The sequence below is a fragment of the Hetaerina americana genome, unplaced genomic scaffold (genome assembly GCF_022747635.1).
Source record: "Hetaerina americana unplaced genomic scaffold, ioHetAmer1.1.p SCAF_12, whole genome shotgun sequence".
Lineage (NCBI taxonomy): Eukaryota > Metazoa > Arthropoda > Insecta > Odonata > Calopterygidae > Hetaerina > Hetaerina americana.
This window is the reverse complement of record NW_027286292.1, coordinates 8,885,008-9,029,186: the sequence shown is the minus strand read 5'-3', so window position 1 is coordinate 9,029,186 and position 144,179 is coordinate 8,885,008. Positions and strand designations below refer to the sequence as shown.

Below are 144,179 nucleotides of genomic sequence, written 5' to 3'. Positions count from 1 at the left end.
GGAGAGTTAACGTGGAGTGGCCGTAGCGCTGAATAAGAAAATATATGTAAGGGTAGTGAATATACATCAGGTGAGAGTTATGGATATATTTGGTAGAGATAAAAAGCTAACCCAAGAAGTTTAGTCATAGTCTAGGTGTACATGCCAGTAAGTAGATAACGGGGGGAAGGAGTAGACGGTACGGATCAGTTCGAAGAAATAGTTGGCAATGTGCCAGGAAGCAAGCACCAGAGAGTAATGGGGGAATTGAAACGCAATGTTGAGGAGAAGAGAGATTAGGGATTAAGGTTTAGGAATCAGAAATAAGCTTAGGAATCGATCGTGTTTTAAATTTGCCATAGATCGTTCTTGATTGCTTTATCATATTAAGCTGTATCACGATTGGCTGCCGTCAGTTATTGAATTCCCTTGTATACTATTGGAATAAAATAATAACTTCACTTTGGTGAAAGAAGAGAGGGATGATTGGAGAAAGTTGAAAGGAAAGGAAAATGTGAAAGTGGAAAGATTGCTGCAATAGAAGGACTATGAAAATAAAGTGGATGAACAAAATAGTGAATGACGAAGTGCCTTTTCGAAGAGTGGCTGAGGCACGAAAGCTTAATGAAAACAGTAATTGAAATAAAATGGAGGGTCATCATTACAGAGTGAGAACTGAGATGAACCAAGAGTAGCAGGTAATGGAAACTTTCAGTGCAAGAACTATGAGGGAAAATAGAGATGAGCAGGTAATGAGGTAGCTAGGAAAGCTGCTAAAGACTAATCTTCGGATTCATAATCCTTAATGTTATTTTAAAATAGAATGTGACGCAGATGAAAAAGATAAAAAATAGACATTTTAACCATATGAGTATTTTTTTATCGTTAGATTTTCATGCATAATTACGTGTAACATAGAGACAGAATATTCTGTTAAACCTTTGATCAAAAATTGAATTTACTGGGATTTAATATTAATGGGAGGCGTGGGTCACTTCCCTTCCTCTTCTTCTCAACCGAGCGACTCCAGGTCCTCGGTCCCTGTGGGTGCGGCCAAATGTGGACTCGAGTGTAGGCGGGAGAGAGCACTCTCTCGGGCGTGGGGCGTGCGGAATACAGCGCGCGGAGGGCGAGGGTCCGAGATGCACCTACGAAGGGGGAGGAGTCTTCGTGTTCGCGGGCAAGGAAGCGTAGCTGCGATCGGAGCGAGGATGGCACAAGGCGGGAGAGGCAGGTATTGTGTTTGCCTTCGGAAGCAAGCGGATTCCGGGAACGTAAGCCCCGTAAGGGTGGACGACAACGAGCACCTGAGCGATGCTGAGTGCGGTAGAATTCCTTTGACCGAGGGACGGAACTGTTTCCGTTCTTCACATCATTTCCTTCTCCCTCGTCCCACGCTTATGCCTTTAAATCCACTAGGGGATGCCTTAAGTAATAAAGTAAGTGAGTTGGAGTGCAAGTAATTTCCAAACCCTCAGTCGTTAGTGGAACGGCCCCACGGAAGTCCCCACCTTTGTTGGGACTGTGTTGCCTAGCAATCATATGGAGCAGGGTTGATGAAATCATTAACACGCATAGAAGTTGTAAGAAAGGACCCGGAAAATTAATTTTGGTACTCGTAAGACATCCGGTTATATAAGCAACAAATAATTATTTCACTTCACTACGTACTAAATCATTACGAGTAAGTGATCGCTCACAATCGTCGTTGAACGTGCGTAAGGTGGGGAATTTGGAGATATTGAAATAAGCAGGATAAATTGTGTTTTCATAACGGTGCTGTTGAGTGACACGACTTGAACTAACGCCATCTGAATCTTGGGTTTATGGCTACTTTATTTTCTTTCAAAACTCGTTATATGATCGCTCACATTCGTCGCTTTGTATGTGCAAGCCGGAACATGAGAATACACTGACATTGCCTGATATAAGTATAGTAAATTGTGTTTTCAAAACAGTCCTTCTAAGTGGCTCAACTGGAATTAATGCTGTCGCAATCTTGGGTTTGCGACTGCCTTATTATCTTTATAATTACTCTCGTAGTGTGCGCGTTGGTGTGAGACAGTTAACTTCGTAGTGTAACTTGTCCGTTAACCTCGTAGTTACACTGTTGGGTCAAACGTAGACCATTTGTGGCGATATTTGCATCATCATAGTTAAAATCACTATAACGAAACCACGTAGCTAAACTATGGTTACAATTACCATAAAAAGATTTTGAATAATTGATTTTACAACAAAATATTCCCTAGGTTGGTTTTCAGCATCCGGGTCGGCATTCGTTGCATTCATGTTGGATGATTATCGTGAAAAAATGGAAAAATTCAAATCCTAACCCGTCATCTGATGCTGGTATATATCATTCTAAGATACAATACGAATTCCGCAAATAGCCTTAATGGTGTGTTTCCGATCATATTTACAGAAAAAATTGAGTATATAGAGCATTTTTCCAGAAAATATTTTTCCTACTCTCGTAAATTTCAGGGGTGTTAAAAAGACTTGGGGGGAGTTAACGAAGCGCGTTCTGCTTCCCTCGCTCAAATCTAATAAGCGAGAAAAATCTATTATATACTCCAACGCGATATTCAATTTTCATTTTACTATTACCTTTCTCATGGAATAATGACTCTTGAAGGAGGAATAAATGAACGATATAGACGTGTTCGCTGGAGTTAAATTATCTGGCTATTTAGTTAAAATGTTTCAACGAATTTAAAAAAAAAATTAATTAAGGTACGTAGGTAGAAGAGGGATGTAAAAACTCCGCCTTATGAGATCTCTTTTAATGGAGTTGACATACCCATCAGCGGTGGCTAGGGTCATAAATGAGATTCACCCGATTTATAAACATACTTTATCCAACACGATAGTTGCAAATTTTTACTAAGTGACGCCAGAAACTCCTATCTCACGAATTTAATGTGAATGTTTGACACCATACGGTAGAGTTGTAGTGTTGGGTAAATATACCTGATAAAATCAATGTAGTCCTAGCGATGAAAGTTTGCGAGTAGGCGAGACATCGAGTGAATGTGAATGTTGTTTGTTCTTGGTGGGCAGTGGTCAGACCAGAAATAATATTGCCCTGTTATAAGAACCATTAAGGTAGGTGACTAAGAACTGAAGTTTCTTTTACGCCCTAAGGGATTGTATTTCATATGCAGTATTTTTTCTAAGGATAAACAAGGACAGAGGGAAAAGTGTAGGTAAAATCCGGCGTCGGAATTGGTCTGATCGTACCAGAAGGTCTTATTAAGTGAGCAGATTGACATATAATTCATAACTGATCGTAGTACTTTTCCACTTGATGAAATTTTTATTTTACGACTGGGTTTCGATGTATTACATCATTATCAACATACGAGCCGTACTCGTACATCATACAAACTACTCAATTTGTACGTTTAATTCGTTGGATGTAACATTATACTCCTACTGCTCCCAGCTGCCATAGTATCCAGATCGGAATACTACCGAAAAATGTCCTGTTTGCTATATATTACTGTGGCTGTCTCATTGCACCTGTAATCACCGTGTGAGCTGAGCTGTGTATACAATTTCCACGAAAAAAGACAAACTAAGAGGTTTCACAATGCCAGATTCTGAGGTATTGCTTTATTGATTCGGCATTTATTGCATATAAAGTCGGATAATTTTAATTTAAAAAATGGAGGAATTGAAATCTCATACATCTTCTGGGTCTTTAAGGTGTAGTTTGAGTTCTGTAGCTCTCTCAACTGCTTTTTAACTCAAACTCATAGCCTTGTAAAAATTCTGAATTATCAAAACCCGGCCGTCATTCCATTTAACTGATGTCAAATACAAAATAAAACGGTAGAATGAATGTTGGACCACCTTGGACTTAGCTAAATTCAGAGGAAAAGGTATCTTAAGTTGGTGTTAGTTGAGTAAAATAACTCTGAATCCGGGGTCGCAACTAGAGGGTAAGGAGGTGGGCGGGGAAGAGGCCAAGAAGATATATTACCGATATTACTTGTCATAGATGGAGTTCAATGAAACGGTGATGACCACTTCAAAAATATCCCTCGGAAAAAGTCCTAATCTCGAAGGTCTAGATGGATGACCCAAAGCAGAGTCATGCGTCTGCTTGCGAAAGCCTTCTGCAACGGCATCGCGACGATTCCCCAACCCCCTTACAGTCTAGACTCTCCACCAGCAGTCTTTTTCCTATTCCCATAAGGGAAATTTTCCCTCAATGGACACCACTATGGGACCCTTAGTGCCGTCAAAGAAGCAAGCGTACCCTTAAGACACTTCCAGAATCCGCCTACCAGGTAGCTTTTGAGTCGTGGAAAATCTCTTGGCGAAGGTGGGTCAACGCTCAAGGGATGTAATTAGAAGATTTTTGACAAACTTTGCTTATTTTTCTGAGCTAATATATCGAAAAATTGCCTTTTTTTCCGGAGAGTAACAGCCGCATACTAGTTATAATTAGTCATGCGTTAAAATTTTAGGGAACCCGGGTCGGGTTTATTGTTTAATATGGTATGCCTGTCATGCTAATCATACTGAGCAGCCTGTGACCTTAAATGAAGGCAAACCACACAGTCAATTACAGTCACACTCAATACTCGAGCTTACTTGTGACTAACATTGAAGTTGTAAGACGTCCACTTCTGCTTCGGGAAAGAGATAAAAGAATGACACAAAGGGCTCATTTGTTTCTCGTTGCGGTGCAAATTTCCCAAAATAGCTTGGGTAAATATTACAATTTTTTTCTCAGATACTTCATGCAAAAGTAGATAGAAGAATGTTATGAAGATTAGTGCGCTTTTAAATGTTAAGGTTGTTGTTTGGGTTGAGTTAAAGGAAGGATCCATAATGGAGGTAATATATTGCTTTAGAATCTAAATTGCACTTTTATTTACAGAAAATTTACTTGTGCCGGTTTACCTTTAAAAAAAATCCAATATTACTAAAATAACTTGTATTTTGATAATCGTGAGGAAGTATCGGCGAGTTCACTTTATTCACCACGGGGATTGTACAACCATCTTCCATTTGTTCATCGAATTAAAACCGACGGTGACAGCGCATCCCTTGATGTCTCACTCACACACATACGAGACAAGTGCTGAACGATTCTCGCCTTCGGATGTGGTTCACATGGAAATGCAACAGTCACTCTGCACTACCTTAAGCCTATGAGCGATTAAAAACCAGATCGCATGAACATTTCCTGATATAAGCCCATTAAAAAGGCAGAAAATAATATCAAACTGCTATTTGTAAATATAAATGGCAAAAAGCATCGTATTTATCAAGAATTTGGTTGATTTTTCGGTAACGTCATTCCCATCCACACGTCCTCAGATTCTATTACTGGAGAAGCACTCATTCTTGAGCAACATTTTTCTTCCTTAATAGATTTGAATTGAAAGGTTTCATGACATCTAAAAATCTAACTTCATTCAACTTGATTTATGGACTGGGACGATTTCTTTCAATGAAATTATTTCGGAGATGTGGCTGTGAGATAAGAATGGATGAGAAGGGATACTAATGAGAGGGTCAGAAAGTAAGAGAAGCGAAGAAGTTCTGGGTACCGTTGTGGAAGGGAGAAGGCTTTTTGGAAGAAGTTCTAAAAAGACAGGAAAATTAATTCGGAGAGTATATTGAGGGGTAGTTGATTGGTAAAGCCTAGGATGGAGGGGAGGATATTGGGGAAACTTGACAGAAGGAGGCATGGAATTTGAATTTCAGACGGCATAGAAGGATATACTGTATATCTGAATATTGATTCGAGTATGTTTTTTATGCTTAGTAGTTCTATAAGTTCCCAGATAAGTTTTCAGCGATCTGAAATAGTTTCATGGTGTCATGTCTTTAGATACAACCATATAGAATCAATATCTTTGCTCGGTAGACCACAGTCCGTTGTTGAAAATGTTGCATTCTAATATTTTCTTTTTTCTCATTCCTTTCAACGTATTGCATTCTGTTCATGTCTGGTTACCTTAACTGATATAAATATTAACTCTTAATGATTCGTGCGTAATTTTTTGTGGCTAAAGACTAAAAACCTTTTTTTACCAATCCGTATGTTCTGTTAGTAGTCCCTCGATGCACTCTATTGCATTGCACGGATTTATTAGTCAAAGGAGAAACATGTACTGAATTCAGATGGAATTGTAATATAGGTGACAGTATTTCTTTTTTATTTTCTTATTTCCTTGTATATTGATTCCCGTGTTCATTGCTTTATTAGTGAAATTGAATATATAGGCATATTAGATGCTTATAGACCGCTTTTAATTATTCTAAGGGTTGAACTATAGAAAGGTGATTCATATCTATTGTCTTAATTTTACTATATGTGTAAATTATGAAAACGTTTTTAGCCTAAAAAACAAAACCATGCGACGGACCCCAATGGTGTCCTACAATTTTCTTCGTTTATGACGTCGTCAACCGTCGTTTTTTTTATGCCTAATGGCCTCACTGAATTAATGTCATCGACCATGTTATTCTTTCTCATATATCCGTTTCATACGCATGTGATATCACGTCCACTCGCTTATCGTTCATTCATTCTTTTTTGGCATAATCCCTTAAGTCAGGCGTATTGGATTCGCATGAGCATCTAATATAATGGACAAGTGCACGTGACGTAAAGGGAAATTGATTAACAAGACAAGTTTCAAATCCTTAAATACCCTTGAACCAGCCCCTTAACTGTGGAAAAATGAATATCTGTTTCGACAGGATTTGCTGTCACCCAGTTAATAAAAAGATCCTTCCTGGTAGGACATGATATACGAAGAAATGTTCTACAAATAATTTCTTAGGTAATTCTTTCAAAGATGATCCATATAATGCCTACTGTATTGTATTATATTTGGAAAAGCTTTTTAGAGTGTGACTAAGTTTATCCTCAAACATTGGATTCAAGCTTTACACTACAATAATTCATAGAAAAATTCCTGGTTATTAGAAAATCTGTGATGGGCAAGATAAATAAACTGATGCATTGGGAAATGCATACGAGATATCAAGATGCATTGTTAGCAGAAAAGTAGGCAAGGGTTGACCAATTTTGTTAAATGCTCGAGATCCTGAAGGGAAAGAAGGGCTTCAAATATTTTAAATGAAAATAGTCACAACAATTCTGTAATCATTTATATTTTAAACTTTGGGCGGAATGAATGATATACTGTGGTTAAAATCTTTGTTAAACTTTTTTTTTGACTACGCATGTTCCTTTTGTTATGACTTGTATGTTCCTCTTTAGTATTACCTTAATCATGTATTTATCTAAAATCTGATGTATTTATAGGAATATCATATGTGATAGGTAGAGTTCAGTTGCATTGAAATCTAGGTTGTGCCGTGGGCACACCTAGTTCAAAAAAAAGCTATTTCATTTTCTAATCATCAGAAGTTTGAGGGGAAACTACAGACAGCTGTGCAAGGGAACTGGTCCCCATACTCAGCGATAGTGATTTTTATGCAGGTTAGTACATGGTTAACTCTCTTCTCACGTGTCACAACCAGATGAAGCCTGTAATGATGCTTATAAAGTCCTAAATATAGTTTAAGGCTAATCTCACCAATGAAGCAGAGCCTTATATGCGAGCTTCTTGGGCTACATATGCTGTTCTGAAGCTATTAGAGGCCAATCCTAACTTTATTTTGAAGTAATTTCAAGCCATTTAGAATTTAAAATACGTTTTCTATAATCCTGAAACTTATATTATAATAATATAATAATAATAATAATATAATATAAGTTTCAGGATAAACTTTGTGGAATTCCTTCATGAAGACGGTAGAGAAATAAACTTTGCACATCCACATAAAGATTAATTACTTCATACGACCATGTTTCCATGCTGCACATCATCATTGGGTGGCCTGATGATTATGCGCGGTATCAAAAAAATGGTTGTGTGAAGTAATAAATATTTATGTGGAAGTGCAGAGTTTCTTTCTCTACCCTCAACATTTTCTATTGTTAAATGCACTCAAACATTTTTAACAAGGTAGCTTAGGTGCTTTATAGGTAAAAGGTATTTGGCATTTGTGCAAGTCAGTTTTTAGACTTTAATTTACTTGCCAAATAAATAATAATTATTATTTGGTGTTCTATTGTAATTTTCCTCCCATGGACTACAACCTTGACGTGGTGGAAGGGCTTGTGCGTTCCAATGACCCCTAGAATTCTGCTGGTGTGAGTAATGGTAATTGCTCCTGGTATGGTTACCCATGCCAGGTAGGTCTAAGGTTAATGGCCAGACGAAAGGTAGTCCACGCAGTGTCTGTTCCTCAGTGAGGCGGCTGACAACAGTGGAGCGGCCATCGAGTGATGCTGTCACGTTAAAAACACTACTGAGGAAGGCAACGGGAAACCACCTCAATTATCATTCCCAAGGATATAATGATGGAAACTATAGAGAATATGAGTCCTGGCAACTACGGGACTGGATCCAATCGGCCGTGTGTTGTGCCCGGCAGCGGGAGAGGCAAGGCTTCCGCAGTCGTCATCCCACGAAACCCTTTCCAGGGAAAACCGACAGCAGCAGGAAAGAAGACGCAACTTTGTCAACGCTTGTTAGCGTGGACTAAAGATAACTTCTTTATATATTTATGAAATATATCTACAACGAAATTGCGGCATAGTGACTTCATGGCGATGCGAAGTTCGTCATTGAACTCAGAGCAATTCAGAGACTGAGCAATAATGCCAGATACCTATGATAAAAAATGTTGTATGCTTAGATATCGTTTGCAGTTATGCATTTTTTGAGCAATATTTATCGGGCAAAACTCGAGAAAAAAATATGTGAATAGATTTAATCGTCCTTCCTCTACGCCAATGTAAATTGAAGTAGAATTTACATTTTTCAAACTTATATTTCTTCGTGAAATTGTTGGTTACCCAACGGTTTTTTTACTTTATTTGGTGTCTAAAAATGTAGTGGATGTTACATGTTAGATTTCTTGTGGGAAATTGGGCACATCTAAAATGAAGCTTTCTTCTTAAATGGTGATTATTTAGCATCTTGAGTAGTTGATGGGTTAAACAACTGCCACCGGTTTATCTTTCGCAACGACGATTTTAAAAGGAAAAAATCATTCAATCGCGGAGTTTTTTCTTATCCAGAATTAGATTTTTGCCACTATCAACTTTATTTTGCACTGCAAAATGGTCTCGTAAGAGCGTTAATGTATTTTAGATTTTTTTGCGAACATTTTGTCATAGATGTTTGTGGCATATATGATAATTAAATAATACGAGGGTCATCCGGAAAGTAGTACCCGTTCGTGCCGCATGAAGTGCTGACGACGCGAGTAGCCGCTGGACGAGGTCAGATAGCTTCAGTGGCTTGTCTGCCTTCTCTGAGCCAAGTTGCGTGACGCTAGCATTGCCTGTGTTGTTTCTGTGATTGTTTACAATGTTTAAAAAAATTGAGAACGCCGCCAGTTGTGAAGTGAGGGCAGTGATTAAATTCCTCAATGCAAGAAACGTTCGCCCATGTGATATTCATCGCCAATTAAAGGAGGTGTATGGAGACAATGTAATGGACGAGTCGTCTGTTCGGCGGTGGTGTCGCAACTTCAACATGGGGAGGGGGAACACACACGACGATGAGCGTTCGGGGAGACCGTCTGTCATTACAGACCAACTGGTGAGCTCAGTTGACGAATTCGTGAGGAACGATCGGCGCGTCACAATTGATGACATCTGTGAGCATTTTCCCAATGTTTCTCGAACAATTGTTCATGAAATTGTTAAACACCATCTGCATTATGCAAAAATTTGTGCAAGATGGGTCCCTCGCGTATCTCAATGAGCTGGCGGCGAAGGACTATGCAGCAGGAATACAGAAACTTGTCACACGTTATGACAAATGCCTTAATTTGCTTGGAGATTATGTTGAGAAGTAGTTTAAAGTATCCTCTTTCAAATAAAATTTTTTATGTTTGTTAATATTTACTTTTGTGTCTTTATTTCACGAACGGGTACTACTTTCCGGATGACCCTCGTATGTTGAATATGAATGCTTGTTGTTATCTTTGTCTTTCACGAGTCTAGATGATTGACAATGTAATATTCTTGAATTATCGACGAAATATAATGCGAATGTTTATAAGAGAAATGCGAAATATTGCTGGGACCCTAAGCTACCCTAGTTTGTTTCGGCAGCTTTACCTCAAAATGTAGGGCTCAACGACTTTAGTAAATGATGAAATTTTATTTATCAATTATAGGCTAGCTGCAACAAAGAGGTCTAGTACGAAAGAAAAAAGAGTTTGGACATGGGGAATATTCATTATCGTTGCCTAAATGTTTGCACTGATGCAAGTTATGTAGATTTATGACATGCAGACATTTCTGATAGTGGAATGTAGTTAATTTAGACCATTTATTTATTATTCGACATAAGTGCTTCCATAAATTACCTGTTACTGTTTTGCAAGAAAATGCTGCATTTGGGAATGAATTAAGTTAAAGAATGTTACATTACCATTAAAAACCTCGTATATGAATATAAATCGTTAACTATCGATCTCAAGTAGACACAAAAGGAATATCGCGCTCCGAGAAATATTCTGCGGAAGAAGTATGTTGTCTATATTTTTTACAACAATTCTCGTAATCAAACGTATTAATGTTTAAATTAAACAAAAAAATTAAATTAATTTATTAATGCTTAAATCGCTAACAAGTAGTAAGGGAAATTCATATCGGGAAGATTTTCCTTGTGCCATATAAGAGTACAATTCTATGAAGCAAAAGGTGAAAATTTTTATTGCAATAGCATACGCATCAAACCGTCACTCAGGTTGATAACTGTGGTCATACCCTCCCCAAGAACTAAAACGTTTACGTGGTGGAAGAGCTTGCATATTCTGATGGCCCTTTGGAATATCCTGGCGGAATCAGTGATAAGAGCTCCTGGTAGCGTCACTCATGCCCGTTAGGGCGGAGGATAGGAAAAGACAAAAGGTGGTCCGTTCAGCGTCTGTCTCTGAGTGAGGCGGCTGCATAGGCAACTGACCCCAGGGGGGTGGCCAATGATGATAGGTGATGGTGTCACGTTAATAGCATCATCAAGGGTAGCTGCGGGAAACCACCATGAATATTTATCCCAAGGAACGATGCTTGACATTAATTTGAAAAAACTACAAAATTTCGGAATTTCTTATCCTGATTATGTAGAGAACATTTAATAGAAACGTTGGAAGAAACAGTGTCAATCACTTCCCTCGCGTGTTTCTCGAAGGACATCTAATCGATGGAGTTCGTTCATTCTACCTTAAATTTTTTTCGGGAAAGGAAAATATTTGTTGGTAACGCTAGCCTCTCGTTGATGAGTGTAACTACGAGTGTAACTCGTACTTTCCGGGAAAATGCCGCGCTAAATGAAAATCAATTTTTCCCAGAATACGTATTTCCAACCCCAGCCAATCTCCTAATCCACCGCTACTATTGGTCCTGCGGAATCTTTCCCTGCCTCTCCCTTCCGACTCCCAGCCCCTCCCCTTCTACTCCTCTGCTTTTCCGGCACTCAATCTTACTTGATGACTCCTCTAATTTTTCCATTTTTTCAGGCGTCTCATCAGGTGCTTCATTCATTTGACTTGTGTTTCGTCAGTTTCCTTTATAATTTTCCGCTGTTTCCCCAATAGCTCAAATTATTTAACTTATGGCTTCATTTACAGTGCCCAGTTTCTACGTCCGAGCCAAAATGCTATAGTGGGTCCACCTACTCCGTTACGTTCCTTGTCGTGGGCATGCGAAATCCGAATTTTCATAACGTTCAAAAGATTTCATTGCAAATGTGTATTAAGTGAAGTCATAAGAGATTAAATCCAAGAATGATTTTAAGCTGCTGCGTGTCGTAAATATTCTCCACCTATAAAATATCTCTTCGTCAATAAATGATGTCTTCCCTTTTGTTTCTTATCCGTCTTCTCAAATAACTTTTTGCAGTAAGGTTTTCTTCGAAGCACTGACAATATTTTCAGATTACTTCATTTCCTGAAAGTTTTGAAATGATTTTCACCGCGTTTGATCGCACCAGCCGTTGGCCCACTGAATTTATTTACGAGTACCCGGTTTTGATGCCTTTAATAGTAACCTAATTAAAATTTGGAATACATTTATTTAATTTTTAATGTTATGGAAGGTACCTTCTATATATTTACACCCAATTGTAATCTTTGGTTTTGAGTAACCCATATAGTAAGTAGTAGCCGATTTTCAAAAGTGAAGAGGATCTCTTTAATTTTCCCCGTTCCTTGATGGCAGACGACTGAAGTCGCTTATGACAATTAAAAAAGAAACTTTATTATGAATTGGAAATAGTAAAATTCCATGTGTAAAATAATCAAAGAATCCGTCCGTGTTCAAAAGTGTCATATAGAATAACCCTTCTGTTTAGTCCAAAAGTAAAAACAATACGACCACTGTAGGCACATGCTTCCTTGCTGAGATTCGATAATGGCGCCTTTTCTTTTCTTGCTGGAGCCGAACTATTGACACGTCCTTGTTCCCCTGCCTCAAGTATTCCTTCAGTGGATAGTCTGAATGATGAATGCATAATCCAAGCGAACGAGTAATAATAAAGCGTTAATCAATGGTGTTTGTATCAGTCAATCCAACACTTGTGTCCCAGATCATGTACGTCGAATTATATGAATGATGCGAATGAATTCTGTGCTATGAGTTGATGGATTTTTTCGCTACTGATATTTGTACGTCTCCACAGTTCGTCTAAAGTGACTAGGCTATGAAACCCTTAATATATTGCAAGCGTTTTACGTTGAGGTTTCATACTCGAGTAATCAATCCAAAGTTTTTTTTGATAAACTACATAGTACAACTCGGTATGTGAAATCCTCAACTGGGTTGGGGGTACCTTTTCCTGTAACGCCTGTGGTTTTCCAGCATGATTAGGTGCAGTTACTTACCCGAAAAATAACATAGTTTGGGTGAGGCTAAGGTTATCGAGAGAAGTCAAACGGAATCGAACCCGAGCCCTCAGGTCAGTAGCCCAGGAGTATATACACTGGAAGACTGCGCCTGCATGTTGCATATACGGACAATAAATTCTTAAAAGGATTTCTTTATCTGCTGGATGAAAATTGCGTCTCGATTCCCTCCCACTGGTAAGATATGTAAAGGAATGAGCTTCGGTCCATGGTGGATAGCGTTGGGCACAAAAAGTCCGGGATAACGAAGCTGGTCTTTAATTTCTTGAGCAGGGGGAACGACCGAAGGCGGATCGACGGAAGGTGTAACGACCGAAAGGTGTAATGACCGAAAGCGAAACGACCGCTACGAAATTTACTTCCTATGATATTGTAGCAAGAGGCACATTTTGAATCGTAGCAATTCGCAATACTTATTAAAATAAATCTCAGCTCCATGGGAATGCAAGAGTTCGCGAATGCACCAGAGGTGGTGTCCGATTGTTACATAAGGCTTCACCTTCCAGGTTTCTCAATTGGAGTTTTAACGGGCACGCACCCAAGCCGCAAACACTTTCCATTTGTATGAGTATGAAGTCTCGGAGCCACCTCGACGTAATAAATTTCGTTGGCGGAAGGGTTAAATGGGTTCATTTATTCCATCGTTGATAGCAAAATTCCTCTCTCGTTCTCTCAGTACTATTAACTGAGAGAAGAAATCATTGCCTATTGTTTTTCGCTGAAATATTATTCAATTGTATTCAAGGAAAAACTTTTAGTGGATAAGAACTATCATTATTGAAACTACCTCTAGAACGCGTCGGACGAGATACCATTTTTCTTCACATGGAATTAGTTGCGGCGTCAATGCATCCCTCGAAAGATATGCAAAACGCCTCATACGAAATTTTATTTAGCTGCAGCTTCAAATTTACTCCTCTTGGCAGGTGCTTATTGATATATCAATATATAAAAAATGCTAACAATCTTTATCATAATGTATTATTTAAAATATTTAAGTTCTTTAAATTGTCGTCGAAACACCATTCATTCTTCGAAAAGTAAGTTGTTTACAAAGATTATTGGGTGACTGTGAGCCTGATTCGTATGAATATCTAGTTTGTACTATCCATAAGAGTGAGAATTTGAAAAAAGGCTTTTGAAAATACAGTGATATTTAGTTTTCCTTCAAACAAAAGCGTTGCTCAAAATCGAAATCTGATCATTTATCTATATGCAATATGATTGAAATCAATTAACGGCGTAAAATTCACGGCTCAAAGCTTTCCGCAGGGCGTTGATATTGATGAGTAAGTATTTTTTTCGGATGTAGCGTACATTACAAAGACTCGGTTATAGAATTCCATATACAAAATTTATTCTTCGTTCATTTGTATCAATCCGATTCTTTTTAATTTTTAAAAATTACAAAATACAAAAATGTGGAAAATATTATAGATATGACTTCGTGCGGCTTATTGATACCTCAATGATTCGTTAACGTACGGAATTGTGAAGAAAATGTTTCGGGGTTCATTTTAGGTGTTAAAGGGATATACTACCTCGATCAAAAAGTTCCCGGAATAACCACCGTGTGGCGCTCCAATCGTTCCGATTTGAGTTCTGTTTTTTTTGTTAAATTGGTACATCTGTTGTTGATATTCCCTTTAAATCTTAGTGTCATAACTTGACATTTGCAAAAGTTACGGTCGGTTTTCGGTATGTCCATCAGTGCTTCCTGCGATTTTCCATTACTTCCTCTCGGCTGCTAAAACGCGTTCCCCGTAATGGTTTTTTAACTCGATTGAACAGAAAGAAGTCACAGGGAGCCAAATCAGGTGAATTCGGTGGCTGTTGGATGGTATTTGTTGCATTTTTCGTCAAAAAATTACGAATAATGAAAGCACTGTGCGACGGTGCGTTATCATGGTGCAAAATCCACGAGTTTTCTGCCCACATTTCTGGTCTCTTTCGGCGAATTGCTTCACGCAAACGTCTCATAACGCCCAAATAATACTCTTTGTTTACTGTCTGGCCTTCTGGCAAAAATTCATGATGCACTACACCGTTGTAATCCATGAAAACCGTCAGCATTGCCTTCTGTTTTGACTGAAAACGACGTGGTTTTTTTGGTCTCGGCTCATTTGGTGAACGCCATTCACTTGCCTGATGTCTGGATTGCGTGTCGTACTCATAAACCCACGTCTCGTCTCCAGTAATGATCCTTTTGATGAATGTGGGATCGGATTCAGCCTCGCAAATCATGTCTTTTGCGACGTCAACACGGTCTCTTTTTTGCATGAAATTGAGGTCTTTTGGCATGCTACACGACGGAAACCCAAATCATTAACCACAATGTCTTGGGCGGATCCATAGGCAATGTTCAAGTCCTCCGCTATTTCTCTGATGGTTAATTTGCGGTTATTGACCAACATTTCTTTTACTTTATCAATTTTTTCACCGACTTTCGATGTCGATGGTCTGCCACTGCGTTCATCATCTTCGATTGACTCACGACCACTTCTGAACCGCTCGTGCCACTGGTAAACGACCGTTTTTTTTAGAGAATCGTTGCCGAAACACTTTTCCAACATTTCCAACGTCCGTGCGCCACTAAATCCGTTTTTTACGCAAAATTTAATACAAGTTCGTTGTGGCAAATTTAAATCCATTTCTGAAATTGTAAAAAATCGCCAACACACACAGAGATAGATGTACTCTTGGCTACGTAACTTTTGCAAATGTCAAGTTATGACACTAAGATTTAAAGGGAATATCAACAACAGATGTACCAATTTAACAAAAAAAAACAGAACTCAAAGCGGAACGATGGGAGCGCCACACGGTGGTTATTCCGGGAACTTTTTGATCAAGGTAGTATTTCAGCGCTGTCCTCTGGACGTTCATACCAATAGCGCTATGTAAGGACAATTTGTTTGAAAATGGTGCTCCAATGCACCTTAGAGATCACTCCCCCAAAAATGAAGCATGTTATCAGTTATCGATTGCATCACATGATAAAAACAGGTCTCTGAAGTACAACAGACTAATAGCTTGAAACTATTTGGTTGAGTAAGTTCCATTGTTGAGCCTACCAATGTTTGTTCAACTTTTCATATCCATTCATGCAGCCACCTTCCCCTAATTTTTAATAACTTCTTGTGACTCACTTCACGGACGTCACTTTTGCGTATTGCCATATGAATTTGTAAAAATCCTTCCCGGCACACGCTGCTGCTCACATCCTTTGCTGTACAACCAATTTCTGTACCCCGAATTTCTATAGAACTCCTTCTCCCTTCAACGATCTCTCCTCCACTATCGCTCCCCCGTATGCATCATCCCCTTCCTCAGGTCTGCGTTCTATTATGGGTGTGTGAGAGATTAGTTTAACTACACACCCTTCTTTAACTCGGGGAATTCCAGTTTGGAAGATTCCGTCGGAGGTTGGATGGCTAGGTATTTGCTTGTCGTCCTTCGTATGGATAGCTGCTGTTACCGTGCCATTCAATAGTGAGTGAGCTTAAAAAGCGGGAAACAAACCCTTTTGTTCTTCCACCCATACACGCGACCAGAGTAAATTTCTCATATTTTGAATCTTGATCACATTTGAATCAATGGGTAATGAATGACACCAGTACATTTTATAGTTTTTAGTGTTGAAAAAGTTGAAATATATTGCATTGAAGGCCATTGATAAATGGCAAAAATGATCCTCAGCTTTAAATCATTTATCCTTTCCAAAATGATATGAGTAGTATGTACTTGAAGGTGCAAAACTTCACCAATAGTCTACATCATTACGGAAATATTATATTTTGTAACTAATATTGATTGCAGTTGTATAAATATATAAGTCACAGGAAAGAGTATATTTAATCAATTTGTCTGTAATTTTAATGATTTCATAACCTTTTGTGTTAAATAACTCTATTGAGTCAAAGGACTAGAAAGCTTACTTACAATCCAAAGAGATAGCATCTACTTGTTTGTTCTTTCATCCAGATTATATATTGCTCTATCAATAGGCCAAAGTACTTCATCTGCCGGTATTTTTCCAAACCAGCGTTGGCTGCTAGTTATATCATTGGGTTGACTAAGGAAAAATTTCATAAATACAGCGTAAAAAATACTTTTTCGTTTATTGAGATGTTTTTCTTATACCTAAGCAGATCTTATGATGGATATTCTTGATGAGTCATTTGAAGTTTAAAAGCGTAGATTAAAAACGTTGGTTCTACCTTTTTACCATTAAAATAATATTCTAGGTACATAAGAATTTTGGAAGACATTTTAATTTAATCGACAACATCTTGAGTAATTATTGGATTTATCCTATTGAGTGGAAAGATTTGCTCACCTTTTTTAAATTAATTTTTTTATCTATTTCGTAAGGACAAAGGCAGAGTGTGTCCCCATTAACCCGGCAGGTGATGCCAAGAGAGAGTAAGGGTATAGTTTTGTGTGCTAAGTGTACATATCCTAGATGCCAGTGACCGATTTTTTTGCGAGCGAGTTCAGAATACTGCCCATCAAATGGAGTGCATTTCATAGAGGCACAGACGAGTCAGAGGAAGTAAACAAGCTTACCTCGACGGGTGAGGGAGAGGAAATCACTAGTCTCTCCTTTCATATACCATTACCTTTCGGCTTAGTATTTGCGCATGTCTCCCTTCCGTATGAGTATCACCCCCGCTATTATTAGGAGCGGTCTGGTCTGGAGGGATGCCAGGAGTTTCCCGGTGGGAAAGCCCAAAAATAAATGATATGTACCCATATGAATTAGTTGTCATACGAGCCGTTCTCATGCAAGTTCTGGGGTCAAATTAAGTCCCTGCCTATTATCCGAGATTGACTATCCCATCTGCGCAGTAGGCTGCTGAGTTTCGGCTAGCTTATTCCTGGCAGCTCTCGGTAAATATTCTTCTCGGCATTTTAGAAACCGTAGAATATAATACACTAAAAAGACTAAAAAGTGAAAAACACTAAAAAGTGTACCGGTCCCTTGTCTAACTAGTAGATTGTCTTGCTTACTCCAACTGCTCTGTTTAACTCCATACTAACAAGTATCCCCGTCTTATTCTTCTCTACTAGTTAACCTATGTCGCCCGGAAATCGTAGCATACTTATCCTTTCCCCTTGAATTCCTACGCCTCATCTTCTCCTAGAATATCATTGAGACATCAATAAGACATATTACAGGTATATTTTAGGCGACCCTCAAAAGCTATGATGCGTATTGTATGAATCTCCATTTAATTGTCGGATGGACACCAAATTGATACTCTTTTTCATTGTTGAACGAGGTGGGTAGCGAGGAGGTAATTTAAATGCTCCGAGGTTTAAAGAGAATGCACAGAGAACGATATTCAAGAGATAGAATGTTAATTTTCAATAATCCGTCTTTCTGCTCACGTTGTATCTACATTTATATATGTTTGAATTATTTTTGACTATATCTTTTTTAGGTAATCTACCGGTTAAGGTAGGTTTTTTTGATGGACAGCTACTGAATAAATATTTTGTGACTCATATCAAAACACAAAATCCAGCATCCTACTCTACATCAGGTCCCTCTTCAGCTCTGAGTACTTTCTTCCTCCCTTCATCCCGTCCAACATCCCCATCCTCTTCCTTACCCTTTCCTCGTTTGCCTAACATTCTCCCCTCTATCACAGTCTTCAACATCCCGAGGCGGTCGGTACACCCTTCATCCACTTTTCCTGCCTCCATAGGATTTCTCCCAACAAACCCCTCTCTTCGCCCACCATACCCAGTACTTCCACATTTGTTTTCTTCTCTGTCCATTTCACCTTCTCCATTCTTCTCCACACCCACATTTCAAAAGCCTCCAATCTACGTCTATCCTCCTGCTTCAATGACCACGTTTCCGCGCCGTACCTAGCTACGCTTCATATCAAAGTTTTTACGATTCTTTTCTTAATATCCTTACTCAACGTCCCTGTCATCAACCCGCTCCTCCTTGTGAAAGCCTCTTTGCCTAGAGCAATTCTTCTCCTTACGTCCCTACTACTTTAACCGTGTTGGTCCAAAACACTACCGAGATACGTAAACTGTTCTACCTGCTCTAGTTTTTGCCCTCCTATTTTAATGTTTAGCTTAGCCTTTTTCTTTCTAGAAAATCGCATAACCTTTGTTTTATTAATATTGATTCTCATCCCATACCTGTCGCACTGAATTTCCAATTCACTAAGCAATGCTTGCAACCCTTTGGCTGACTGACAAACTAAAGCTTGGTCATCAGCAAACCTAACTGATTTTTCAAATTCCCCGCCGACCTTCATTCCTACCTCCAGTTCTTCCCATGCATACAGGTCGAACAGCAACGGTGATAATGGGCAACCCTGCCTTAAACCTCTTCCTATCACTGTCCATCCGGACTCCCCGTTTCCCACCCGCACCTGAGCAGTCTGAGACATGTACAGGTTACGGATTAGTCTCCTTTCCCTCCAATCTAATCCTATTTTCTTCAATATACTCATTAGTTTTTCCCAATTCACTCTATCAAACGCTTTTTCGAAATCTACGAAACAGGCAAATACCTCCTGGTTGTATTTGATATTCCTCTCGATTAATAATCACATTACTGCAATGGCATCACGCGTACCTCTACCCTTCCTAAACCCAAACTGATCATCTCCTAAGTAATCATTTGGCCTACTCTCTATCCTTTTGTTAATGTTCCTGAGAACAACTTTAGTTGCGCGGGATATCAAACTTATTGCCCTGTAGTCCTCACATGATGTAGCCTTTACCTTTTTCGGAATAGGAACTAAAACTGATCTCACAGTCTTCCGGCCAGATTCCTTCTTCATAAATACTACGAATCAGCCCATATAGCCTCTTCCTCCCACGTTTTCTTAAACATTTCAATAGTTCCACGGGAATGTTATCCACCCCCACGGCCTTATTTAGTTTCATCTCCCTTAAAGCCCTTTCTATCTCATCGTCTAGTATGCCTGGACCTAAGCTATTTTCCTCTACGTCAGTTTCCTTTTCTATGTCTAACTTTGTTGGTCGAAGTTCTTTACTATACAGTTCTTCTATATACTCCTTCCATCTCTCTTGGATCGTTCCTGCGTCAACTATTACCTTACCCGCCTTATCTCTAACTGTTAGTATAGCTCTTCCTTTCTTACTTCCCGATAACGATTTAACTTTGCTGTACAGCGCACCGATTTCACCCTTCCTCTGCAGACTTTATTATATAAATATATAAAATGGGACGGCACAATAGATATATATATATATATATATATATATATATATATATATATATATATATATATATATATATATATATAAAATATAAAATGGGACGGCACAATAGAACACAAATAGAAAATCAACATTTAAAAGGACACTCGCACGGTAAATTGTCCGAGCTTTTGGCCTTCTCCGAGGCCTTCTTCAAGTAAGACTACTACTGAGTGTCCTTTTAAATGTTGCTTTTCTATTTGTGTTCTATTGTGCCGTCCCATTATTGTGCTGCTCGTGTGAGTGTTGCCATATAATCGAAATATATATATATATATATATATATATATATATATAAACCATAAATTCAGTAGTCAACCCGAAGGTCGGTTTGGTAGGTGATGGTGGTATTGTATACGGCGTGTGAAATTCACACATCAGTGTAGGGGGGCCAGTTCCTTTTCCTCTGCCAGTGGTTTCCCCTGGAATATCTGGTACCGTAAACATAACATAGCTTGGGTGGAGCTGCAGGTGTTCAGAGAGGCTTGCCCGGGAATTAAACCCGGGTCAGTTGTCCAACGACCTACCCCTGGACTACCGTGAACCAAATACGAGGGTCATCCGGAAAGTAGTACCCGTTCGTGCCGCATGAAGTGCTGACGACGCGAGTAGCCGCTGGACGAGGTCAGATAGCTTCAGTGGCTTGTCTGCCTTCTCTGAGCCAAGTTGCGTGACGCTAGCATTGCCTGTGTTGTTTCTGTGATTGTTTACAATGTTTAAAAAAATTGAGAACGCCGCCAGTTGTGAAGTGAGGGCAGTGATTAAATTCCTCAATGCAAGAAACGTTCGCCCATGTGATATTCATCGCCAATTAAAGGAGGTGTATGGAGACAATGTAATGGACGAGTCGTCTGTTCGGCGGTGGTGTCGCAACTTCAACATGGGGAGGGGGAACACACACGACGATGAGCGTTCGGAGAGACCGTCTGTCATTACAGACCAACTGGTGAGCTCAGTTGACGAATTCGTGAGGAACGATCGGCGCGTCACAATTGATGACATCTGTGAGCATTTTCCCAATGTTTCTCGAACAATTGTTCATGAAATTGTTAAACACCATCTGCATTATGCAAGAATTTGTGCAAGATGGGTCCCTCGCGTATCTCAATGAGCTGGCGGCGAAGGACTATGCAGCAGGAATACAGAAACTTGTCACACGTTATGACAAATGCCTTAATTTGCTTGGAGATTATGTTGAGAAGTAGTTTAAAGTATCCTCTTTCAAATAAAATTTTTTATGTTTGTTAATATTTACTTTTGTGTATTTATTTCACGAACGGGTACTACTTTCCGGATGACCCTCGTGTATATATATATATATGTATGTATACACATTTGTAAAATCTTATTTGTTCCAATCTTGCAATAAAGTCCATTTTGCGAGGAAGATTCGTGAAATGCAGTGAAATTCATCACACTTTATCATATTGAGAAGTTTTTTCAGAAGATAAAATATTCATATAATTCACGTGGTGATCTAATATTGACTCTCCTAAAGAAATCATTAAATCTTCAGCTGAATGACATCGGAAGGATTTTTTTCCCCTCCGTTGGAATTACTGAGCGGAATGGAATGGAAGTCATTAAGTCTCCAGCTTCTCGGCTACTCACTCCATTTTAAAGTAACTCGGGAGATCAAAACGTACTTAACAACCTTTTTTACCCAACAATAAATGAATCTGTTCCTCAGAAGAGTATGTGTATGTTTTATTTATCGCAGCGAGAAACTAGTCGGATATTCTGATGGCGGTTTATCAGTTAGCATTGTAATTTGCTCGTTTAGTTTCCGTGCAATGAAAGCAGGTATGCACACGAGCGTCTCTTACACTTATTTCTATATCTTTCGAATAAAATGGATGCCTTGTTAACGGAGGTATTCCATAATCGGAAAAGGAAGCGAGCTCATATTCTTTTCATTCTGCAGTGATTTCCTTAACATTTTTTGCCTATACACATGAAATTAATATTTTCGTGTATCACCCGACCGACTTTTCAGGGTAACCATCTAGTTAATTGGATTAGCGGAAACCACTCACCAACTCGGTTTATCAGGGAACAAGACTTGCCGTGCTTTCTGCTCTTTGAAAATTCTATCATAATAACTGATTTTTTTTACGAAGTCTACCGCAAAAATTTTCCTCAGAAGGTTTTTCATCGCGTATCGAAATATGTAATTGACTATTATCGTTCATATTTGGCTTACTAATACTTTGTTTAAAAATAAATTAAATGAATAAATTATCTATGTACACATTTATTCAGTTTTATTGATGTTTAATATCCAAAAATCTAGTGTGATTTTCTTTAACATATGTGAAGATTATTATTTATTGAAATTTAATTATCACAGCTGTATTTTTTTAGGTATATACGGGTAGATTCCTCCACAGAAATACATGTTGCGCCGTGTTGAAAATGTAATGAAACGCGTAATTGAAAATTTTCATTATATTTTGTTTGCATATGTTTTGTGTTTAAAAATAAAATAATTGAAGAGATTACAGACAATTATTTTTCAATTATTCAATTTCGTTTATATTTAGTATAAAAACCTCTATTGTTAAATTTTTAGCTGAAATTCTAAGATTATTAATAATGGAATCCAAGGATTTAAATTTTATTATGCTCTGTCATATAACTTGCAAGTTATTACACACAATCTAATGGAAGGAATATTTTATCAGCGCTTCATATCCGTATCGACCATATACAATTATTTTGTCTTATTACCAAAACTAGTAGTGAGATTCGTCTACAATTGAAATATGTCACTTAAGAAATTACATACCTAATCAGGATTAATTAGGTGGGAGTAGACCAGAAGAAAGTACTTTCGGTAAATAGTAAAATGTTCATTCTTTAAGTTTACGTTAAAATATTATTATAGTTAAAAAATGAATAAGGGATTGAGTAAAACAGATTTGCTATAAATTCTTCTAAAAATTAGGTCTAGAATAAATATCTTGTTAGTTAGTCTCGGATGGGCAACGTGTTTGAGGTGTCATTGGAACAATAAGGTCTCGGATTTCAATCGCCTTTGGGGCATTAGTGAAATTAGCTTTAGTGAAATTTAACATTTGAAGAATAAGCACCTTATTCCCACTTCCAATCGTATCAACTTAAAAATTTCTTACCTGAACTACCTAGCATTTGCACTTAAAGATCCCTCATATTTTGTAAATAATCAGATTCGGCATAGGTTCCTTTCGTTGAAATCTTTCTATTACAAATAAATTTTATGAGCCAGTCTTACGGCATCGTTCAAGCCCTTACGGTTTTAGCAAAGGAGGGTGAAAGACACGGAAATGGCAAATTATTTCCTTGCCTTTCCTCCTGGATATCCAATACGTCTCCCGGCTCACTGTTCACTCGTTAAAAAAGGTCATTTCCTGACTGGTGTTGAGTCTATGGCTTCCGGGAAAAATTCATTTTCAAGCCTTATGTTTTCGGCAGAATTAAAGGACCTCCTTTATTGAATGATTATTAAATTAAAAACTAAAAAATACTTAATACCCGAATGGCATATGACCGCACTCTTTTGCTTGACTTGAATTTTTCGGTGATGTGCCTCTTTATCATTATGACCGATAAGCAGAGAGCACGTTATGGTCCAGTAGGTCTAGCTTTCAACCCAAAAATAAAATATATGAAACTCAACATTTGTGTGAATTAGGTATGGGAACAGTTAAACGATATCTTATATCGTCTTTCTATTCACCTGCCGGCTGTATGGCATCTTTTGTTTCGGAAACAAGAATGGATAAACCTAATGGAATGCGGTTCTACCGGAAACCAATTTCAATTTCCCTTGGGTTCTTCCGACCAGTATTTAATAGTAGTACTTGGATAATTTTGGCACCTTACATGTCCATTGGCTAGCATATCACAAATGTATATCTTTTAAAAAATTTGTAAAATAATACAATAATATCTAACCACATTTTTCAGTATTATCTACTGTGCGAACCGTGAGTTCTCACGCTCGCAACTCATGAATATAAATTTCGCTTGGTGAATCCCCTTGATAGTTTTAGAGAAAATAAGTTGTGTGGATTTCCCGACAAACAGTAAATGAATTGAAAAACGGAGGGTATATACACCTTCGGAAAAAATAACCAAGTCGCCACTGTGAGAATGAATGACGGAAGAATAAAGGAGGGGAAATTAATCAAGGATTGGAATGAGAATGAAATCCTGTCAAAATAAACCTGAAAAACGAAATAAATGAAGCAGAAGCCACTATCCATCTAGGGAGTTCAGTGAAATCCGAACGAAATTTACGTGATCCGTATCATAGATGCTTCGTCGCGGTCATGGAAGAGAATCTGCAAAGTCTGCAGTTGTTCGTGAACTCAGTGGCTCATACACTATAAGAATGTGACACGAAAAAACAAGGAACATATAAGTAAGCAAGGAAAAAATCTGAAAAAATTGTTGTTTCGAGAGAAGAGATTTTAGTTGGGAAGAAATCTATTACCTATCTCGGAAACAGGGTTAGTAGAAGTTCTGCCGGCATCAAGCGTAAAAATAGCTAAGAAGGCACACTTGAGAATTGGACACGGCTATTTTCTCAAAGATGATAAAACTGACGGGTAGGGAGCTGAATTTGAAACTATTGGCGTGTGCGCAGGGGGCTTCTCTAGGGAGACGGCCTTTAGGAAAGACGACCAGAGAAGAATTGAAATCCTGATTGGTAGAAGAAATCCAGAAGTTATCGATGGTCAAGGAATCAATGGTATAAGGTGAGACAAAATGATACCTGTGAATGAAAAGAAAGAAGAATGGAAAAGGTAGAGGGAAAATATGCGGAGGAGAAAAGCTCAGATAGATTTGGCATGAAATAACGGAAATGGACTTGTTTGTAATGTAAACGAAAACGTAAAGGTTGGGGGAAAGATCCCACGAGAAAGACCGAGGGGCTAATTCGTCAGCCAGATGAAGATAGATGCGAGGTTTTAGGTGGAATCATCAGATCATAAAGGATTTGCCATTCGGATGGAGGGCTACATTCAACAGGTAATCGAAGTATATAGCTAGTGATGATTACCAAAACAAACTCCCCCTCTGGGTTGTATTTTGCTGATTAATGAGCCCTAATATTTTAACTAACACATCTATATTACAGGTGGTCATTTCAATCGCGCTCCAATGTGTTTGAACCGATTCAATGCAATATCCCCACTAACGGACTAAAAAACAAGGCGGAAATGAAAGATACCAACTTTACAAATTGAGTAGCTTCAGGCGTGATATGGAGGAAGTCGAAAATGGTGAATAACTGATCGCATCACTTTTCCACTTGATATCAAGAGGAAAAGTGCTGCGATGAGTTATTCAATACCAACTTTAGATGGCAGCTTCGAATTCTTTTTCCGATATGTTATCAATGAATCGGACGCCATGTGCATCATAAAACATCCGCTGATGATTAATTAATTATTTTAAACATAACTACGATCAGTCGTCGTTATATAACATATTTTTGACTCTAAAGGAGGCAAAAGGATTATACTTTTTCAAGTTTAAATGGATGTCAGCAGAATACTAGAGACTAGAGAGTGGTCAATTTCCTCCCCTGACTTTTCCAAATTAATGATCTTTGTGCACAAGAGTGTGACCACCACCGTTCACTTGTTGGCGTAGAGAAGAGGAATTCAAGTGCCAACGGGAATCATTTAGATTCGACCAGTGTAACCAAAACCTTTTATTAAATACGAGTCAGTTTCCTTTTCTGTCCCCTATAACATCTATGCCATATGAAATATTATGATATTAGTATGGTAGGAACTCGAGACTCGGGAAAAATTTATGACTCAACTTAAATGTTGCATATATGTAATGCCCTTCTTTATAGTGCGAGCTAGAAAACAACAATAATCCATATCATATGCTATCTTCGCCGTGCCTAATCATCTTCGCTGCCCTGATATTAATGTCCTGAGACGGTTGAGAAATGAATATCGAACGCCATTAGATTTTGCTTCGGCGTAAAACTTCCCGTGGATGTACACGTGCCTATAACGCATTCGTATCGATACGTAGTGTTAGGCATTCGTATCGACACGTAGGATTAGGCATTCGTGAATGACATGCATTGTAACACATTCATATTCCCGAGTCTTCGGGTATTTTTCTAGTTGAAAATACGTAATACTACTTGTGGATACATTTTCCATCCTCCCTTCGAACCCGCTAGTCACCCTCCTGGTCTCCCGTGGTGAAGGATCTTCTACCCTTGGAGGTACTTTGCCTGAGTAGTGGATAGTGGCGATGGAAGTTGACGGCAGTTAGATACCTGATTTTGTCTCTACCCGGAACGCGAGAACGGTGACAGGAGCTAGGGGAGGGGGGATGAACATAGCCCGGCTTGCGTGTGTTTAAATCGTATCGCGGATTAGATCTTTATGGTACGGACGGAGAGGAAGTACAAAAACTCGCCCCGAGAATGTGCTGAACAAGTGCGATGCCGCCCTTTGTCTCGGCCGCCCAGGCGACCCACGTGACAGAAAACCCGGGGCCCTTATCTCTCTCGACAGACTTTGAACATCAACCACCTCTCTCTCTCCTTTCCCATGTACCCCTCCCTCTTCCTCTCTCCCCCGTACATCCCTACGGCAACGCCGCTGCTCCTCGCGGTCGCCAGATCCGACCCACACTCCTACCTCCCTTGTGACATTTCCGCGTGTAATCAACCACTGCGACCGCGCGCACTGTCCCCTTCCCCAACCCCGTCGCAAATGGAGCGGCGCGTAGGAGACGGGGCAGTGGAACTGAATAAATCAGTCGAGAGGGAAGATTTCCGCGGGCAACGCCCATGACACAGGAGATGACTATGTCTTCATGTGCCTAGGTGACTCCCACGCGCGGTGTTACTTCAACGTGGGGGCCACTTGTGGGACTGTGCCAAAGTCCAATTTGAATATCCCGTTAAAATGTAAACTCCAGGTATATCGCTGTGTGTAAACTATTCGACTTAACGATGGAAATGGTTGATAGCGAATACTATCGCATAATATTGCCGATTGCAGAATTTCGTATGACATCCATTGAAGTTTAATATTGCATGCCACACAATGTGCTGCATCGCATAGCAGAAAATATTGCAATCCGTGTGATGTGTGAGAATATCACGTAATATCGTAGAGTGATGTAATTCATCGCCAAGTGCATAATTATCGCATGAATATGGTGTATTGAAATCGCTGTATCGCTACATAGAGCATACGTTGCTACTTCTATTTATGTAACCGCTGAGATCCGTGAATCTGTCTTGAATTTAAAGAAATGTTGGAAAAAGTGAATCGGCTAAGAATTTGGCCTTCAAACCATGCACTCTGTCGCTTACCGGTTGTTATTGCATCTGTTGGTGGCAGTAGATAACTTCTGTCTTCTTGTGTTGACATCGTGAAATTTCATCTCAGTATTCTCACAAAGAGCATGTGACGGAATACAATTTTCCAATAATTTCTTGTAAGGATTACTGTTCCAAATTTTTTTTTTTCAATATACCTAGAAGGTGACTTGGCTGGAGCTTTAATGTGGGAGAAAGGGAAAATGCTCTTAGTTTTAAAATACATCCCGCAGTTTAAGAATTTATGAATATTAAATCATTAGTAAATAACAATGATGCTAATTATTTATTTAATATTTCGTTAGTGTGCGCGTTGATTTAAATTGAGTTAAGATTACTACTGTTAAAAGTTTGTTTGGTGTTATGTTTCTTTAAAATAGCAACGAGAATAGAGATTTTGGTGAATGAAAAACACCTGGCACATGGCAAAGACGACTCAAGAATGGAAACCTCATTTTAATAAAAATGTATATAAGTATTTCTAAACTTACATGATAGCGGGAGAATTGACCTCGAATAGGTTTTCTTACTCGTTTTATTATTTGTATGAATTATAATTAGACGATGTTGGATTTTAATGTTTTAGAAACTGAGTTTTAGTAACTTAGCTGCTCGTTAGAGGAAACCGGGCAATAATAAGATTAAAAGTAAACATTTTGTTGTTAAATATGAATATACTATCTGCCTGTTTCTAAGTACATTAAGCAAGATTCTTGGTACTTTAATATACTTCTAATATTTAATAAAAACTTTCCTTAACACATGCTGATTAATAATTTGAATAATTAAAAAAAATATTTTGAGGCCAAAGGTTTTTTTTAATTGGAAAGTACCATAATTAATTTTCTCCGTTTTGACATTCCGAGTCCCGATGTGAATTAGACTGAACTCTTTAATACCAATCTACATTATAAATGAGTTAGGTATTCATTTAAAACTGACTTCATGAATTTAGAAATTGGATGAGTTTGGTAGGTTCCAGAGAGCTAGGCAAAAAATAACACAGCATGGAGTCTTCCAAGTATTTTGCTGCGAAATATGTAAAAGGAGGTATTTAGAGTGAATTTTTCCATAATTATTTTAGAAAGAGTAAGGTTAGGTTAGTAGTTAGGTGGATTAGTTAGGTTAAGAGTAAGGTTACGAATAGTTTACACATTATTTCCTTGTAATTAAAATGGAAACGAGGTGCTTATGAATTGCCAAGCGTGCGAATACAGATGTTTAGCTTTGAATTCAAATGCTCAGCATATTTAATTTTAGGTAGATATAAGTCAAAATGTTGAATGTTATGTTAAGCAGGTCAATGTTGTTTTATGGCAATAATGAATGACAAAGACTCATTTTAAACTAACTGGATCAATGTAAAAGTTCATTTTAACCAGGCGCTCAGTATGTTATGTTTAAGAAATATTATTTATAGGTGAGCGAAAGTAATTTTATTATAACGATTAGTCATTCATTCGTTTAATTTTCTGTAACTTATTTCTGATGTATATTTACATGAAGTGTTTAATTGAGCCCAATTACATTATTGCAACTTTCAACAACACTAAAAGTATGTTGTTTTAGTGCTTTCAAGGAAATGTTTCCTGTTTAATAACCGTGCATTCGGCGAGATCTCCGGAAAATATTCTTATCTCAATGTGAATTATGATCATCCTCGTTTAACTTCTAGCTATTTTAATTCCTTCGAAAATATACCCTAACAAAGGCAGTGTAATATATTTCTGATAATGATGAGAATTTCTCGGTTTGTGTATGTTCAAGTCATTCACAAACTTAATATTTGGAATTATCTGGTTGAAACTTATATTATTAGTGTCAGACGACAGTACGAGCAATCTCTTAGAAAAACTGAACTGTGGATAATGTTGGCATGAAATATTGCAAATAGCCTCGAGTTGTGGGGCACTGATCCCGCTTCCACATTTTTTATGATACCACCTAGTCGCCATTTACGAAAATTTTTAAATATCTCATGCACAGTCGATCATAGGCGTTCTTTGCTTCCAAGAATCCAATCCGTAGCGGTTAAAACGGAGAATTCGTCTTTTTTTATTAATTAGATCAATGGGAAGTGCTCAATGCTCTTAGAGGGATTTATAAGCATTGGCTCGATACTGAATCAGGTGATTTCATTTCAGTCTTCATCAAGTTCTCAGGTGAGTTCAATTCAGTGGTGATAATTAATAATACGCACATTATGATATCTCTGAATTTGATGTCTCATTACTGCATTTAGCAAGAGAGACGTAGTTCCGTAGGGGAGCGGCTGCTTGTCATTTCGACTCAGTTTTCAGTCGATCCTTGATGGATCGCAGCGTGAAATGTTTACCATCCAGTTCAGAAAGAGGCCAAACATTTAAAAACCGCCTTCACTCTGCAAACTTAAAAAAATATACCTTCACTTTAAATGTTTTCGGGTCTCTTTCCGGAGTGATATATTTGGTAAACGTGAAGGAATGAAGGAGCGGGAATTAAAGATAGATTATGCATTCAGTTTTAATCAATAGGGAAATTTGTTTTTAAACTGATATTTAACGGATTAGTAATAAAAGTTTCATGATGCACTAATATTATATGCTATTATTTTTTTTAAACCAAAGATAGTGTAGTTATTTCTCACTCAAAGGAATAATGATTGCTCCGCGTTCTGATTGATACACCTCGAAATGTTGATATTTTTCATGAATTATCTTTGAAATAGAAAATCCGGCAGGTAATAAAAAAGTATATTAGTATTTGTGTGGAAAGTAAAATATTTAAACGATATGATAATCCATACGATGATGAGATAACTAAAATTTTACAGCATGAAAGACGATAAACCGATTGAAATTTATCACCTGAGGAAAACTTCACACCGGAGCAGTCACCTCTCCAAAGTGAGGGGAAAAATGACAATTTTATCGTAAAAATAGGATTATCCATGCTCTTCCTTTCCTTTTTTTATTTCATCCGTATACTCGTATGTGCAATTCGTGCCTCGTTGGACGTCGAAACTCAAAAATATTTCACTTCGTGTGATTGAATACGCCAAAAATTGTCTCGAATTAAGTGATCATGATTTGGGTGTCTTTCCACGCATTTACCCTTCAAGGGAAATCCATCGTCAGATTTTTCATTCAAGTGAACCTATTCCAAAAGCATTAGAAAATGCTCAAAACAAAACAAAACTGTGTAAACAATCACTCAATTACGAGACGATCTCTTATATTATTAACATTTATAAATAACAGCTAAATTCTGCAATGAGCCGAGTTGGATTATCAGTTATCCAAAATTAACTGATTAACTGATCCTATAAAAACTCGTGTTTCGAGTCCGTTTCCTCATTAAATATCTAGTCCACATAATTACTCGCATCTTGGGCAGTTGAAAGCAGAAAGGTCAATTTCATCATTGCATCTCTTGCTTCATGTGAATGACAAACTGAAGATAAGGGTAGGATAATTTTAAGTACCTGAACTAAAAACAGAATATTCTCACGACGTTCGTAAAACAATCAGATTTTTCGTTTTAAAATTTTGAAATTTTATTTAATGAACTAATATGGGCAAAACCTTTTATTTTCTTCGATGAACTAACACAATTATAGTTAATGGTCAAGATGACAGACGATATGGATAAAATACATTATTAAGAATATCTGTAAATTTATGCTATTTGAATGGTTCCAAAATACATGGTTAGTAATGTCAAAGCTTTTAGGATTTCTTTGTCTAATTCCTTGAAAAAATTTCCAAAGTAAAGATGTGTTTTTGTTAATTTATAACAGCTGAAAAATCAATAATAATCCCTGTCCAGTGCACAAAAATTCTTAGTGTTAACATGATAAAATATATTTTTTCTTAAATCAGCAAAATTAAAACAATGGCACTGTTCACAGTATGTACACAAAATTAATACAAATAGGGAGAGTAATTTAAAAATATGAATACAAGTTGTACTAGATACATTACCATTTTGATATTATTGATAACTTCAAAACTAGAGAGAAATAAAATCTTTTTCGGAAGCATTATTTTTATTATTTTCCCCTCCAGGGTAGGCTTTATTAATTAAATATGGGAGACTTAATTTCCTTATTAATTAATTCTCGAGTACGCATATCAATGTTAAATATTGAAAAATATATTTTAATAGTCAAATATTGTGAGCAACTTAATGAAGACGCATTTAGTTTACCGGAGAACATGGATGTTCTCCGGTAAACTAAATGAGAACATGACCCAAATGTCGATGAATCATTAAGGGTAAACATAATTTTACTTGCCATGAATGCAAACCGTATATTTCATTAATGTCGTATAAATAGTATGCTAATGATTTTTGAACATTTGAATGTACGTAAAAAGTTTGATAATGGATATGAAATCAAGTTAAAATTTGATATTTGTTATAAAGAATATTTTTATAGTGCCAAAATGTATAGTAGACGATATGTTTTATTTCTGCTGGGAGAAATCTAGCTCATCGATAATTTAAACTCGATATCGTTTGTGTTGGTAATTTTATCCATGCCCCTAAACAGCACTTTGTGTTTTTAATCAATATATGATTTATGCAGAATAATAACATTTCGAAGTGTTTTATTGGAACGCGGAGTAATCATTATTATTATAATCTCGATATAATGATCATTTCTCTGGTGTTTATAGAATTGTGGGATAATTGCGCAGCATAATATTTTATTACTGATCCTTAACATATCAGTTACACTACAAATATCTGTTCCTCTCTAATTATATTATTATTATTATTATAAATACACATGTGCTAATAGACACTGTCAGGTGGCACACAAGTCCCAAACAATTGCAAAATATAATACATAAAACCAGTCAAACACAGATCTCTTTAACAAAACAAGTGAATCCCCATCCCATTTACAACCATTAACCAGCAAGAAAAAAAAAGATACATAAAAAAAAAAATTAAGCTATAACATATAATACCATACACCACACATAAATCAAATTTTTACATATATACCTTACATCTATTCTTAAAAGTATACACTCTGTTAGGAAAGGGCTCGAATATTTTTGCAGGTAAGGTGTTCCACTCAACAATTGTTCTATTTAGAAATGAAAATTTTTTTTTATTTGTCCTCTGTGCCCGGCATTTTATCTTAAATTTGTGATCATTTCTGCCTATAAAATTTGGGCCCCATTATGGCAAATAAAAATGATGATACAGTAAACATATACATTTTCTCATATAAAATGGAGGACCATAAAGACTTTCAAAAATGGTCGTTGTTGGTAAAACTTTGCCTAATGAAACTAAACCTAGTAATAGGAACCTTAATGACGCATAAAATGAGATTCGTATGGCAGAAATAATACGGATGGACAGCTAAATGATAACTACTTACGCTGAGTTCGTAGTAGGTACAAATAAATGATTTTTCACTTCATATTAAATGCTTTTTTTCTTTCATTATTGTCCAAAATTTTAATGCCTTGGTATAGAATTCGAATAATCATCCGAAAATGAGGTATAGTTTTCACCAAATTAATCTAAGTTATGAGTAATATGCTCAAAACACGTTGACTCTGCATATGCCATAGTATGTTGATTTATTTTCCAAGAATTGTATACATGTGCAATAACTAATTGAAGGTGTGTATTTAACAAAAAATACCATGGAAATTTATTTTTTTTAAAGAAGACCACTTCTAAACTGCTCTATGGTTCTTAAATAGTTCATTTAATTTAATCCTATTCACCCAGGAGGCATTGCCATTTCCTTGTTACTCAGCAAAAGGTTTCATTTCGATCCTTTCGGACAAAGAACATTTCGTTCATTGTCTCGTTACATGAGTATTTTAAAGGTGGAACGGGAAGTATTTAAAAACACCCAATTGTGCCACTCATATCGATACAATACACCCACATGTTCGGGATTTTGGCCACTATTTTTTTATTTTCATGTAATCTGGAAATACTTATTTTCACTATAGAAAACATAATGCACTCTTACGTATTGCGTACTGATATTGTAGAGAAAAATGTTGCTTAAAAACGTGTCTATTCTATTAAATAACTCATCTCCTCTCACTTATCTTCGAAATTGATAATAGCGTATAAAAAGGTGATATAATGATGCTTCTTTGGAGTTATTTTATTGATTTAGTTTATCCTCATTTTCTCTGTAAAGAGTGAATAAAAGATTTGTTTCCTGCATTATATACATCATATATAATTTTAATTTATATATCGTTGCATTTTAAATATCGTTAAAGACAGTATAACCATCAAGGTACAACGTCCGCATGAAAATGCTCGAAATTTTAGGATTTTAATTATGGAACTTGCCTTAGGACTTCAATATTTTAATATTTTGCTTGGTAAACTTATGGGGTGTATTTATTTTAGTGCATAAAAAGGATTGAACGTACACGATAGTTGTACAAAAGCACAGCACAAATAAAAGTTCCACCAAAATTTAGCATATAAAATGGTAACTCTCTTTGAAACTTAAGTTGTTGGCTGGTTATTATTTTTGATTGTTAAATTTACAGAAAGTTAATTTCAGTAATAAAGCAAATATGTCAATTAAATTTTAAAAGCATATAGTTAAGTTTTTAATGGCAGAATAAAAATGAAAAATATATTGTCTAGTGAAAGAGAAAATTATAAACATATGCATGCATTATTTGCAAATAATAGTAATATTTGTATACTTAGCATTGCGTTTGATGAAAATTACGTCTAGAATGAGATACGTCCGAATACGATGAATACGTTGGAAGAAAGAGATAATCACAGTGGTTAGGACAAATAGCAATGGAATGAATTTGAGTTTCAGGGATGGATTTAACCTTTGCAATATACAATATGATTGATTGTGAGCCATTATATTTTATTTCATCGTAGTTATTTATGTCGGCATTGTTACTTAAGTGTTCGCTTACTCTTCCGCACGTTTTCAACGTGTGAAATTGCATTGCGATATCCCACGTTCCCACGATATCCGACGCCACATTTTGTTTAAACAAAACGATTTATTATTATTTGTAATCTTTTCGCTTTATATCTTTGTTTTTATTCTGTAACCGTTGGAATATTTAACCTTTAATAACATTAATTAATTAGCTTATTCTAAAATTTATTAATTTATAAAAATATGTATCGTTTATGATGAATTTTTCCCACTTCATTCACGACTAATTCTTTCCGTACTCATGCATGCCAAAATAAATACAAAGGATACTAATTCATGCATTAATTATTTTCCCAAGAAAGGTAAAATTAATCGTATATGTGGAAACTTGAAGCTTTAGGAAACTGCAGGCACTCTCCACTAACCATAGCAATTACAAAGACATATGCGTTGAAAATTAAATTCTTTGATCACTCTAGATTTCATTTATAACTAGAGCCATGAGAAAAATTGAATCCATCGGTGACATGGATGTGAGTTTTTTTAACCGTACGATATCCGAACTTGCACGAAGCATTTACAGGGGAAATTTCATGTTGTTCATTCCATTGGTGATTCCTCAAAACATATCAGGAAATGATATATGATTCCCATCGAAAATTCAGGACGCCATGACGTCGTGCGTGAGAGTTGGAGGAAGAAAGGAAAATACGTTTTACCAAAACCCTCCCCTACCCACCCGCCAAGCGCGCCTTCTCTCGCTGCCCTGCCCCAGGCGTCCCCACCCGCCTCTCCGCAATTGGTAACATTCGCAGTGCCGGACCTGTATAGGGTACCGCGCCCCGCCCCCGCTCCGTCCGCCCCACACCCAACACTCCCGCCTTCTAGATCGCTACTTGGTCCTCGTTTGCAGGTCAAGTGCGAGCCTCGGGACGGTGGGGGGTCGATCGCTCGCTGCCCCATTTCCTCGGCACTTGGGCCACTTAATGTTATTCACGAGCACACGCTGGGGAATATTCATGGGCCCGCGGCTTTAATTTACGCTCCTTTCTTAACTCTCCCCAAAGCGGCAGTATTAATATTTACGTTGGCCTCCTCATCCTTCCTATTGTATACCCAATTTTTCCACTACGGTTTCAATGAAAAACTATTCCGGACGGTTCCGCGGTCATTGATCCCTCCTTCTAAATCCCTATTTTAAAAGGAATGAGTTAGTCAAACTAAAAATTGCTGAGCATGTAAAGCAGAAACAACTAACTGCGTATGGCCAACGATTAAAGCAGTAAACTTGAATAAATTCTATTCTGTTAGCCTCGGCTTGCAGCACATGGTCGAATAAATATTTTGGTCTTTAGGAGTGAGTGTAACTAGACAACATAAACGAAAAGGTAACGATGCGGAATTAAATTAGCTTGAAATATCATTTATATGGAATTTAGGCTATGAAAAATACCAATTTGTGATTAAACGCTCGGGTTTTCACGGCAAAGATTCACTCAGTAAATTAAACTTCGAATAAATAGAATTCATATCTTATCTCATTGATAGTTACTTAACAGTTTAAGTCCTGAAAACAAAAATATATGGTTGTGTTTTATTAGAAGCATAATTAGGTAGAAGATGGTCCTGGCATTTGAGAAAATTAAACAAGTCACATAAACAAGCGCTTTTAATTGCCTAAGATATTTTGAAATCAGTGTTCAGTGCATTTTAATACTATAAAAGATTTCAACAATATTTTATTCTGTTATATGTTTCTGAAATGTTCTGGTCTCTTGTGTTCCAGACGATGAGCCTGTTCGTGTTTTCATTTAACAGGCATCCTATTAGCGGATGATATTTAAATGGTCTTCCATGTTTAAAATTCCACCGCTTCCACTCGCTCACAATTTTCACTAGCGGAAATGGATAGCAGATGCATATAATCCCATATATATATATTGAAGTTTAATTCCGCTGCAAATCGGCATTGGCTGGAATTAGGGGCGAAATTATTTACCTTTTCTCTCCGACGCACCGCCGCAAAAAATCCCATCTCCTAATTGAATCTCGAAGGGTGATTATCAAGCATACTCCATTTGTGATTTAACCAAGCGAAGTCCGTCTGTATTGGCTAAATGAGAAATATAATAATAACGGCAAATATGAGACATAATGCTGATTGGAATTGAACTCTTCTGCATTGAGGGAAGATGTAAACATCGGTGTCATTCACTATCGTGAAACCCAGAAAAAAGACTTGTCGTCGTATTTCTAATTTCATTAAATATCAAGTCTCCTGATTGATCCGATGAAAAAGGTAATCCAGAGGTCTGCGTTTCCCAACACGTAAATGAATGATGCACGAATGCAAGATACATTGTCAACGTGGGAGGGGGGTATACAAATAGGAAAGGCGTGATAGAAGGAAGACAGCCAAAGAGAAACGGGAGAATAAGATTGGAGAGGTCACTGATAGCAAGAACTTCCCCCGCCGAAGTAACATGGCTCGTACACAGCGGCGGGAATTTTTTTCAACTTTGTTCCACCACATTTTTTTCGGGTACCGATAGGAGCATTAGGAGTGGAGCCGCGACGTCGCACGTCTAATTGGGGGGAGGGAGAGGGTGGCTTCGATTGCATCGTGGGCGCCTTCCGCTCAATTTATTTACTTTAGGTCGGAGCTCTGACTAGAGGGAGGTACTACACGGCGTCACTTCTGAGAGCCCAGCAGTTGCGAAGAGCTCATTTTTGGAATATAAAGCGAAAAAGTAAATTGACGGAGTAATTTCATTTCTCATCATTTGAAACAGTCATCTGCTGCGGGTACGCCTCACAGGAAACATCCATTTGAGAAGTTAGCAAATAAAAGAGGGAAGCTGTAAAGGGCGCAGGAAATTGCCAGAGGGAGAAACGCAAAGGCGGGACATTATCACTACGTGCATACATGAAGATGAAAGCTTTATACTGGAAACCTAGTGCTCAAACACACGTTAAACCTATTTTAAAGTGCATGCAAGTTCCAAAGAAACTGCGGGAGAAGCCGCAACAGTGACGTTTAATGGAGTCATCCGCTAATATGCGTTTCAATTACATAATTTCAGAGAGTAAAAATCATTCGCCTCGACAGGGATTCGAACCCGGATCCATCATGTCCGGTCGTGTGCTCAAGCCAACTAAGCAATTAGTTAAGGGATGCCTTGACAGCTTAAATGGCTAGAGCACTCGACCGGACATTTAGGGATCCGGGTTCGAATCCCGGTCAAGGTGAATGATTTTTTACACTCTGAAATTATTGCATTGGCATGCAAGTTCGTTCATGAAGTCGGTGAAAAAATCCAATTCCCGCTCTACATCAATAAGTTGAGCAGTAGAGAGATGTTTACCGTCGGACCAATGGACTCGGTGAATTTGACTTTCCCTTGCGCAAGTCATGATCAAAATATAATTAGTGACACAATGACGAATTGATACCAATTCCCCATCAACTCCCATACATGCGTTTTTCACACCCATGGACCAGCCTACCACACGCCCATGTGGCGGTTCGTGGGGTATTGCCTGCACATAAGATTCATTGTCGACGTTTCCCTCCATCCCCACCCCGCCTCCTCCACTCTCACCCTGCCGAGCCATCCCCCCTACATCCCCGAGGTACCGCAAAGGAACACAGGCCTCCCTTCCTCGCGACAGCCGCCAAAAATTGGGGGGAGGGCTCTTGGATGGTGGGGGAGGTGAGAGAAGTATGGAGAAAGTTGAATAATTATGTGGGCTCGATTAGCATCGAGAAAGGATATTATGGAAAAATATATATCGCGGAGAGTGGGAGGGATGTAACGTAACGCGTCAATTTAATTGGATAGGTGTTTTTTTAAGATGGCATATTGAAAGGGTACGTGGGCTTTTGTCTCTCTTTGTTTTCCAGCGCTCTACTTACTGGGAGGAGGCTCTCTCTCTCACATCCCACCCAACTCCCTTTCTCACCCCCCTCTTTCCCTCTCCCCCCTCACACTAGAGAGCCGAGCGCGTGCCACCTACTTTGCGAACAACTCCGTCACTTCCATTTCCCCGTGTTCCTCTGCCGGGTAAACGTCGGGTGGGCGCGCAGTAGCGCCTCGCCGAGGCCACAGCGGGAATTAGAAGAGCCGCGTCACTCTTGCCCCTCTGGAAGTGGCGTCCGCACCCCTTCCCCAAGCCATACATTCCCACCCACCCCCTCCCCGCCGAACTCTCTAATACGCATTCAAAAGCTTTTGGCGCCGTATTTATTTATTTTAATCCACTCGTGTGGTTGATGGGGTGGATTCAATAAGAATGGGGGTTGGCTTTGCCCCCCGGCCCGAGTTTTGACGAGAAGAAACTGGAAATTACGGATCACATAGCGGATAATTTCATCGAGGGCGCCTATACGCGCGCGCGAGAGAGAGAACCGTCCTATTGTTATGCCGAGTGTTTGAGGGCGCTGTGAGCTCGGAGTTGGGGGAAATTTGGGGAGAAATGTTCAAGGGGGAGATATCGGAATAGGCACTCGTACGTGTGCTATTACAATAACAGTGGCAAGTATTTATTAGTCTACAAACGTTATCCAACAATCAGGGGCTTTTCATTGCTGTAGCATATGCTCTTGTTCAGCACTAAATTGCCTGATCTTTATAGCATATTGCCTCGAGTTAATATGATCAATATATCGTGGAGGTTTTCAATCGGGTAAATATATCAAATTTGACTTTATAATAATAAACGCATAGCCAAAGATCCCTCAAGCAACCGGCTTCCTTTAAAAGCTGCAGATATTTAGCCAGCTAATCGAATGGATGCTTGACTTTACTAATGAACTTTCACAAATTGAAATTTCACTTATTATATTCTGTTGCGAGGAGGTTGAATATTTCCCTGGAAATATCCACAGTCTGAGCTGTTGGTGTACTTATTTTGAGTTAATTCACCCATTTAAAAATAAAAATAAGTTCAACAGATTCAGGCTTGAGGTCGTGGAAGTTCATCATAATGAAATAAGGACAGTTTGCACTTTTCCACAGTTTATTTAACGTACGACGCGTTTCAACTCACAGAGTCATCATCAGGTACAAGACCTGTCTTGTACCTGATGATGACTCTGTGAGTTGAAACGCGTCGTACGTTAAATAAACTGTGGAAAAGTGCAAACTGTCCTTATTTCATTATTTCAAAAATAAAAATGATAATTAGAACATTTTAAAGCAAGTAGAATTACTTTGCCAAAAAAATCAGACCTCCTGCTAAGGTCATTTGCGCTTTCATGGATAGGCAGGTAATTTGGAAGAGGTAGTATTTTTAGGGAGTAGGGAAAAGATGATGGAGGGAAACCCAGCGCCGGCATTACACAACCTTTGAATAAATCTAGCACCACCGGGGTTCGGGCCCTTGCCCTCGGGGTGGGAAGCGATATGTGGTCAAATCAACCCTATCCCCAGCTAAAACCAATGTAGTCTCTTAGGAAACCCCCAGCTGTTTGGTTCTATGGACATTAGCCGTCCATTTTGGAACATTGAGTGAAATACCATAAATTTTAGCCGAATTTCTCCTTAAGCTCTGCTGAGCACATCGAGGCAAATTACGCGTTGACAGAAATTCTTTAGTAATTACATGCTCGAAACTCTTAGGCCAAAATTTCCTGGGGATCGGAATGGTGCGTTGGCTAACGTCCTGACTTCCCACCCAGGTGGTCAGGGATCGGAACCTAGAGACGCCAGATATTTTCAGTGGTATCCTGATCCCTACGTCAGGTGTTTTTTGGAGAGTGAGTACGCCGTCCGTCGGATGGGACGTTAAGCTGCGGACCCCTTGACGCCTTTCGTTAAAAGTAGGTAAATGCCCTCGCCGGGATTATCTCTACCCCTTCTCCTTTTCCATCAATCCCTAATGGCACTAATGACTTTAGCTGTCGATCGCCTCCCCCAACACTGCTACCAAAATTACCTAAACAGACATCCAGATATTTCAGAGTAACCATGGGCGACGCAGGAATGAGAACCTCCCGTCCACTCCTCTGCACTGAATGTGGCAGTTTCGTATGCCTTTGGACCTGGCAGGGAATGACGTCAGTCTTCATTTTTCAAACCGATCTACAGTGTGATACTTTTATTCGTTTGATTTTATTTAATCAATTTCATGATTAAAAAGCTTAAAATGTTTGAATTCGTCTCTTTGTTTCAGTATTGTGCCAGAGAAAGGGAGTAAGCAAAAATTAAGAGCAAAGGGTATAGCATTACCAACATGTTGAAGCATGTATTTACATTACCAACATGTTGAAGCATGGAGAATGAGTCTCTAGGTAGGTGTTCTGGGAAGAAGTTAACTGAGGGAAACCCACGTAAAGGATAAATTCTTCTGCCATAAACATTGTTTTCACCTTCATTGCGTTTCTGTGTCTGGATGAAGCGACTCGATTTACATTGCCGAATGGGTTGACTGTGTTCACAAAAGGAGGGGGCTCACGCCCGTAATCCTCTGACCCGTTTTTCCTTGCCTCCATTTTCCGAATTGAGCTGGTTTTTGTCAATATCTTAGGGATTACACGGACGCGAATGAAATTAACGTGAATTTGTCATACCTGACAGATTGAAGGTGGGGTAGACAAATTCTCCATGACCCTTGCCCTTGTTCCAATGCCAGGAAAAACGACTGCTCTTCCTGAAGTTCTTGTTGGATTATCCCATAACCCGCCTATATCGAGACCTATTTTGTTTAAGGCGGATCCGCATGTTCTTTTAAACCTTGCATCCTCTGGTGGGTTTGAAGAAAAAATGACCCTGTAAGAGATAAAACTTGGCTTGTGCCGTGTTACCCAATTGAACCCCGTCTATTTTGTACGCAGAGCCCTGATTTCAGTTATTTTTCCTATAATTTGCATTACTGTACCATTTCTTGAGATTTAAGTGCAATCCCTTTTATCCAATTTCGCTTTAACCGGTCGACCCCTGTATTCAGTCTCGAACTCCAGAGAACAGGGTCCACTTTCTCAAACAAAGCGTGCCCGAATATCGTTCAGAAAGTAAAAGCCAAATAGACATAGATAGTTTCGAATTCACTTTAATTGGTTAATATTCATTTCTATTATAGAACTAAAGATTTACAAGGAATAAAATACTTTCTTGTGCAATTTTTAGATCTAAAATAGTATTTTGAATGCGTGTTCTGATCTGATGGCCAGTCGTATCTCCGAAACAACGAAACGCATTGAGTCGCTGAGGGAATCTACGGTACTTGCAAAATCTGTTTGTTGCACTATTTAGAAATGTAGTCTAAATCATCAGTTATGGGTGAAGGCCGATGGGATGGGAAGGAAAAGGGTAAACTTCAGTCTGGACTTGGAACGAAAAAGGGTAAAGTACAATTAATTCAATTTTGACTGCTCATTGAAACGTGAAGAGCAACTGAAGCGGGAGTTGGTGGTGTGTCCTCTGCAATGTGCTGTTTGGAAACCCTGCAGCGCTGCGGTGATAAATGGAATCAGCGACGAAAGAGTATCTTTAGTGATATCGCTCTTTTCCGGTTGAGCTGCTCGCTTTCTTCCTTTAGATAGTAATCATCATATATGAAGATTGAAATGATTTACAAGATATATTTTATTTCATACGTATATGATTACTTGTAACAAGTGACATGAGTTGTGCCATTATCTTTGCAATCCTGATCAGTTAGACATTTTCATTGAGAAGATTGGGAACGTTCTACGATTTGCGAGCATAAATAACCCGAAAAATGCATTTTAAATTTTAATTTCAGACGTGACGAATAAGTTTTTTGAATACTTGTAGTCAAATTAAATTTGACTTACACAGGAAAAATGTGCATAATATTTACTTCTTTTGAAATATCGCTCCACGTATTTTAAGGCTTTTACAATAGTGACATTGTTAAGTCCCATGGTATCGAATCTCAAGTTCCCGTTAATACATTCTCAGTGAATCGTGCTCTCGTTCAACTTATTACTCAATTATGCGACTAGAGCTAATGTTGGAGAAATAATTAAAATTCATATGATTTCGCTTGCGATTTAAAAACGTCCAAATTCTGTAGCTATAAAATTCGATTGAGACTTAATGTTGAGCTAAACAAAGTCACTTAACTCAAAGACTAGATTCACCTCCCCTCGACTCTTAGCTGAATGTGCCCTCGTACAGGTTTATTTTGCGTACCAGCAACTATCCCCCGCGAAAGAAGCTAGTGCGGTTATATCCCGGAACGGATCTTTGGCTATAATGGTTCTCGAAGAAAAGGAAAAAGGGTAGATTGAATCCCCGTCCTCCCCTACTAAGCCACTTAGCTGACGGTCCACTTTGTCTCTCCTACCTACACACTCCCTAAAATTTCCCAACCGTGTTCTTTGCCGCCGCAAGTCCTCTCTCCTCCCTTTACCTCCCAACTTACCTACCCCCTCGGCTTTTCTCGAGCCCTTAGTTACCCCCGACTCTCCCTCTACCTTCATATCTTCCGTATCATCCGGTTCCTAAATCCCTTAAGTCATCCGATCCTCTTGCGTGACCTTTGACCCGGTTCCTGACGTCCTCCTTCCGAGCCCCCCTTTCGCTTCCCTTCCCTCTTTCTCCTCGCAGTCTTCTTCTCTATACCCTAGGTGGATTGCGAGGCCATTTTTCGCAGCTCCTCCCGCCCTCGCCACCACCAATCCGCTACTCATATTCGGCCGCACTCAGGAAGGCGTCTCGTAGATATTGCATGGGAAACTGAATGTGGGCTCGTGGCGGGGGTTAGGGAAAAGCACAGGGAGGTTAGGGGAATTATCAGAGGATTTTTTCGTATGACTCTCGGCGATCCACACCTACTACTTCCTTTCCCTGGAACGCGGGGTGTCGTGACGAAGAGCACTTGGCGGTGGCGCCGTGGGTCGCCTTCCCCGCGGGAGGAGAAGATCGCGCCCGCCGGGCTGGATGGGTGGACGAACCTGTCCGTCTTCGGACGATGGAGGAGGTAATAGCTCCGTCCTCGAAACTGTAGATTTACGACTTTAGGAGTTCCGGTGGCGAAGTTAATTTAGTTCGATCCCACGTGCGACACTGAGAAAGAGCATGAGGATAAGTTTGTGGAATTAAAAGCCGGTATCCCACGGCAATTTTTTCATAGATAATATATGAAGACTCACAGTGGCGAAATGCGAATTTGCATTCATCCGAAGTAAATGGATAAAGGTACTATACTGTCTTCCTGAGTCAGCTGATCGTGTTAACCATAACTAAGTTTTTTATTCTCCGTTAATTGATCCTCTGTGACGTCCAAACGATAATTTTGTGTTTGTATTTCATTAATTCCCATCCCATGTAAATTTTCCGAGGCAAGAGCTGTCTCTGAAAATTGCTTTAATACGTGCGGAGGTAAGTATAGACAGGCGCATTCGGCTTAGTCGTTCCGTTTAATTCAATCTGTAAAAGTCGTCAGGTCTATCGAATTCTCGCGGAATTTATGTGAGACAACTTGCATTTGGTGATATCGTGACAATTCTTATTTTTTTATGCCTTTCCCCTTCTTTTCTCTAGATGACCCAGCTAAGTGTCGTGGAAAAGCTCATGAAGATATTAGGTCTACGCCACACGGTAACTGTTGTTATTACAGTTAGGAGCGAAAGTGTGGAATCATTAAGAATGAGAATCATATAATCCAGCTATATTTTGTACATTAAGTTGGGGATTTTTTGAAAAATTTCGATTCCATATAATTTATTACCAATGATCACTGGTTGCCAGCCACATATTGAATTTATTTCAAGTTAAAAGTCGAAAAATCTATTATCATTGCACTAATGTAGTCAACAAATTATGCAAAGTGTGATTTTCGTATCGATAAATATTTAGCTTATTTTCGGCGATTCCTTCTATTGGTATTCAATACTATTACTGTGTAAATGCACATTAAAATACTTATATTTATTGAAAATCACAGGAATGCTGTTTTCATGGCTAATGTAAGTTGAGAACAAGATATTTAATGTAAATAAGAATCCTTAATGTCTTAAGAGTGAGTGAAAATAGCGAGAGCATTTGTCACTTTACATGAGGATTTAAAGTGACAAATGGGAAAATATATTTTAAGGAAGAAATGAACATTACTGAGGGGTTTATTTCTGCATTGGGCAAAAATGTTCAAATTCTAAGCAGTTCTTACCAAAGCCCATAATAATAATTTCTAAGAAGAGGTATCCTAAGTGGCATGATAATTCAGTACTGTCATTAGCACCAAATGGACATGTAAATCATTCGGACAGTAGCATTTTTCTAACAATTTTCAGCAGGAAATATTTTCCACCGAAACCTGATTGTTGATCCTATTCATAAGGCACGTAGAATGTGCGCCAAAAAAGTCCGCAGTCGCCCAGAGAAATTTGTAAGTTATTTTATCCAGTATTTTATGCCATACATTTACTTAATATGCTGATATGTCCGCAACTATGCATTCTTCCTTGCGACTAACCTTTCCTCGTACCTCCGCCCACCGCGCTCTTTCCTTTACTCCAATACTCCCTTCATTGCCACGTAGTTATGATGCGTAAGTATTTCCTTCATTCACCTCAAATGTTTCAGATATTCTCAAATTCCGAACCCGACCCGGCCAACTTCGATCAAATTACGGCCGTTTTTAATCTTCACCGCCTCCTTTTGAATTAACGAGGATGAATGCTACCCTTTTCAATTTCCTCCTCCTTTCATGTCAAGTGATACTTCAAGTTACTCCTCACCGACGAGATGGCGCGCCATGTTTTATTTAATCCTTTAGGTGTATAGATGGCCACCTGCTCCCTCTCTCTCTCTCTCTCTCTCTATCTCTCTTTCTTACTCGGACTACATCTCCCCCACTCACCACAAACGAACACAATGGTGTAGGTAGTTGCATACACACATAAGTTACCAAGAATTAGTCTCCGTGGCTTAAACGAGTTCATTTTTATCCTACGATGAATCCCACTCCATCCATTATGATAATTATTCCCTGCCACTTGGCTGCGGCTCTTAATATAATCTCTTTCTCTCTCTTCCCTTCTCTTTCTCTTTGTTACGCCACTCAAGTCCCACCCCATCACGAGAGGTTTGAGGGTTAGGCAGAAGGAAACGTTTCTTCTCTCCCCTTGTCCTTCCCTTTGTTCTCGTTTTTTTCCGCCACTGCCTTTTCTTTGCTCGAGCTTTTCAAACAGCCATGTTGCCCAGAAAAATAATTTCTCCTTGACTACATCAAGTTTCCATCTCGAAAACGATGGTCAGCCCCCACTTCCTCCGCCGGTCCATCTCTTTAAGCACGTCACAGAATCAACAGCTACCTCAGGACCCTTCCTCACCGAGGGAGGGATGCGTGAGGGGAGGTGAGGGAGTGGGAGGGTGGGGGGATTGGGAGGCGAGGGGATGAGGTTAGGAGGGGGCTCGCGGTGGTGAGGGGTAAGGGTTGATGCGAAAGGAAGGGGAATGGGAGAGGAGGGGTGACAATGGAGGGGTCGTAGTGACTCGCTGTGTTTCGGATGAGAAAGAAGTGCGGCCCTAAAGGTCAGGCGGGGCACACGGGGAGGAATTGGATTAGATCATATGCCTGCGTGCGATTTAATCCTCGCCATCGAGCACCCACGTTAATTCCGTATAAAAAGGCTCGCTCTCGCGCCGTCCTTGCCCTCTCGTTGGGCGGCCAGGTTCGTAAGGAATGAGAGGGGGCCGGGCTCTCTCGCTCAAGTCCCGCGACGGCCAGTCCACGCGGGGGATCTACAGTGGCTTCGTGTTTCCCCGGAAGCGGCAATTACTCAGAGGCGTTTGAGGCACGTTTTTCGTCGCGAAATTGGATCTCGGGTGAACACCGATGAAAGGAACGTGTCAAAGAATGCGAGTGGAGAGGATTAAAAGGATTCGACGGTGAGTAAATTCCAACCAGCGGTGACGAAAACGCCAGGGTGTGAGTTTAGCAGCTTAACAGATTTTCCGCAAATAGGTTTTTAGAAGTAACTGTACATTAGGAAAAATGGAAGTTCTGAGGTTTAGAATCAGGGAAATTACCTATTTATCGTGGTTTTTATGTTTTTCACTGATCTGTTACTTCTGATATAGTATTGGTAGTTTCAAGAAATCACAAAAATTAGGCTTAAAAGGCTCATTGATTGACAAATTTGAATCATGGAAATTTCTTAAACGGAATTCAATGCTTATCCCGGAAAAAAATCCAATGGTAATGCATATTCACGTAGCTGAAGGCATGTAGCCATCTAACATAAAAAATTTAATATAAAAATCACCAGAAATGTCAATTTCATCGTCATTTTAAGCTTCATATTTAATTGGCATCAAAGCGCGTTGGATCCCATCAATGCAAGCCCTCATAAATGAGGGAAAGTTTGACTTTTATTACCCCTTTCCCTCACTTACTAAGGATGAGTAAGATGTGAAACCCCCTGGACCATCGTACGTAATTATTGGCGCTATCATGAACAGATATGTCAAACAGACCCCCTTATATAAAAAACAAAATGTTCAGTTTGCACGATGGTTTGCGTACTGGCTTCCCACCTCGAAGGCCCTTGTTTGAATCCCTGGGATGGTAAAATGTTTCGGAGGCATATCGGTCCCTATTGGATTGTCATTCGTGGAGAACTTCGAGTGATGTCCGTCGGATAGGAATTTAACTGTGGGCCCCTAGGCGCATTTCGTTAAGAGTAGGCTAATGCCGACTCCGGATTTCTGTCCACCCTTCTTCAAACTATTCCCTGAACATCCTACCTTGAATAAATTGCCCACCAATGGCGAGAATGGCGGTCACCCGTCGACCGAGATTTCTAGACTACTACTACGAAAGAAAAAACCGCATATTGGTTTAACGAAACCGATTTACGATGTGATTCACCATACTCACACATCAGTTTAATAAACTCTTTGTACTGAAAAACTTACGCTAGCATTAATGGCAAGGCAAGTTTTTTATTAATGGTTAATTATTATATTATTCGAATAAGAATACGTTTAGTGGAATGAAACCAGCATTTAAAATCATCAAATCATCTGTTTAAAAGATGATAAGTGCTTAAATAATTCTGAAGTGACTGTTTTATATATGTGCATTCGATATATTTTCTCCGGAAACAGAGGATAATTAATATTTTTTTATCATAAAGACTGAAATAATTCAGAAATAAAACTGACATAAGCACGTTAAAAATGTGTTGTTTGGTAATCAAGGATGCTTAAAACTCTTTCATGGCAACAAAGGCTGAAATAATTGGTAACAAATTCCATTTGAAACTACCCAATACCCAATTACCCAAGTAAGGGAATTTTGTCAAATAGCATGCTCCCTCTTGAACCCCAAAAATGTTTGCTTAATATGAGCACGTCCCTATTGTGAATAAACCATATTATTGCAAACCACCGCAACAGTCTTAGACCCTAAGGTTGATTTGTAAGGTCAAGGGAGAGATAGCTTCGTACTGGGATGTTTGGAACCCATGCTCTCGAGACGGGGTGCCATTCGAACCCAAGTGCCACCGGGAGCCTGTTTCACATAAATTCTCGTGGCCATAAAATCACACATATTTGGAGTAATCGGAGAGTTTTGGAAGCGTCGCCTGAATTTGAGTTCGGAGCACTCCCAATTGATGGCTGAAAGCGCTGACAACTGGCATGCGTCACCAATACACTCGTATAATTAGTAGTAGTCCTATTGATGAAATTTATTTACATAGAATCATTTTTTAAGAAAACCAAAATTTCTTCCTCAAGTCTTTTGCTTATGCATGCGCATCGGTTTTTAAATTGAAAACTTTAAGTATAGAGAATCTACGTTTTAATAATTAAAAACCCATCAATATTTTCCATTATAATTATATATATATATCGACTTAACTGGGCGAGGTTGGGACTAATAGTCCTAACCCTACATTACAGACAATTGACGACACTTACATACAACCAAGCCCTAGATGGAGGTAAATCCACCTAGGTGGGAATCGAACCCACGACCTCTAGGTTGGTAGGCGAGGACGTTACCCCGCCGCAACCGAGGCCGGCATGCATATAATTAGGCATGGAACTGTGGACATCAATTAGGATTTGTGAGTTAAAAATCTGATTAAATTCAAAATCACAAAGTACGTACGTGTCATAGATCATAGAGTTTGGTTTTAAAATTTGATTTCGGAGAAATTCCTCCTCGTGGACACCTCAACGTATTTCGTCTTCGTGAGCGCGCGCTAAATTAACATCGCGGCTGCTTACCCTGGAGCAGCCGTTATGAGCAGTTTATAATATACATATCTGGTTTTCTAGAGCGCCTCCAGCTAGACCTGTGGTAGACAGCAAAATTAAAGGACTCATTCGCGCAACAAGCCACTTCATCTTCATTGTGAACGAACATGCCATCACGCTCGCTTCAAACCCTTCAGAAATCGTGACGGACTGATTAATTTTATTTTAGTTCAATAAAACTTATTGAAATAGCAGCGCATCGTGTGCGTATCCGAGCATTTACCTCTTGTCGCCGCGCCGGTGAATCAGGATTGCTTGGAGGCCGCGGTGGGTAAGTTTCTTCATATAACCGTCGCGACCAGGAGATGAGTTCAGCTATAGGATTTTTATTTTCCAGGTTAGTTAGGTAAAGTGTCAAATTTCACTTGAACATAGTCGATATTTATTAATTGAAAAAATGGCCAAAAATAGCCAAGAGGTGAAGTTACAGAGTACTTGCTCATAAGTCATAAGCAGTTTATTTTGAGGACAAGAGTTTTCATGTGTACATTTTCTATGCCGGTATGAGAAATCATTGTGCTAAGACTAATAGGATATATTGAATATCAATGGGATCGTCAATTGTAAATGTCTCGTCCATTGTATTTGACCCATTTTTAAATATGTAAAACAGTATAAGATAATGGAGTACGTCATAAAATCGATATCACTAAAATATTCTCCGTAGACTGTTATCTAAATTGCCCAGGACGTTCTCCCTCCCATCCCTCCAGCGGTTCACAAAAACAGTGACTCTGGTGGTGGTTGCCTTATTACAATTGCCAAATAGTCGGCTTGCCATAAGCTTTTATTGCTAATTTTTATTTTTCGTTGGTTATTGATGAGACAGACTCGAGGCTGGCAATTAAATAATGAATATTAGATTTTAATTGATTTATCGCTGTTCTTAAGTATACTTCATTCACTATATTTATATTTTTTTGAAAAAAGTGGAATATCATGGCATTTTTATAGTCGAGGAACAAGTAAATCTTTAAGAATTTAGATTCCACTTTCTCTCGATTAAGTAAGAAACGGTCTCAGTGTCTTTTAATTCAAACGCAGGCATGAAATTTCCTCCTGTCAATACAGTCCTAATTCTCTCATTTGAAAAGCTTTAAATGACATCTTATGGGAGAGTGTCACATTCAGAAGTTTGTTTAAAATTAGGAAATAATAATCTAAAAATGACTCAAGAGGTTCTGGTGAATGCTAAATGGCAAACCAAAATAGAATAAGCATGCATATATATTTCGACATCAACCCGTCGACTTATTTCTATGTAAAAATAAATTATTTTTTCCAATCCGAAAAAACGCAATGAATTACATTAATAATTGGCAAAACTACAGATGTATTGTAGAAAATCCTTCTCTGCTCATTTCAAGCAGCCTCAATCGGGAGGATAAAACAATAATTACGTTCAACGAAGGAATTTATAACTCAGGTTTTTCCGTACGAGTGTTAGCGAAAGTTGTTTTATATTATGCAATCTTTCGAATAAGTGGTTAGAACAAAAGATCTGCTTTAATGTTTCTTCAATGATTTAAACTGAATTTCACCATCAGTTAGCTGAGGGGATGAAGTTCCACAGAACATTTAAATTACCCAACAAACGGCAACGAAGGCATTCCGGCTCGTCCTGAGTTAAATCCTCAGAAATAGCTCAACACCCTAACTTTCGTCGAGGGGATGCAATGTACAATTTATGTAGGGGCCGCCTCTCCGGCCAAGTCCAATTGGCGTGACCGGGGCACTCTTCCCCATCGACCGGCCAATTTCGAGTTGGGAAGCATAACAAGGCGACCTAAATCGTTTCCCTTCGTCAGGACTTCCTTTCGAAGGAGAAAACCCTTGGCGTTGCCAAACGTTGTCGTAATCCCACCGCCAACGGAATTAGTAATTCATATTAAAACCATGGGAATCTCGCTCCGATGCAAAGCCACAGCCAAGGGCAATGGGGTTGCAGTGGAGGGCGGTGGAGGTGGGCGGCTCGTTCGGGGATATCTTGCGGGTGAGATCAGGAAAACCTCCACTCCCCCCTCTTATTCCATTCTCTCCGTGCTATGTTGCTAGCAAACCGATGCGTAAATGAACCACGATAAATAAATCCAAGCTTTCTCATGGATTGCCGAAATGACGCCCGGAAAGACTTGCCCCTTGGAAGGTGTATTTCATCAATAAATATATCCTCCAGTTCCATTTCAGACTTTTATGTGGTGAAGGAATGCCTACTTGATGAGTTTTAAGATTGAGCTTGCGGATTCAAATCATAGAGAAACGAGAAAATGTCTCACCGGTTCTATATTCGCATGAAAGTTATTTTTTATGAAATCTTGTTGATAAGTCAATAGTATGAATAATTGGATGTGTTCAATAAAATTTCATTGATGGGATTTTGAAAATATCCAATTACAGCAGGAGTAACAGTGTTAACGGTAGGATGAAAGACGCAATCGAAAATGAGGAATTTAAATCATGCACATTGGTGAAGAATTGAAGGTGAGAATTTTTTTTTATTGGGAAAAAAACTGCAATGCTACTGAAACAGAAGCTATTTGTTCTAAGATATTTTTGTCGACTAGAAAAGTAACAACTAAGCTAATTGTACATCATACGAGGAATGATAAATTTGGTGATATCAGACTTTTACGTATTTTAAGTTTTAGGTACCTTTTGAAAGTTTGTACACCCGAACCGTGAAATTTTCAAAATTTTTGGTTCTGTTCTTTGACTGTCTTTTCACACGATAGGAGCAATGCTGATTTTGTTTCCTTCTTTAAGGGCAGGGACTGGAAATCCGGGGCATCCTTCCTTGGAAATTGTTCGTCTCACCTCTTTAAGCATTTTAAACCAGCTTCTAGCTTTGTAGTAGGAAAAACCATACTCTCAGTAGGCCTCGGGCAATGTTACATTGGATTATATTGACAATTTGTTCAGGCAAGCGCCTCAGTTTCATCGCAGCGTACTGCTCGATGTATCTTACCTCCGTGGGAAAACTGAACTTTTTTCAAATTTGTACGGCTACCACTATCGCAATGCTGGATTTTGATTAATAAAACTTGTGTCATATATTCATGAAATATGACGCCACAGATGTCACATTAAACTCAATTTTATGTCATAAACTACAGGTATAAAAAGTTACATCAGTCTTTATTGAACAGTCCTGGTTTATCGCAACTGGGATGCCGTTTGAAAGCGGGTGAAAATTAGTTGAAAACAGGAATGGAAGTTAAATCAAAAATGATACTTGACGAAAATATGGGTGACGGGTAGACGGAAATAGAAATAAATGTGGAGTGGGTGCTTTGGAGGCTTCGCTCTTTGATTATCCCCCTCGCCTTCCCCGTCTTCCCTCCTTTGTCCCTTTTCACTCATTTTACTTTCAATCAACTTTTTCTTTTTTAACTACTTTAATTCACCCTTCTCTGGCTCTATTTTATTGATCCAATACTCTTTGTCACGGCTTCCTCTTGAATCATGTGGCCTCGGATTAAATTGTGTGAATGATCGGTTTTTTTAAATAAAATATTATGGTTTTTGTTCAGTGCAAACTCGATCACAATTCTAAGGACTTGCGTGTCACTTGAAAATGTCTGTATGCACATATTTTAATTAATGGTATCATATATTTCCTTTGCTTAAATTTTGGTCATGGATTTTTTGATACTCCATCCAGGCGATGAGGACCTTTCAAACACTTTTAATTAATTTTAATTTCGGATCAGATTGTTTGTTTCAATATACTTAGTAAGTAAAATTAGATGTTAGATGCGACATCAGGTTTATCCCACGCTGTTGAAAGTATAACAATCGGAGAGCAATTTCAAATGATTCTGGCCTTAGATTAAGGGTAAAAAACCATTTGACGTTTCAACAGACTCTGTTATCCAAAGGCTGTAGATTCAGTTTTTGAACGCCAGTATTAGAGTGCCTCTCTCTAAATCTACCTCGAAAATTAGGTTAAAATGTTGAGGCTGCGTTTGGAGGTGAACAAAATCACGCGGAAAGAGCGTGATCGACCTGACTACAGTTTACAATGTGATGCTGGTTGATGGCGTGACGAACCACAAACTTCATCAAACCTACACAAAAATATGTTGCACGGGATCTGGTAGACACATTATTCTGAAGTGTTTATGAGGTTTATGAGTGTAGGTTAAGCGGTAATTCCAGTGCATTTTAGAATACGTTAATGGCAAAACGGTCTCGAAATATTCTCTTCATGGCTATGACCGAATTAAACCTGCTTTTGCAGCAATATTCACAAAATATTGTCTCGATTACTTTACTTAGCCTTTAATATTTTATATTGAGCACTCTTATTCATTTCGTTCAATATTTGGTTCATACTACAATTGAGGGAATAGATTATATTTATTTTTATTTTCGCTATTGTTTTACAGTAAATTATCTCTGATAAAATTTTTATTTTTATTGTTGTTGTGAACTCTAAAAATTTTGACTCAGATAAACAATGTATAGCCGTGTATAGTGTATCGATGCTGAAGCAATGAAAATGATAAATTATTTACATACGCTTGTAATTATATGAGACAACATTAGTTCTTTCCTACGGTTTTATTACCCTATTGTCTATTTTCATATCATATTACTTCAATACATAGTTACTACATGTAGAAATAAATCCATCTATATTTGTCGTAAAATAGTAGCCATTTTTAATTTAATAAAGTAAGATGCACCGTCGGAATTAGAATCTTAAAGGCGGTGGAAAATCATAATTATGAGAACTCTGATTAGGCTAATTCAAAATTTTAAATTTGACTCCCTGAAAATCAAAAATCACCTCAAATAATTATGTTATCTTATATTTCATGTTGCATCGTTCATAAATTCTTTTAAAAGTAACGTAATATAGTATTTGTAATGGCACGAAGTCGGTTCAGTTACGCTGCTACATGGAGAAAGAGAAAACCTTCGCTTGAATCCTCTCTGGTAAGATGTTGTGTTTGTTCTAGGGTTCTTTACTTAGCTTAGATTTGTCGACCTGAAGCCGATTCAGCACTTGAATACGGATATCAACTGAGACTTTTTTTCCAACAAAGAAATTTTAACTGGGATACTTGATCCGGTCTTGGGAATTGGCTTGGAGGGACAGTCAAATGAAAACCTAACAGACGAACACACTAGACCAGTCCGCGCACCAACAAGGACATAACCCAACAACTACGTGAGCCTGTGAGTTATCACAATGTAGTGCTGCTACTACAGTGATGGCAGCATCGATACGTGACACCAGTGTTGCCACCTTTCGCGCGGACTGTGTTTTATGGCGTGTGTTCGGTTTCCATTTGACTGACCCTAAAATTTCTCAGTGGATGGACATCTCTCGTTTTAACTCGTAAGGATGGGATTTTATGGCTTCCATTTTCTGAATCATTCTCTTGCAGGAACCTCACTAGTAACTAGATTGTGTATCAACGTAAATTTGCAACTTCCTAGATCTGATCGGTTGAATCAAATCCGTTTCCAGACTGCTTGTAGAGCATACGAAATACGGTGCGTGGAAGAGTGGCATGGAGTGAAAGAAAGAATCCGCTGTTTAATATTTTTCAGGTTGAGTCGGAGGAAGTTTCATCGGAGGGAGTCTTATTGGAATGCCTCGATGCATATTCATATTCATTGCGAGCGACATGTCTGAAGAGAACGATGGGCCTGACCCATTTATTTCCGCGTGTAAGACAGTCCTTATCTTTTTTGATCAGCACCAAAATATTCCCAGAAGCCACATTTATCGAGCTTGGCTATTTTTGGGATAAGATTATGCACATGACGAATGTTTTACGCATAATTCACCTCAAAATATATCGGAAGAATGGTGATTAGCAATATGAATTTATTTCGTAATGGCTACAAGCTTGTGTTCCAGTTGATCATACTTGTACAGGGCGGTGCTGGGCCCGCCGCTCCAGGCGCGCCCAGCACCGCTCTGACGGGCTGCGATTGGAGGGGGGTATGTTGGCAAGCGACGCTGAAAAAGGCAGTCGGCTCTGAGCTGTGGTGTAATGAGGAGCTCTGTTAACGCGAACCTCCACGCTTCGACCCACGTCACGGAACGCGATGCCGAAGTTTTTGGAGCAGCGTTATTCCATCAAATTTGCGGTAAAGCTTGGGAAATCGTCTACCGAAACTGTCGGTATGATTAACCAGGCTTACGGGGAGTCAGCCATGTCCAGAAACATGATCTTTCGGTGGCACAAGATGTTCGTGGAGGGCAGAGAAGACGTCGACGACGAGTCTTCGAGAGGTTCCCGATGATGCCTTCGCGGGAGCGTTCCAGGAATGGTAACGCCGCTGGAACAAGTGTATCGACTCACAAGGGTCCTATTTTGAGGAATATTAGCTTAGGATATGTAAAAGAGTAATAAATTTTTTTTCCTGAGCTCAGTACACTTATTTTCCGGACGAACCCTGTATATCGCGGTGTATGCAAAATATCATCACAGATTTACCAAGAACTAGCGTATACCATCTAATATTTGGTTTTGAACCTCCATTTGCTAATAATTACACGCATGCTTCGCTCCAGTATACCGTTTTCTGATTTTTGGCCTTTATCGACGCAATTCAATATCCAATATTTGTCTGCACCATCTCAAATATATTTGAATGCACATTGTCCATGTATGAGAGACACTTTATTTTATGGAGCTCTCTCACGGGAGTTCTGTCAAAACTAGAGATTTGGATGACGATGTGATCTTTAACGTTCACCAATAAAGTAAAAAGTTACCTTGAATTTAAATAGGTAACACCCCTTCGATTTAAGATGGTATTTAATTTGAATATTACTTTTAGGAAGCATAGGACATCAGATATCGGAAGGAATTTTAGAACAAAATGATTTAAGGTTAGATGTTGGCTATTATTGTCGCAGTAATTCAGTGTTATTCAAATTATTGAGGGAACGATGGTCCAAGTGTAACTACCAAAATTTATTAAAAAATATATTAATTTACTGTTAATGTCTGCATATTTTGGCGTGCCGATATTCGGCTTACCGTTGCATCCACCTGAATACATGGCAGCGTGCAAGCCACCTCATGCGCCTGCGAGGTGACATTAGTTATAACTTTAAAAACTTTTTTCATTTGAGAAGTTAGGAATTTTTCTTATGAATGTTCGTTTATGGAAATGCAAACGGCAAGATTTTCCTATATTTGGAAAATCGGAACACATTTATGAAGTAAACACGAATGTTGTGAGAGAAGAACTTGTATATGCTTGATATTTCCACGCAATAACATTTTCCTGGTTCCACTCGGGTGGTTTAGTCTTCCTGTATTAAGTGGAGTTCTAATATTCCCTCAGCGTCAGAAGTGAACTCGAACCGTCTTTAACTTTCTGGAAGTCTCAGGAATTTACCCTGGTTTCCTTGTTTGCTGAAGTTGGTAGGCTCCTATCTCAATTGCTCATAAAAGTTTCCGCAATTTACATACTACTTGATACAACTTCGCCCTATCTTAGAGAGCTCAATTTTCAAATCTATCGTATTTCTTCAAATCTAGCTTATCAAATGTATCTCATTTTTTAACTATTATTTTATCTCGAGGAAAAAAACCCAAAGATTTACCTCAAATCTAGCGTACGATTTGTTCCTCGCTATTGTAACATACATCTATCTACCTTTGCATTTTCATTATATTAATCCACGGCTCATGAAATATTGTAGAACACAAGTCTATCAGACAATACCTTCTGGTAAAGGTCTAAATAGTTTGAAGATTTTTCAGAGTGTTTTTATGACTAATTCCTCTAGCATTTTGGTTATTAAACACCTACAAAAATAATCAAAATCAGTTTAACATTTGCATAATTACCCAAGGTTCGAAATGTCACTAAACGTTCATCAACATCACAAGTGCTTCAATCCTAAGATTGGTTTTCTGCAACCCTTCATTATTCTCTTTTCGGTGTGAATTCCCTCACCACCTGATAAATCCTCTGTTTTACGTCTTTCTTCAATTGTCTTATGTACTTTCCTCTTTGTCTTCCTCGCGGGATCTTCCTTTCTATTTTCCCTTCTATTATGTTTAGGATTAATCCATTATGCGCCAAAATGTCCAATTCATCTAGTTCTTCTTTGCCGAAGAGTTCTCCAAGCGTTCCTTTCCTTTTCAGATGGTCCTTATACTTCCCCGTTCCCTAAAATGAGACCTCGGTCTTCTCCTTCAGCACTACGTTTCAGAGGCTTCTTATTCTTCTCTTGTCCCCTTTCCCAGCGTTTCATGTCTCTGATCCGTGGAGTACCACGTTCCATATGAACGTTTTGGCGGACTGCTTCCTTGTTTGCAACCTCAGGTTCTTTGAGTTTAGAAGTTACCTCTTCTTCATGGGAAAACAAATGTATTGCAGTTTCAAAGTTCATATTACTAAAATTATTCAAATTAGTACCCTTTTGCATCGACACAACAATTCGAGGGCCTCTGCCTGTTGCTGCTGTACGCTTCCGGATAGACGTCGGCGGGAACCTCGTTCAGGCCCCTCGTCATGGCCTTTTTGATGTTATCCACCGTTCCAAAATTGTTGCCTTTCATGCTCCTTTTTATTCTTGAAAATAAAAATAAGTGCGGCCGCGCCACATCGGGGATGTAGGGCGGCTGTGGCAGCGTTGCCAGGTTGTGCTTGATCAGGTACTCGGTAACGAGGAAGACAGTGTGGGACGGGGCGTTGTCGTGGTGCAGCCTGCAGTGTGCAAAGATCTTCCTACAGCGTTTTACTTTTTCCCGAAGACTTTCGAGGACTTCCACGTAAGACTTACTGTTAAATCTCTATTCCGGAGGCATAAAATCTTAGTGGAAAATCCCTTTCGTGACGAAAAAGACGATCAGAATCATTGTACTTATCTTTGGAAAAGACTCTGTATTCTTTTTGATGCTGGTCGAACATCTTCCATCCCAAGTTCTGCAGCTATCCAGGTAGATGAAGGATTCCACTTGCTCTAGTTTCACGCCTCGCATTGTGGTACCCGCATTCAGTTTCTTTCTTCAACACACAAGCATTTTAGTTCTCTTCTTGTTGATGCACATTCTAAACTTCTACCCACGTGTTTGCTCTCATTATTGAATCGCACATAATCGAAATATCCACGCGCGCACCCTGGGGGATAACGTTTACTTATATTTTAAATCTGAAAATATTTATATGTAAATATTACATGAGAACGCTTGATCTATTTGGAGAACACAATACATGACGGTTAATTCTTAGATATACCGTAATTTAATTACCTTCAAAGGCAAGAGTCAATAGAAGACCGAGCCAAGTTGAAGTTAATGAATTAGTCCTAATTTACTGGATTATGAAGGATTTCCTCACTTAAGATGTAGGACCTCATCCGTTTTCATTAATGCACTGTTACTCTGTTTTGGTATTTCTCCTGGAGAAATATGAAAACTTATACGTCCGTCGCACATGTTACAGTGAATTACCGCCAACTTTACTTCCAATACGGGTTTGATTTACCCACCCTTTGTTGAGGTTTCTATTAGAATGTTATGTTTCCTAACAGAGTGCATACTTTTAAGAAAAGATGCAAGGAATATATGTAATAATTTGATTGATGTGTGGTGTAAAATTATATGACACAGCTTAGTTTTTTTTAATTTATCTTTTTTTCTTGCTGATTGATTGATGTTAATGGGATGGGGATTATTTGTTTTGTGAAAGAGATGTGTGTTTTGAAGCTCCCTTTAAGTGTACTTTTGTTTAATGACTGATTTTACCTATTATCTTCTGTGATTACTTGGGACTTGTGCTGATAGACAGTGTCAGGTGGCATACATGTGGATTTTAATAATAATAATGATAATAAATAATAATATTGAATATCACTAATGCGATCATTTGGAACACGATTGGCATCAGAATAGAATATTGTCGTATCTCGCCCTCACAAAATTCCCCGCACTCATTAAATTCCTTCTTCTTTCAAGCATTCTTATAAGCTTGAGTTGCTTGTGATACTTGTTTTCCATGCCTCCTACTGTCAGTCTCGAGGCGTCCATGTGGCCGACTTGCCTCTAGCTTAGATAGGCAACACTCGCTCGAAAAAAAGGGGATGAAGAGGAGGGGACGGTATATTGTGTGAAGCAATCCTATCCATCCGCATAATTGCATTCGAACGTGTCAATTCTCAAGTTTTCGATGAGGTTATGAATCAAAAGTATGATTTCCTTTTGAAATTTAAAGGGAACAAATACGTACAGTTTTTCACCAAAAAAGCGCATTTCATAAACGCTTTAGAAATGTTGACAATCAGTTAAAATGTTATTTTCGTCAGGGGGTTTTCCGTCTATTACTAACTCCAAAAAGTAGGTTTATTAAAAGGCTGGTGGTATGTGATATATGAGTGTGCTTAAAGCTACAATGCCATAATGACAAACATATAACGTATAATATGCAGAGAAGTTTTTGATAGAATTTAAAAACTATGTGAGGAAATGATATGTTTTCGATAGTCCTTATCGATATTAAATGTTTTGAATAATAATAATCGTTCCCTTTAAGAAACACTTTACTCTGATGAACTAACATTTCATCCTCTCGGTGCAAAAATAAATCATTTTATTCAAGAAAATTTTCACAGTACTATAACAGGTGTTGCCGACCAACACACTAACGTTGCAGATAATGATTGAGATAGTTACGTTCATTTTAAAAAGTGCTATTAACAAGATTAATGTAAATTAGTAATTTAAAGGGATATTTGATTCTGTAAAATATAAGAATTTATATCGACGTCGGTTCTGTGATGGGAAATGCGTTCCATTATTGAAACATTATTTAAGAATTAGAAAGAGCAAATATCACGTCCATGTTAAAAAGTGCTACGAAGCATTTCAATATTAATAAGTCATTTAAAGGGATATTTGATTCTATAAAATATAGGAATGTATATCGATGTCATTTTTGTGATGGGAAAGGTATCCCATGGCAACAATTCAAGAATTAATAATCAACTTGGATCGATGAAAATAACAGTCGTGCGACACTTATACGTTTTGCATAAGGTGTACTAAAATAAGTAACAGAGATAAGCGAATCGGCAAACACTGTCAACACGAGTCCGCCAGATTAACTAAGGATGAAATAAATTGGATAAAAGATTAGGGCTCATGAATAAAGTAATAGTAATTTATTCCTCATTTGCAGGGGTTAGTGTAACTTGGAGGGTCCCTATGTGAGGTATAACTTAGCTTGTAAGTTCCCTGATATTCATGATTAATTAAAGTTATATTGTAAGTAACATAAAGCAAGAAAAATTAAGATATTTTAGGCGACAGAACGATATACACAGAAATGTATAAGGAAGATTATCACTTTAGCAACTCAAATAGTTTTTTGAAACAATATGAAGAATGGAATAAGAAAACCGTTACATTATATGCCCTTTGGTAATATTTTGGCCAAATATGTTTATACGGATATTTATTTTGCAAACTATGCATAGTTAAGTTAGAAGTGGTTGCTTTCGATATAGTACAATGAATATGCCTTTTCGCTCATTTTAAGCCAAGGAAATAACTAAAAAAAGTGAATTTTTGTTGAATTTACTCTGGCAATTATTTCACTTAAAAGCTATGGAATGTTATTCTCCCCTAGTAAGAGATCCCGTTTATAGTGCGAGACCTTTTCAGGAGATCATATTAAGAAAAGATTCATTTCTGGTATCGATGGCGAAACTTGGTACCCCGATTAGTTAAAAACATTTTACCACGATAAAATATAGTGCTACCATTTAGCCTGGAGTCCTACGCTGGGAATAAACAGTGCAAAGGAGAATTCACGCTGGGTGAAAATCATAAAAAGATTTTAGGGAATTTATTCACTCCTGAAGCTCAAGTTATTTATCGTTGTTAATAATTTTTTCCAGATTGAACCACAAATCAAAGTAACAGAAACCATAGCCGTTACTTTTTGAGAACATAATTTCCTTTAAACTAAACTTAATAGTAAACACACAATTCAAAATTCAGTCTGTTAAATACCTTCTAAATCAGTATCAACGGTATTTACTTCAGTCACTACAATATGCTACCGGAGAGCTGTCAGCGCGTACCTGAAGATGTTGAATAATAAACAGGATAAAGAGACTTAAAACTCCTGACGGATCATCTTCACGAGATCGCCTCGCGGGCGAGTCATGGCATGCACGGAATTTAACACTTACGTATCGTCGGCGGCATCGGGGCAGCACGACTACCGGACCCGCCTGCATCCGACCCTTTCCCGCGTCTGCTCCCCAGGCAGAAGCTCACGGAGTGATGCTCTCTTGGCTTAGCGCTGGTGGAGTGGTCCTCCATCGAGTCTGGTGCCGAGTTGGTTTGCTTGCGGAGGAAAAAGAGGCGACGCTTCTCGCTCGGTTTCTGCTCCACCTTTCTAGGCTCTTCTGGGGGTCGGGGCTCGTTCCGGGTCGCCTTCTCCCGTTCCCGCATCGCGTCACGGCTGCCGCCCGAGTCCCGAGCCTTCTGGCCCCGGCCGGCGCACTCCGCCTCTCGATCCAGTTCCTGCTCTCTGGCGTGATAGAATTCGCTACGGGTCTCATCCATGGAGCACTGGTGCCTGAGGTTAGCCCGGCGGGTCACCTTTCCGACGTCGCAGCAAGGGAAACGGGTCGGTGACATCTCCTGGAATGTGTCCTTGTCAAACTGGTCGATGCTGTCGTCCCTCGCCAGGGTAGCTGTTGGCAAAGTTTCAATGGCATCCGGCGACCGTGGCTTTGGTTGGGCCTCGGGCATGGGGACAGTGATGGCCATTTTGGCGAGTACTCTCTGTGCTGTCAGGACTTCCATTTCTATGTCATCGGTCTGCGTCTCCCTGTCTGTGCTGGATGACTCCGTGGACGAAGAGCCATTGTCCCGTGTCTTTTTACCACCTCCATTACGCTTCTTTCTCCCACCAACCTTGCCCTTCCTCTTGAACCTAGGCGTCCTCTGCTTCTTTCCTGAGACGCTCCACACGGCCTTTTTCGGTGATGCCTTCTTATTCTGGCTGACAGTTTCAGTCTTGTGGGTCTTCTCCTCGGGCATGACGGTGGAGGTTAGGGAGCATGGACGTGCAATGGATTCTGGTTTCTTCGACGGGAAGGAATAATCCATCGGAGTGGACGTGGTGGCCTGGGGTTCCATGATGGGGGTAGAGGCCCGGGGTCCCTTGATGGGAGCGGAGGCCCGGGGTTCCGGGATGGGCGTGGAGGCCGGGGAGTGGCTCACGGTGGCAGCGGAGTTATTAATGGAATTGTCAGGCGGCGGCGGCCGCGGTGGAGGCGAGGAGAGCGGGCTCAGTGAGTCCATGATGGGAGGTGATGGGACCCTCGTGTCCATCGAGGCGGCCATGCTCTCTAAGGACTCGTCCGTCTTGGCATCAAGCGAGTCGAGGGAGCGGGACTTCTGGTTCCGCACGGTCGGTTGCGGTATGGTTGGAGTTGGGGTTGTCCAAGATCTGAGTTCCTCCTCGACCTCGGCTCTCCTCCGCCGGGCAGTCTCCTTCAGAGACCTTGCGATCTCCAACTTGGCTTCAATTGGGCACGGAAAATCAAGCGCCTGGCATATCGAGAGTTCGTCCATGGATTCTTCGGATCCCCAGCTCTGGAGTGGAGATTCCGACGCTGGCGGCAAGTCGTCTAAACGTTCAGGTGTTACGTTCATTAGGTCATTAAATGATAGAGACGGTGCGTCGTCCCCACCTTCGGAGAGTGTAGTCCTTGTCCCCGCGAGCTTATCGCGCAGCGACTTCGCTGTATTCGAGATGAATGAAGGGGGTTTGAAGGACATGGTCCTTCGTGTAGGTATATCCTCTGCTGTCTTGGCTGCAGGAGATTCTGTAAAAGAGATATATAACTTTTTAACGAATTTGAAGGCTTTTAAACATCTAATTTAATCATGCTTTTCCAATCACTCGCGAGCCAGCGTTGAAAACAATTTTGCTAATCTAGGAGTATTTATATGGAGACAATATAACTTTAAATAGGTACCTGCATTGTAATTTTCCATCTAAATACTTGTTTTTGCAATCATTCCTTCAAAGTTCTGCAAAATTTAATCGAGTTGGAACTTAAATTTTGCAATATTGTGTTTCAAAACATCTCTTGTAGATTTATAAAACATTTTACTTTTCACTTTCCCTACTATTTCTTATAAATTAAAGATAAGAAGATCACTTCCAAAAGATATTACTGTTAATTAAAATATGGACAACTCCTGATGGAATTATTAATTGCGATTTAGAAAATCATTCAATGGCACAGTTGTAAAACTCCTGGAATTTTATTTCCCAGGGCAAAAAATTTGTTGTGACTTCGATGGGATATTTCGTAAAAAAATATTCGTGGGGATTATAGACTGTAATAAAGGGTTCCTGCTACCCGGGATCTATACGGAGAGGTTTAAATTTTAGTCAAAAATTGAAGTGCATTCATTAAAATTGATTTCAATTAACGATTCTGATTTCATTTTACCAGCTACGCCATCAGAAATTACTTTTTATTCACTGAAGTCCATAAGTTTAACCTAATGCAATTTATTAATTTTTCAAATCCAAAAGGCTGCGCCGGATATGGATAGACTTCGTCAACGTGATTCATCAGGTACCAACCATCAGTTTTACAAGAAATGTTTCCAACCTATCTGGGAGTAAGTAGTTTTCACCGTACGTTTCGAGCCGAGGCAATTGTGGATCGCCATAATTTACGCAACCACTGTTTTGACCACCGTCGAGCCTCTTCTGCGCTCCCATTCATAAACCCATAATTCAAGCCAATTTTAACAATAAATACAACCGGGTCGACAACCTTCCTTTTTTGCTTTCGAAGGATTCTGAAATTCATTGCTTAATTGTGGCATTATATTTGTTTCTGTATTTTCCTCATCCGTTCGTCATACTTGGATTTCTCTCGTCCTCGATATATACACAGTGCCCAAAAATGAACGTGAAACAGCCTGGTCACAGGATAGCGACATTTATGGTGGCAGTGTTACGGCCAAAAAAAATTAACGAAATGAAGACTTTTACATGGAATTTGGAATGAACAAAACGCGACGCGATTGTATAATGACACGACGGGTGGTTTCAACGTTTTAATGATATACTATGTGCATTGTTGCATATGAGCGATAGTACGGCACTTATTCCTCGTCCGCATCCCTAATTGTTGTAATTTAAGTGTAGCTAAATCTGCATGGAGGAAATAAATATCAGGGTGTTTTCACTTGCTTGCATGGCCAAATTAAAGTATAGGGCTAGAATTAATCCACGGGATGTCCGCATTCTCAACAGATTCATTGAACTGTCAGGTGGTTTTGAGAATTTAACAGGAAATCGTACGGCCTGCGACTGTGTTTCCAGTCAAGTGACCTCTAACCATGTTTAATACGTTTCCATGTTTATGTGTACATATGTGGTTCTACAAAGATCTGACCCACATATGTACATTAATACAAAATTTGGAACAACCAAGCTCAAAAAAAGGTCTGTCTCCCGGGAGAGTTGTATGCGGGTGAACGCTAATACTCTTACAACGGAATTATTACTCGTATACGGGCAGCTATTTATGATATTTAAAAGGTGATTTCATGGAGAAAGGATATTCGGTGAAATGGAATATCTAAATGAAATAAATATTTTTAACCAGTTGGACATGGCTAACGGTGGAATACCGAACAAAATACAGCATTCAACTTCAGTAGCTTATGTATCGTGACTTTTGATCGATCGATCGATATCATTCAATACTCAAACTCATTTAATACTCACTTTTTGAGAAATTCGGTTTCTGTGCCATTTTTGATTTGTCTTTTGTTGATTCACTGGCGTATCATTCCTTTATCGGTTCAGTCTTTCATGGGTCTCTGAAATTGCAATCTGAAAAAAAGAGTAAATTTAAGTTATTGCTAATACTGCTTAATATGGTATAAACGTAGTTATTTTACTTTACATGAATGTTTAGAAATGATGGTCATATTCTTTGCGAACAATTCAGTAGTAAGGTGGTTAAGGTTTGCAAAATAAGTTAGTTAATGCAATGTTTAGTATTCAGATTTTATGGGACGGAGGTTATATTTAGCTGAAATGTGCGTATCCGTGAGAAGTGATTATTCTCTAAGACGTGAAAGTAATTAAATGCCAGATGGGCCCGACGAGGAATGCATAAACATTTGGTGGCAAATCTGTAGGCCATGTGGGTCTAGTGGAAAGTATGGCATCTTCTGTCGGCAGACTTATTTTTAACTCTACAAGTCAATTTACCAGTCCATTCAGTTTACACATACAGGTACAGGCCGTTATGATGAAGATCCCTCTGTTTTGACACTCATAAGGTCTGCTTTAAATGTTGTGTGTTGCTTAGAAAGTTGTTATTTAAATTTATGAATGTTCATTGAGAACTTGTAAAATCACATGTAGTTTTGAGAAGCAGGATCTGAATAGCATTGCTGGAAGCAGGCATGGGATATATTAAGTGAACCCAGATACTTATAACGGCTGTTTGGGCTCACCTTCAATTATTTTAGTTCTAGCGTCCTCAGTTCATATTTTTTCGATTTTTAACAGGCCTAGTTATTTAGACATCAGGATAGCTAAAGTTTATGGGCCTCCTCCTATTTTCACGTACTTCGTGGTACCTGATCAAGGCCCACTCCATGTCTACCCCTACCAAGTTAATGGAACTTCTCCATCTTTTCGGTAAAGGAATGTGCGGAATATTTTACGCATCCGTAATAATTCGCTTCCTCATGAGAACTGCGGACAATGCCGGCTTACGATGTTTTCGGTAGCCGGGAAATTTTTAGCTCTCGGCATAAATAAACATTCGGGTTCTCTAAAAGACTCCTATCATGCTAGTTGCATGTAAAAAAAATCCTCCGTCACCGTTCGCTGGATTCCGCCGAGATGAGGCGAGTTCGCTCCTCACACGCCTAACGCCCCTCTTACGTTTGACGCGTCCCACAGTTCCCCTTCCTCACCCCTCCGCATCGCAATCCTTCCCTTCCTCACCTCCCCCCCTGGAGGTCTGCCCATATTAAAAACTCACACCCTTGTCCGTTGCGGTCGGTTGCTCCCCTCTGCCCAGCCGTGTGTGGCGGATTCTGGCCCGGTCCACCAACCCATACGCACGCGTGAACGAACATTGGTCATCCAAATATGATCGAGCGGTTTTTTTAATACGTGTTCTTTCCGTCTTGCAAACGTGGCAGAGATGCCCGTGATCGATGCGTGAGGAGAATGGGAAATAACGCGTTCCTTCGCGTACGCTCAAATCGGGACCTTACAGACACCAGCGTGCGTAATTCCTCGTCATATAGTCCGCGGAGTGAAATTGAAGGGTAGATTGCATTGAGTAATCCTGTCGTCCCGGGTGTTGTATGCCCCTTCTCCCTCCTTTACATCCCACTCCTTTTCTCTCTCCCCCCGATCGAAGGAAAACTGGGTCACGCTTGTGAGCGCACGTAAAACTTTCGACGAGCGCTTTAACGATGCCAAAAGTTTTTAACCGAAAGGTGGATTCCTACTTTACCTTCGATTCCATTTAGGAAAACGGAGATGTGTAAACTTTATTCTCCGAACTCGAATAAAAACTTCGTTCGCTAGATCAAAAGAGATGTGGATCACAATTACCTTTGAGTCGCTGCGAGTATGGGAAAAGCCATCACAGTCTCGAGTTGTTTACATTGTAAAAATGAAACGCCTAAATGATTTCTAAATATCTTAAATTTCAAATTTTATTGCAAGTATCTACCTATGACTATTCATGAACGATTCTCCTCCATGATTTTAATTTGGGATTCAAAATTTTCACAATTGTTGATCTCACATGAGAAAAAGTGCTCTTGTTTATAGAAATCTACGTCCTCTGACCTAATACTTGGGTGATTGGCAGAGGTCGCTAGGACACCAATTTTTGATACAACTGCAGAAATATTTTGCTATTCTCGTAATAAATGGCAGATGACAATGAGGTATCTTGATTACAGTTGCTATATAGCTTAAATATTGGATTTATTTTGATTGCAAATTGAGGTAGAGAAAAAAAAAAGATTATTCAAATCAGGGAATGTTGGATTAAACTGATCTCTCAGTATACCGAGGGATCCTAAAAATTCCTTCAAAGTGAAATTAAACTTCTAAAAATTCCCACTTCTGGTAAAATTTCCTCGCTTTATGTTTGGGGTACTCCTATTTTTTCAACCAGTAGTTCAGTGTCTTCGTTTTCCTCTCATAACAATGTTTCTTAATGCTGGAAAATGTTCTTTAAAACTTATCTAATACCATCCCATGTGGTTGCTGTCCGTTTTATATTATTATTTGTTAGTCGATCATTTACGGTAGGTTTTAGAGGGCCACATTCTGAGCATCGCTATATTTCTGAACCTCACTCAACAATACAACCGTACTCCGTACAGTGTAGGAAACGCTTCTTCAATTCCGAGTACATTCTACCTCGCTTGTCTAACGTCCTCCTCCCTATCACAGCCGTCAGAATTCCACCGCCTTCAAAATGATTACATTCAAAGTTGCTGTTTCCTATATGTTTCTCCCAGAAACTCTCTCTTCTCCCCATTAAGTATAATACTTCTTTGTTTGTTTTCCTTTCCACCTATTTCACGTTTCCATCCTTCTCTACACCCACTTTTCAATAATCTCCAATCTATGCTAGTCCTCCTGCTTCAACAACCAAGTTTTCGCGCCATATAAAACGACTATTTATATCTATGTTTTCAACAATCTTTTCATAAAATATCTTTACTCAAAGTCCTTGTCATCAACTCTTTCCTTGTAAAAGTTCTTTGTCCAATGAAATCCTTACAATTTGACCGTCTTCTTCCGAAACACTTTCAAGATTGGTAAAATGCTCCATCCGCTCTAATGTTGCTCTCCAATTTTGATGTTTACATTAACTTTCCTATTTCTCGATAATCCCATGGTTTGTTCACATTTATTTTCCATGATTTGTTTATTTTGCATGGTTTGTTTACTTTTATTTTACTTACCTTTTGCACTGTTTTTATAGTGCGCTCAATAATGATTGTAAATGTTGTAGATATGGCCTTAAAAATGTGAAATGACACGCCTTACCTTTACATATGTATAGCATATTCGTACTAATCAAGTTATCTCATGGTTAACCCTCGTGTCCCCTCCCTCATACAAAATCTGCAATGTTCGCTTCACGCCTGTTGAAATAACGCGAATGCGAGAATTCATAAAGTTCATTTGCGTGGACTGCGTGAGATTACCCTCGCTGAAATTTTTGCAGGCGTATTCTCATTGTCTGCCATCGAATCCTTACCTAGGATTGTCTTCGACTTGGAACATCAACCGTAGCTTAGATTTAAAGCCTTTTCTACCGTGCTTGAGACACATGGTGCGTATGAGGTGGTAGCAACCGTGAACGTCATGCCAAGGAGCAGTTTTACTCTGAATTCGGTGGCTGACATTCACGATTGAAGCCGTCCCATGATCGTAAACTATTCCTCATAAATCTATGCTGAGCAAAGGACTGAGGTTGAAGTTCGCCGTAATTCCGAGGTCTACCAATAGGTATGACACACCGCTAAGCATTTACATTCGTCTCGAGCTCATTCTTCGTGTCCACATGATTTCCAGCTCTATTAATGGCGCTCAAAATGACTAATCATATCTTCCGCTTTTATTCCGCCTTTTACCATAGTCATTCGGCATCCCGCTGCCGCTCATAATCTAGCAATCATTTCTCCTCATTTGTCTAGCCAATCTTCTGTCCTATTTATTTGATCCTTTTTACTCCATATCCACATACTTCTATTACGACCAAGACTCAGAGCCATAATGATTACGCTCCATATGAACCAGATTACTCGGCATGCTATCACATTTTAAGTAATCCTATTGTACCTGCTAGGGTACATTTAGTTTAATTCAGTACCTTTGAATAGTTATCATTAAAAGACTAGTCATGATGTTTTTAGGCATTAGTATTAACCTTACTATGTCTAAAATAGCAAACCTGTTTAGATAATCCGCATTCTCTTGGATTATAGGCCCTATAGCTTCCTGCGAAAAATTTGCCAAACTTAAATATAAGACGGTTGGGAAATAGTGACTATGTATGAAAGCTGTCGGGCATATAGCATTAAAAATTAATTTTCCCTACGCAAAATACTTGTGATGCATCAGAAAAGGCAGCACCTCAAGGACACATTATCGTATATCACAGCTTTCCAGAATTCCTCAATATTTCCGTCCCAACGACTTAAAACAAAAGGAACCTAATTCTTTGCGCCCTAGTGGTTGATGGAGGAATTTGAGTATAGATGAATCGATCAAAATACCTAATTATCAAACCATAACGCTTCCGAAGCCGAAGTCATACACCGATGCTGAATGTTGAAATTACTTCTAATATTGAAACGTTGTATTTTTTTGAATTTATGTACGTAATTTACTTTAAATGATCATTGCAGAAATTTTCCCTTCTCTAGTCCGGGCGAATGCCTTTTAAACCGTACTTAGTGGATATTTTCGAAACGTCGACCACATGCGAGCCATCATAATATGCGGTTTTACGTTTAGTCGCCCTCCACAGGTGGCTCCCCAGGCAACTCTCCGCTGGATCGCTCCTCTTCCGTCCGTGAGAAAGAGGAAAGCGTAGTCAACGATCGTTTCTTTAAAGAACTTCCGAGCGAGAGTTGAGGCTGAAATGTAAGTGCCTCATTGCTGGTGAAATATGTGTTCATTTTTTAATTAATATCCATTCAATGAGTCAAAGTTTATAGATAAAAAAGTATTGATTTTTCTTAACAGGGGTGATATTAAGTTTTCCAAGCGATAGCAAATAAAAAGCGGCTGGGTGTTTCATTATCAAAAAAAGGAACGTTAAATGTACGGGCAAGAGGAAGAGGATCAGAGATATATAACAATAATTCTAATGATAAAAAGTAAATGATTTCGTGAGTTAGCTGTTTCAAAAGGTGTATTTTAGAGGAACTATGACTTATGATATTCCTACGGTGTTGCAAAAAGGTTTTATGGAAATATAATCATAGAAGTCATATATGCTTGGCGGAAAACCATTTACAGGAGAATGTAAGTGAGAGATCAGAAGTGTCTTTCCAAAATTGTTCACACTGGAAAGAATCGCTAAAAAGAATGTATTGTGTGCAAATTTTTGCCAAAAATGGATAAAATATTTGTAGGCACTTCATATATTTAGGCATCGTGGCTTCTGCTTGGATGAGTTTCTGAAATCGTTCAAAACATTTTTATTCCCACCATTGAACAAGTGTTTTCATGCGATAGCATCCGCCTTTAATACACCTCTAGAGCATATAATCTTTGTGCCCTTTCACTTTACGTTTGCTTAATAGTCGATAAATGTTTCCTTAATAGTCGCCACCTATGCCTATTTCGTACATTATGTGATTACCGGTGTGTTCGAGTCGTACAAAAAAGATAAATTTTAAGTTAAAGTATATTCAAAAGGAGTAATTGCTGAATTTGGCATGCTGATGTATTGTGCGAGGAAAGAACGAGGCCTTCAACATGTCGCCTTTATACTACACTGTCCAATAAATACGCGAACTGAGACTATAAAAACTTTATTTTGTAAAACAATACTCTACATCAATTTTGTCCCCTTCAAAGTACTCTCCATTCTTTGCTATGCACTAATTTCATCTTCCTTTTCACTGTTTAAAGCACCCTTGGAAGTCCTCGGCAGTTAAGCTTTTTAGTTTTCTCGTCGTTTCTTGCTTTATTGTTTCCACATCTTCCCAGTGATGTCCCCTCATCACATTTTTGTATTTTGGTAATAGGAAAAAGTCGCTATGCTGGTTCTAAGTTCATAATGTTACACAGCCAGTTCAACTTGCAAATAGAATATGAATCCATAATAATTACTCCTGCATCAAGAGGAAACTCGGGTGTTCTGAGCCTTTTTAAAAAACTTGGTCTTGTCTGCTCTCTTTGTGGCTAAAGGAACTACCACTCTAAATGAGGGAGCATTAAATATAATGGTTAAGAGTCATATAAATGACTCTCTTGCAAAGAAATACGTTTCAATTGCATATCTCTGCAGGTAAAAAATAATACCGAAGTATGCTTTAATGGTCGAAGGAAAACATTGATCAATATTCTTCACTTTAGACTGATGTAAAGGAAAAATTGAATCAATTGCTAACAATTGTAAGGATTAAGTTAATTTAGGAATTTATGTTATATATAATTTATCGAGAGGAATGTAGAATACAACCAGGAGGTCTTTCCTTGTTTCGTAGATTTCAAAAAAGCGTTTGATAGAGTGAAGTGGGAAAAGCTAATGAGTATATTGGAGAAAATAGGAATAGATTGGAGGGAAGGGAGGCTAATCCGCAACCTGTACATGTCTCAGACTGCTCAGGTGCGAGCGGGGAACAGAGAATCAGGATGGGCAGTGTTAGGAAGAGGTGTAAGGTAAGGTTGCCCATTACCACCGTTCCTGTTTAATGTATATATGGAGGAAATGATTAAAGAGGCATGGGAAGAACTGGAGGTAGGAATGAAAGTGGGCGGGGAAGTCGTAAAATCAGTTAGGTTTGCTGATGACCAAGCTTTGGTTTGTCAGTCAGCCAAGGGGTTGCAAGCATTGCTTAGTGAATTGGAAATTCAGTGCGACAGGTATGGGATGAAAATCAATATTAATAAAACAAAGGATATGCGATTTTCTAGAAAGAAAAAGGCTAAGCTAAACATTAAAATAGGAGGGCAAAAACTAGAGCAGGGAGAACAGTTTACGTATCTCGGAAGTGTTTTGGACCAACACGGTCAAAGTAGTAGGGACATAAGGAGAAGAATTGCGCTAGGCAAAGAGGCTTTCACAAGGAGGAAGGAGTTGATGACAGGGACGTTGAGTAAGGATATTAAGAAAAGAATCGTAAAAACTTTGATATGGAGCGTAGCTTTGTACGGCGCAGAAACGTGGTCATTGAAGCAGGGGGATATGCGTAGACTGGAAGCTTTTGAAATGTGGGTGTGGAGAAGAATGGAGAAGGTGAAATGGACAGAGAAGAAAACAAATGAGGAAGTACTTGGTATGGTGGGCGAAGAGAGGGGTTTGTTGGGAGCAATCCTATGGAGGCAGGAAAAGTGGATGAAGGGGAAATTGACCGGCGGTGGGATTTTGAAGACTGTAATAGAGGGGAGAATGTTAGGCAAACGAGGAAAGGGAAGGGGCAAGATAGGGATGTTGGACAGGATGAAGGGAGGAAGGAAGTACTCAGAGATGAAGAGGGACCTGATGTAGAGTAGGATACTGGATTTTGTGTTTTGTTAGGAGTCACAAAATATTTATTCAGTAGCTGTCCATCAAAAAAAAACCTACCTTAACCGGTAGATTACCTAATAATAATGTCTCTATTAATCTGAACGTAACGCCTACTCTCTGGCGTAGAAAGTTTATCGGTTACCTCAGACGATATGTGTCGTTAAAATGTATCATAATATGGAGATTGAAAAATAATATAAAAATGAAATCGTGGTTGTGAATCCGATATTTTTCAATAAATTTGTTAAAATATACCCAAAACATTGGCTTGAAATACATCAATGCATACGAATAAAATAACTAGCATAACCGGAACAATGGGATAATTCGTAAACGATAGTATTAGAGACGCGGAGGTAAAAATGATCTAAGAGCTGCTGTTTTAAGAGAAAAAGAAAAGTATCGTCTATCAAAAAGCGGTCAATCGAAGGACAAACATCAAAAGGTAAAGTTAATAGGAAAGGGATTCCGCGGAATAGAATTTCTTGGAAGTGTACAGATTTGGGATTTGTGAAAGATTCCTCTGGTGAGGGGTGAAATTTGAGTTCCGGAATAAAAAGAAGGGTAGGCTGAGATCCCCGGGGTAGAAAATCCAATCCGTGAGACAAAGTAAGAATTTTGCGCTAGAAGTCGATGGTAGTGACGTGAGAGATGAAGAGGAAAGGAAGGTTCCTCACGTGAGCGTAGATGAAGGCACGAAACATGATACAAGATGACGGGTAACTCGTAGTTCAGTACGCTATCACTGAGGGGTGATCCGTTAAATACTCATTTTAGAGCAATAAAATCTACAGTTTTCATGAAACGAGTGCCAGGGGATATTTATTGAACCAGGGTATCCTTCATGAATTTTATAAACATATACTTGACAATAACTTACCGTAAATTACAATAAATATATCGTTTAAATTAATAAATAATATGATTTAACTATTTGAATGGGCTGATTGGCAAGGCTTTATAGAAGAAAGAGAGGATTATATTAAAAAACAGGGAATTCCTGGCAATAATCCAGGATTTTCATGCATCAGTTGCACATGGATTTTGGGAGGATTATAAGCTTAAGAGCCATCTGGGCTCTCACTTCTCTAGAAAAATTTGACACATCCGCGCTTGAGGCAAATAATGAAAACCAAGGGCGATACAATTTTAAGATTGTCGAGGAATGCGGTTGAAAATAACAGAAGGCAAAGTAATAAAACTTGGGTCTCGGTTGAGGGGAAAGGTTTTATGATATAGAGGACATTTAATCAACTAAAACTCGGTCATTAGGAGTAACTGTTCGGTAAGACAGAAATAATGGATAAGAGATCGTCATAAAAGTTTCAATGCCATCAAGTTTTGCAAAGAGAGGAAGGGAATCGGACGAGTCCAAAATTATACGAAAATCGATGTGCCCTGCGTCGAGATTTGACCTCTTCCCAAAGTCATGTTTATTAGGATAATGTGAAATGAAAATGTAGGCACGGGACCTCTGGTAGGAAACTTTGACGAGCGGTTTTCATTTATGTCAGTATGTAATAAATAATTGGGTTGTGGAGAATAGTCAAAGCACAACACCCTCAAGGTCGACATAGAAATAGATACGTCAGCATTTGTTTTCCGTCGAAGTTCAAAATGAAGCAGGGAAATTTAACGGGATTATTGCATTAAAGCAGTAAATAACGCTGATGGGAATATATTTCAAATCTAGCGCACACTCATCGCCACATTTATGGATTTGGCTGGTACCGGGACTGATGTGCATATACTATGCTGGTGTTAGACGCCCACTGTATCCGGGTGAATTCTCGAGCGGGAGGACACGCCGGAGTATCATCAGGCGGAGGGGAGTGGAGTCATTTCATTTACCTGCCGTCCGTTTCCATAGAAACCCACCCTGTTTTGATGGCACTTCGAAAACCGCCACCAAAGTGTCGGAACGATCCCTCGGCCAGCGTCAAAAATTCACGCAGGGATGTATTCTTAAAGGGAAGTAAATAATACGCTGAGAAAATAGCGTAATATGTAGCTCCGTTTTCCATCATGACGAAGGCGTTTAGATCCACAGGAATTTTTTGTACACCCATGGCCTTGATTGATTTCATCTCCTTTAATCCCTTTCTATCTCATAGTCGAATATACCTGGACATATGTTTTCTTTGTCTACGTCATGTTCCTTTTCCAAGTCTAACCTTGTTGGCCTATGATCTTTACCATACAGTTCTTCTATATATTCCCTCCATCTCTCTTCGATTATTTCATTGTCAACTATTATATTACCCCACTTATCTCTAACTGTTAGCACAGATCTTCCCTTCTTACTTTCCAATAGTGACTTAACCTTGCTGTATAGCGCATCAATTTCACCCTTTCTCGGCAAACTATTCCATATCCTCACACTGCGTCTTCAAGCATGCTTCTTTTGCTTTATTTTTTACCGGTCTCAATTTATTATTTAACTTTGTACTTCCTTTTTCCTGACACTGTGCTTACGTACTTCAATTTTCTTTTCTCATCTACCTTTATTATTATCTCATCCGTGATCCATGGTTTCCTTGTCCTTTTCCCATTAACGGTTCCTATAGTTTCTTTTTTGGCTTTCGATGTCCTTTTTTTGATACATTCCCATTTTTTTTCGATAGTACTTAGCTCTTTACCGTCAGCCATGATTTTCTCTACAGCCTGCAGATACTCCTTCCTTGTCAATGCATTTAATGCTTCTACATTCCATTCCCTAACCCGCCGCCTCTGCCTAATCTTTTTGAAACGGACGCTATACTTCATAACAACTAAATTGTGGTCAGAGTCTGCATCCGCTCCCGGGAAGCTGTGCTAATTGATCTCACTCTTCCTAAACCTATGCTTAACCAGAATATAATCTAACTGATACTTTTATGAGTCACCTGGCATTTTTCAAGTATACCTGCGTCTTTTGTGGTGTCTAAACCAAGCGTTGGTGATGACTAACCCCTGTCTCCTGCAGATCTCAACTGCTTTCTCCCCGCGGTCATTCCTCGTGCCTAAAGCGTAGTCCCCAACTCATCACCATCTCTTCCTTCATCTACCGTCGTATTTTAATCCCCTATCACCATCAAATGTTTCCCTGCAGGAACACACAGGATAATGTCCTCTAATTGATCGTATATCCTATCGACCTCTTCCTCCTTATGCTTGCTCTGTGGCATGTATACCTGAACAATGACCAAGTTCGTCGGTTCTGCTTTTATATATCCTTGTAATATTCTATTCGTTGATTGTTCTATGTTGACTACGCTTCTTTTTACCTCTTTATTCAGTATTAGGGCAACCCCTTGTTGGCCCTCGTCCCAACCGCTGTATATTATTCTATAATCATCACTCTAGTAATCCCCGATAACCTTCCATCTCACCTCGCATAAAGCTAAAATATCTATATTTCCTCTTCCGTCTATTGCTCAATATTCTCCTTTTTTCCTGCCCTCAACATTTTTCTATCATTCCAAGTTCCTATTCTATTTAAATTGGTCTTCTTCTTCTGCGTCTTCTTTCCTGCTGCTACCGGTTTCCCTTGCAAGGGTTTCGTGGGATGACGACCGCGGAAGCCTTGCATCCACCGCTGCCGGGCACGATACAGGGCCGATTGGGCCGAACCCCGTAGTTGCCAGGACTCATATTCTCTCTAGTGTCCATCGTTAAGTCTCGGGAATGATAATTGAGGTGGTTTCCCGTTGCCTTCCTCAATAGTGTTTTTAACGTGACACCATCACTTACTGGCCGCCCCACTGGGGTCAGACGCCTTTGCCGCCGCCTCACTGAGGAACAGACGCTGCGTGGACTACCTTTTGTCTGGCTCCTAACCTTCGACCTATCCGGCATGGGTGACCCTACCTGGAGCAATTATCATTACTCCCGCTAGAATAGCTCTAGGGGTCATCGGAACGCACAAGCCCTTCCACCACATCAAGGATTTAGTCCATAGGAGGGGTATTTTATGTGACTCTTTTAACCTCTTAATATGTTTCCTCATGATTATGATATTGTATGTATCTATCTTATTTGTATTGTATGTCTTAATATTTTCTGTCACGTAATATATTTATTTATTTTGATTTATTAATAATGTAAATGAAATATGTTACCCCCTTCGAATATCTAACGTTGAGGCTATCCCCCAAAGAAAATATCAGAAAGTGTATTACAGATTTTTCACGGTCGGCTAGAGGTTTGTACGAGTTTCCCTCTTGGCCCCCGTTAAACTCGACGACCTTGCCCCCGGTTGGAATTAAGCAGCTTTTACATGCCGAGGACACGGCCGAATTTTATAATTGAAAATGCAAAAATATTATCACCCTAGAGAGGCATATTGTTTACAACAGGAAATCACTGCGGTTCAACCAAATATGCATTATTATTGTTAGTATTTATATTCTAAATAAAATATTGTGCTGGTCTGTGCCAAATGGATAAATACATTCAGTACTGAAATTACAAGTCAACGAATGGCAACCAATACCTTACAGTTAAACGCGGTGAATTTTTTTCCATCACCAATTTCCTGATTCCGAACAATGTAATAGACGATAAGTTCGACTGTTGTCGAACTTATCGTCTTCGCTTGAGACCCTCCTTTTCTCTTCTAATTAACAGGTCACGCATCGAAGCCCAAGTCTTGCAGTCTATGCCCTTAAGTCAATCATCCCCCCTGGCTTAAGTACTAGATATTCATTTCATAGTCATTTCTGAACACAATCTCTACGTCTTTCCTCACCTCCCTTTCCATTCTTCTTGCAAACTTCATTACATAGCCTCAATCTCCCACCCCCTCGACTCATTTTCACATTCATCCCTCAGCAACTCCATCTCGGCCGTCCCAATCTCTCGTCATTTTTTCTTTGTTTACCCTCGTTACCCTTCTCCTCCCCTGCGCATCAAATAGGCTCGGTAGGGAAAACTCACACCATCCCAGCTCAGCCTCCACCCCATCATTTTCGTTCTCCATCAGTATACCCCTCACCCCTCCACCCACTTCCGCGTCTCGGAAGGACAAACCCAGAACCCATTTCCCTCACCTTCTCCTGCAGCCTCATCCATAAAACACCCACCGCGTCACGAGCCCACAGCTCATGAGATCTATCTCTCTGAAGTGTCTCGGAAGTAGGGTCTCTAACTTGACGATTTTCAATAAAATTTTGGTTTGCCTCACCTAACTTATGTTTTTACTCGAGAAGTATGCATATCAGAACGTTAGATTACGGGAATACTTGCTATTCCTTTGCAAGCCGTGTCTTCAAGACGGGTCCTATTAACAAGAGGATAGCAGCATTTTGATTTTATTCGTGGTTGTCTAAAGGTGCAAATCGGAAATTTTACTTGGGGCCCTAATTTTAAGTTGACTAACATCACCCCCTTACACTACCTCTCTGTTATCAAAATGTGGATTGATTTTGACACGGTTGTGATATTATTTCTTTGGAAATGTTTCTTAAGTGACCCTGAATATCAGTGAAAACACGAGCATTTTAGACATTAGTGATAAAAGACATCAGTAAGGAATTTGACTTAGGACCCATGCCTAAATAATTGAACTAAACGCCTGACTACTATGTAAAATTCAACATAACCAGAACGTTTTACGAAATCGCAGGAAAAATTTCACAATTTTTCGTCAAACTGCCTCGATTGTCTCCATAGGCTAAATGTATATTAAGTTCAAGAACTAACATTAATTGTATTCTACTGTTGAAGTAAGGTTTGAGATGGGCACATACTGAGCGATGATTTTTTCAATTTTTCTCCTACCAAAACACAAACTGGCACACGACACTAAAATAGACCCTTCTTTACGCTTTACCTTCCTCCCATCATTTCGTCCAACATGCCAATCCTTTTCCTCCCCAATCTCGTTGGATTTACAATGTCAACATTCCATTCCTTATTAAAATGCTCTGCATTTACCTTTCCTGCTTTAACAGTCTATCAAAATCCTCTGTATAATTTTTTTATTTGGAATTCTCCCAAACATCTACTTTCCTCCTTCACCATACTCAATTCTTCTTGTTTGTATTCCCTTTCGTCCATTTTACCTTATTCATCCTTCTCATCGTCCAAATCTAAACAGTCTCATGTCTACGCAAAACATTTTGCTTCAATAGCCATGTTTCTGTGCCGTGCCAAACCATTTTTTAGAACTATATTTGCTATTAATATCTTAATACCTTTACACGACGTGCCTGTTATCAATTCTCTCGTCTTTGTGAAACCGTCTTTGTCTAATACAATTATTTTTCCTATTTCACTACCACTTTGGCCATCTTGGTCCGTAATACTTCAAACATCAGTACACTAATCGACCTTCTTTGACTCTCCTGTTTCAACGCTTACTTTTGCCTCCCTCCTTCTCGACAAACCACATAACCTTTGCTTTGTTTATATTGATTCCCATCCTATACATATTTCATTCACTTTCCAATATCTTGAGCAATGCTCACAATCCCTTAGCTGTCTGACTAACTAAAGTTGTTGCATCCCTAAACCTGATTTAATGCATTCTCCTACGACATTAATTCCTATCTCCAGTTCTTCTCATACTTCTTTACTCATTTCCTCTACATATCAGTTGAAACGGTTGGGTGATAATGGACACCCCTCTCTCATCTCTCCCATCACCGCCATCAATACTCATTACCCGTCACTTCTATCTGAGCAGTCTGGGACACCGAACGGATTGAGTAGGCATGTTCAAAGCCGCAAATACTCTTTTAAAATTTTCAAGGATCTACTGTACATTTTACATGTGCGCTCCCATTGAATTGAATGAATTAAATAAAATCATTGGTTATTCCCTGAAGAAATAAGCTAATGATGGAAAATATTTCGTATTAGTTAAGCCCCATCTTGAGTACGCCTCCGGGATTTTGAGAATCAATGAAGAGAGCCTGAATTCTCTGATATGAAATACGAAGTTGAGCCGCATTGATCGTTAAATATTGTTACAAGTTAGCAGTAAAGTTCACACATTTATCGGTCAAACCTTAAATGGAAACCGAGTAAGATGCTAGGATAACACTCCCGCTTGATCCCGAGGCAAAAATATAAATTATGCGTATTTAATCACGAAATCGAGGGACTATTATCATGGAATGGAATCCAAATTCGTGAAGGTATTTAAAGTGTAACATATTCCTAGAAAACGTTCATTCTTACCAGTTAAATACATTAGCTGTATTATGTATTTGTCCATGAATCCGTCCTCCGAATGAATAGAATACTTCACAGACGATTAATAATGCTGCAACGACTATCCACAGTCCGCTTAGGAGTAACTACGAGTTTCTCTTTCGTTTCTGAGAAATATATTTTTGCCCTCTAGTGCTTGTGTTCTTCGTAAATTTCACGAGTATTAACGGTGGAGATGCTTCCTGGAAGGTATACTCCACGCATAACAACAAGTTAAGCTTGATGCCTAGTAGAAAGGCGTTTCCCGCCAGCTTGTTGATTACGGAATTCTTCCCCGAGAACCTCATTTCCTTGTAGAGTTACGCCGGTTCATATTCTTGACACTGACCTTTGCCGATGGGAAAAACTAATTGGGACGTTGAACCAACTCGACATAAAAAATATCCTGTGCGGTAATGGAGTACCAATGAGTGGGCTAAAACGATATTCAGAGAAACCTTGCGGATTCTTGTGGAATCTCCACGCATTTTGTGTAATTAAAATAATTGAATATTTGTGCAGCGGAAATAGCCTGCTTTGGGTGTAACGGGCCAGATTATTCAGGAGATGATGCAAATTCTCAAAAATATTTTCCGTCAAAATATACTCTAAAAGAGTTATTTAATGGCATTATCCATGGAGCAAGTGAAATAATATCTCTATAATGTTACCTAAAGCTAAGGACAAAACGTCAACATGAATTCGTTATATTTTGAAAATTTGAAGACCTTTCCGTCGAATTGTTAACTTTTGGATTTCCTGAGATTGAGATTATATGCGCATAACAGTGAATGAAGAGATTTATTGAACTTAAAATTGAACCAATTGGATTTTCCACATAGAAACTTTCAATGCGGAAAAGCCAAGTGGTGTAATTTTAAGTTCAATATGAAGAATTTCCACCTAGTGACGCCGGAAACTGTTTTATTTATGAAGAGATTTAGATAAATGATAGCATTATAATAAAAATACAAGAAATGATATTGATAGTAACAACAGTATATATTGTTTATTATTTTTACTTGGGCCGATTTTTGGTCTCATTTTTCTATTGTCGGTAATCAAGTATCAGATTAGATGGTTACAGATGCGAGTAGCCATTTAATCCTTAGTCGGAACTTAACCCTTAGCAAGGTAGTTCAATCACTAAATTAATGAAAGATTGTAAATTGATCAGTGCGCTCAATGGAATTTTTCTCAATCAACCTAGTATTTCTATATGTTCTGGTTTTATTAAACAATATATACTTCCAGGGTCTAAAACTCATCATATGCGAATTCGTAATAAACTAGTAGGTAATACTTAATAGACGAAGGTGAATTTAGAATGGATACAGTGATTACATAATGAAGTAATATGTTTCTATGATAAGTGATTTCCTAAATTGCTTCACCACTCGGGAAAAACTGCCATTATGAAAGAATCGAATGAAATACTACCTTGATCAAAAATTTCCCGGAATTTATTCAGAAAATTAAAAATACAAGTTTATTCATCTAAATCTATATTGTCCCCTTCAAAGTAATCCCCATCGACTGCAACACACTTATGCCAGCGATTGATCCAATCCTCGAAACATTTTTTATATTCGGTTTTCGGTATGTCCATCAGTGCTTCCTGCGATTTTTCCATTACTTCCTCTCGGCTGCTAAAACGCGTTCCCCGTAATGGTTTTTTAACTCGATTGAACAGAAAGAAGTCACAGGGAGCCAAATCAGGTGAATTCGGTGGCTGTTGGATGGTATTTGTTGCATTTTTCGTCAAAAAATTACGAATAATGATAGCACTGTGCGACGGTGCGTTATCATGGTGCAAAATCCACGAGTTTTCTGCCCACATTTCTGGTCTCTTTCGGCGAATTGCTTCACGCAAACGTCTCATAACGCCCAAATAATACTCTTTGTTTACTGTCTGGCCTTCTGGCAAAAATTCATGATGCACTACACCGTTGTAATCCATGAAAACCGTCAGCATTGCCTTCTTTTTTGACTGAAAACGACGTGGTTTTTTTGGTCTCGGCTCATTTGGTGAACGCCATTCACTTGCCTGATGTCTGGATTGCGTGTCGTACTCATAAACCCACGTCTCGTCTCCAGTAATGATCCTTTTGATGAATGTGGGATCGGATTCAGCCTCGCAAATCATGTCTTTTGCGACGTCAACACGGTCTCTTTTTTGCATGAAATTGAGGTCTTTTGGCACCAGATTTGCTGCTACACGACGGAAACCCAAATCATTAACCACAATGTCTTGGGCGGATCCATAGGCAATGTTCAAGTCCTCCGCTATTTCTCTGATGGTTAATTTGCGGTTATTGACCAACATTTCTTTTACTTTATCAATTTTTTCACCGACTTTCGATGTCGATGGTCTGCCACTGCGTTCATCATCTTCGATTGACTCACGACCACTTCTGAACCGCTCGTGCCACTGGTAAACGACCGTTTTTTTTAGAGAATCGTTGCCGAAACACTTTTCCAACATTTCCAACGTCCGTGCGCCACTAAATCCGTTTTTTACGGAAAATTTAATACAAGTTCGTTGTTGCAAATTTAAATCCATTTCTGCAATTGTAAAAAATCGCCAACACACACAGAGATAGATGTACTCTTGGCTACGTAACTTTTGCAAATGTCAAGTTATGACACTAAGATTTAAAGGGAATATCAACAACAGATGTACCAATTTAACAAAAAAACCAGAACTCAAATCGGAACGATGGGAGCGCCACACGGTGGTTATTCCGGGAACTTTTTGATCAAGGTAGTATGCCGAAAGTACGAATTTATGAAATTATGCATAGAAATTCCATGAACAGATGCGGAATTAAAACCCCCTCTACACATTTAAAAAAGCAGCTCTCCAGTTAAAAATAATTACATTTTTTAATTTCATTTTACATTAAACGAAAAACATAAAGGTATTGTCAATTATTATTCAGTTATAAATAACTACACATTTTCATGCTACTATTAGTTAATATGATAGCTTTGCAAGGGAAATTACTGTCATTCTCATGACATTACTTTAAAGGTCAAAACACTTCTGGAGCTTGAAAAAATCATTATATTGTCAGCTGAAAGTGAATAAGAATAACTGAAATCTCCTAAATCCTCATAAAATAATTTGTTAAAATAAAACTGCATCACGGTCGTAATAAATAAACATATTTTTACTCAAAAAGTTTTTATTTCACGTCCGTCAAATTATTTCTATCGCAAAGAATTGTCATTCTAACTCACCCATCCTGCAGCGTTTAAATTAGTATTTTTAGGTAATGGGGCTTCGTTAAAATACCTATCGAATAGAATATTTTCCCGCTCACACACAAACACGTGTGTGTGCGTATATATATATATATATATGTATGTATATATATATATGTATGTATATATATATATATATATGTATGTATATATATATATATATATGTATGTATATATATATATATATATGTATGTATGTATGTATATATATATATGTATGTATGTATGTATATATATATATATATATATATGTATATATATATGTATATATATATATGTATATATATATATATATATATATATATATATATGTATATATATATATATATGTATATATATATATATATATATATATATATATATATATATGTATGTATATATATATATATATATAAAATATATATATGTATGTATGTATATATATATATATATATATATATATATATAAGGCTATTCGAGTACCAGATACAAAGTCTATGCCTTAAAGAACAGGCTCGTGATGAACCTCCAGACTGAGACGGTAGGTATATGTGGCAAGAGGAAAACCATTGAAAGTGAGCATTTGTATTGACAAAACCCTCTGTATTAAATCTTGCGTGTACAAGTAGCATAATGTCGACGGTGAATCTCCATCAAATCAAAAAGATGTTTTGTTGTTGAATTTTACCCCTAAATGGCCGAGTATAACACGTTCAGTAAGTTCCTCTTGAAATGGAGTTGCTGTGAAGAGCAAGAGTATGGAAGGAAACCAGGTGGACGGAGGTGGGCGAGTGATTTGGGATCGTAATGGAGTAGAGAGGAGGGCGCGGTCGAGTAGGGACGGGAGAATCAATAGAGGGGGTGAACTTAATTGAATAAAGTTTGAGCGGAAAGGAGATAAGAGCCAAAGATGGCTAGAAGGCACTACATGGGGAAATATAAACGCACATATGCGATGTATACATTCTTGCGCGTCTATGTCTGTGCATATTTATATATTCGTGTGTGTGTTGTGTGTGTGTGTGTATATATATATATATATATATATATATATATATATATATATATATATATATATATTTATGTGTGTGTGTGTTTATATATAGGAACAGTTTCTTAATTATCTTCCTTGAGATAGGTGGCTTGACCACCGAAAATTCGAAAACGTGTGAATTCCTTTTCTTTTTTGTGTTTTTATTTGTTTTTGTTGTGCTAACGTGATACACATTATTTTTCAAATCCGTGGAACTTTCACATGTTATGTTAAATATATATACAGGGTCCGCACAATAAGTCTCGCGACTGGTCCGCTATGGCCTCAAGGGAGCGGTGAATGGGGGTCCGACGGGACGGCTCGGTAGAGGGGTTCCCCACCACTCAGGTGCACTTTAGTCCAGTCGCCTCTGGGCATGCGTTGAGGCAGGAGTTGGATTTTTGTGACGTGTGGTTGTTTGTGGTGTCGTCGCGCCAGCATGGAGAGCGCCCGCGAAGCGTGAAGTTTGGCGTTTAGCTCGGGAAATCCGCGTTGGAGACCGTTGAACTAATTAAACAGGCTTATGGGGATGCCTTAAGCGGCAAAAGAGTGTTTGACTGGCACACAATGTTTAGGAAAGGCCGAGAGCTCGTCGAAGATGAGCACCGCGTCGAACTCCCGACGACCGCTCGAACCTATGCTCAGGTGGTCAAAGTGAAAAGAAGTGTTGGACTCTGACAGGCGTTTAACCATCACCCTTATCAGTGAGGATACCGGCCTTTCAGTCGGAACCGTCCACACCATTGTTACTGAGGATCTTGCGATGAGGAAATTGTGCGCGAAGCCTGTGCCGGAAGTCTTGAGCGAGGAACGAACACTGTTGCGGGTGGAAATTTCGCCATAAACTTTGGACCGCGTCCAGAAAGATGAATATTTTCTCGACGGCGTCATTACCTCAAAGGATAGCTCAAAAGGTGCTCAAAGGATACCGGTTCGACTCCATCGAGGCGGTTCAAGCGGCGACGACTAAGGCCCTCAACAGTATTCCGGATACTGACTTCCAGCGGGCTTTTGAAGAGTGGCAAACGCGCCGAACTAAGTGCATCAATGCAGGAGGAATGTATTTTGAAGATTATTCAGTAGTTGTAATAATAACTGCAGCAAATTTTGATTTTTGGAACCAGTCCCGATACTTATTGTACGGTCCCTGTTTATATGTTTATATATATATATATATATATATATATATATATATATATATACACGTATTTTTCTGTACTAGAAAATTGTAGGAGACAAAAAATCCATTGCGTATTTCCAGTCGTGTTACGAAGGAATCCGAACATAATAACAACCAAATGGTATCACGTTTCCCTATATAAGGGTTTCGGTATTGTGCGAATATAAATAATTGCTCTGAATAAATCATTGTCTCGTTATAAGTCACTATCCAGAGGAAAATTGTTGTCAATTGGTTATTACTAAACAAAATATCATTAACATAGAAGAGGAATATTTCGGTTGATTGTAATTTTTCGTGGCACCACCACTTTCATTGAAAGACAGGAAAAAAATATTTATTAGTATACTAATGAACACGCTCACCTAAACGTGCGAATATACCTACACGCAAAGGCAGTATACGCTTACATTAATTAAATGTATTTGAATACTTCCACGGCTGACTTTCATTTGGCACGACGTTTCACCTTTGAATATTTTTTCCATTGGAAATAATGCCTATCTTCTCCTTTTATGAGAGAATAAATCTTGGCATAATTTATTGACGTCGAATACACTCGTTTATAGTATGACTCTCGACCCAAAATTCTCATTAACACCATTTTACTCATATAACCATCCCACAATTTATTTAATTTTCATTAACAATATAGCGCAACGTGCTTTTGAAGTCGAAGATGTGTGGGATAACTTCATTAAAAATTTAGGTGGGATTAAAAGCACGTTATTTGAGTTAACTTTGCCTGGGCATTGATGTTACATATGATAAACTAGCGGGGTGATATCCAGTTACTGTGGGTAAAGGAATTCTTTATATTTTGGTTACAGAATGCACATGATTTTGAGGCCTTATGAAATATGTCAAAGGCGGTCTAATTTCAGCATGATTAAATGATTTTTGAAATTCCTTCGGTTGTAAGCTGGTGTGGTAGATTGCAAGGTGACGCGAAGTGTTATTTTCCGATTTTAGTTGATATTAGTAATTCTCATTTCCTGAAAAATATTATAAACTGACCGAAAAAAGTTTATTTAAAATCATAATTTCGTAGTCCAAGAAAGTATGAAATGAAATGCACAATTTATTTCGCGTCATATCCCGCGCCATTTTCATGCGTGTAACAGATCAAGCAATAGACCGTGGAGAAACATTTTAAGGTTCTTGGAGAAATGTAGATATGGAATCATTATCCTTTGAATAACGTATGGATTTCAGTACTGCGAACTCTTGAGTTCCATTTACACTTGGAATTCATGGCTTAAGTATTAAATTACAGCTACCTTTTTACACGTAATTCGAAAGTGATTTCACAGCTCTATAGGTTTTCCAGTTCAATAACTTTCTCATGTATTGCGAATTCAGTGAATATATTATTTTATCTATTGATGAGTAAAACTATCGCGTTATGATTCAAAATATGGCTATATTAAACTTTTCTCCTCCCCATAGAGGGAGCAATAATTTGTATGCCTTTCAATTTTCAGGCATTAACAGAAGTTTGTCATGAAATGCATTTGAGGAGGGAGTCAGTCCGACTACTTTGGCTTACTATTTTCTCGGTTGTTCTACGTTTTGGTCTCATATTTCGTTTGTTGGCAATTACACTAGGTACGAACGATTTTGTGTTCTTGCTGGCTGTTCACTGTGTAAGAGTGTGCAGGAATTTGAGGTCAGTTGTTTTGGATACACTACGTTAATGAACAAGGTCGGGATAATATTTATTACTTTTAAATATGTTCTCAAAGGAAAGCGAAGGACCATGGGTCTATGGTTTGATTGAATAAAATACAGGAAAAGATATCTCTTATCTATCTGTCGTGATAGCAAGCGTTCTCTGGGTCGAAGCCCACGAGGTGGAAGGGAGAGCCAGAGAAAAACGGGATACCTGCAACATCATTCTCGTTGTAAACTGAGGATGGAATATGCCGTAAGTGCAGAAATAGAGGAATTTGATAAATGTTTTATTCATAGAATGGTTCTGGAATATTAAGAGAGATAGTACCCGAAGCTGAAAACATTACTTACCAATTTGAAGGAAACCACCTCCCTGGAAGTAATTGCGTCCATTTGGAGAAATCAAGGTATAGAAGTAGACAGTGAAATTATGAAAATTCCTGATGCAAAGAGAGAATACTGTGAGGGTTCACGTTGATTTTTCCGAGGATGTTAGGAGGAACCTCCTCCGGTTAAGAGAATAAATTGTTTCCTGTTGATTTTTGCGTAGATTGTTTTTCTTACTAAATACAAGGCAGGGTTTGTTGGGATAAGAGCAATGATACAGGAATGGAAGTTGAAATTGAAAGAAGTGGGAGAGTTATAGTGCGTCATGTTGCCGCAGACTATTTGCCGGTGTGCCTGCAAATTGTCTTCCGGACCAAATAAAATCAGTCAATGATGACCATTGCAAAAATATTAATGCGTACTTTCAAAGGAATGTTTTATCTTTCATTAATTATTTTGTACAATAGAAGACATGAAGGGTACAGTCATTGCGATGAGCAACGGGGACAGTTATTTCTTAATCACTGTAAAGGTGCGTCTGCCAGCATATACAAAATGTGATAATATCTGGTGGATTGCTTCTAGAGCCATATGATGCGAGCCGACCTTGGGCATAGTTACACTTCTCAATAAATGCCCTGAAGCCGAGAACTATGGCGTACGAGTTAGACAGTTATCGCACAGGGCAGATCATTCGGTATTGCGTCTCCCACCATGTCGCTCCGATTGTAATCCTATTGAATTAACGTGGCTCTTGGTAAAAGGTGGAGCTAGTTAGCGTAGCGAGGTTGCAAAGCTACTAAATTTGACCGGAGGTTCTCTGCTAAATACGAGGGTCATCGGGAAAGTAGTACCCGTTCGTGCCGCATGAAGTGCTGACGACGCGAGTAGCCGCTGGACGAGGTCAGATAGCTTCAGTGGCTTGTCTGCCTTCTCTGAGCCAAGTTGCGTGACGCTAGCATTGCCTGTGTTGTTTCTGTGATTGTTTACAATGTTTAAAAAAATTGAGAACGCCGCCAGTTGTGAAGTGAGGGCAGTGATTAAATTCCTCAATGCAAGAAACGTTCGCCCATGTGATATTCATCGCCAATTAAAGGAGGTGTATGGAGACAATGTAATGGACGAGTCGTCTGTTCGGCGGTGGTGTCGCAACTTCAACATGGGGAGGGGGAACACACACGACGATGAGCGTTCGGAGAGACCGTCTGTCATTACAGACCAACTGGTGAGCTCAGTTGACGAATTCGTGAGGAACGATCGGCGCGTCACAATTGATGACATCTGTGAGCATTTTCCCAATGTTTCTCGAACAATTGTTCATGAAATTGTTAAACACCATCTGCATTATGCAAAAATTTGTGCAAGATGGGTCCCTCGCGTATCTCAATGAGCTGGCGGCGAAGGACTATGCAGCAGGAATACAGAAACTTGTCACACGTTATGACAAATGCCTTAATTTGCTTGGAGATTATGTTGAGAAATAGTTTAAAGTATCCTCTTTCAAATAAAATTTTTTATGTTTGTTAATATTTACTTTTGTGTCTTTATTTCACGAACGGGTACTACTTTCCGGATGACCCTCGTAAATGCCTTGAATCCGAGGACTAAGGCCAACGAGTTAGACAGTACCGTACAGGACGGATCATTTTGTAATGCGTCGACCACCGTACCACGATTCGATTATAATATTGTGAATTAATAAAATTAGAGGAGACAGGTGATTAGAGCCAAGGTACTGTGCTAATTAAATTCGACTAAAACGATCAAGGGATTTGGCGGAACGTGACTATAAGAAGCAGCACATTCAAGTTGGGTGAAACAAAAAAATAAAGAATAAGTAGTTCAAACAAATGACCCTTAATGGCTAAGCTAAATGTAAGATATCCTGGGAAACAGCAATTCTAATTCTACCGCCAGGGCAAAAATGATTATGATTGATTTCGCGATGACAAATATTTTCATTAATCTGCGAGACGGCAGAATTGATTCCACCTTCTCTGATAAGTTCAAAGCAGATGAAATCTCTTCTAGTATATGATAATAGCTTTTGTGTTAAAACAATATATCTTCATGTCGATGGGAGGGATAACCCTTATAGCAACAAACATAAAATTCATTAAATATTTTCAAGATATTAAATAATTGCCAGTGCCGGTGCGTAGCCCGAGTCATAATGTATGATGGAAAATATTATACCACTTTGCAATATAATACCATATTAGACTATTGGTAATGGCCCAAAATGTTTATCGCTACTTCTTTCCCCCTAACGTTCATTTATTCGCAACATCTGACAACGTTGTTCGGCCACTAGTGATTTTCCCTCAGCCAGAAACAAAGGTGGAAGGGGAAAAGCCTTTCATTGGCTACACGCTCTGTGACGTCCACCTGCCATAAGTTGGGAAAAAGCCTATAGCGGTTGCAGAGCTATGTTTATGAAAGTGTTGATAGGATGCTTCAATTTAAACCTTCACAGTGACAAAATATTTGTTTGAATTTTCTTTAAATAATATAGTGGAAAGCTTACGTAGATGCTTGCTTTAAGTCTCGTTGTGCTATATTGTGGGCGTGTAATGGAAATATCATGTTACTCGTATTCATACAAAGTAAAAATGCCATTTTTTGCAACTGGAAACCAAGAGAACAATTGTTCGATATCCTAAGCTTTTTGTCCACTATTTAGCAGTGGGGTCATTTGAAAACAAAATTTATTTGAAGATAAATTTAAAATTATGAAATATTTGTGCTGATGTTTGTTAATATTTTATTTTACAAGGAAGTTTTAAAATGTGCCCTGAACTTCTATAATTTCAAAAGAAATTATATCATTGGTTCGTACATGACACGTAGTACATAAGGCACATAGCTCTATGTATCTGATCATTCTTTTTTCCGATAATATTGCGCAAGCTACGTACTGCTAGCAAATTAAAAATGGCTCCATATGGTATTTACACTGCAGGCAAAATGAATGATTTGACTCTTGACACAGAGGATAAAAGTTTTAGATGAAGAATTTTAGAATGTAAGGAATGCAATATTTTAAAATAAATGATCCTAACTGCTGGACATTTTAAATCAAAGATTCTATGGCTTTGAATCATTTTTTCTACTACGGAGAGTAGATTCTCTCTTTTTCTTAAAAAAATCTGTTTCCAACGTAAGATACGTTCAGATTCCTTACTTCTTTCCGATTTGATTGACCCGTTGGAATGAAAAACTGTTTTTCACCGGATTCATGTTTATTCTCTAAGAGGTGTGCTCAGAATATTATTTGTCTAAAAATATGGCTTGTTTCCTCAGGGGTTTACTTATTTCATTGCGTTTAAGTGTGAGTTCGTCATACGCCAATATTTTCAGTGGAACTCGTTGAATGAGTCTCATTCAAACAATTTTGTGGTTGGTAGTGTGCTTGCATCAAAAGATTGAGCTTCGTAATCACGCCTGGGTTTAATATTTTTGGACCGTTTAAGGTAAGAGACAATCCATAAAAATCACGGATAAGTGTGTTAATTTCTATCAATCCCATAAATATAAAACCCATCATATTTTCCGTGAGAGGGCAGGAAATTTCGTAATGGAACAATTTAAAAGAAAAGGAAGGCGATGTCACAAATTACTCAAAGGGAAGTTTAAAGAAATTTTTGGTGGCTGAGCAAAGTGAGGTTTGACACCAAACACTGTAAAGACTCATGGAATGATTACAATCAACCACATTTTTTGTTCTTACAGGTAGCTTTTGTTGTGTCACAGAAAAGTTCGTTTTCTCTACGTTGTGTCATTTTATTCGTATTTTTATATCGTTCTAAAGAATATAAATAAAGTTCAAAAATCCTTGTGGATGTAAAATGTGTAAATTTAAAATTCCATATTTTTTCATTATGCTAAATGATTCGCTTAATGCTTTTCACAATTTTCTTTAAAATCCGTTGTTACGATAGCAGCAGCCATATGTCGAAACTTTGTTGAGACAAGAGATGTAAGGGTAGCAAAGATGGCGAAGATGAGATGGGGATTATATTCCACTTATAAGGCGCATCGGATGAAAAATTGCTCAATGTGGTTTCCATAGGGGAGGCCCACAATATTCCTCGCACATCACAGATTGATTTTCACATAATGAGTGTCGTAACTTCAGTCATATTGTGTGAGCGAAACCCTTCACTTCATTGAGAAAAGAGATACGGAGATTTCACCCCGAAGCTTATTAAGAGGGATTAATTTCAATCTCGTTCACTTACTCGTCTTGTTTGAGCAAATAGTTAGGACTACATTATTGAGTCGAACCTACTTCTAGTGAAATGTTTCTTGCAATTTATGTTCATTTACGCGTGCGTAGTAAATATTCTGTCACTGAAAATTGAATATTCGCCACTAGATCAAAAGTTTTACGATCAAGAATAATCCCCTTAAATTCATGGTGGAACATTTAGTAAATGCTTGCTCTAGCAGCTGAAGAGCACTGCTTAATCAAATTACTCAGGAGATCAAAACTTGGTGAAATGTGGATTAATTCGACATTACTCTCACCATTGCTTTTCAAGGATCAATTCACATATTGGATTAATTGAGAAGGAAAAGGTCGGAGTGAGTTTGGAATCGAATAACCTCTCTTTCTAGAAAATCTTGCCATTACTGAAGAAAAGAGAAAAAAATGGAGTGAAGGGGTTAAAGAACGGATTTTCTAGTTGATCATGTAAAACAATTTGCGTCATCATGAACGGAAAAAAACGCGTGGAATAAGGTACACCTAAGCGAGAAAATGTAGTGCATGTGAGTTATAAATACGCAATTTTAAAATAGTATGGCAATGCTCAATTTAAGAAAACGGTATGTCACTCTATAGTTGGATCGTTCGTGTTAATTATAATATTTATTTAATGTAAATAGGCAAGCCGAATTAAAATGTCATATAGTATAATATCTAATCAATAAGATAAATTTGTATCGTTTGGTAAATCCGATCTAACGTAATCTTTGCATAGCACCTCGAAGAGAAGAAAATACAAAAAGATGAAATTTGCGATGATTGACACGGCAACTTTCAAATGGTGCTATCGTCAGCACACAAAGAAATCGATAAACATTTTATATTTACTGGATATACCACTTTAAATTATCTGTGGAAATATATAACGTATATAAGTGAGCAAAATGGTTTATGGTTAATTACGATATTCCTACCTCCAAAGCTACACGTGAGGGAAAAGTTGGGGAATTTTATTTTAACTGACCAAAACATTTCCTGGATTTAAAGTACAAACTGATAAATTGGCTAATGAAGTTTACTCAATACTCTTTATATTTTAATACCCTAGATCGCGTATGAAAATCGTATGGCATTACTTTTAATGAAAAAGATACAATATTTCACGGTGGAATGTTTGACACTATGATTGCTGCGATGAACTTCAGCAATTTTATGTCTCCTCCTATCTGCAGTTTCCTTCCGATGGGTCCTTAGTGAAGTAGAAATTTATTAAAGAGTTAATAATAGGCTTCAAGGAGGAAAGATAATTTCAACTCGTTATCCGAAAAATTGGCATTTGATCTTTGGTACATGTGTGAATTTTACAGAATATTAATGGATTGAGGGGATCGAGATGGTGCGGGGGCTAGCGTACTGGCTTCCCACCCAGAGGGCCCGGGTTCAAATCCCGGCGGTGTTGAATATTTTTCAGAGGTATCTCGATCCCTGCTTGAGGTGCTTTGTGGAGGGCACTTTGAGTGAGTACGCCGTCCGTCGGATGGGACGTTAAGCCGCGGACCCCTTGGCGCCTTTCGTAAAGAGTAGGCTAATGCCGACGCCGGGTTTCTCTCCACCCTTCATCCTTTCCTATCCATCCCCTATGGCGCAAATGACCTCAGCTGTCGGTCGCCTCCCCTCAAAACTACTACTACTATTAATGGATTGATATTCTCTGCAAAGGATGTAAGGGATGTTTTCTTCTTTTCACGCTCATATTAGTCCATATCGTAAGCATGATTGTTGTTTAACTATTATGCTATTACCGCGTGGGTCAGAAAGGTCATTATTATCCATTGTATCATTCATAACTCTGATCTGTATCGAACTGACTGCGGATAATTACCCTCACGCCACAATATCCGGCTCCAGGATGTGCTAAGGCAAAACACCATCAAGTGTGTTTGTACTGGTATGGTCACCTTCATAGTTTATTTTAATTATTTGATTCCATCTTTTGATCTTGATTCGATTAACATTACGAGAATCATTTATTTACCCATCTTTCCTGTTCAATTAATAATAGTTAATGAGTTTTCAGCAAACTCCGATTGCTAGCATAATGCAGCACATGAGCTGAATTAAATCAAGCAAAAAAACAATTATGGTCAAATAATTCATTTCCAAGTAAGGATAAAAATGTATGGTCTTCTTATTATTCAGACGGTCAGTGGTCGTTTCCCGCACAAGAGTAGCTTAGCTGTGTAAGTACCTCTCATTTCAGTTGATGAATACGACAGTTGACATGGTGGAGTGAGAGATCTAACAGTGTACGTAAGAGTTAAAGCGCTATTAGAGGAAGATTGTGGGAACACGGGGCTTCCATCACGAATGGAGAATACCAGCATTTGACTTTTATTGAGCTTCAGAAAACACGAGTTTACTTCATTATCTATGACCCAGGGGCTTATCAAAACTCTATATTATTATATTAGCTACTGATGGAAGTATTCGGTAAAATAAGAGAACTCCCTCATAGATTGGTTAAAATGATTTTCCTTGTCCAGTACAACTGGCATCCACAGAAAATAAATAATAGAATGATTCAGTATTAGAGTTACATATTAAACTTCAGTTAACTGTTTTTTCCTTACATGAAAGCTCAATAGCAGAAATTATCCTTGGAGGAACATCATTAACGTCGTTTAAATATAAGAAACATAGAGGGAGGTATCCCAGCACCCCCCATTTCAAAGATCGATATTGAAATTCCGAGGTCGATAGGTGGATGTGAATAGAATCAGAATTCAAAAGGTGTTATCGAATTATTTTGTGTAATTATTGTGTGTTCTTGATCCCTTCCACTAATCTCCCCAATAACTCCCCCCCCCCGCGCCCGCTTTATCTCCCATCTGCCGAATCAACCCGATCGATCGGTCCACCCTGACCGACCGCAAATTCGAGTCGCTCGCTGCATCGTCGCAAGAGTATCTCCACGTCCTTATCCCTCTTCCCCACTCTCGACCGAGGTCCTCTATCTGCTTTGTGGGGCTTGGTCACGGGTCGAGTTCCGTGATGCATAATTGATTCCTGCACGAAGCAAGCGCAAGTCGGTGAAAGGCCTCACCCGTCTCCCCAAAAATCAACCCTCAACTCATGATAGCTGACGGCATCCATCCCATTTACGGGAGTAACTGGAGGTTTCTATTTTAAAATTTTTCTTATCCATCAAATAATAGGAAAACTCTTTGCGGAGTGGGTCCAAACTGTGGCCGCAGGACGAATCCCCATCTGGAGTTGAGTTTTCTGCCACTTTTCTTCATTTGCACATTTGTGTAAAACTATGACAAAATGCAGTTTCATACAAATTGGAAGTCAGGTGTGTCTGAACATAATTCGATTTAATAAGATGTAAATAAGTTTATGCTTTCATGATTTCATTCATTCATACTTACATGTTTTTTGAAAGCATGCATCATTAACGAGTATGGAATGAATGAGTGAATGATTTGCCGTTAATATGAAATGCTTCCCGGAATTGATCGACTTTCTGTAATCCGCGGAATCGATTTAAAATAGTTTAAACTATGTTATTACTGTGAAGATCTGATTTATAAATATTCAAACAAACTTGAAAAACTGGCCTTAAGTCTTTTTCGGGTACAACTAAGGTATCCTGAAAGAGCCCCTTTTGTTTTGCCTTTTAAAATTTAATAGAAACGCTCGTTTCATTTGATCAGAAATCGCTCATATCAACTATCCTTTACCCATCATTTTATCATCATATTACATATTGATTTTTATACCAAAATCATTCCTTAAGATCCTTTCAGGAAACAATTAGTTTACTTCAAACATATGAGTTCATGACCATATATTTGGTAGGAGTAAACGAGGAAAATTATTGATATCATTTAAATAAAAGCGTGCTTTAAAATAAGATTTTATTTAATTCATATATTTTTTGCGATAAATGATATTATAAAAGTAGGAACAGAATTTAGGTTCTTTATAAAATTTCGCCACCTTACGGAGGAAAGGTTTTTCCTCAAGATAGATATAATGCTCTTTTCCACGCGCAGAGTGACATTAAATTGTTAAAAATATTTTATGACTTTTTCATGGGCTTGAAACATTCTTTATAATGGAACTGAGGACCCACACCGACGGTTACATACAAGTCCATGCCCGGCCTTGGTTTTTACCTGTAGTTTATCAATTACCTTATTATTTTTTAGATTAATATATTGCTGAAAATTTACTATATATAGTGTATGTTTTCAATTAATTTGTGCACTGATATATCCATCTCTGCCAATTTTTGAAAATCTGCGTTGTAGATGCTTCCGTCAGAAATAAAATTGACTTGAGCATATCTCTGTTGCATATTTGTGGGGCGAGAATCCGTGAAAAGCTAATTAACTCAGGCCCAGAGCAAAATTTCTTATTCCCAATCGAATATTCGTTCGCAGAATTCCGTCATATCGCATTTTTCCAAATTTTAAATTATTCTCTGAATCGGAATTAGTTTTTGCGATCGAGGAATGCTATTTTCAGTTTGCCTTTCATGAATTTCTGGATTTCCAGTAGTCAATGGTGGAACGTGTGTTATTTGTCTATCAAATAAAATTAGATGTGATAATTTGTTATTTTCCAAAAACTCAATTTCCCAGAATTAAAGTTTATTTACTGTTTAATCTAATCACGTTGTCTAATCAAGTTTAGTTTCTGTTTAATCTAATCACGTTGTTGACGTGTCTGAAAGAGTGGATGAAAAATCCAAAGGGACCGTAGAGATCTAATGGCGGTATATTACGTTGCGGAACTTTGAGCAGTTACACTTTTACAAGACCCCCTTTTGCGACGCTGATTTGAAATGGGTGAACGTTGAATTTTATTGGCACTAACCAGACCTCAGGCGTGCGATATGTTACCGGGTTCACTGATGACAAGTTTGAATTATGGTGACCATTATTTATTTCTTCCCACGTTTGATAAATAACTATTGGTGATTGCATGACAATTCACTTTCTGCGAATGCAAATGGTAACTCAAGCAAATGTTGTAATTAACAAAATGATAATTATCGTTGACGATGTAATTTATGTAATTTGAAACTTATTTAAGGAAATACGCGCCTGAAGTATTCATAATTTATAAATAATTAATCAATATTATTATAATTATCAAATTCTCTTACTAATTAATGTATGTCATTGACGTAGTGCGTTGGATGTGGGTCATTATAAAGTTTTTTGTAGTTATGGCTTCGAAAGCTATTGGAGCCGTAAAATATAAATTTTAAGTCGCTAAATTCAAATATAATTAGATAAAATTTTGGAGGATAATGTTTTCATCACTCAATGGATTCTCGGGTTCACTTAGGTGGTCATAGAGAAAATCTGTCCCAATTGAAAAACTTAATTTGAAATGTCGTATGTATCTCGTTTCAGCGTATAAAATAGTCACAAATCGGAGTACCATGTGTTGTAAGTTGCTTATGCCAGCCAAACGTCATAAGCATTTTATGAACGCTGATTTTTTATGCAGCAAGGTTAGACTAAAATATATCTGCAAGGAAGACCAAAAAATGCCACCAATATTTATTTTTCATTTTTATATGAGAAACTGCAGACCCTATTATCCGTGACAAAATAGAGTGTATATGCTGACGTTTCAACAATCGATGCTCTGCGGTAGCTTGATTTGAATTTCATTCGGCCAGAGAGCTAAGCGGCATTTTTTATCTTGTGGAAATTCTAAAAAATAACATATGTTTAAATCGACTCACTTTCATAATTAGGAGAGTATACATTCGAAATAGTGCGGTCCCAGGTTTTCCGTGGTTGTTTCCAGTGTTATAATTTTTCCTATAGACGGAGACTGCCCTGATTCCTTTGGGATCGGCGACGCCTGCTGATTTAAAATAAATCAGACCATTATAAACCTCAAGTGTGAGGGAGGTTAATGTGGCAGCAGTTGGGCACACGCAGAACTAAATCGTGGTGACGCCTATTATATGACGACGACTTAATGAGTTTTTTCTAGTTTCTACTACATGTAGCTGGAGTGTTAACTGAAATCAACTATAATGGAACACATTTTCTCAGTTAAATTCCCGTCGCCGATAAAACATTTTGGGGTTAAGGTACTCGGTATGCGAGCCATAACTCGGTTAGTGTTGTTACCGCAGGGAATATTAAATCTCAAGCCCACTCCAGTGCAAGGCCTCTCTTTTATTCCCAGCCACTAATTACTAACAACGCAATGAAAAAGGAAGGGCTTTCCCGCGTTCATCTAAACGGATTCAATTTCTTTCTTTGCTTTAAAAATCCATTCTCTTCACTTAAATAAACCCAATCTCAGCTTTATTATCCTGAAATCCTAGAACTGTCTAACGAAATATAAAATGTCTGTACCAAATTAATGCTTTCTGTCGTCTACAATGCTGTATGGGACGACTAAATTTCAAACGTTCTCATGAAATGCCAACTCCCCTGGGTCCCATTCTCGATAGGCTCTTTCGAGATCCTTCAGTGAAGGAGCCCATCGCAAGGTAATGACAGGGATTAATTAGGAATATTCGTCATTTTAAAATAGCAAAATGGTGCGGGATAATGAAAGATTTGCGTTATAAATGACAGATCGCATTGCCCCTGAATGAAAGTGGTTAATAACATTTTTCGCAATGAGAAGTTAATATAAGTTAGTTTAATTCGTGAACAAAATCTTAGATTGATGGGAAGCTTGTTTTTCGGGGGAACACAAAACCAATGCAGCTACTCACGCATAATGTGATCATGACGTATCATGTGATGGAATTCATATATTACTTACTGTCAGCAGTCGTCTGCCGGATTTGAGTAGGATTTCGATGGAACTTGGCGTTACACAATACTTTACTCTTGTTGACGTTTATCCTCTCACCTAAACGATCAAGTTCTCCAGACATACAAAACTACACTTAATATGAAGCCTCGCACTAGTTTTTGCATTGAGTAAAGCCATCAACTCCAGCCTCTGCGTAAACGGTAAAATTTTATAATGCAGTTCTTTTTATGTTTCATTTTTTACGTTGATTCTGTATTTTGCGTGACTGTGCATCGATATTTTCGTGCTTGAATTTCTAACATAAAGTTGATTAGGAAAAATGAATAAAGTGGTCATATACTGGGAGCGCGCACCCACGTCTATGGGAAGGTCGTGACTATTGATGCGGCGTATCAGCGAGTTGGAAACACGTGCAGAATCACAGGGCTAATTATATCAGGGCTCAAGCCCCTTCGAAGCTGACCTCTCTTTCCATGCACATCATATCTCTCGCGTGTCCCCACATTTTTAACTTAATCGCCGGATACGACAGGCCACGCGTGCGCTTGATAGGAAGCACCTCTTCGTTCACCTTAACATCTTCCCTGTTCCCCACCACTCCCGCAAAACCAGTGCCGAAGGCTAAGTTCATATATTGCGTAGCCTTATGCATCCGTCCGCCATTTAGTAGTAAATCAAACCTGCTTGCAATCACCCGGACGTATTAGTAAACTTTATAAAGTTTCAGTCAAAGCCGTGCAAAATCCAGAAGAGTGGGCAAAGTTAAAGTGCGTATTGGAAGGGATTTCTATCTTTTACCAAACTAAAAGTTTTCGTAATGTGGAAGATCTAGTAAAATACATGGAATATCACGTCAATATTTCCGTCTTTAAATCCTCCTCCTCTTTTTTATGCCTCAGGAACTACACAAAAATATATAATTTCTAAAAACAAACATTATTCCCTGAATTATCCTGATGTAATTTTATTTGCCCTCATATGCGTATCAAAACATGAGATAATGGATTCATGAGGCACAAACAATACTGGCATACTTTCCTCATACGAATACCTTCCTTTTCAGAATAACGAACCTTAAATCAAGCATTGGCTTGCCCCAACATCGATTTTTTGGCGTTGAAAATATTGCTTATGCATTCCCACGTATATGTAATCAAAATATATGCACACAGTTTGCCGTGCATGGTTTCTTATAATTCTAAATTAGCCATCATGAAAAGACGCGAAACGGAATTAAAATTAAAGATACCGGCTTAAGTGTTAAAACACTTCTCTCTCTCATGAAATCGTTGTTTTTCTTTGTACCCGCCGCCATATTCACGTCCATTTATCCGCCTGCATCTAGTTGGCTGTATTACCCACCAAAATACTAGGTATTCAAAGAAATTTGGCAGCAGCAAGGTAAGACTGCAAGCACTTTTGAGCGATGTTCTGAAACTGAAAAATAAATTGACTTAATTCTTCTATTAACGAAAATATCGAAATCACAAAAAATCTAAAAAAAAACAAAACAATCAAGATTTTTGAAAATTAGAAGCTGAATGAACTCGTGCATTTTCAAGTCTTTTTTTCCTGCAGACAGTGTGATTTAGGAGTTGCGAAGTGCATAAAATAATAAAAAATGGTCGCAATAATATGATTTGTGAAATTTTATAAATTTCTGCAAAAAATCTCACCTGTCAAAAACTGTTCTGAGAAGACCATCCTCTCGATAACAAATATGATTCCGGTGAGCTATATGAACACGGGTATTTCTCCATTTGGAAAATAACAGGAAAAATCCCTCGGGCATGAAACTCCCGTGCGGAACAATAACGAAACCTTTTATCGGAGCAAGGTGAATTGGCACGAGGATCCCCAGGGCAAAAAAATGCAAAAATCGCGAGGTGCGCGTGGAAAAAAATGAAGGATGAAAGGGCAATGAAGTGCAGCGATCGGCGGTGGGGCACAAGGCAACCGTAGCGCCGCCTATTCAAAACCCCCCCCCCGTAAGTGATGATCCCAGGAAGGCAGTTCATTCGCTAGAAATGGGGTCCGCGGCCAAGTGGGCAGGATGCTGCGCTGGGGTGGTTTTCGGTGGGGGAGACGCGGGGGAGGGAATCGGGGGAAGAGGAAGATGTGGGGGCGGGGGATGGTTGAGGAGAAGGTTCCATCGTCGATGGCTTCGCGTCTACCTCCTCCGCGTGGAGGCGTCGTGCGGGGGTGTGCGTCGCGGGGTCCCCCCGACGAGGATGGAGGCCGGCGGTGGAGGAAGGGGGTGTGTGGGTGTGCTGGAAGGGGAAAGGGGCTGGCTCTTCGGCGGGGAAAGGACTTGGTGGTCGGCCTCTCGCAACCTCCGACGGGGGCGGGCGGTATTTTGAAGGGATGAGCAAAATGCTAGGAGAGTGGGTGATCGGCAACGATTGGCAATATTGAAGAGTCAATTGAATAGGCAGAGAAGAATGGGGTTTCAAGGGGTGTGGAAGGGAATTTGAAGGTGCTGCTGCGCCTCGGAAAATTAAACGGGTCAGAAAAACACTTAGTGGATCTTTTTAATTACAGGTGTGCTTTAAAAGACACGTACCGTCGGGGGGTGGTGAGGAGGGGGTTGAACTTGGGAAATTGCATGCACAAATTGTGGAAGCTTCTATCAATATAGGTTGGTGATCAAAGAGCTCACTCAGTAGCAATTTTAGTCTTGTGCCTGAAAGCAATTTACCTGGGACAATGTCGATATCACGGAAAATGACTTAGGTGAAATGTCATTTGAAACATTTGGTTTACTTCTAGTATATTGACGCTTGATAATTTCCGATTAAAAACAAGAATATTTCAAATGTTGGTATGAAAGTGCTTTCCCTAGGATTCCATTTTTGTGTGCACGTGTGTATTTTAATAAAATTAAGGATTCGAATTAAATTTTTCGTGCAAATTACTAGAATTTTATATTTTTATAATACATCCCAAGGGGAATTTTATATTTCCACTGATTTGTGATAAAACACTATCTCATACAAAAAGGAAATAATAAGTAGGGGTTCATTGCCATTGTTAATTGCACTCTACAAGTACTGGGAAGTAGCCCGAAAATATTCCAATATGTTCCCAGATATACCGTTTTACGGGATATATAATCTTAAATATAAATGATTTAACTTATGTTTCTAAATTTTGAGAAAAATAACATTTTAAGCTCCTTCATGAACATAAACGTGTTCAAAAGTACATTTCATGCTTTATTTTTAAGACTAACAGCAATACTGCTAAAACATGAACCATTAGGTTATTTTTCGGGGCAGTGAAAGTTGAAAAAATCGATTACATTCTCATTCATTTTACTCTTGAAACCAAAAAGGAATGTAAATTGATTTCAGAAAAAATATACAATTAATATGTAGTTTCTAGTGTGTATTGATAATTAGCTTCACCGGTGAATAAAGATTTTACATGACTTCCTTGTAGGTTAAAAAGCTGGAGCTAGCAGAGTTGTTTGTTACTTTACTAAATAGACTGTCAACTAAAAGGCCAAATTTTGGCATATTTGAAATTGTATCTCCCTTCATATTCATTTTTATTGAGAAAAATTACATTTATTTTGTTTGATACTTTTAAATACAAATTCAAACTTTTTTCACAATCGTGAAAATTGCTTTATTTCCAGTGAAGGTTTTCAAATTCCTTGCTCGCCTACCTGGTTCGCTAAATACTTCGTTGCACACTTCCATATGGAATGAGGGTTTTGGTCTTATGAAGGACTCTACTCTGAACTGTGGCAGTGGCCTGTCTCCTTTAAAAAGCACACCTGTAACTACTGACGCTTTTCGGTTAGCAATTTTATCACTTGCTTGTCCAGATTATTTCGCTTACTAATACTCCATTATCAAAGTTGTCGGCTACCAACTTCTAAGCATTTACTTGATCAGTGTTTCTCATCAATGGCCATTTTAATTTTACTTCTTAACTTTCTTCATTTTTGACAATCATTTTCCTCCCGTTTATGCCAATTTCTTTTTCCTTCCTTTCATTATTCATTGCTCACCCGAGGGAACTCTGCTTTCTCTGCATCCAGCTTCTGTTTTGGGCATCTTTATGGGCCTCCAAGCTGGGTTCAGCTGGCGAGTAAAGTGCTCTGATATAACTTATACCCCACGGATTAAAATCCCATTTCGGACATAGCCTATGCGACTGCGGTTCAAAACCTTAAATCCAAAAGTTCCTCCCACGGCCCCCGAGACCACATATGGTCTGTGGCCTACCTTCCATTTCGTTACGTTTAAGTGCCCGAAATACTTTTCTCTTATTTATCAAACATATATTTAAGGTTTGCTCAAAATAATTTTTACCTGTGTTTTTTTGGAAGAGTCCATCTTCCGGTAATTTCTTTTACAAGTCAATATATTCCATGGGGCTGGAAATATTTTTGGATACCGCGAAGTCACGTAAATTTTCCGAACATTACAACAATCCCTCTCCTACGGATACATAAAAAATAGTTAATACATTGTCGTCTGGAGATCTTATTTTATATCGATTTATTTCTTCGGGCATCAGACTAGTTGTCCTACAATATTTGACCCTTGGTCCTTGCACCGTGATATTGTAAGTATTCTCTTCCTAGCCAGCGCGTTAATTTCTTTTAAGGGTTCTTCTGTAACTACTCAGAAAACGGTCCGTCTAAATCGTCTCTGAAACTAGCCCAGGAATGGTTATACGGGGATGTTACTCATTCACCTTGTCATTTCCTATATATTCGTCCAGACTTTCGCATCATCCTAACACGGAAAAGCTAATGGCTCCTGTGGTTTGCTGCCATTAGACTGTCACATTTTCCCTGGCGTCAGTTTAAATTCATATCCGTCGCAATAAGCACTTTCGTTTAAAATAAACTCTCATGTTTCATGAAAAATTCATAATCTAAGTTTCTCTCTTCCTTATTTAGGTTTATTCGCTCTGTAACTCACTCGTATCATTTAATTTACCACAGTTACCCAATTTCTTTTTCTACATTACTCTCGAAGTAACAACTATCAGAGTGAAACTTGGAGGAAATAGTTGGTTAGAAATCACATTATTTCTGCTTACATTCTTAACATATACAGCGTCAACTTCACAGGAATTCATGACAAAACTTAGATTTATTTTTTTCAACTTCCAAAGATTTATTATTTATTCTTAGATCAAGCTCCGTGTTTATCCAGCTGCCATGGGGTAAGATATGAATAATTAAATGTAAATTTTTCTACTCCTTAGACCAATAGATATCGCTTCGAGCCACGCGCGCTGGTGTTCAATATCATTTAGAATGTATACTGCGTTTCGATAACGCTATCACCTGCGGGCGTGGTTTCATCGGGTAGCGCAGAGCGGGAGACCAGATGATTTTCATTGTTAGCCATTAGTACAAGAACTGGGTATCGTGGGGGATCGAGATGGTGCGGGGGCTAACGTACTGGCTTCCCACCCAGAGGGCCCGGGTTCCGGCGGTGTTGAATATTTTTCAGAGGTATCTCGATCCCCGCTTGAGGTGCTTTGTGGAGGGCACTTTGAGTGAGTACGCCATCCGTCGGATGGGACGTTAAGCTGCGGACCCCTTGGCGCCTTTCGTAAAGAGTAGGCTAATGCCGACGCCGGGTTTCTCTCCACCCTTCATCCTTTCCTATCCATCCCCTATGGCGCAAATGACCTCAGCTGTCGGTCAAAACCTCCCCTCAAAACTACTACTACTACTGGGTATCGTGTCTTTTGAATTTGCTCATCTAAAGTATCTTCATTCATACGAGAATTCTTTCCATAGCCACCGTATCAAGTCACAAGCAAAATTAAAAAAAGTTTTATTAAATGCAACCATGGATTTATTTAGGAGTCCACTTCTAAACCGGGTTTATTGAGGCTCCCACGTGCACAATTCTTCCTTTGCGTGCAAGCATGACTCTTTCAAGCGTTTGGGACTAAATGAAACAAAGTATCTTAAGGAAGTTTGGTGCTGACCCTTTCCTCCCAGCCTTAGCCTTCGACAAGAGTGGTTCCTTTTTGCTTAATCCAGGAATTCAAAGTGCAAAATAGTAAAATGAAATTCGATTATAATTCAAATTATGAGGCATGGATGAAATTGAAAATGAACTGCCAGGTTGACGTGAAAGGTTGACGTCAAATCAAGTTGGGAGATGCTCTGCGTATTAATGTGGACTTGGATTACTGTCCTAATTTAAATAATAATAGTATATTTAAATGAAGACTGTTGTGGAATTAATGGTTATGAAATCTTTTATTATGGATGATCAGTATATCGTCCAAATTGCCTACTATTTTAACGCACTATGCGAAAATGGCTCACACGCGAGTGGAACAGTCGACTTTTCGGAATGCAATTACCGCTCTTAGCACTTCTTGGTGATCAATAAACTCTTAATTCATGCCTTTCTTCTGAAATCCGTCGTAGTCAAGTTTTTGGAAACATTTTCTTGAATAAATTTATGATTTAAATAAATGCATTATTTATTAATCAAAGTAATTGTAATTTACCTAGCAATTATTTTAGCAGTTGGCTCTCATATTCGTAGAATTAGTTGATTATTTGTTAATTCCGACATTCAGGTGGTTGCCCAATTTTTATTTTATCCATTACATTTTATCGGCGGAAATAACGATTTCAAAAACCAACCTCCACGTTTTCTCTTTTCCGGGGATTATTATTTCCCAGAATGCGATTTCAGCCCTGCTCGAGGATTTTAGTCCCTTTTTAGTTGGTAAAAATATTTGATGTGGCATATCTAGTTTAATAATAATAGTATCTACCTAATAATAATGGAGCAACAAATCAGCTGCGCGACCGGTCAAAACGGCAACATATTGAATAGTTTTATAGGATTCCCTAATAGGATCAATATAGCAGGGCGTCGTGTTTGAATAATGATAGGAGGTTTAGCAATTCATTCCATATTGGCTTCCAGGCGTCAGGTATTTTATTCCTTGGGACTCGTAAAACTAGTGGGATACGATAACCGTCGGGATATAGAAGCTTTTTTTCGGAATAGATCCGCACAGTTAAATATATTACCGTATAAAAAACCACACAAATGTTTTCCCTGTTTAATGAGGACCCTAAAACCTCGCGCATGGCTGCAATTGTTCTATAGGAAACAGTAAGGGGGGAGAAAACGAGAAAACTGGATGTTAAAATCAATGTCATTTACGTTGATAAAATATTATTGATGAAATAAAAATATGACAACCCTCGTAACTTTGGATTTAACAGACAACATACCAAAATTATAGAAGAAAAACCGTTAAGGAAGTGACTGCGCTTTTGAAATAAATATATATGAAATGTTTAATGGCAAGCTATATATTTAAAATATATGAAATAAATGAGTGCAAATGTTTTGAGAGATAGAGTAGGCCGTTACTATGTGGACTTCCATAGTAATGCACAAGGAAGAATACGTGAAGTATGTTGATTCTTCCTTGTTCATTCAGGGAAAGGAAGTTCAGGGAAAATATATTCCAAATATATGAGGACAAACCTTTTGAGGATTTACAACGGTAAAGATATTCCTCTGCTAAATACAAAACATTACTAATTCCAATCTCGGAATATGCCTTTAAATGTATTTAATCAATATTATGCCGGTTAAGTAAATGAATGCATTATGAATGCATTCAACAAAAGGTGGTTTGCTTAACGTGGGGCGAAAATAAGAATAAAAGATTATCGGTACCTAAAGTATTTGGAAAAATAAATTACTACACCACGAAAAACATATTACGCCTTTAATTACCTTGTATGTCATAGCATGTCTCGTATACTAGTGCCCTACTTTTTTGGTAGAACTACGTATGGCTATGATAAGGAGAGTAAAACAAGGGAATCTCTTCATATTGTGAATCTCAAAATAAAACTTATTAATATGATTATATAGGGTAGATACTTTGGGAATATACCAAAATCACTAGGAATCAAATCTTATAAAAACGCTAAAACAACCTTCCACTGTAGGATGAACGATTATGCCCACGAAATAAAAGGGAGATAAATATGGATAAATGTGAAGGAGCAATATTTTATTAATGGAAATATTTATACCCGATGATGAGGAATTTGGAGTTTATAAAACCAGAGTAAAGAAGTGTATATTTGCAAATGGAGGAAATAGAAGGATGTAACGTGTTTACCTATATTCATTTTTTTCATATGGGCAAGGCGATGCGGAAAACAATGCTTTCACACCGTAATATTTGACCAGCTCCTGTTGCGTCTGGCAGAGGAAACGTTAAATATTAACAAACTTTTCTCAATACAAAATATCAGCTTACATATTCCCGTATTTCACTGATTTAGAGTGTTCTAGGGATCTTCAACTTGCTCCGACACATCGTCAAGACTACTTTTCGCTGGCCAAGAGGCTTCCATTTTTCTGTATTCAAATTAGAACGTTGGAATCCGAGAGATTAATAACCGATCCGTGATCCCGAAAAGCGAATCTCTGATCATACGGTCATAATTGCAAGTTCTCGGGGAAAATATATTGCGACAAAGACCCGAGAGGCAACAAGCCTACTTTCCGAAGCCATCCTCCGCAAGCCATGCACACACTCGCGAGGTATGTTCCGATCGCTAGTTCCTCACAATGCCCCAGAATCATTCACTTCCCCCAAGGAGATAGAAAAATTAAACTTCGCCCCCCCCTTCCCTCAAACTTTTTTGGGGCACCCCCCCCACGCCACGCACTCCCTTCCCCCGCGCGGGGGTTAAAATTTCCCCGGGAGTCGTCGAAGCGCCGCCTCTCGCACACATTTTTCTCTTCGCTCCTCTCCGAACCGCCAAAGCAGCAGAAGGATAAGTGGGACTGGCAGCGGGGCGGTGGAGGGGGCACGGCGGGGTAGAGGTCGGTAAGTCGGGACTGGGTGGAGGCGGGCGTTGAGAGAAGAGAGAGAGAGAGAAAGAGGCGGGAGGGAGGAATGATAGTGAGTGATGAAGTGGGCGGTTGAGCGAAGGAAAAGGGTTGTGGGGCGGGTGAGTCGGTCGTTGCTAGGAGAGGCGTGGAAGGGGGTGGGGTGCTTCACGAGGTGTGGTGTGAGCAGACGGCTAGAGGGAGGGGAGCGGGCGAGGTGAAGTCGACGAGAAGGGACGGAGAGCGGGAGGGGGAAGGGCTTGAAAGCCGAAGCCGGTCGGGGTAAGTGCGTACCCTTGCCAGGGGAGGAGGTCGGTTGAAGGGTGGAGCGGGGAGGGGGCGCTAGGGGTGGGGAGGAATGGAAAGTGGCTGGGAGGAGGACGAGGTGGCGTGTATGCAATGTTCCATTCTTGGCGTGGTCCTTCGGTGCCGGCGGAAAGAATAACGGACGCAAGCCTCGGTGCACCGAGAACGGTGCTTGCATGTGTGCATGTGCCGTAGTGTGGAGTCGCGAGAGAATTCTGCGCCCTCGCGCTGTCCAATTTTCCGCAACTTAGCCTTCCACTTTCTCTCGAATGCCCCTGGGCGTCCGGAACGGTGGTATCAAGGTTCCCCGCGCCATATCTCTCACTTTGGTAGGCAACGCCGTCATGTTGCGTGGAACACTTTTGACGTCATTCTCAGTCGACCATGCACGGACTATAAATGGTTGCAGTTTGAGTTGTTACGCGTCATTTATTTATCATTCGTTTCTCTGACGACAAAGCTCATTTTCTCTATTGAGTGAAATGACGGAAAGGGAAATCATCGGTGACAAGCAGTTACTTACGATTCATGAAGCCGAGGATGTCAGAAAACGAAACACCTTCATATCGGCATGGGCAAAAAGCCAGTGTGACATCACTCTTAACAATTAATCATTGTGACCGGGAAAAGAAGCGTGATTTTTTTAATTTTACTTTGAATAAGTACATCAAACTGCAATCGAGTTGGAGAATAGCGTAACCTTGTTAATGAAAAACCAACGGAGCTCTTTTAGTGTCAACAAGATTTTTTTATGCATGTGACAGTAGCTTTATTGGCACTGCGATAGAATGAATATTTACAAAACAAGTGGTAATTAAATAAGTAAAAAATAACCAAAATCATACGGGCCACGAAACATGGCAATATAATGGCATAGTTTTATTCAAAATGTAGTTTTAGTCAGATTATTCGTAGGTCAAATTATTATTCGTCAACACAAATAGTTTGATAAATATGAGAATATAATCATGATCCAAGGAAAGATTCCATGCAATGACGCATCAAGTCAATGGAAAATATGTGTGACGTAATGTATTGGTGGGCCGCGGTAGTCCAGTGAGTGGAGCGTTGGACTACTGACTGCAGGGTCCGGGTTCGAATCTCGGGCAAGCCTCTCTGGGTACCTACAGCTACACGCAAGCTATGTGCTTTTTGGGGTACCAAATCTTCCTGGAAAATGATAACCGGCACAGGGAAAGGCACTGCCCCCTCGGGCTTAGTAATGTGTGAATTCTACCATCACCTACGAAACCGACCTTCGGGTTGATTACTGTGTTTAAGGCTTTTTTTAATGCATTGGACTTTTTTAGGCGTATGACACAGAGAAGGAAATAAACTGCAGATATTCATTTTTTCTCTTATCATTAAAAAAATGTAAGTAGTAAGCCGAAATATAAGGTAAGCGAAACATTAAAATGCTATTTAAAGCATTGCCTAATATTGCGTGTAAAGCAAGAAGGGGTGATTCTAAGCAGAAGAACTGTGTATTGGAACCCTCAATTTGTCATTTCTTTCTCTATTTATGCGTTCTTGAAAGGACTCCTTAAGTATGAATGCTAGTAGGTTGGCTCCCTGCTACAAAGTATCATTTCACAGGGCTGCCAAAGACGTATTTCTTTCGAGTGTTCCCCGTGAGTCACCTCAGTCTATTCATACGGGAAGCGAGTAAGTGAGCGATCAGAGTATGTACTATGTCGTGAAATTTTCGTGACCCTGAGAATGTATTACTAAAATATCGATGAGTCTTTACGACACGAATTGCTTTCGGGTTCCAGCATTTCGCAGATGCGGTTAGTAGCAAGTGCACGAAATTAAATCGATCCCGGGCAAGAGGAGAGGGCCGAGACATCTTTCCACGCCGTCCTCCATATATGGGAATCAAGATTTATAACGGGCCATCAAGTCCGGCAGGTACACATTATCCATGGTATAGATTTCTAAGTTCTGAGCGAAGTGTCACCCCCCCCCCCCACATCCCCGCGATCATGGCTACTTGAATTAACCGCGCGGAATATAAATTTGAAATTCCGACCGAGGCGTGTGTGTTTCTAAGATGGAGGATGTGTGGGCCATAGGTTTGAGACCCAGCGCTAAGCTCGCTAGGACGCCTTATCCGAGTCACAGGCAAAAAATAAGCTTAACTGAAGATTCGGAATCGAACGACGAGTAATGAATGCACGCTATTGCATTGCCTTTCGAATTTCCCTGGATAACAAAACAAAGGGAGAATCCATCAAATTGTTCCCCTATAAATAAGTCTATTATTTGAAAGGGTATTGTTATTATGCATGATTGAATTACGAAATAGATTGAATGGAAAGTAACATTCAGAGAACAGACGTCCCCTTTTCAAAGAATACGAAATTGTTTCAAAAGAGAATAAAGAAATGACGAATTATTTTGCGAGTGCAAAATATTCCACCTGGTACAGTAAATATATATGTTCTTCTTTATGTTTATTTTAATTATTGTTTACCCCTCTTTTTGTGATTCTTTTCATGTAGCATAATCACCGTAGTAAGAGGGTTAATTCACAGAGAGTCCCATGTCTTTGCCACACTGTGAAGCTTCTACACTCAGCACTTTGAAACACTCTACGTTTTAGCTGAAAGATGTATCTACAGGTGTAGGTGGGAAACATTTTTACTCTCATATCATGCCCACGGGTGATAGGGCCATTACGTGCAAAATTGGGTGCAAGAAGGGGAAAAATGGTGGACACTTCACGGAAAGGCAAATTCAATGGCTCGTGATCTTGCACAGTGGTCACACTCCATCAAGCGGAACAAATGCGTACAAAAACAGCGAATGATTGGTCTTAATCGTATTCAACCAGGGACTTAAAGCAATTGACGGTCCGAAGGCGCCCTTGGTCGATCAAGGATGGTACGTGCCTTGCTGGATTCTTCATTCACTGGAGTCCTCATGTTGACTAATGTTAGTTCCACACACTCTGCTTTTGTTCCATCGCTACCCCCTCCTTCCACGGCGCCTACGACGATGCTGTGCGAGGAGCATTTTTTCAACTTTCATAAACTTATCATCTTCATTTCTTTGATAGAGTAATGGAGACTGAAGTTCCCTTAAGATACATTTAATTAGGTATATCCATTTTAACGTTATATACGTTTGGTATACTTGCGCTCTTTTCACCTGAGGTGCAAATTTTATTCGAATATTTTGGGACTTCGACGATGGCTTAGGGTAGTAATTATGTGTCACCGATGCCGTAAAGACATTTATAAAAAGTTACTAATAAGGTGTGCTTAGCATCCCTATAGCATATACTTTTCCATGTGACTCATATTCTCTGAGCCCGTCTCGAAATTTGAATCATGATTTATGACTTTTTTTCCTAAATTAAATAGCAGAGGATGTTTCTATCCATATTGATTGGGTTTTTAGCTCAGCTGCTATCGTGACATGTGTGTGGAAAAGACGGTTAATTAAATCTGACGACTCATTAAAAACTTCGACCTTGGCCAGAAAGGTTTCCGCTGTGAACTGTCTTTTGTTTTACTATCTTGCTCACTTCTGACAGGTGACTGAGGAGTGGACGCGGAATTTCTGATACTCCACGTATAATTTCCGTTATAGGGCAGTTGGAAGGGTGCGATTGTATCTCATGGAACGAAGCGTGTGTGGTAACCCCAGGGGCACCGGGTCTGGAGGATGCACCGCCCTGCGTGGTTTTTCGTGTCATTTACAAAGAAAATATTTTTTCGGGAAGTAAAAGCATTAAGTGCCTGAAATGATTTAAAGGGTACTACCGTCGCGTACCAGCAACGCATAAATAATAGCAATTGTAAATGTAGGAAAAGAAGTTTTTCAAAATAAAAATTAATCTGATAGATGAAAATTGAGAATACTCGTCAAATGTTTTATATATTTTCAACCAGTAAGAGGATTTAAGTGGTTAACCGAAACAGTTTTACTGGTTTATTGGATATTTGGAATTAAATCGAAAATACCGATTACCCATGCTTAAATGGTCACTTGGTTAATGGGTTCGCGGGCTCTACTCCTAAGTTCCAAGCACACTCTTCTCCACTCATTGTAAAGAGAATTTATTCGTTTATGTTTTTTAGCGGTTTATGAGATATAAGTTCGATATTTTAGACTTCGATGGTGAAAATTTCAGGTGATTTTGACGTGGCAACCATTTTGACAGAGTTTAAGTTTTCACTGCAGATTCGTTTTTTCTGTGCAGGTATATTCCATCTTTCAAAGAATGCATCGCACGCCCTAGTCAAAGTAGGCTCGGGGCTCTGCAAACATGCGTGATTTATGAGATAGAATTTGGTGTGATGTTTACTTTTTATCAGTGTTTTTATGCTTATAATTCTTATTTTAGAAATTTGGTCTTTGAATTGTTAGTGCCGTCTAAATAGTGTACGTTCGTTAGCGTTTGTCGAGTGGTGAACGAAGTATGAGAAATATTTAATGCTGAGAGTGTGAAAATATCAGGTGCGTGTGTGTGTGTATGTATGTTTACGAGCAGCTCGGTTAATAAATCTAGTCATGAAAGGCAGACACCGCGTGCGTCCAGGTGATCACCCTCTTCCCCAAATTGATTATAGAATATTGAGCGTTTTAGATGAAAAGGCTGGGACTCAAGGCCTGCACCTGGATATGAAACAAGGTCCTTCTCTTTCAGAATCCGAACTACTTCCACCCGCTAGACCACCAGACCTCCCTACGACTAACACCACCGTGGCCGTTGTTCGCCAAAACGCATTAAACGGTCTCCGGCAGGTAATGGGGTTCTTAACGAAAGTTTGAACGCGGTCGCCAGAGCTTTTGCTCGCTGCCCACGGAGCATGATTGTGCCGTCACACGTCACGACCCACACGCGCGGTTCCACGAGAGCTTAGCAACGGTACCGTTTCTTCTCTCATCATCCGAGCATATCATGCATGTAAAACACAAACACACGCGCTACTCGGCTACCGGGTGTGGGGGGGCAGGCGGGGCCGGTATGGTCCGGGAATGGAGGGAGAAGGGAGGAAAAGGTGGGGGAGGGGTTCAGGGATGGAGACTGTGGGGGCGGGTGAATCGGGGACGGGGTACACGGGGCTCAGTTGGGGGAGTGGGGAGGGTAAATGGAAGGACGGACACGAGCGATCAAAGGACGGGGAGGGGATGGAAGGGTCGTGAATGGTTGTAGGGTGAGTCGATGAACGGAGTCAAATCGACGGAGGACGAGGAAACTTCGTGGATATCCATTGCTATAAATGTATTACTTTGGCAAAATATCCACTATTGGGCCATGAGGTTGGGGAGAGGGTTTCGTTTTTTTGCAGGAGAGTGGTGGAGCAAGGGGTGTGAGAGCGAGCGCTAGAGGAAAATCTCCGTGTCCCCTCCGGTACCCCCTCCGCCATTCCCCATCGCCCGACCTGCTTTGATGATTTTTACTTCAGGTGCGCTCGAGAACTGGATGATGATCCGATGAGGAAATATCAAAGGCGGATGGGCACTTAAAAAAGTCAATCTTCGCCTTGACATTTTTTGAACACTTTTTCCCTGATCAATTTAAGGAGGGAGGGCCGAGTAGGGTGAGAGGAGGGAGGGGAGGTTAACGTAAAGCTGGGGTTTGTTTAGGATGAGGGAACGGACTATGAGAATGCCCGAGGGTATTTATCGTCCCTCGAGGCGGAGTCGCCCGGAGACCGTCGGTCGGAGGGAACTGGCGTGGTGATTGAGGACCTTGGCCGTGGAGAACGTCCGAACTTCCAAGCACCTGTGGGTCACTTGGCAATGCGATTTGTAAATGGTCACGAAACATAAGTGGCCATTCGAATATGAACTAAATTCCGCGTGCCCTCTCCGGAAATCCTTCTACTCCGATTTCTTCGAGTTACTTCGACAAATCACGATACTGCGCGTATGTGAAAGATACTCTTTCCGGTTTAACTTGAGGAAATTGTATGGCATTGCCTTTTTAAGATTCTTTTTTTTTCCTTTCACAAGCAATTTCATTTATTGCCTTTCACCTAAGTGCAGGACTTAGGGGTTTTCAGATTCTCAGATTCGTTTTACAATCGGAAAGATTTATTGGAGACATAATTTTATCTAGTGTTATGAAGTAAAGTGTTGGCAATATTTCATTCAACATGTGGTGAGTGGGGAAACATCATCACTGAGAAATTCCGTTTCTGTTAGAGCATGTTGGATGGTTGTCAATGTGCAGGTGTGCCATCCATTTCCCAAGCAATTACAGAAGAGTGGCGCTGAAAAAATTTGAGGACGAACTCAAACATCTATGCGCCCTTGAAGGGCCCTTCAAAGAGGTCGGCTATTTTGCGAAGTGTAGAAAAAGCATTAGGGCCTGAGTAAAGGGTACTCTATATAGAAGTGTGTAAGCCACTCACACTCCCACGCATTTGCTGTAGCAACTCTAGCAATCTCTATGAGGAAAATCATAGGGTGACGTTAGGAATGGGTAATATTCAAGAAATCTCCGGCAATATCAGAGCGTTCTCGATTAAAAGTGTATACTGAAAGCTGTTGCGGTTCACATTGTTATACAAGTGTCTTGTGCTGAATAATAATGAATGAAAATAAGGCATGGCTAGATTATGGGGAGTGAGGTTCTCTGACAGACTCACAAAAACATATTTCATCATACTCGAAATACATGAATGACATGTAAACAACAGAAAATTGATCAAATATGATTTAAAAATTACCTAGCGAAGGCTGTGATCAATAAACTTGAAGCTGTCAAAAATGCCAACACAAAGAATGTTTTAATCAATTAAAAATGCAACGCGGAAAGTAAATATGGTAAAAATAAACGAATAAAACGCTACATCAAAATCTGTGGCAAATAAAATTACCTTTATTTAATAACGATACCTAATACTTCATGCAAAAAACTTTAGGATTAATAAAAAGATAAAGAAAGAACTGGCAACATTAAAAGAACACTTTTATCGATATATAATACTAACCATGAGTAACTTAAAGTAGCCATGTACTAATACTAATTTTTTCTGAAAATATTTAAAAAACCCTAAGGTTAAACATTTAATTTGAAAATTATTAAGCCCCGGTTCAAAGAACCAATTATTAATGTAGCTACTGTAAGAGTAAGTACATGAGCAAACTAAAAGTGATTTTAGGATGCTATCGAAAAATTATACTTAAATTATCCCTAAAATAAGCCGAAGAAACTTTCTGAAAGGCAATCAACACGCTACTGCAAGCGTCGAGCTCCAAAATTTCTCTTTCACCTACAGCATTTTAGAATATGTTCTTGCATTTTAAGTACCGACTGTTGAAAAAAGTGACGCTTTTTTAGATTGTACGAACATAAGAAGGACTAATTTAAAAGCAGAAAAGAGTATACTTCTTTCAAGTAATTTTACCCTTCGTTCTGAGCACGCATCATCGTTCTTCCTTTCTGACTACTTTGAGTTTCTCATCAGCTTCTTTGCTTCCAAATGGTCTGCGTGCAAAAAGCTTTTTGTTCGAGTTGATCGTTCGCGGATTCTAACGGATTGGTAAAAATTGTGGTCAATTTTTTTGGATTTACTGGTAGGAAGGAAAGCGGTTGTTCGGCGGAAAAGGTTTGGAAATTTCTCATAACGTTCCTAGAACTTATTGACCAAAGGGAATGTGATACGGCCCCGGTGGCGGCGGGGTAACGTCCTCGTCTGCCATTGCAAGGGTCGCGGGTTCGATTCCCGCCTGGGTGAGTTTCGCTCCATCTAGGGCTTGGGTGTTTGTAAATGTGACCATTGTTATCGTTGTTAATAGTTCGATGTAAAGGCCAAAATGTGCTGTTTTCGGACTTATACTGAATAAATAAATAAATACCACCCTTAAGCATTAGATGTCTCATGAAGTTAAAACGCAGCGTTCATGGTTTGAATGTAATGCTTAGGCGGGCTAAAGGCAGGAAGTAGCTGGCGAGGGGCGTAACTGGGCGTAGGACTCCAGAGAATTATTGGCAGAAACTTACTGTCAATGTCTAGACATTTACTCCATGCGTCGTCAACTGTATGTCCTATATATGGTACGCCAAATGTTATTGAGATGTATTCTACCTTGTGTTTCCTAGCATAAGGTTTTGTACTGTGAAAGCGAGCTTCCAGAAGCAAATAAAACCCCTGTAATTTTATTTCGCGACATTCCCGGTGGATGATTTTTGCGTGGGATTCAATAAAAAAGAGACATATAGTAGGTGAGATAATAAAATCTCGAATCGACCTCCACCAGCACAAATGAAATTGAAAATCTGTAGATTAGTTAATGAATAATAGCCAGCTTCACTTTGTTTGAGTGAAACAATTATATTGTCCCTTTCTCTTCCAACTTTCTAATCTTTCGGTATTGTAGTATTTGACCGAGTCCAAAAGTTTTAACGAAGGGTTCTGCGCTTCTACACGTTGCTACGTTACAATTTAATGGGGCCCCACATGGGTCGAAATGTCATTTCGGTCACTTCTGGATCACACATTATTTATCAGAATAAAACTTCCGCATCATTGTACTATCACGCTAACCATTTCGTTATTCATTATTTATTCCTTTTCAAGAAAGAACTGTCCAATGGTAAAACTTTTGCTATGGTTTTCTTGGTTATTTTTTTTATTAATTACTAATTATGGAGCTGGGTGGAGGAGAAACTAAGGAATACTCTGAATATGCTCGTCAAACTTCCATGTGTGGTTGATGCAGTCTTCTCGGAAGCGTCCGATTCAAAGGAAAAGAAGCTTTTTCCACTTTCCTGTTACCTGATCATGAAATTATTAATTGCATCTAAAATTATTTCCACATTGAAATTGAAGTAGAAGTCGCCCCACGTTGAATAAGTAATTAATTTGTATTAGAGAATTACTTATTAAACGTGGGATCCTCGAAAAGTGAGAATTTCCTCTCAGTGAATTTCTTTTGCCTTGGACGCTTCATTATTGACCATTGCTTATTTCGCAACGGCCACCTGTTTTTTTTGGTTTCCAAATGCATTCCAATTGCAATATGCTCGTGTTTGTGGATCGTATTCATAGGGTTTGTAGGAATTTGTTTTCTTTGGATACACTGGCAAGAAGAAAAGCTATAGTTTTCAGGTATAGACAGGAAAATATTCACAAGGTTTCTTAAAATATTCAATGGTAAGTTAAAAACAAAGGACTTAAAATTAGCGTAGATATATATAATATAAAAAAGGAGATACTCGTGCATCGGTGGCATGTCGAGCTAGAAAGCTCATTATTCATCAAATCCCCAAGAAGGAAGTCTGAACCATAAAAACTCGTATAACGTGTACACATAATTCTCCGTCTCCGTCTAAATGGGTAAACCGTTAGTACAAAGGTAGAGAAAACGGCAAAAGTTTAATTCGTAGGAAAGCCCTGAGACATCGAGAGAAAGGCTGCTTGACGCTGATAAAATGACTGGTTGATTTGAAGGAAACGTCCATTGAACTTACAATGGGAAATTTCGTCCCTCTATGCATAGAATTCTGGATTTGAGTGCAGAGAGTGAAATGATGGGAGGAAATTTCTTTTGGAGCTGGGGGACATTTTTGCGGTTTGGGGTGATATTTGCGTTGAATTAATGTCCGATGAAATACAGTGCATTGCGAAAATTGAAGAGAATTTTATTTTCATTGAATAACACGCGAGGTAGTCAAAATTTCGGCCCATGTGAGATTTAGTAGGGTATGCAGAATGCATGGCCAACGAAATAGAAGGAATTATTCAAACCGAAGGAAGTTTATTTCACCTGTAAAATGTTGTTCAAAATCTGGAAATGAATTAATGAATACTCGTTGCCTTCACTGTATTTGAGTGAAACAATTATATTCCTTCATATTTTCCAACTTCTCTACTCTTTAAAATATTGTGGTACTGTATCGTGATTAATGTTTTAGCAAAGGGATGTGAGCTGCTGTATGTTGCTTTACTACCCCCAAATTGGGCCCCACGTTGGTTTAAATGTAATTTCTATCTCTTCGGGATCGCACATTATTTGTCTGAAAAACATTTTCTCATAATTTTACTAACACGCCAACCATCTCTTGAGTCATAATTGCTTCGTACTCATGAAAAAATCACTCCCAAGATAAACAAAAAATCCAAAAATTTGCTCATTAATTACCAATTTTGGAGTTATCTTGAGGAAGAACTAAAGAGCGCCCTCAATATGCTCCTTAAACTCTTATGTGTGGATTGATGTGGTCTTCTCGGAAACTTACGACTCAAAAGAAAATACCTTTTACCTCCCCGTTAACTTGAGGTAGGAATTATTAATGAAGTCCATAAGTATTTCTAAATGGAAATGGAATTTTTAGTCTTCCCACGTTTAATAATTGATGTGCTTGCATTACTGAACTACAACAGGACACCTCGAAAAGTGGGGATTTCCTCCTTGTGCATTCTACCCTCTGTCTTGATTTTGCAACAGTGTTTCTCTCTGATCACGTCGAGTTTTACTTTGGCCTCCTGTTGTTTGGTTTCCAAATGCACTGCGTGCGAATTCCGTTGTGTTCGTGTTGGATCGCATTGTCACACATTCATGTGTTCTTTCAGTATCTTTTTGATGTGTCTTTGAATAAATGACATGAACGAAAGCTCTTTTTCGAAAACTTGGATCGGAACATTGTCGTAAGACTCATTAAAATTTTCAGTGGTATCTTGAGAAACATTAGCTCATAAAAACGTTGCTTAAGTGTAATACTTTTCGTCAAATTTCTGTCGTTTTTCAAAGTGAACTATGATGCAAATCCTCCGAGAAGGACCTCAAAACAAGAAATGAATTCTACCCGTCTCTCCTTACGCGGCTGATGGGTTACAACGTTACCACAAACACAACGTAATTCGGCAAAAGTTTTATTCGTAGAAAAGTCTTCAGATATTAAGGAAAAGATTACTCGACGCTGAAAACATTACTGACCGATTTGAAGGAAACGAACTTCCAATGGGTAATGATGCCCCTCTAGAAATTCTCGATTTACATTGAGAAAATGCAATAGTGGAAGTAAATGCTTAATGTAAGGGTTGGACATTGTTGCAGTTTGCGCTGATCTTTGCGTAGAATGCATGGCCAACGAAATACGGTGAATATTGCTAATCGAAGAGGACTGAAAGAGTTGTGAGGCATTTATTTTTTCACCCCATGCATGGTATGGCTGGATATGAAAGAAAATAAAAGAATGGAAGTTCAAATAGAAAGGATTGTAAAAGGTATGGTGCGCTATGGAGTCTCCAAATACGGCTATTTCCTTGAAGGCTGCAAACTTGTTTCACGACCAAAGTGAATATGTCAGTGATGACTAATATACGAACAGATTCCGCTTCTGTTTCCAATGAAAGTTTCTCTCATTTTTTAAATATTGTGGGCATAAGAAGCACAAGAGTGCCGGTTATAGCGATGGACAACAAGATGTGATGATCTCTCGTGCATCCGAAGGCCTAAGGCAACACCCCAACTCGAGCAGAGTTACTCAGCTTAGCCGACGACTAAGGCACACGATTTCAACAGCATCGCGCAGTATTACGCCTCCTACCATACCGCTCCTATTGTAATCTTTAGCGAATTAACATGGTTATCGGTAAAAGGTGGAGCAAGCACACGGAGCAAAGTTGCAAAGTTACCATATTCGGCCGGAGGTTCTCTGCCATGCCATGGATCCAAGGGCTAAGGCCCCCGTGTCAGGGTGTATCGTGCGGGACAGATCATTTTGCAATGTATCTCCCACCATACAAATGAGATTATAACCCTACTAAATCAATATGGCTGATAAAATAATCGCACAAAATCAGATTGATTCAAAGAGAAATGCTCATGTGTGAACCGCGGGGATGAGTGAATACAAATAACTGGTGAAACGTTTGAGACCCGCTGCAAACCTTCAAGATGACGATTATTTTAAAGTTTCACAATATTGGTTATTAAAACAACCGCATAACTAACTCCGGCATATGTATCGAAAATGAATTACAACTAAAGTAGACCTATAGGGGATGCATTTCTGTGCATGAAAATATTTTTAATCCTCGACGGAAAGTTATACACTCGATAGCATCTCAAACATATTCAAACTTGATAAGAAATCTTGGTGATTAAGTGTTGAATGTTTTGATATTGAGCCATAGACGCAAAAGTTCCGGGAAATGAATCCTTGTGCTGTATTTTATGCACACAACATTAGGGTAAAGATTGGAAAACTATGACTATTAGAGGATACCATAAAGCACTAATCATGTGAAATGTAATAATATCGTTTAGAATTGAACCACTCGGTGAACTACTGAGATGAAATAATGGGCTCATTTCATGTTTGATCTATAACAGGGAATTGTGCTCATTTTGTGAGCAGCATAAGGTAGGCACTGAATGGAATCGACGGAAGAGTTGCGGAGCAGCGTTTGTCGTTTGACTGTTGTGTAGGCGGGTGAGGGGGCAAAAAGAAGGAGCAGATGGGGGCGTAACATTGATGTAGGAATCCTGAGGGATATGGTGTAATCCCCCTCCCCTTCCCAGACGGTAGGTAGCAGAACGTTGATGATAATTTTCTTACATTTGCTGTCTGCATCGTCTATCAAATATTATGCTTGTACATATATGACGGCAAATGCTCTTTAAAACCTTCTACGCCATCCGCTATTGTACCCTCCTGAATAAAGGTATACACGTATGCTACGGGAGCGAACTTCCAGAAGAAGGGAAAACCTCCTTCATTCATTTTCGTACCATTCCCGTATCCCCGATTTACCCTGAGCTCCGTAATGCATGTTACATTTGTCAGGCAATATAATAACATTTGAATTAACCTCCCTCTGTATCAATGATATTCGAGATCTGGAGATTCGTTATTTATTAAGCGTCGGTCAAACTTTTAAGCGCCCACTTCACCTTATTACGGGCCGTTCCCATTATATTCCCTTATTTTTTCCAGCTTTTTCTCTCTTTCCGTGTTGTGGTATTTTACTGAGTTAAAAGCTTTAACGAAGGGAGTTGCGCTGCCACACGTTGCTATGCTACCAATGAATTTGGGCCCCACGTGGGTGGAAATGTCATTTTTGTCGCTTCTGCATCACACATTATTTATCAGAATGATACTTCCGCCTCATTGTACGAGGGTCATCCGGAAAGTAGTACCCGTTCGTGAAATAAAGACACAAAAGTAAATATTAACAAACATAAAAAATTTTATTTGAAAGAGGATACTTTAAACTACTTCTCAACATAATCTCCAAGCAAAGTAAGGCATTTGTCATAACGTGTGACAAGTTTCTGTATTCCTGCTGCATAGTCCTTCGCCGCCAGCTCATTGAGATACGCGAGGGACCCATCTTGCACAAATTTTTGCATAATGCAGATGGTGTTTAACAATTTCATGAACAATTGTTCGAGAAACATTGGGAAAATGCTCACAGATGTCATCAATTGTGACGCGCCGATCGTTCCTCACGAATTCGTCAACTGAGCTCACCAGTTGGTCTGTAATGACAGACGGTCTCTCCGAACGCTCATCGTCGTGTGTGTTCCCCCTCCCCATGTTGAAGTTGCGACACCACCGCCGAACAGACGACTCGTCCATTACATTGTCTCCATACACCTCCTTTAATTGGCGATGAATATCACATGGGCGAACGTTTCTTGCATTGAGGAATTTAATCACGTTCTCAATTTTTTTAAACATTGTAAACAATCACAGAAACAACACAGGCAATGCTAGCGTCACGCAACTTGGCTCAGAGAAGGCAGACAAGCCACTGAAGCTATCTGACCTCGTCCAGCGGCTACTCGCGTCGTCAGCAATTCATGCGGCACGAACGGGTACTACTTTCCGGATGACCCTCGTATTACCACGCCAACCATCTCGTTAGTCAAAGCTTCTCTCTTCTCAAGAAAAAACTTTCCAAAGTAAAATTTTTTGCTCTGGATTTCTCGTTTTGGTTCTCAATAATCATCAATTGTGGAGTTAGGCGGAGGAGGAACGCTCTGGATACAGGGTTCGTCCGGAAAATAAGTGTACTGACTCCTGGGCTGGGCGCGCCGCTCCAGGCGCGCCCAGCACCGCTCTGACGGGCTGCGATTGGAGGGGGGTATGTTGGCAAGCGACGCTGAAAAAGGCAGTCGGCTCTGAGCTGTGGTGTAGTGAGGAGCTCTGTTAACGCGAACCTCCACGCTCGACCCACGTCACGGAACGCGATGCCGAAGTTTTTGGAGCAGCGTTATTCCATCAAATTTGCGCTAAAGCTTGGGAAATCGTCTACCGAAACTGTCGGTATGATTAACCAGGCTTACGGGGAGTCAGCCATGTCCAGAAACATGATCTTTCGGTGGCACAAGATGTTCGTGGAGGGCAGAGAAGAGGTCTTAGTGTTCGGATGATAGCAGAGCAGTGTAATGTGCCAAAAACAATAGTGCACGAGATTATTAGGGAGCAATTACAGATGCGAAAAATTTGTGCAAAGTTGGTGCCGAAAGTGCTCATTGATGATCAAAGACTCAATCGTTTGGAAATCGCGACACAACTTGCGGATCACTGCAAAAATGATCCACATTTTTTAGAGAACGTTGTTTCGGGTGACGAGACGTGGATCTTTTAGTACGACCCATCCCGGACGCGATACGGGACTTGGGACGTCGTCAAAGAGGCCGTGACGACGTGTCTTCGAGAGATTCCCGATGATGCCTTCGCGGGAGCGTTCCAGGAATGGGAACGCCGCTGGAACAAGTGTATCGACTCACAAGGGTCCTATTTTGAGGAATATTGGCTTAAGATATGTAAAAGTGTAATAAATTTTTTTTCCTGAGCTCAGTACACTTATTTTACGGACGAACAGGCGTAAGTTTGACTGCTCGTCAAACTTACGCCTGTGGATGATGCAGTGTTCTCGGTAGCGTTCGATTCAAAATAATTTTTTAGAAGTTTTTTCCATTTCTTGGTAGCCTGGAGTTGATGGTATTAATTGGATACATAACTATTTTTTAATTGAAATAGGCATCGAAGTCAGTCCACTTTTAATAAATAATTAGCCTGTATTGGGCAATTAGTTATTAAACGTGGGACGCTCGAAGACTGTACACTTCCTCCTTAAGCATTCTATCCTTCGTTTTGAACACGCCATCGGTGTTTCCTGCTTTGAGTTCTCCATCGGGCTCCTGCTTGCCATTTTTTTCCGTGCGAATAGCTTTTTGCTCTTGTTGGGGTATTGTCTTATTACAGTTTAAGAGAAGTTGTGGTATGTTTCTCTGGATACGCTGGCAGGAAGAAAATATGTTGTTAGGAGGCATGGAGAGGAAAAAACTGAAAACCGCTGCAGACCTGAAAGATGACGACTATTTTAAAGGCTAACACTTTTGGTGATTGTGAAAACACATAAGTAACTTCTGAATATGATATTCTATTTTAATCAGAAACGTAGCAGAACTAGAGGAGATCTATAGGGGGTATATAGGTATAAATGAAACTTTATAATCCTAGATGGAAAGTTATGCACTTTATAGCTTCTCAAGTAAATTCAAACTTTATTAGAAATTCGAATGATTAAATTTTGGAAGATTTTTTCATTGGGCCATGGTCTCCAGTCAAGAGCCTCGGAAAATAGATTCATGGACTGGAATATTACAAAGAATTATTATAGAATGGATTGACTGGACTGCAATTGGAAAGCAATGACTGCTAATAAAAAATGATAGAACACCAAAAGGCACTTATCTTATGGAATTTGATACTATCGTATAACATTGGATGTCTCAGTGTTCTATTGAGATGAAATATCGACATAAATTCTCAGTTGATGTTTAACAGAAAAATATGCACATGTTGGGAGCAGGATGTGGTAGGCTCTGAATATGATAGATGGAGGAAATAAAGCGCAGCATTCACGCTTTGACTTTGATGTGTTGATGGGCTGAGGCGAAAGACGAGGAGCAGCGGACGTGGGGCGTAAATAGGGTGTAGGAATCCAGACGAATGAGGCATAATTTTTTCCCCTCTACCCCGTGGTAGAAAAAATAAAGTTTCGGCCCATGTTCTGATACTCCCTTCGTGCCTCGTCAATCATTTGCCCTGCATTTGTCCTTCCATTCCAGGTCGCGAATTTTACCCTGAGCTCCCCTTGAAAAACGAGGCATTTGGCAGTTGAGATAATAAATTCTGAATTACTCTCCGCCCGAATATATGATATCCGAAGTCCAGAGATTCGTCAATGATTAAGCTTCAGTTTCAATTATATTCCCACATTTTTCCCAACTTTATTTCTCTTTCTCCTTCGTGATATTATACAGAATTGAAAAGTTTTAACAAAGGGAAGTGCCCTGCACAAGTGGCTATGTTACAATTGACTTTGGCCCACGTGGATTGAATTGTCATATATGTCGCTTTGGGATTGCACATTACTTGCCAGAATATGATGGCGTATAGAAACTATCGCATACGATAACGTTGTATAACTTTCGCATTATTTTATTTTCACGCCAGCCATTTCGTTAGTTATAACTGCTTCCTCCTCATAAAGAAATCTATCCCAAGGTAAGAAGTTTACTATGATAGAATTTTTCTCATGAATTGCCAATTTTAGAGTTAGCCGGAGGAGCAAAAGAACACACTCCATATTTTCGCCAAACGTCCTTGTGTGATTGATACGGTATTCTCGAAAGCGTCCGAATCAAAAGAAGGAAGCATTTCCCACTTCCGCGTGACCTGGAGTTGGAATTATTAATTAGTCTCATAATTAATACGAAATTGATATGAAATTTGAATTGGCCCCATGGTTAATAAACAATTCTCTTTCCCGCTCAAATTGCATTCTTAAAACAATTTGAACTCAATTTCAAATATTTAACCTTCAAGCAAAAGGATATTAAGTTTATTCATATAATTCCTATTGGTGAACATTCTTGGTTATGGATCCAAATGTGATTTAATGGAGTGCTAAAATATGAAATAAATCATAACTAATGAAATGTGATGCAAGGACGCACATCTGAAGGATATTGGTCTGTTAGGATATCGATAGAGGTTGCTTAGTCGGTAAATCTGGAAAAAAGGTGAAATACATTTAAACCTTCGGGAAATATGAAGAAATAGTTCTACAAGAAAAAACTGTCATATGTTTCTCCGGTATTGGTATGGGAATGAGGAATTCTCGATTTGAGCGGCATTACTTTTGGATGTGACTCCTGAAATCAGTTAGTGTTGGTCATCTCACAGGTAGACCCGAATAAAGTCCTACACGATAATAGGGACCTATTTTGTTGATACCAATAGCATGTAAATAATGAGGATACAGTTCATAAATGAGACAATCATTCAGATTTTAAGCACTTGGGGTAAAACTAGGGAAAAATTCGGAAATAGAATTCCATAAAATGATTCTCCAAGCTGCTCCTCATTTTTCAGCATGGCAGAAAATGTCACGGTCACTATTCGAAGTTTATCCGGTATTCAACTATGATTTTTGGGCTGATGAAGCGCAGACCATAATGCTGTTAATTACCATATATATCGGGCTTCGTCCTCCTCGCTCTGATTTTTTAGTACACTGCAAGCCACCGCTTGTGTGTGTGGCAGGGAGTGAATACACACCAGACTAATTTTGACCCGGACAGTGGTCTTCTGGTCCCTTATCTTTCGTGGAAAAGGTGACATCTTGAATCTAATGGATGGATGGATGGAGTGAATCGGGAAGTGTTCAAAGGGCGATTCCAATCGTGGTGCACGACAGAATCTCGGAAAGCCGCACGTGGAGCGAATAAAATACTAAATGTTCCTTCCTTTTGAGATCCACCACCCCCTCCCTCCGCGGAAAAAAGGTCGCACTCACGCTAAAACATGCCCGCCAAATGAGCAGGTTTTGACATGAATGTGACCGTCGATCTCTCTTCCCTGTGACGCAGAGCGTGGTAGGTGTGGGTCAATTTTGAATTTCAAATATTACCTCATTCATTCGCAGTCCTTCCGCAGCCGAAATGAAAATGAGGTACAGAAGCCAATCAAATAGGGAGGAAATAAAAGAGCTTTGATCCCTCTTTCTCGTTTCATTTTCTAAATAATCACCTTTGGAAGGAATCCCTGTGAGCATATTCCGGCCATTTCCTCGCCCACGTCCGGTCCCTCCCCTCGTCCTAGTTCCCTCTTCTCCCCGTCGGGCCCGCCTGCCCAAACTTCATGCCCCCTTCTCCTTGGCCCCGCCCCCCCTCCCGGAACCCGGAATCCCCGGGGTCCCATCCTCCTTCACCTCCCTCCACATGATCGCCCATCCGCCGCACTTACCTTGACAAACTCCATCAAATTCCGCCCCATCCCCCATCTCCCGTAGCCCACTCGCTGAGCATCGAGAATAAAACTCCCACCATATACTTCCTCCCCCCCCCTCACACTCCTTCCCGCCATCTTCCTTTCCGCTGCCTACGCAGGTGCCTTTCCCACTCCGGGAGCACACAGCATCCGGCAGCGCATGACGAATTTGCGCACATATAGTAGACCCCAAGAGGTCGGTGGGGGCTCTTTATCGGCCGAGGCTGGGAGGAGACGATTCACCTGGATCCTCTTCTTTCGACCTGCGCGGTCCCATCGACATAGAATATGTGTTCTGTCGGCGTTCCTTCCTCAAAGCTACAGGTCGATTCGCGAGTCCTCCGAAAGGAAATCATAAATACAGCTCGAAACTTTCAAATTCGCATCCCATATGACTTCGGCAAGTTTCGAGTGCTGCGACGATATTCAAGTTTGGCATGTGTAAATTAATAGGACTTGCAAACTGGCATGTAGATTTGTAAACTATGAGGTCTAATCCCAATGACCCCCACCTCTGGGAATCAGTTCAAGTTAGGGCTGTGGGGAAAGTAAACGCCTGGATAAGGGTGGGATTATGCGAGGCCAGAGTTCACCGCATGAACGAACTTCGGAGCAATACTTTGAACTTTGTGGTTGCATACGTGCGTAACGGACATAATAAGAAAGGCTCCTGAAATATTGAAAAAAGGAGAGAACTCATCGGAAGAAATTCCTTTTACGAAACTGGATATAACGAGTGGACCAATACCATATTCTTTTCCCACCGCTAGCCTCATTTTCTTTTATACATATATATATATATATATATATATATATATATATATATATATATATATATATATATATATATATAAATATGTAAACGAGGAAAGGGAAGGAATAGGATGGGGATGTTGGACGGGATGAAGGGAGGAAGAAAGTACTCAGAGATTAAGAGGGACCTGATGTAGAGTAGGATGCTGGATTTTGTGTTTTATTAGTAGTCACAAAATATTTATTTAGTAGCTGTTTCCATCCAAAAACCTACCTTAACCGGTAGATTACCTAATAATATAATATATATATATATGTATATATATAGATATATACATACACGTATGTGAAAGACCACGACGATGGTGAAGAGAAATTGACGGCCGAACTAATCAGTACATGAAAACCTTTTCCCCTCTAATATTTCGTGAGCATAGCGGTATGAATCATTACGCGCGTATGCGTACACAAATTCTAACTCAAGAGAATAAAATGGCTCCCTGGACTAACGATTTTCAACCACCCAAATAGCTGGTGAAGTAGCAACCCCTGATTCATACGCTGACATTGGCTTGAAGGGTGAAAGGTGGGCGGGCAGGATAACGATGCACGTATGCGTAAACCATTGTTGCCGGATAAAATTTTCGCACGGAAAATCTGCACGTGCTGCGAAGCCGTCCTCCCAAAACGCATGTGTGTGATCCCACCCTGGCTATATAGGTCACTTCGCGGCCACCCCTCCACTTCTAATCCTCTACTACACCAGGAACTTCATCTTTTAAGTAGCGGTGATGCACGCTGCCCAGCCAACGCCCGAATGAAACTGAAGTGCCGAGGGTTCGCTCACAAGGATTTGTGTCGAAACCACAGCAGTGGGTCTCACGGAACCGCGGATCTAGGCGATTTTCCATGGTATTTGGCGCAAATGATTTTTTATTACTTAAAAATCAGTTAGCAATTTACACACGATAATACGAGTGCAATTATTACAGGGTAATAGTTGCACTCGTAGGACAATGGTAAATGTAAATGACACAAGACAATTGGTTCAGTTAAAGGCTATCGTTGAAAAAATGCTTAGCGGCCCAAGAGAATAGCCTGACATCGCCTATGAATGGCTTGAGTCGATATACGATAGTATTATTGACATGTGTATAGACAAATGCAATTTATACTTGTCCATGATTTTTATATAATGTATTTACTGTGATCTATCCTAGTTTACTATTCTGATTTATTATTTACATTGTACATTTGAGGGGATATATTAGTGCAGTGGGAAGAGCGCTGGGCTACTGGCGTTCCGATTTCGGGTAACAACTATGGGCATCGTCAGCCTCACCCAAGGCACTAGATCGTCCTGGGAAACCACAGTCAGCACAGGGAAAGGAACTGGACCTCCTAGAAAGCAATCTAGTCCGGGAATATTTAAGGTCATGGGTGTAATTCGAAATGATTAGTGCTAACACCATATTTAATTGCCCGTTATTTTCCTGGGCCTCAGGCTGGGTCATTTTAGTATTAATCAGAATTTTAGAGCAAACAGTTATTAAGCGTATTTTACGATGGTTACTTTCAATGCGCCTAAATTACGGCTACGGTTTTCTCAGTGTATCATTTAAAAATCGGGGGCAGTGGATTTTCCGTCATGAGCCCAGGTGAACGCCACCTGCACTGGCTCTGTCTACTTGTGGCGTCAAAGGAATGGACTTTCAATTCAGAGGGTATTATCGGCTCAGTCAGTTTGGTCCATCCTCTGAATTCATCGGTGACCAGCTGCTAGGTGCCTTTGTGTAGCTACCGAGTCAATGAAGGTTACGGAACACGTCGGCAAACTGAAAATTTTTTTATACTCTATGCCACCTTCTTCTCTATAAATCTTTTTTGACGTAATTTGGGGAGCCAGGTCTAATTTTTTCATGACTTTCCAATCTTTATCTCATATTTAATTATATGTTTTCATTCAATTTCTCAATTTTTATTACTAATACACTTTTTTATTTATATTGGAGTGTATTTGTACATTATTCTGAGCTCTTTGACTTATAAAACAATTATCACAGATCGGTTTTCAATGTTGATGATTTATAACATATGAGGTATTCAATGTATATTGCTTTGTTTTTGAATTGCTAGTAAAACTTAAGTATTTGAAATGTTTTTCATTCGGATATACATGGTCTCAGTGATGTGTAATCCAGTTTTTGGATTAGAAAAACATAAAAAAGTTCATTGTGATTTATCATAATTTATTTTTACAAATGTTTTGGATATTAGTTTGAATTTTTTAAGTTTGAGCGTATGCAGTGTTCATCGTCCACAGTCGATTTTCTGAAGAGGCCTTACATCCTCCGCTGGCCGTTTACGTACTAAGACGGGATTAGGAGAGAGGGATGGCGATCCGAATGGTTGGATTGCTTGCTAACGAAATGCACCCTCCATATGACTCCTGATTTACGGTCCTGCCCGACAAACAGTCCAAAACGATTGGAATATGCTCCAAAATAAATCCATAAAAGGCGCGGGTAAAGCCCGAATTACCGCTAAAGATATCGCTCTACTTTGTTAGTCGCAGTTGATCTCTGAAAGCAGCGGATTCCGCCGCGCAAATCTCCTCAAGTTTCATGTGAGACTATGCATTGTAGCAAATTACTCTGCTAGCTTACAGTTGAGCGCATCAGAAGGGAAATCATAGAGGCACGTGTTGCTGAACTTTAGAAATTCTTTCATTGTAACTGTGCCTCTACAAGTCATTGTGTGTGCTGCCGCTAAACCGTGATTCAATTTAAGCAGGCATTCATTAGAGCTGAATGAAAGTTTCCATACGGTGTACCTATCGACCGCTTTGCTCTGCATTAAGAGACTCTCTCTCCATCCCACCACGTCAAACTGCATCGAGCGCTCTTCCCCGATAGAGAGGGTACTCAACTGGAATGGTATTTTGGTGTACAGATAACAGTATTTCTACGTAATTAACCTCCGTTGAGCGGTATATACCCGTTGATCCCTGATAATAATAAAACCTCCATTTTTTAATAATTTTTTCTACTCCAATCATCAAGTGGTGGATATCTAGTGCCGCAGGTTCTAGTACCGGCGGCTCGTGGAGTAGGGTTGTATAGTCGGAGTGTACGACCACGCTGTGAGGGGTCAGAGTGGGGGCAGAGGGGGGGGGGGAGATCCAGGACGTGTCTGTAGGGGGAAAGCTTGTCCCTTTCACTCGTAACCTCAGGCGAAGTACTGTTACGGACGGAGAGGGGAAGATGTAGACAGTTCATCTACAGCTATACAACATTCCACCATCGGACGCAAGAGCGTAGGGCAGGGGGTGTAATGGCACAAGCCAAACACAAGCAAATGTTCGTTAAGATATTTATATGAATATGCATTTGGTTATATTAAAATAAACATGCCTATGTGCGTAGATGCATTATGCAATGCGGAGCGTATTTGATTAAAAATAATTTTATTATTATTTAAACAAGAACATTCGGGGGATTGGGTTCGATTTTGTTGTGGTTGCGTATAGTATGAGGGGAGAACGGGCACATTAATATTTATGTGACGGTGTTTACCTCTCTCACATATATTAATTTGCGGGGTGCAACCTAAAGATATAAATTGGGGCCATAATAATTTCCTATGAAACTCGCGTACTTTGTGCCTTTCTAAATAAGTCTTGTCTGCCCTCATGAATCATGGGGCTCTCAAATCAATTCACCCAGTATGCCCTTAACCAACTCTCTTTTCACAGTAACTTTCAACAAATCCAACCAATTTTTTTCAACTTTTTTAAACAGCGGTGACCATCGGAAGCCGACGGCATACAGGGGTTCAGCCGGCGCGAGAACTGGAGATTGGTGAGTCCCTTTGGAATGCGAACGCGTCGTAGGTAATATACCGTATGGAAGTAGGTTTTGGACGGTACCCAACTATTTTTACGGCCCCATGATGGTGCGTAAGCCATCAATTCTTATTTATTCTCTATTCTTTCCTTCTTAGGCTCTTCATACTCGAATTCATCCTTCTTGCCGTCTATGAAAGCCTTTTCCCTTCCTTTCTTTCCCCCGTGTGTCACACATTCTACACTCTCTATGTTATACATCAAATAGATTTAAAAATAAATCTTTCTATTTTTCCTCAAGAGCAGAAATTTTATTTATCTACACAAAATAGACCTGTATAAATTTTATATTTGTGGAGGGTGTTCAAAATATTTTCAAATATCCTTTCTTTTAACTAATTTCACTCGCACTCTAGAGGAAAATGGTTTTTTGAACTTAATGTCTCTTATGTATCTTCTCAACACCAACAAAGTACTTTAAAATGCAAAAGTTAGTGTGTGGATGCTTGTAGTGTTTTTATAGTACTAGAATATTTTCATTTCGTTGTATCAGATATGCATATTAAGCTTTAGTTAATCAGTCGGCCAAGAGGTTACAATTATTGCTGAGTGCCAAAGAAATGGAATGTTGAAGCCTACGATAGAGGGGAGAGCGTTGGGCAAGCGAGGAAGAGGGAAGGAAAGAATAGGCGTGTCGAACTGAATGATAGGAGGTAGAAGATATGCGGAATTAAAAAAAGTGATTTTAGTGTGAGGTGTTAGTTTGCGTCTTATAAGGCGAGGCTGAGAAATTTAGGGCTGTTAAATGTTTGCCCAGCCAAAACCTACGGTAAAACGGTAGACTACCAAATGATGATACTTGCATCGGACAGAACTTTACGAGTCTCGAAGTCTCAGAGTACGAAGGTCGCGTCGGAAAATTGCTGAGTTACAAGCATTGACTCCACTATTCGTTAATGGCCAACAGGGTTGACTGATCAATTAAGGTGCAGTAGTTTTTGCTTTGCAGCGTGAGTCCAGCGAAGGAATTTAGTGCTTCCTATCACCGAATCTTGAAGGTTTTTGATGGGTGTTGGTGAATATGTTTCTTGCTTCGAGGCAAGTCCAAGGTGCGTATTAAAATTTTGCATTCGGAGTATGGCTGGTGGTGGAATTATTTCTTTCGTTGTGTCATTTCTCGTTTCCCAGGAAGTTCAGGTGCGTCAGAAAAGTATGCTAATTGGGTTAAGCTGACGGTTTCCAGAGACAGAGACTCTGGCTTTCAAGGAAGGAATTTCCGAGTAGTGACCGAACGCCCTCTGCACAGTGGCCAAATAATTGATGAATAATTGGGATTTTCGAGGGTGAGTCATGACACGAGTCCGAGGTCAGGAGGGATAGAGGGATTATTCTCCCACCTTGGGCGCATTTTTATTTGCTACTTGAGGGGCCTAAATTACATGCACAAAGTGAATTACTAAATAATAAACATTTCATAAATTTACTGTCGAGACTGAGAGAATAATTCTTACTCCGCATTTCATTGGCAGGCGAGACCATAGCGAGAAGTTTAGAGAAATTAACTGCCGGATGGACCAGAAAAACGAAGCCCTTTTTCCTCACACAATTTGTGATAACGAACGTCCACGAACGGAATCCTCGCATTAAATATTAGCCTAACTATCGAATAAAATTTTACATAAATTTATAATGAAATTCCTACTTGCCCTGAAGAGTGGTGGCATGCCTGCCACAAACTCTTGTAGCAGTTTGCCGGTTTATCTTCGGGTAACCCAAAAGTTACTTCACTAGGAAGTCAAATGAAAACCACGAACTCTACTTTCTTAAAATTTATGATGCTATATTGATGTTAATAATTATTAATTATTGAAATAAGTAAAAGAAACGCCCAAGTTTTTTTTAACAAATGTAGTACCTGCAATGGGGCGTTCTCCGCCGATATGGGCGAACGTTACCTTGCCCCTGCTGATTATCGTCCTGAGCAGTTTCTCGCTCCCCAACAGATGACAAATAATCTAGGGAATGATAAATGGCAATAATGAGAGGCACATGCATGCTTTTAACGTTCATTCAATGTAAGGAAACGAGAATATATATAGATGAACTAATTTCCCCTGGTAGTCGTCTATCCGTAGTCTGATAAATACATATCCATTTGAGTTCGTAGGTATGGAAGGATAGGAATTGAGCGTTTGAATTCTAGCCAAAAACGTTTTCAGTTTACCTCAATCTGCGTTATATGTAACATACAAGGCTTAACAAAACAATAGGACTATGTCCATGCCACTTACGGGTGACATTTTCTCAGAAAAAACCACATTATGAACATTGTACACTATTTCAAAAAAAGAGTCATAAACACTTCCAAACATCTCAATTTTGGCTACAAATGGTCGCGTCCGAAAGCATATTTTTCAAATTATTGCATGAAATTCAGCGTGAAAAAATGCTCATCTTTAAAGGTCATCCTGTGCTCAAGGGTGAATTAACACTCAAATGTTTCTTTGCCTATTTTCACATCCGAAAGACACTGTCGTTCTCCATAATCTCACCAGTCAATAGAAGAAAAAAGGCCTGGGTTCAACTTCCGAACAGCTACTCTTGTTTTTCTGCCATTTTTTTGGACGCAAATGGGCCTCAGAAACACCGATTTGTGTTGTGGATTGTGGATTCCCCGAGTTATTTGAAGTGTCTCTCAAATAATCAATTCTCAAATGATAAAGGTCTCAGATGTCACCTGGCGTTGATTAATGTGAATTCGCTGAGAGAGAGAAAGAGTATTCTTTCGTGATTTAAATATAAAGGGTTAAAAATATTTTAGGATTACTTTTATCACTTTAATGGGATGAAACTAGCATCTAGCTATAACTGGACACAAAAAATATAAATAACTTATATATATAGTATATATATGGATGTTCATATACAGGTTCTGTCCCAAACTTTGTAGGACTGAGTCGATTTATAAAATTGCATTGCCAGAATTGATTCATTCACTCAGAGGTCTTCGAAGTAACACCCTTGTACGTCCACACACCGCTGCCAGTGAATTTTCCACGCCTCGTACGCCTTCTGGAAGGTGGCGCGCCGAATGCTGCTAAGCCCCCTCGTCACGGCCTGCTGCAACGCTTCCACCGAGCCGTAGTGACGTCCTTTAAGCACGTATTTGATGTGGGGGAAGAAGTCTGGTGAGGCATTGTCTAAAATACTAGTAACTAGTATTTGGATCCTCGTTCACATGTTCGAGAAGCTCTTGGCAGATCCGCGTGCGAGGATCCTGTCGTTCATCCGAGAGCAATCGCGGCACCAATTTCGCACAGACCTTTCATCTGCGATCCCTGTCCAACAAAATCTTCACTCATGCTAGATTTCCGTCATAATTTTATAGGTCGAAGGGCGTCCTGAACGTTCGGTGTCTTAAATCTTCTCTACCCTTCCGAAACAACTTATGCTGCTCAAACCCATGGCGTTATCACCATAAGCTGCCTTAAGAATGTAATGAGCCTTTTCCCCGGTTATAGCTAGTATTACGCAATTTTTTATGGTTTGGCATTGTTCCAATGGCTGGTCACGTTATAGAGGTTTCGCAAACGAACGAACCGCACTCCGCAAAGGTTGGGAGCCAACTACCATCGACCTCCAACCTTACCTGAGACTCCTCTCCCTCGAACCCAGCCAGAGAAATCAGCATCCGCCCGTCTATCTATCCGGGGAAAAATAAGTCATACTAATTTTGGGACAGACCATGTATGGATATTTATGATAATTTTATATTGCATAGGGTGGATGAGTTTGTCTAAGTATATTCATTATTACCGGTGCGCGCAATCGGCATAGGTTGCGATTTAATCACGTTGAGTTACATCTGGCTAATACCTCTACCTCTTCCTTTATCGGAATACTATTTTCTAAGTTTTAATTCAGCAATTAACTGGAACACGTGGACAAATATCAGCGAAAATAGCCAAAGGATGGGAAGTGTCGGCCAGATTCCTTGGGGGAGTGATTAGTCTAATGCTCCCAATAGGAAACCAAACGAACTTCCTTTCATTAAAGACCTCTCCCCAATAAATGGCCATGAGTTCAGAACAGAATAGTAGCACCGCCTCACATACTGCCCCGCTCCGAGCAAGGAAGCACTCTCATCCGCTAATCTAGATTGAGGGCTTATTGAATGATTAGGATGATTTCAAAATAGTACACTCACTCAACCACCAAAATGTTACCAGGAATCTATAAATCCAGGATTTAACACTTTCCTACTAAGAACTTCCATAGGATATTGATAAGCAAGTTAGATTCTGGATTTAGTGCCTCTCATTTTCAACATTTAATTAAACGACAAGTCTCGAACGACCATGGCACCCTTTATTTGTACGACGAGAAAGGTAGTATTATGATATTTTGTTAATAACAATGATATATTCTATGAGCACATCCTAATTCAATGGGTACCGTACTTCAGTGACCTAGCTTTGAAACTTCACCTGATAGCTTCACAAGTTAGTATCTTCATAACATCAGTAACATATTATTCGATCAAAAAAACATATCAGCAATGATTTTAGCGTGGTGGCGTTGTGGACTACTATTAGCGAAGGATATAGTTTTCTGAACGGGTCCCGGTTTCAAAACCAAGTTGGTGCATTTGATCCATCCATGTATGACCACTGGGATTTCATGGGAAACTGGCGGCGCAGGGAAAGGAGCTAATCCTACTCTGCCCTCAAAGTGAGAATTTAAATGCCCTACACGTTTCTCGGCATGAGGTCAAATCTCGGCTGAGAAGACTAAATTTCGAGTAAACTGTGATTTTATGAGTTTTAATCTTTTCGTAAATGGTTGATGATGATAGATATGCCGAAAGTAATCCCTTTATTAAAACGAATTTGAAAAAATTAAAATTTCCCAAACTGAGGCCAACCTAAAAAATATTCAGGAATAAATTCTTGTAGCTGCTAATTTCCATTAATTATTTCCGATAATATCCACGAAGTTGGTATTGCAGATATAGGATGAATTTACATCCACATCTAAATATTACTTTTCAAGTCACCGAAGGGCATGTGGGGCGGGCTGTTGGGGCAACAGCCATTTATAAATAACAGGATCAGGTTTATTCAGTGGCTATTGTATTGACTTCATACGGTTAAGGTTAGAAATCTGGCGGTGGCAGACATTTTCAGAGGTATCCCGGTCCTTAGTACAGCAGTATTATAATCTTGGTACCAAATGGGGAGTGTTCAATTGGAACACGCCTTCAGTCGGATGGAATGTTAAAATGTGGATCCTTTCGTTAAAAGTAGGCTAATGTCAATGCCAGGTTTCCTTCAATCCTTAACCAAATACTACCTGTATCTAAGTACCCACCAATCTCTAATGTCTCCAGCGACCTCAGCTGACGGTCGTCTCCTTAATAAATGTATTTATGATTAAATATTCATTTGCATAGAAATATGAACGGATTTATTTGTACAATTACATAAACACAAATATTCAGTTCCATGCATAAATACCTGCTGGTTGTAATTAAAGGACTTTGTAGTTTCAGGAAAAAGCCACGGGTGGACTCAAGAGTTGGACAAATTACCCCTCCCCTTAATTAGACGTAATATTCCCCGGAGTTTTTCAGTGTACACTAGGAAACTTTGCTTCATTTGCACTGACTTCTCCCTCAGGCGTGGCAGGACCTCGGAAAGATTCTGGTCTGGGAGCACTCCCACGGCTATCCCTCCGATCACCACCCGGACCCGAATGACGCACCACCCTCCCTCGGCGGGCGGTGGGCCTGTGCACGTGCTCGTAACGAGCCGAAGGGAGCCACCTTGATACCGAGGTGTTCAACATTTTCATTTTCCACCCCATGAATCAACATGGTATATCCTTCTCGTTCGATTGGAGGGTGGGTGTGTAAAGTGGCGGGGTGAGGAAGAGGGAAGAGGAGGCCAGTTTAATCTACCCTTTCGACCCCCCCCCAACTGTTCGCCAGACCGATCCAATCCCAGATGAAGCATAAGCTCGGACAGCCTAGCACTGCAAATCCTCCAGACCTCCCCCCTGTTAATGGGTGACCGTGACCTGGGTAGGCGGCAGAGGAACGGAATGTGTATGCCAGCAAACTCATTTGTTTCCTCTTCCTAAAAAATAGCTCTCGGCATATATGTCGTGAAACAGCTGCTAAAATTAAATTGCATTGATTTTTTCTTCACGCTACCATGCATTATTATTTCAAATGGCTGGACGTGGTAAACGATTAGGATGTTGACTAGTGATTTCTGCCTACTAGGAAGGATAAATCTTTGTAATGGAATTAATTGGTCAACCGTCTACTACGTATCATTGAGACATGAAGGATGCACCAGAGTTCCTTTTCAATTAGAAATACATTCAATCGCTATTTTTATTATGCTATAAATCGTATTTTGAGTAAGGTTAAGTGAAAGGTAAGTACAAAAAAAGTTTATTTTCGCTGATGGACGTGTCTAGTTTCTTGGGAATTATACATACTTCATCACTGCTCTCTGCTTAGGATCGTAAAAACGTTTAGATTGTTATTTACCCTGACATTGTGTGGACTGAAATGAGTGACCAATATTCAGAACTCCGGTCATAATTTCCCAACAAGTGGTTTATTTTTTCACCATAGGAGAAAGGACCGTGGTGAGCATTTAGCTCTTTACCACTGTAAAGGACAGTTATTATTAGTGGCTGAGTGGCCACTTTTCCTTTTAGAGCAAAAAAATATTGGCCGTGGAAAATAATTCATCGCTTATGGAATTTTAAAGTGCTATTTTTCTCAGCTCACTCATGTCTAATCATGTAATTTGAATTAATTTCAAGCCCTTAGTGGTACAGGTTTGATATAATGATGCAAGAAATGTAGTAAGCAGCGAGAATAACTGAAATTTATGCCATAACAAAATGCAAATTGATTTAAATTTGATTAAGATGAATCGATGGTGGGTATTATTTCTTTCAATCTAGTATATTTTTTGTATTGATAACACAGAGTAATTAATAACTTAAATTTCAAGTTTGTTTCAATGTTCTTTGAAACCTAATCAAGAACCAGAAATGATAAGCCACATTCGTGTTTTTGAACTCAATTCAATTTTGGGACTCATGCATGCATGAAACTCAAAACATTATTTATGCTTATTGTAGTATTCTAGATATCTTAATGTTTGCAAAGGGGGATTTAAGGCCTCCAAAAAACATGGAATACTCGGAAGACCTTTTTGTAAAAATGGTGTCCATGAAATGCAAACGAAAGTATTTAAATTTGCTCATATTATTTATTATATCGTGAAGTACAGACAACATACCTTTAGATGTCATGTAGTGGATTTAAGAGTGACTCTGCTTAGTTGTACGAGTTTTATTGGATCTACTTCAAAAAACAAACTGTAAGAGTATAAACGAGTCTCTCATTGGAGCTAAAGAGAAATACCCCGCCCAAATTTACCATATAAATAAGTATTACCTTCTCAATATCTATATTTTCGTGGAGGTAACAAAATTGTTAAATTTCTGATAACATTTGAGATCGTATAGTGTTCGTCATAACGTCTTCTAAGCACAAATCTCGGCAAGGGAAAACTAATGTACTTCTATTATTTTCATTGCATCACTAATAAGCTCTACGGAGTAGGTGCGGCTGAGACCGCTCTTCCTTGCTCTCTTTCGTCTGTTCTCTCCCGTTGATGGCGTTACAGTTCTCTGCCCGAAATCCTTCGCCTTCAAACCTGCTGGGTCCTAAAAACACTCCCGGAGCCACGATTTTTATTTCCCTCGCTTCGATCAACGCTGAGTCGGCTAATAGTGACGCTCCGCAATAGCTTTACCCCCAAGGTCGGGAAGGATTAGTTTCCGCTGCCTCGAGGCTTAATTTCCACTTCAAAGGTAGTTGCGGGGACCCTTACCTTCTCACTGGAATACACGATTGTGTACGTACTCGTTTTATCCTTTTGAAATGAAGTAACGATACAGGGTTCACTGAAAACTGGCTTATGCACGCATGTTCGATTCAGTATTTCAATGCGGCTTAACTCGCATGTGCTTGAGTACAATACGAGATGATGTGGTGGAATTGGAACATACCGACTGACAATGGATTCAGACGATTCCGGCGATACCGTGCATGGTTGAAACAAATTAGTAATATGAATAAATATATCTGCAGTTTTCCACTGCTCAAAATATATTTTAACGCAACCTATGTTTCAAGATACGAGTAGATAATACATCATCAGGTTTAACCTATGAAGATATATCTATGCACATTGAAAACCAGGCATTAAAGTACATTTTAAATTGTGGAAAATTGCAATTAGATCACAGATATACGGAATAACCTAAAAAATTGTAATTTTCATTGGATAATGTAATTTACTCGTATTTCTGTTTTGGTTTCATTGCATTATATTAAAGTAAATATTTGAGACAAGCATACTCTCATTCAGTGGCTTCCATCTTTACCTCTCCTCAAGCCTATGAGAAGCACTTCGTTTCACTCTTTACGTTATTCCAAAGCAACTCATTCGAATTTAGGTTATTATAAAATATCGAGTGAAATACTTTATTGTTGGCCATGAGCTAGCACGTGGGTTAATAAATTCCTTTACAAGTTAAATAACATGCTATAAAACTAGTAAAAGATTTACGTTATCAATACATGATTTTCCCGCGTTTGTCTACTGTTCATTAATTTCTGTTTTAACTGTGAGATATAATAGATTAATATCTAAGTATGTTGAGTACCGTTAAAGTTAAGCCAAACGTCCAGATTCACTAATTATTATATGTTCTTTATGAGTTGAGGTAGGTTTAACATGGGCACACTGCTACATTTCTTAGCCCCAACTGGAGCAAGGTGTCACTTTGCAACACAGTCTCACTCCGAGCCTCTCTTTCCTTCGGCTCCCTCCACCATCTCAATTGTCACATTCGATCATGTGTGTAGTGCCTCCTGTAACAGAACTTCGACAGGATGAGGGAGGATCGTGAGGGATATGAGATGCGCGGAATAGAGTGCAAGGGAGTGGAAAGGGTCGGAGTAGAATCAAAGCGCAAGGAACAATCACCAGTTTTCAAGTTTAGTTACTAAATGCATTTTCAACGCGCTCAATAGAATTTCCCTAGAAAAACTCCTCGTTGCTGGGAAGGCCTTTCATTGGGAAGGATCCAATGAAGCTGGGGGAGGAGCGCGCTCAACTCTCGCGCGTCAGCCTTCAAATGGAGCCGAATTCCCCCGTGTAGCCCAATTCCGAGGCGCGGCTGTGTGGGTAACGTTCTCCACGTCACGGTCACTGTTAATGTCAAATAGAAGTGGCATCCCTGGCCTATGGGAGAATTTCATTTCGGACTCTAGCTCAATTTCGTGTAGGACTTCGAGCGTGTTATTTGCAACAATGCCAATTGCGACTCCATAAATTGAGTCCGATCTCTCTCATTAAATTTTGTAATATGAGGAGGAGCTAAATTATTTTGCACAAGAAATATATTTTAACCGAAATGTTTTATGTAAACTGAAGCTATTAACTCATTTTCATATATTAATCTTTGCTATTGGAGAAAAATTCCTGATAAAGTTTTCCCATTCATGTTGTCTGTTGATTTTTGACTAGTCAGAAAAATTCAGCAGTGATGGTTCATTTTGATCCTAAGGTACCGTACTGAGGCTAGGCTATTTGTTTCCGGCGTGGTGTGATGTAAACCGCTTCGAGAAACATAGTTATCTTCCCATTTAATCACAAAGAGCTTTAAGGTTAATATGGGGGTGCTTGAAAGTTACATCAATATTTCAAACTTTCGCATGGAGTTTAAAAAACATCGGAGAAACCAGACTATAACCCTTAGGCATACTCTTTATTATATATTTAAACCGCCAAAATTTATGCATTTTTAATTCAAGAGTATCATTGCAAAAATGTGTCATACCCGAAGATCATGTACTTTCTCGTGAATCTTGGTCATCGTATCCAAATATTGTACGCAGGATTGCGCTCTCGCTCTGACGCGATCTCGCGGCAAAAGCCTGAGTAGCAGAAGATAGCCTGCCCTTCTATGGGCAGTCTTCGTGCTCGCTTAGGATATATTGTCCCGGATTCAAGTCCGACTGACGCCACTCGATAATGTCCAGCGAAAAATCCAAATAGTCGAATTTTCGGTGTAGCAGAACTTTGCAGGAAACCGCAAGGGAGATACAGTAAAGGAGACGGCTCCCCCATTCCCACCCCTCTCCTAACATATGACTAACCCAGACGGCGGGGAGCGGGGATCATTTTAATCTTCGGTAATAGCAAGCTTCATTCACACCATTGAAAACCAAGTACCGAATTGGAAATTTTTGTGGAATAATGACCGAACAAATGGAGGGGAGAGTGAAAACTTCCACACGCAATTCCAGAGGTGATACCAGAAATTTGGTCGTCATCACATTTCCGTTTCTTCGAAAACGCCTTCTAATTGTGGAGACCTGCAAACGGATTCATTGAAATTCTCTCTTGAGATATGACGAAATCACATCTCTATAGTCGGTGTAGGAAAACATCTGGCGAATTCAGCCAGGGGAGCTCATTTTATTTAGGACGCCTTTGAATTTGCTGAAAAACCATTGCTGTTGAGTCCTGAGTTTAATGGTTTCTCCAGTTCATATTAAATGAATAAGGGACCTAGCTGACTATTAACGCTGTCAACATGCGGAAATATATTTTTCCTCTGCTGTTCAAATCGTGCTCATCGGCGCGATACCTCTCCACGCTGAGTCTCTCCGTTCCCTCTCCCGACGGAGAGAACCTTTGTACTCAGTGGATTACGACTTTGAGCTCTCGCGCAACAAGTGCTCCAAAATACTATCATGAACGGTAATGTAATTGATCCCTTCTCCTTTTATTGCCTCGGCTGCAATTTTTTACATCTGCTCCACATCATTTGTAAAGACGAATTTTTATTTAACGGCAACGTGGCAACAAGAAGGAAATGAACAATTGCGGGAATTGAAGTTTTATACCATGAACAATGTATTACTTTAAATGTAGCAAAATTTTTAAATGCGTGGAAACACGAAGTCTGGTAAAATCGTTTGAAAAAAAGGTGTATTTAAGTAATGCTTAGTAAAATTAACTTTAATGTAAAAAGATCAACCCCAGCCGTACTCACAATGGTGGGCAAAGGATATGTTGAGAATTCTCTTAATCTTCCCTCACCTTTGCCCACCATTAAGAGTACGGCTGGGGTTGATCTTTTCCTTATAATATTCATACGGCCGTAGTTACCGTTCCTGTTTATTCAAGAGTAACCTACATACATCGTTAATCAAATAATCAGTTAATTTGAGCCGTAAAATTGAATATACGAGTGTTGACAACAATTATGAGTGATTCTTTGAACAGATGGTGATATTTTGTATTGTTTTCCCGTTTAGAGATGTACTTATCGGTAATTTGTTCAGTATAAGTTGCTTTTGAGTGAGTGAATTATTTACCTAGGTGTCATGGCTTTCATTCAATGAAAGACAGCTGGATGAGGGATTCAATTCTTGCCACTGCCGTCGCTGGGATTTCGAGAAAAATAAATTCAAAAGAAAACGCGTGATAGTTTATGCTAATGTAGATTTCGAAAGATGGCAGCATTTCATCACTAGATATCAATTAATCTTTCAGTTCACTTATTACTTTTTTCTCAAAAATGTTATTGTCCATAATTAAGCGTTTTGTTTCTCTACGACAGGAATTCCTTGCATTATGTAGGAAATACCATAGAGAGTATACTGGGAAGTATTTTAGGTGAAAATGGTCATTTTTCTGTGGACAAGATAATAATTGTGTCGATGAAAGAAGCACCTGAAATGAGAAGGCAGTTGGTGGAAGGTACACAGAGAAAATATGTACAGAAAATATTAGTCTAGTCTTTAATATAGAGCGTATCGTCGAATGAATCTCAAACTTGGTCTTTGAGGCAAGAGGATGACCTTACATTGAGGGCTTTTGACTTGCGAGTGTGGCGAATAATGGAAAAAATAAGTTGTGTTGATAGAAATTACGACAATTTTTAAATCGGTTGGGTTAAGAGAGGAAGTAAGTAGGCAGATGAGGTAGAAAAATTAGACGTATGAAATATTGAAAGGGAGTGACAGGCCTTAACCGAAGGGCTGGCGGGTTGGGCTAGCGTGGTAGTGGAAGGAAGAGACTAGGCTTTATAAACCACGCAAAGGTCGGCAGGAAGAGTCCACAAATAAATACATGAACCTCTTCCAAGCACTGTGGAGAAAAATTGGGAAAGAGTAGTGCAAGGAAAAATATGAAAAACCAAATTCATAAAATGAGTGGCCACCCTCTCATGTGATGCATACATTTAGTATAGTAGTTAGATTCCTTAACCAATTTTGCTGGGAATGAATGAAAAGCTTTCAAGCTGTCATATCCGTCGACAGCCCCAGTTTAAGGTTTTACTAGATCCTCCGTGATCCCATTGTATTTTGGATTCCCGAAATGGGCACTGCACATGACGCACTTCCTTGGCATCCTTTTTCTCACAAATCCCGTATTACTAGGAAAAAGCTGCCGTCCTCTTTTTCATTGATAATTATGGCCCAGGACTAATGATTTAGCAATTAAAAAGGCCATGTATCGAAGTTTGACTCGAAAATGAACATTTTGTAGGTTTTAGTAGTAGTAAATTTGGTTTGACAATGCGATATAATCTTTGTCGTTGGATCAACTGAAATTGATGTCTACTAGAACTGTCGTTTCTCTAGTAGTGACGTTGATTGCATATCATTTGGCCTTTCCTATTCTATTGCCTTAGATCGTATTATCTAAGCCAATAGAATAGGAAGGACTTTCATTCCCCGCTTGTGATTGTCAAACAGCGGGCACAGTTACTTCCTGCGTTTTTGAAAGCAGGTGAAATATGCGACCAGCAGTCTACATTTAATGCACCGTACTTCTATTTTTCCGAGGTAGTAACTTCTGGGTTAATCAAAAACTTCTGAAAACAAGAAAGAGAAAATTGTACACAGAGAGTTGAATAGTAATCGCAAAGGTGATGGCTGATCTTCTTTTCAATTTAATCCATTAAGCGGAGATTGATTGTTCCCAAAGGTAAGCCGCGAGTGAGTGTGAGCACAAGAGGTTCTGGAAATAAAATCTGCAAAGGACTTCTGTAGTTTTTGGGATTCCTTACTGCGCCAAATTATTTAAATTAGCATTAATGCAAAAACAGCACATTTTTGGTCTTAACAATCTCGTGCCAGCCGTATACCTCTTTGTCCCTTGAATGTTTTTCACACATTAATACATAAAAAGTTATCTCATTTTCAAAAGATAAAATAGTTTTTAAATATAAGCTCACGTATAGGTAGATTTAAATATTATTTAATAACTTATGTTTCCAATTTTGTCCCCATAAAAAGGCTTATTAATGTATATTACAATACTTTTTCGAACATCAGAGCCAACTAATGCAAGGGCGAAGAGGAATTTGTCAAATGACCTCTGAACATTTTAGGCCGTATACTCTTTTAACCCTAAAGTCGTTTCTCTGAACGCATCAATTTGTTTGTCTATAAAAATCCCGGCACTGTAATCTGCTGTTTAGTTCAAAGGAAAATGATCTTTCTCCACTGAATGAAAAATCATGCAAGTTATTTTTGGGCGGTCAGCATGTTTTAATATGAGAGCAACTTAGCGGCAAAAAGATTAATAACGCTTCCTTTCCCATGTATTTCAACAGAGGAATTTGAATTTATTCCTAAGCTTCTGTGACACTATGTTCTAATTGAATTTTAATAGATTTGATTTTTTTGGAATGATGAGTAGCCCAAATCAGCCGAGGACAATATTTTTCCAACCGTACGGTATTCCGATAATGTTAGCTTAAAAAACAACCGAATGTGGCTCTTCATTGTACAATAATGTGCATTACTTACGTAAGGGTTGAGCTGTTTCTATCGGAAGAGTATTTTTTTCGTCGGTGACTTTTACAGACTTCGTATTCCTCATGCATTATATGTAAGTATCCGTTCTGGAAATAAGTGTCCATACATTGCTTTGCGGGAGAAACCCAGTCGTAATTGCTATAATTAGCCTCTCCGGAAATTGTTCAACACCTGCAAATATTTTTCGGGGGGGGGGGGGGGGGGAGTCTTATCCGTCGCTCATATTACCAATTTTCTGTCCACAAAAGAGACTACCTTCACGTAGCCCATTTAACAGTGAAATCGGGGAATATTGTGTTTGACTCGTGTAGGATTCACCTTAATTTCCAGGATGTTTCGGTCAGCGTGCAAGTTATAATCAATGGCGGGATACCTGCGCTGTCGCCCACAGCCCCGCGCCCGTCATCATCTTGATCAGACTCCAGTGAGCAGCCTTTTCGGCTCATTGTTGTCGCGTCCCATTTCAAACACAAAAAAGGTACATCTCCCACCGCGTCGGTAGCAACGCTTGGGAATAAAGAACACGACCACGCATCTGGTTGATCATGGCAACGGGGGGGATGGGAGACCCCGTCACCCCTAGCCACTT

General features: G+C 39.3%; 1 protein-coding gene across 1 annotated transcript; it reads right to left on the bottom strand.

Moving 5' to 3' along the window:
* Nucleotides 1-56,816: 56,816 nt before the first annotated feature.
* Nucleotides 56,817-133,013, bottom strand: LOC139685799 (uncharacterized). The gene is made up of 4 exons (XM_071582917.1): nucleotides 132,974-133,013; nucleotides 131,607-131,666; nucleotides 60,861-62,510; nucleotides 56,817-57,016 (listed from the first exon to the last, which is right to left on the bottom strand). The coding sequence occupies exons 1-4, from the start codon at nucleotides 133,011-133,013 to the stop codon at nucleotides 56,817-56,819; spliced, it is 1,950 nt and encodes a 649-aa protein (XP_071439018.1).
* Nucleotides 133,014-144,179: the final 11,166 nt, after the last annotated feature.

Excerpts from the sequence above, each read along its gene's own strand:
- LOC139685799 (XM_071582917.1), bottom strand. The coding sequence starts at position 133,013 with ATGAGTGAAGATTTTGTTGGACAGGGATCGCAGATGAAAG. Across the intron at positions 62,511-131,606 it reads CGATAATCAGCAGGGGCAAG|AATCTCCTGCAGCCAAGACA; the intron begins GTAACGTTCGCC and ends TCTCTTTTACAG. Across the intron at positions 57,017-60,860 it reads CCCGATGCCGCCGACGATAC|AAGAGGTAACTTCTAAACTC; the intron begins GTAAGTGTTAAA and ends TTTCCCATGAAG.